At 43.4% G+C, this 141,888-nt stretch overlaps 9 protein-coding genes across 25 annotated transcripts in view; 7 read left to right on the top strand and 2 right to left on the bottom strand.

Moving 5' to 3' along the window:
* Positions 1–30,396: 30,396 nt before the first annotated feature.
* Positions 30,397–58,017, bottom strand: map2k6 (mitogen-activated protein kinase kinase 6). 3 transcript variants are annotated; one of them, XR_014596529.1, is made up of 13 exons: positions 57,602–58,017; positions 44,798–44,861; positions 44,111–44,159; positions 43,556–43,669; positions 41,847–41,966; positions 40,474–40,590; positions 40,337–40,388; positions 39,464–39,591; positions 38,414–38,491; positions 37,338–37,477; positions 36,662–36,707; positions 35,806–36,467; positions 30,397–35,763 (listed from the first exon to the last, which is right to left on the bottom strand). XR_014596529.1 is itself a non-coding variant. In XM_084002250.1 (12 exons), exons 1-12 carry the CDS (start codon positions 57,690–57,692, stop codon positions 36,390–36,392), a joined length of 1,077 nt encoding a protein of 358 aa, XP_083858376.1. In that variant the 5' UTR covers positions 57,693–58,017; the 3' UTR covers positions 30,397–36,389. The 3 variants fall into 3 exon arrangements, 2 of the variants coding, with proteins under 2 accessions (XP_083858376.1, XP_083858377.1); XM_084002250.1 differs by having other exon boundaries at positions 30,397–36,467; XM_084002251.1 differs by lacking the exon at positions 57,602–58,017 and adding an exon at positions 57,191–57,243 and having other exon boundaries at positions 30,397–36,467.
* A 1,006-nt stretch (positions 58,018–59,023) lies between these two features.
* Positions 59,024–62,670, bottom strand: btbd17a (BTB (POZ) domain containing 17a). The gene is made up of 3 exons (XM_084039980.1): positions 62,539–62,670; positions 60,724–61,018; positions 59,024–60,372 (listed from the first exon to the last, which is right to left on the bottom strand). The coding sequence occupies exons 1-3, from the start codon at positions 62,606–62,608 to the stop codon at positions 59,298–59,300; spliced, it is 1,440 nt and encodes a 479-aa protein (XP_083896106.1). The 5' UTR covers positions 62,609–62,670; the 3' UTR covers positions 59,024–59,297.
* Positions 62,671–69,420: 6,750 nt separating this feature from the next.
* Positions 69,421–76,241, top strand: gpr142 (G protein-coupled receptor 142). The gene is made up of 3 exons (XM_084039920.1): positions 69,421–69,551; positions 73,856–74,010; positions 75,068–76,241. The coding sequence occupies exons 2-3, from the start codon at positions 73,872–73,874 to the stop codon at positions 76,024–76,026; spliced, it is 1,098 nt and encodes a 365-aa protein (XP_083896046.1). The 5' UTR covers positions 69,421–69,551; positions 73,856–73,871; the 3' UTR covers positions 76,027–76,241.
* Positions 76,242–80,599: 4,358 nt separating this feature from the next.
* Positions 80,600–88,974, top strand: gprc5c (G protein-coupled receptor, class C, group 5, member C). Of its 2 annotated transcripts, XM_084039826.1 has the most exons (5): positions 80,600–80,813; positions 83,088–84,096; positions 86,092–86,192; positions 86,700–86,831; positions 87,721–88,974. In XM_084039826.1, exons 2-5 carry the CDS (start codon positions 83,118–83,120, stop codon positions 87,751–87,753), a joined length of 1,245 nt encoding a protein of 414 aa, XP_083895952.1. In that variant the 5' UTR covers positions 80,600–80,813; positions 83,088–83,117; the 3' UTR covers positions 87,754–88,974. The 2 variants fall into 2 exon arrangements, with proteins under 2 accessions (XP_083895952.1, XP_083895953.1); XM_084039827.1 differs by lacking the exon at positions 86,700–86,831.
* A 7,283-nt stretch (positions 88,975–96,257) lies between these two features.
* Positions 96,258–98,397, top strand: oxld1 (oxidoreductase-like domain containing 1). Its single transcript, XM_084039501.1, has 2 exons — positions 96,258–96,424; positions 97,236–98,397. Exons 1-2 carry the CDS (start codon positions 96,332–96,334, stop codon positions 97,629–97,631), a joined length of 489 nt encoding a protein of 162 aa, XP_083895627.1. The 5' UTR covers positions 96,258–96,331; the 3' UTR covers positions 97,632–98,397.
* A 1,677-nt stretch (positions 98,398–100,074) lies between these two features.
* Positions 100,075–103,007, top strand: pde6gb (phosphodiesterase 6G, cGMP-specific, rod, gamma, paralog b). 2 transcript variants are annotated; one of them, XM_084040114.1, is made up of 4 exons: positions 100,075–100,231; positions 101,372–101,592; positions 101,672–101,712; positions 101,795–103,007. In XM_084040114.1, exons 2-4 carry the CDS (start codon positions 101,447–101,449, stop codon positions 101,869–101,871), a joined length of 264 nt encoding a protein of 87 aa, XP_083896240.1. In that variant the 5' UTR covers positions 100,075–100,231; positions 101,372–101,446; the 3' UTR covers positions 101,872–103,007. The 2 variants fall into 2 exon arrangements, with proteins under 2 accessions (XP_083896240.1, XP_083896241.1); XM_084040115.1 differs by having other exon boundaries at positions 100,084–100,231; positions 101,375–101,592.
* Positions 103,008–103,779: 772 nt separating this feature from the next.
* On the top strand, positions 103,780–113,184 carry nploc4 (NPL4 homolog, ubiquitin recognition factor). The gene is made up of 17 exons (XM_084039897.1): positions 103,780–103,939; positions 104,634–104,714; positions 107,009–107,118; positions 107,315–107,554; positions 107,633–107,681; positions 108,007–108,101; positions 108,187–108,310; positions 108,404–108,583; positions 108,730–108,816; positions 109,363–109,434; positions 109,514–109,640; positions 110,243–110,403; positions 110,540–110,611; positions 110,704–110,796; positions 111,134–111,250; positions 111,510–111,612; positions 113,017–113,184. Exons 1-17 carry the CDS (start codon positions 103,925–103,927, stop codon positions 113,175–113,177), a joined length of 1,887 nt encoding a protein of 628 aa, XP_083896023.1. The 5' UTR covers positions 103,780–103,924; the 3' UTR covers positions 113,178–113,184.
* A 3,022-nt stretch (positions 113,185–116,206) lies between these two features.
* Positions 116,207–118,928, top strand: LOC311033032 (uncharacterized protein). 2 transcript variants are annotated; one of them, XM_084040190.1, is made up of 5 exons: positions 116,207–116,850; positions 116,941–117,029; positions 117,945–118,074; positions 118,220–118,529; positions 118,861–118,928. In XM_084040190.1, exons 1-4 carry the CDS (start codon positions 116,771–116,773, stop codon positions 118,488–118,490), a joined length of 570 nt encoding a protein of 189 aa, XP_083896316.1. In that variant the 5' UTR covers positions 116,207–116,770; the 3' UTR covers positions 118,491–118,529; positions 118,861–118,928. The 2 variants fall into 2 exon arrangements, with proteins under 2 accessions (XP_083896316.1, XP_083896315.1); XM_084040189.1 differs by lacking the exon at positions 118,861–118,928 and having other exon boundaries at positions 118,220–118,605.
* Positions 118,929–127,976: 9,048 nt separating this feature from the next.
* Positions 127,977–141,888, top strand: part of rnf213b (ring finger protein 213b) — a 39,884-nt gene continuing 25,972 nt past the window's right edge. For 2 of the 12 annotated variants that reach the window (XM_084039456.1, XM_084039452.1), the window contains exons 1-18: positions 127,977–128,048; positions 128,796–128,933; positions 133,517–133,768; positions 133,892–134,763; positions 134,850–135,005; positions 135,855–136,024; positions 136,117–136,403; positions 136,482–136,732; positions 138,066–138,272; positions 138,548–138,761; positions 138,845–138,891; positions 138,966–139,131; positions 139,214–139,369; positions 139,973–140,071; positions 140,181–140,309; positions 140,438–140,603; positions 140,700–140,867; positions 140,977–141,126. In XM_084039456.1, coding sequence (XP_083895582.1) covers positions 128,844–128,933; positions 133,517–133,768; positions 133,892–134,763; positions 134,850–135,005; positions 135,855–136,024; positions 136,117–136,403; positions 136,482–136,732; positions 138,066–138,272; positions 138,548–138,761; positions 138,845–138,891; positions 138,966–139,131; positions 139,214–139,369; positions 139,973–140,071; positions 140,181–140,309; positions 140,438–140,603; positions 140,700–140,867; positions 140,977–141,126 — 3,580 coding nt within the window. In that variant the 5' untranslated portion in view covers positions 127,977–128,048; positions 128,796–128,843. Of the gene's footprint in view, positions 128,049–128,795; positions 128,934–133,516; positions 133,796–133,849; positions 134,764–134,849; positions 135,006–135,854; positions 136,025–136,116; positions 136,404–136,481; positions 136,733–138,065; positions 138,273–138,547; positions 138,762–138,844; positions 138,892–138,965; positions 139,132–139,213; positions 139,370–139,972; positions 140,072–140,180; positions 140,310–140,437; positions 140,604–140,699; positions 140,868–140,976; positions 141,127–141,888 lie in introns of those variants that run through there. The other 10 variants (XM_084039458.1, XM_084039463.1, XM_084039461.1 and 7 more) reach the window with 10 other exon arrangements.

The following is a 141,888-nucleotide window of genomic DNA, read 5'->3' as shown; positions in this document are numbered from 1 at the left end:
TACACCACAGGAAGGGAGTCACATGTCGCCTTCATTGATAAAAATGAAAATAAACCGGAGGAAAAATTCAACAGCAACCACAATGATGGCGGACAACTTGGCAACAGAGAAAGAGACAACGTGTCCTAACAGTAAGTGGTGCTTTACGTCATGTGAACAAACCACAAGCTAGTCAGCTGAGTGTCCAGATCAGAAGGTTTATAATAACTGGATCTGGTTTTGTGGACTACAGTTTTGAAGCTTCCAGGTCAGCATTTTGGCAGTCGCCACCTTGGATTTTTTCTACCAGCGAAGGAAGTGACCATATTTGGACTGTGGATGAGTGTTAAAGTCATCTTAGTAGCTAACTGCATTGGTAGCGTGGTAGCAACCTGTCAATCAGCAGGTAGCCCCGCCCCTAAAGCATCCCCTGCTTTCTGGTCTGTTTTATTCTAAATGGACCATAATGTACTCAACGAACATCATGCTGGATTGAATTATGACGGACCTTCACATGCAACCGGAATGATTTGTCTATCTGAGCGTCCTAGCCTCAGGTGTTTGGGGCTGAGACAACTTGAATAATTTTTTCTCACTGTGTGACAACTTCCTGTTGGAGGACAGGATGAATTTCAGAAACGCTGCTGCCCGTTGGAGCACACATGATGATGGGGAAAAACCTGCTGTTCAATGTCCATGTACACCTCTGCTAAAGAGTTCACAATAACAGGCCATGGGTGATTAATGCTGACAAGGCCTGGCTTTTTATGGATGCTAATGGTGCTGTGTGTGTGTGTGCAAGTGTGTGTAAGTGTGTATATGTGTGCGTTAGCTCCCGCAGCCTGTCCTGATGCCCCTGCTGTTGATGCCGACTGAGTCCTTAGTCACAGGCTCGCCATTTCGCAGCTCTTGCCTCTCCATAGCAACCAGTCAGGTAAACACATCTTAGACATTCTTGAGTGTGAGCCTGAGATCATTTACTGATGGTTAGTTTTTAACCACATTATCTCTACGTAGCTATAGCGCTTCTTTTTAAAAGAGTGACTGCTACACTGTTACATATGGCTTGATTAAAACATCAGAATGTAATGTGCATTGGTGTATAAGTGATGTAACTGCAGCCGTTAATGGCTCATTGTGAGGTTTTCATGAAGTCCTCTTGATTAAAAGTCAACTCCCAGGATGTATGAGGTCGTCCCTGAAGTCATGCAGGTCTTCTCCAGAAGGGACTAGGGAAACTAGGGAATCTGCCCCAAGGCCTTCAGAGTGGGAGGACCATCAGGGTCCCGGAGGTGTAAGCTATAGTAAACACCCTGGTCCCACATGTAAGTGGAGGCTCATCAGGTTGAAACATAGTCACTGCATTTACAGATGCTATGACGCCACAATAATCCCATTGAATGTGGAAAATAAAATATACCTTACATTTCACGACAATGGTCTCATTAGTGCTGTCAATGTCCCTCTATAATACTATTCAAATTCCATTCCATATTTTCATCAATATTTGAGTATTTAATGCTCAAATTCAGCCTATTATTTATATTGACTACACTAAACAGCCTTATACGTTGCCAATGCCATTATCGGCAATGTGGTTATTTTACTTCCTGTCCACTAGAGGGCGTTCCAAAAACATTACAAATAAATATGCTGAATTAGCAACAGGTGACAGATTTCTAGATAAGTAATAATTAAGAAAGTAAAACAACCACATATCTGTTCTCCTGGGGATGCTGTGTCCCTGGTTGCCATGGCTACGCCCTCCTCATTTCACCATCAGCTCTACTTTCACTTTCTCACGTACATCCTGCTATGGGTCTTGTTCCAGATGAATCAGCCGATGGAGACGCGGGTCGATCTAGCTAGCAGTAAGCAGCATGAATGCATCTTTGCCATGATGCATCGCTTCTAGAGGTCCGTCAATATCTGTGTTTCATTTCACCGAGTGCTGCCGCGCGATGTCCGATAGCGAGAATGTGATTCAGAAAACTTTATTGTTCATCAGACTTCACGTGTCAAAAGCATCTGTTTATGCGGGTAGGCCAAGGCGAGGAGGGTGAGAATTGCTAACGTTAGACTACATGTTTAAAAACATTTTTTTTTTAAAATGTAATACTAATTTCAGCATTCAAATTGTGATGATTGTTTTACTATTTGAATTATATTCAATTCCTGAAGTTCATTCCAACAGCCCTAGTTCTCATGTGCTCTCCCCATGCACTCGGAGACCCGCTGCGCTGAGCTCGCTCAGTGCAATAGGGCTAGTCAGGACATTATCAGCTTACCAGAAACATAAGATACACCACTTTGTGTTCCCTGTGAATAATGAGGGTGATGGCGAGGGCTAACGGTTTGTCGCATCTGCTACGCGAGAGATGGTTTCATCCATGGGACTCCATGAGACAATCATGTCAACTAATTTACATCATCGTCCCGGCATGTGGAACTGGACGAAAACACATATACGCTTCTAACAAAACACTCCCAGAAGATAAGTTACTCAGGTATAGCTCCATCATTGTTCAAAGTAAGAAAGATCATACTTAATGATGTTAGTTTTAATTCATTTTCTGTGTCAAAAAATGACTGAAGCTTGTATTACGTAAAACCATTACACACGTTTGTATCGCGGGCTGAGCAAAGACGGTAAGGGTCCCAGCCATGTGGTCCCAGGACTGTGGTTCCTGAAACTGGTTTCTTTCTTTATTGCAGGAACAAACTCCTCATTAGAGGAGGAAGGAAGGCACAGAGCTCCTTTTTTTCTCCCACATCTCAATCAGGATGGCAGGTATTAGGAGGCCTGAGATGCATCCTGAGATAAAGAGGAGAGGAAAGAGAAGCCCCTCTTACTCTCATCAATAGAGCTGTTTGTTTCTTCAGTCTTTCACGCTACTCAAGGAGAGCTGCTGCTTTGTATAGCTGCACATAACGTCATCTGTAACATGACCAGCTGCTTTTGTTGGTGAAATGTTTGACAAAAATGATGATGATGATGCTGCTGCTACAGGAAACATTACCAAAGTTACGATTCTTCGATATCAGGGTTTTACAGAAAAGGCCTCATCACTGAGTTGTGAGCAAATTCATCAATATTGGGATATATGGCAATAGATTAAATATACTATAAATATATAAGGTCATATGGTTATGCATCATGTATAGAGCAAGCAGACAATATACAACCACCGGCCACTTAATTCGGTGGTAGCATCTCAATGCATTTAGTGATGCAGAGATTGTCCAGATGATGTGTTGAAGAAAGGTGATCACATTCACTCTGAATGTGGCAAACTGAGTATTTAAGAAACTGCTGATATACTGGGACTTTAATGTTAAAATTAATTTGATTACACTTTTGTGTAAATAGAATTCATTATTAATGTAGATGTTTTGATAATATGCCATCATCAATGCCTGATAATCTATGGGCTTTGTTTAAAAGAGAAAAATAGGTGGTGATATTTGTAAGTCGCTGTTGAAATCTTGCAACATTTTAACAAAATCAGAGAAAAAAAACCCTTCCAAAAAAATATTTTCTTGACCAGCTAAAGAAAACCTAATCTTAATCAATAAAATCACTGCTTGGGTTTGAAAGCCTGATATCTATTTATTATGAGAGCAGCGTTGGGCCTCCTGGGCTCAGCGGTGCAGCTCCCATGTGCTCTGTGGTCTGACACAAATCTGTTAGGAACTGAATGAGGAAATACCCCGTCAGGAGTTATCTCTGTGGTGCTTCGGACTGCCGCCAAAAACAACCACTCGGTTTGGCAGGAGCTCCTGTAGCTGTTGCTCGTTCTGAATGTTGCTGAGTCACTCAAAAGCAGGTTGATGCGAGTCAACGGTGTGCAAATCTTCATGGACTTGGGGAATGTAGTGCACTGTAAACCTGAATGTTCAAAGTAATTAAATAGATTAAGTAGTGTATTCTCAAAGTTTTACAAAAAGTTCTAACTTAATTATGTCAAGTTGGTGTAACGTGTTCTTCCTATTGAGTAATATCAACTAATACCTTTTGATGAAATGGAACTATTTTGTGTATAAGTAGGCATAACTTAATAATTAAACTTAATAATATAATGAAGTAATTACACACTAAAAAAATCATGCCTAAACTCCTGTTATGTCTATGGTTTCAAATAGAGATGATTTAAAAGTAAACTGAATTTAGATAGCACATGCTAAAATAGGTATATGTATACATAAGTAAAATCGATCATAACAAATGCGCAAATGGTCTGAAATTAGACATTAATGGAAGACCAAATGTATTTATTTTATGTATGCATGGGAAGACAGCAGATGCTCTGGATGAAATTTTAAAACACGATGAACAGGTGAATACATTATTACACAATTTATAGGTTGAACCAGTAGAACAGTGAACAGGTTCAACGATTCAAATGAACTTTGTGAATTTTGCATTTAGTCCATTTTTTGTTTGCCATTTGTCTGCATTAAATATGTTAACAGGTCATTTGTGGATAGATGTTCTGATTGGAATCAGCTTTGTTCAGTACATTTTTCAGTATTTCCAATTCTGTTTTTATCTGAATAGGAAATCCATGACATCCACACCAAGCGCAGTACTGTTCTCCATGCCCTTGCTGTGTATCTGCGCTAGGATGTTTCTGGATTATTAAGAACCTGCACAGTGAGTCTCCTTAAGTCAATAACAGATTCTACTGTGTATTATGTAAACAGTTCATCAAAATACTAACATGTTTTAGGACTTACCTTTGTTTAGTCTACCCATACAGTTTTCGTGTGGTCTGTTTTCTTTCTCCTCACTACAAATGAACTGTATTGGCGTTTTGTTCAAAGTAATAAGATGTTCAGTAAAACATTTTCATGTAAATGTCCTTTAGCTTGGTTTCAGTCTATCTGATACCACTTAGATTCTCTGGTAATTTGGCTGATTCATGTGTGCAGAACATGGATCTTATGTTTTTCACCTCTTACAATGAGACCCAGGTCTCCCTTGTAGAAGAGGTATTGGATTTCAATGGGACTTGGTCAAAGAAAGATCAATTATATAGCATCTGTTCTGTTCCATGTGTTAGTTTGTGATTAGTATATATTTTCCATTCATTCAGGAAGAGTCTGATAAGCCAGAGCTTAATGGTGTTGCAGTGGGCCTTCTTACGGTCATCAGTGATCATGACACAAGTCCAGTTCACTACCACCCTGTGTCGTCATTGAAAGTGATGCCGTCGTCAACCTCCCCAGACTTGGCGATGCCTTCCTAGTAATATTTGGACTGATGCACTACACCTCAGCTATCCCAAAGCACTGTCCAATTCTTTTGAATTCACTCAAAAGATTTTGCTTGGTCTAGAAAGTGGTAAACTGTAACCCAGGTTGCAGACCCTCAAGAATGACTTGATGATGTAGAAACTCATCTTAAAGAAGGCAGGGTCAAGCATTATAAAAGACTAGTTCAAAGTTATCTCCTTTTGTCTAAATAATGCCTCAAAGAGTTACTGCACTCTGCAGGTGTTCAGACAATAGGCCTAAATTACACAATATGCCTTTGCATTTTGCATGAATATAATGCAAAGTAACGCTAATGCTTTGTATGTTTTTCTCAACCATTGTGGGCTGCAAAAGATGACCCCAATTTTACTGTGCATTTGATATTGGTGAATGTAAAACATACATTTTAGAGTTTTAAGTGAAAATTTTCTTTAACGGTCTATAGATTTTTTGTAATCATATCCAAATGCTGCCCTGTTGCCTTACTCGGGAATTAGCCAGGAAGCCAAAAGCACACAGTGTTTTTATAGCTGTATTATTTATTATTATTTATAATTGTTTTGATTATTTTACCTGACGATCTGATTAGTTGTCTGGTCAATATCAGAAATGCGTGATACATATCCATTTCCTAGGGCCTTAAGTGGCCAGGAACACATTTGGAAGGCTAGAATCAGAGAATTTTGAGTTTTTCTTCTTATTCCTATATATATTTGACAAATGTGTAATTAAAACAATGACAACACAAACTAATAAACATTGAGTTTGGTTAACATAAAATGGTGTGGTTGTGTACTTATTTTTTAGAGTTCTGCAAACTTATTCCAGTGGTTTGAAAACTAAAAACTTTATGTCATAATAACTGAAAATAATTGAGTTGCCTTAACAGAAAACTCAGTCATATTTGTCATAAGCTGTAAATATTTGAGTTGAGCTAAATGAGCACTTTAATTTAACTGTTATCTAAAAGTACAAGTAGAAAGTCATACAACCTTTTAAGTTCTGGAATATTTTGACTTTTAAGTTAATCAGTTCTGGTAACTTATTCAGGTTTACAGTGTGGAGGAGATGAAAAGGGTGACATCTCGTAAATATATAACAGAAATGTATTCATCAACGTCTACATACAGTATTTTCCTAGTGACGTTCCATTAACTGGAACCTTGTGGATGTTTGTAATATAAATGGTAGAACAAGTGTCCTCTTCTCAACATGAGTACATGATGAACTGATGCCTGCAGCCTCCGTGGTTTGATTTTTAGCTGCATCACACAAACCCCTGAAGCATTTCTACATGATCAGCAGACGGGTCAAACTTTCAAAGTCGATGTTTCCTTTTATTTCTCCCTTTTTGATGGAAATTCCTATCCGTCAACTTCTTTTACGGTTTCTACTTACAGAAATGCACAGACTTAAAAAGAATTAACAGACTTAAATAAAGTAAAGTAAAACCAAGCATTTCATTTCATAGCTTATCTCTCTTCATGGTTCGTATCTCGGCTTCCATAAAAGCAGGATAACAAACAATATGGGCCTCTGATACCATGAATGCTATGTTCACGAGTTACTCAGCAGGCGTCCCGAGTTATCTTTCTGCTGAAGACATGTGCATCCGCTATTCTGTTACACTTATTGGGTTGTACGTAAAACCAGCTCGCTGTCTGATGCTTCAGTGGTTTTCCTACGATCAGGTGAGTTGGACACCAGTCAAAGCTGCTGTGTAAGCGGATACACAATGATGATTAGAGCAGGCGGTGCCAAACAAAAGACCTGAAGCAAGTTTTGAACTCCCGCAGGATGGTCGACCTTTGACCTTGTGATGCTTCACCTGCACCGACCTCCCAGGTTTGATTTTGGAATGTTTTCTGTGATCGTTGGAGCCCCGAACTAAAATCACAGACAAGCTGTTGTCTTCAATTGCGTTTTGATATTGAGGACAAACACAAACTGTAACTTCTTCACAAAAGAGGCCAGTCCATTCAGCCGATGGGGAACCAGATAAATGGTGAGGATCTTTTAACTGCTTATGAAACGGCAACAATTTAACACTGAAGCCTCTCCATTATACTTAAAGCTCGTCATCGGTGCTACCAGGTAGGATTATGACGGGAAATCAGACAAAATCAAATCAGAAGAAAGACCCAGATACGGCTTCTCCGCCGTACTATAAACACAATTTTATTTAATTTTAGTCGGGATGTAGAATAGTTGTAGCGCGACGTGTTAAAACTTTTATCTTTTCATGGAGTTTCAGGTTGCAGTGCAGTTGTCCTTCCCTTCTTGCAGCAGTGGCCTGAAACACTCCCAGCTACTCTGGAATCTCTGGACAACACTGGAAATGGTCAGCGGAGTCTAAAAACGGCTGGCACTCCAACAGTTATCGTCTCCCGTCCGTCACACCCTTTTTCCTCCCGTCTCACACACACACACACAGCTGTTTCACACGAGGAACGTGACAGCTGGTTGCTGGGAACGTGCACGTTGCCGAGGTCAGGGTAGTGTGGAGGCGCTCGGACTTGTGGGAAATCCCAGGGCAGGGGGCTCTGGAAGTGATGAGGAGCAGTTAATGCTTGAGAGTATCTGTCAGCTATTAAAAGAGAAAAGATGAACTATCCTTCTCTTTAAGTTTCTCTTTCTATTTCTTATTTCTCATAAGGAATTAAACTGTGGGACAGTCCATTTTAATCTATCGTTTTGAGGTTTCATTTTTCATTGGTGAACCACTTTAACATCATAAATAATACTATGCTTAACTGTTGTTCATCATTACTAATAATTGATCTGGTGTAAATTAGCATAACACTCCAACACACACAACACTTTCAATGCAAATCCAGAAAATATTTTTTTAATCAAGCAAATATTAACTAAAATTAACAATTTATGAATCATTCCTGACTTTGGAAACATCAGCTTATCAAAATATTTTCCAATATATCCAATATTTTTCTTCCAGGAAAAGAATATATGACGCGTGTTTACATCAGCTTGAACCAACCAATTTCAACCAATAACAAAACAACATCCATTAATCAATCAATCTGCAACTTGAATCACACAGAGAATTACAACAACCCCGCTGCCGACCTCAACATACGATGCACAAGAAAAGCATCAAATCCCATTTGAGAAGCTGGACCAGGGTCACTGTCGCACTAAAACCACCATCTGTCCAGCCCTGTTTGGCTCTGCGTGAGTTTTAGTTTTAGTTTGGTTGCCCTCACATTCGATGAGCAATTCAGGGACTTGAATATTTCCATGGTGGACAGCTGTGATCTAAATATAAAGAAGGACTTCCTAACTTTAGGAAAAAAAAAAAAGATAGAAGGAAGGGCCAGATTCAGATCCTCCCGCAGATTTCCTGTAATAGAGTCCCTCAGCGACGAAAGAAAAACACACAGTACAAACAGTGGCAACATGCAGACTGCTGAGGTCAAACCGGGCACAGGCACTTTAGGTTTGGGTTTTTTTTAATTCTGGTGACCTCCTGTGTTGCCTCGCAGTAGTCTTTCGGCTCGTCTAACATGCCGTTGATGAGGCTCTACACACCTGTCCGACTCACATTCCTGCACCAAACAGTTAAACCTTCTCCGCATTGCTGCAGGCTCACAGAATTATTTTGGCTAGGCGTGTCACGATAATTCCGGCCATAATAATTCATAATAATATCCCGATAATATATTAAAATATATAATATATTATATTATTACCCCGATAATCTTAAATACTTAAAATTCTTATGCTTAAAAATGCCTTAAAATATGCATTAAATCCTGATGTCACTAATTATTTCTATTGCGTCAAAGATAAACAACTTTTTGGGGGAAAAACAATCAAATAATCTTAAATAAAATGATCACGAATCAAAAGGTCTCCCTGCATAAATAAAGGAGAAAATACATTTAAAAAACATTTTTGCAACCCCATTCACTTATTGCGAGTGCTTTTTTCTGCGATAAAATCGTCCCATCTCTAGTTGTGGCAATGTAAATGTTGAGTATCACATGTTATATTAGAGGGTAAAGGCCTGCTAATCAAGAAAATATGCCTCTAAAAGTGTGGTCGACAGTGCATGTGCACTTTGTAAACTCATGAAGAAATCTGTTGGAGTGTCTCAGCTTTGTGGAACCTGTCTCCATTACGCACTCAGGGTCCTTTTTAGTGACAGATTGAGATGAATTGTGTGAAAGAGGTGCACTGGGTCGCTCTGGGGACACCCTTGAGAGGTGTCGCTGTGCTGCCAGTGACGCTCTCTCCGGGAGCTGGGAACAATAGGTGGAACCAGCTGCTGTGGGATTGTCGCTGTGACTCAGTGGAGGAGCTGTTTACAGGCAGCCGGCCGCACGGCTCAGGCCGGACGCTGGCCTACGTCAGCTCCCCCTGCAGTTTATCGCAGCGCGGCCCTGCAGAGCCGCGGACCCCTGTTTGTGTTCACGAGTCACAAGGAAAGGTCAGTCTTCGTCACAAGGTCTCCATATGACACCCTGAACACAATGAAGCTTATCTACAGCATATCTTTGATGGATAGGAGAGAAATGTGCAAGCTGCAGATTTTGCATCTACAACATTTTAGACGTGAGACTCAACGCGCCCTGAGTCAGTCTGATGTCAGGTCTGATCTCAGGTTTCAGTACTTCTGATCTCAGGTCTGAGTTAGTCAGATCTCAGGTAAAAGTCAGCCCTGATCTCAGGTCTGAGACTGTTAAAATTCCCCCAATCTTCATTTATATTAAAAGGTAGAATGTGCATAGGATATTTCACTTTTCCTCCTTTCACACGAAGTCAGACACCTCAGAGTATCAGAGTCCAGATCTGATACCGGAGCCGTCTTTCTCCCGAAACCTATTTGAATTTTTTTTGGAAGGTAACATGAGAGCAGTGGTTGCTGTGGTGCTAAACACTGTAACTAAATAGAGACAGAGTACATTTAAGTCCCGCCCACAGTGGAGGGGATAACAATTCATGGCTCTCCATTGACTTTGTTTTATGTGAAGGTGCCTCCTAGTTAATTCCATCTGCTAGCAACAGATCAAATGCCTGAAAACTGCTGTGTGGTGAGACCCCAGAACTAAGATTTAAGCTGCCGAACCAAAACACATTGAGCCTTTAGGAAGACAAAAGTTAGGCAGCAAGAATGTGAACACTGTGGGTCAATGTCTAATGTTTCATGTGCAGCAAACATTTCGTCCAAATGTCAGTGTTATGCTGAATTTATTTCTGCAACTAAAGCTAAACCTGGAAAAATCTGAAATATATGCAGTATAATGTTTTTAAGTGCCTCAGCTAACTACATTAACTTGCTTAAACACCACGTATATCTAAGGGAGACCCTACTATACAATCTTACTGCAATATTAAACATTTTGCGATATGCATGAGTATGGCAACATATATTTTTCCAACTGCATATGATACAGTTTGTCTCTTTGTATCTAATAACATAAAGTCACTGAGTTCATCCCAGAGACAGACTGAACAACATCTTTGATTTGACTTCCTCACTGACTTTATGACCCGTGACCACACCAGAAAAAAACTCAGCACCATCTAGTGGACTGAAGAAGCAAGTGTTACCAAAAGGTTTAACTTGTATTTGAATATATTAACAGTTTACAGAATAAGACATCGATTTGGTTGTATTATCATTCACAACAAGTTAATCATGGTTCATTTTCACAATACCAAAATTTTAGTTCGCCATTATGGTAGCAAAATGAAAAATACAGGCTGATTTACTTTTTTTTTTATTATTCAAAATTTATTTATGCAGGGAGACCTTATGATTTATGATAACCTTACTTAAGGTTGTACTCTATAAGATTTGAGATATGTTGCTTCTAGCTGGAGTTCCTTTGGAACAGTGTCGACTAGGGTTGTCCCGATCACGTTTTTTTGCTCCCGATCCGATCCCGATCGTTTGAGTTTGAGTATCTGCCGATCCCGATATTTCCCGATCCGATCACTTTTTTTTTCTCCTGATACAATTCCGATCATTCCCGATAATTTTTCCCGATCATATACATTTTGGCAATGCACTAAGAAAAAAAAATGAATAAAACTAGGGATGCTCCGATCAGCATTTTTGGGGGCCGATCCAATCACCAATCACAGAAATCATAAATCGGCCGATACCGATCACCAATCACCAATCACAGAATGGATGGGAGAATACTAATAATAATAATAGAGCTGTTTTATGACTGAACATACTGTCGATGACTGTGTAGGACACAGCAGGATTCTGGGTCGGGCTTGGGCTTCAGACTCGCGGTGTGAGCGGACCGGAGCGGAACCGGACCGGTACTTCGCTCCGCTCTCTGCAAAATCCGCTGCCCGCTCGTGGCCACTTGCTCGTTCAGCTACGCTCGTTTTGACTACAAACATGTGCGCACACCAGAGCGGAACGGGACGGGAACCGGAGCGTAGAGGTAAGATCGGGCCTAAAAAATCCAGCCCGACCCGACCCAGGCCCGCGGGATTAAAGCCCGACCCGGCCCGAACCCGAGCAATTAACTTGATTTGCAGGCCCGAGCCCGAACCAAACCCGAAATTTCATATTTTATTTGTGAGGACTCAGAGTACGTCCTTAAGAATCTAGCGCGGCACTTTAAGAGAGAGAGATAGAGAGAGAGAGAGAGAGAGAGAGAGAGAGAGAGAGCGCAGAGAGAGAGACGGGGAGAGGGAGAGAGAGAGAGCGCGCAGAGAGAGAGAGCGCGCAGAGAGACAAAGAAGAGCAATAGGTGCGTTTCCATCAGCTGTTTAGATGCGCATCTAGATGTATCGCTTCGGAAAATGATGATGGAAACGCCGTGATTCGCATTAAAATCCCCTGATTCGCACAAAATGAAATACGCTCGCTATGGCCGGGTTTTGGTTGATTCGAATGGGATGGAAACAGCTGTATGCGAATCAAGTGTGACGTAGCGCACTTTCACCCCGACTGCTTCCGGTGTTTGACATTTAAATAGAGACCTCAACCACGCCGAACTGTCGGGACTCTCACCGTCAGAGCTTGCTGAAAAGCCCTCGGACATCGGTCAAACACCGGCCCGCCCAGCCCCACGCGAGTCCACACAGGCGGACTCTCCGTCGAACGCGAAACGCCAAGACGCGCAGCACGCAAACCAGCCGGGAGACAGACAGCTGAACACGGCCGAACTCGGGCCACTTGTGCCCACAAGGCTGTGTGAAAAGCCCATGCACCTCACCCAAGCACCGGCCGGTCCAGCCGGTGTCACCGGCAGGAAGACGACGGAATGTTTACAGGCTGGTTGCCATGCCAACCCGCGGAAAATCTCCCGTGACTTAGAAAACTCGCGCGAATTTGTAGTTTTCACCAAAGTCCGTTCTTTTGATGGAAACACACATGATTCGAATTTCTTTTAATGCGCATTTCCCAGTAATTCGAATCACTTTGGATGGAAACATGGCTAGTGACGGGGTGGATGTCTGTGCTGCGGCTCCTGTCCCGTTTAGTTAAATAGCAATTACAGCGCCCTCTCTGTTTTTTTTCCCCTAATTATTTATTTTATAACAAGTATTCCTCAGTTTAGTATCTTATTCTCCACACATCGTTTATACATTTCTATAAACATATATTAAAAATAAATAAATAAATAAATAAAAAAATAAAAAAAAGTCAGCGAGAGAGAAGCCCAGCCCGACCCGACCCGAACGTAATGATTGACATTTTATACCCGACCCGACCCGAAATTCGGGTCGGGTCGGGCTCGGGCTCGGGCTTAAGATCTTACCTCTACCGGAGCGTACTTTAATAATAAAAATGCCGCTGTGTGCTTTCACTGCCCGCTCGCTCAGCTCCACTCGGGTGGCTGTAATTAAGCTGACGAACGGCTGACGTTCTTGCATGTGATGTTGATACTTCACCTGCGCGGCTCGCGAAGTTGCGCAGGTTGTATTTTGGAACAATCCCAGCGGAGCAGCGCTCTGATCAACAGACACGGGACGAGCCGACTGTGCGCACGAGGGTGGCTGATAAAAGCCCACCACATATCACTAGCGTTGTTTACACTGCACTTTGACAGGCCACCGGCCACGAAATTCCCACTCTGCGTCAGGCGCAGAAAAACAGTCTCGGGTAATACAAATATATAAATATACGATCGGCTTTTCTGATCGGCACTTTGACCGATCGCCGATCAACCTGTTTAGGGTCCATATCGGCCGATAACGATCGGCGGCAGATCGATCGGAGCATCCCTAGTGTCGACCTTTGTTCCTTTGGAACAGTGTCGACTGTATGACATCAATTGTGATCCTCGTTTTCCCTCATTCGCAGTCACTTTGCTTCTTGATGACTTGCCCTTCTTCACTTGATCCTCCATTATGAGACGGCAGTAATGAAATGTACCTGGTCAAACACTTTGGACAAGAGGTAGCCTGACTCAGAAGTGGGAAATTACTGATTTCCGATTACAATGAAACGCAACACATGCTTCCGTGAGTAGCTCCACCTGGGCAGACCAACTGCTGCTGACTGATGTAAAAAGCATCACTAATAGAGCATGGCCATTGAATTTTGCGCGGGAATGTCGCCACAGACATGGAGATCCTGTTTCTGGGCAAAGCAGCAAGTACAAGCCCTTTCATTAGTGGGTCACATGATCAATCACCATTGTTTTAACTCACTCTTTGATAGATAGTATCTTAAAAGACAATGAAATAGATTAAAATGTTACGGAGTCCAACTTTAAGCCTTTTTAAAATGACTTTTTTTTTATTATTAATTTTCACTTTTCAAAATTACAAATATTTCTTATGTTAATTGTATGTTTAAGCGGCATTTTCTTACTGTTATAAAGTATAGTTTATAAAGACATGCTTACTTTAATTTTAAAATATCTATCTTATCTATTTCTGTTATGCATGATTTAAAAAAAAGAATCTTACAATGTTAGATTAAAGAAAGCCTGTGCTAGCAGCTCACATGAGTGGACTTCCTCTAATGTACATTTTTTATTTACAGTAAACTCTTTGGAAATTCTTTTTTTACTCGATGTCGGTTTAGCCAAATTAACTTTGATTGCGACAGCAAAAGTGCAAATTCGTCGCAGCTTCCAAGAAACCCACCGCATCTTTTTCTGGAACCGTGCGACGACACGCCCTTTAACTCCCACTGTTCAGAGGAGGTCACGAGGTCATGCTGTCCTCATGACCTCGGCTCATATGCGTTTTGTTTGTGGACGGGCAGCTGTCCCCGTTTTTTGACAGGTAAACATTGTGTGTCACCTTCCACTCAAAGGGTGGATTCAAAAATAGTTTATTTAAAAACGGGTCCCGTCTTGAGCTATGATACAAGTAAACAACAGCGCGTGCTGCAGACGCCCCCGGCTTGGATTACTTTGTCTGTGTCTCCCACCTAATAAAAGGTCTGATGGGAATAAGGAAATATTTTCCGTTTCTGTAATAACATACGCACTCACGGTGAATCAGCAGGGATCATATTAGTTCTCGCTCGGTGGTGATTATTATGGGGGGGGTCAGTAACTGGGAGAATGTCTGCCATCACACAGATGTGATTATGACCACCAGCTTAAGCCATGCCGTTTCCAGGCATAACACAAAGGATGCTGAACCACTGCTGTGTGAGTGTAACCAGGAGGATCACAGGAGCAGAACTAACTACAGGTGTAACAAGCTGATCCGGATCTGTATCAGGGCCCATCACGGCTCATTCGAAGGGATCCACGTCGTTTGAAATTAATATTGCATCCATTATTTTTTCAATTAAAGGCTGTCTGTAAAATGCAGGTGGCAACCTCCAGTTCTGAAAGAAGAGGGCAACTCCTCCGGTGGCAAACAGAACTCAGATTGCAAGGAAGTCTGTGAGAAAATGACCCTACTTCTCCCTTGATTTTTTATATCAGTACATTGTAAACATTTTGGTCTCAATCTCTAGTCTTCTTCAATACTTCAATTATAGTTTTTAGTATTTGGTGTTTTTGTCTTAATACTTGGTTGCAAGAAAACAAGATAGTGACTGCCAAAAATCCAAGATGGTGACAGCAAAATTGTAAAACTTGATGGCTAATGGTGGCCAATACAGTTAAATTGATCAAAAGTAGAAACTCTACACATCTTCTTCACAGACTGAAAACTAATCTGCACCTTGAACCATGATAAAATATTTAAAAAGAGGGGGAAAAAATATATCTTTCAGTCCAGGATAGTTTCTGAAGTTGATATACTTTACATGATTTTCATGAATTTTGGTTTGGTTGCATTTTTTTGTATACTGTAAATAGTAAATAAATGTAATGTAATGCAGTTAAAAGTTAACCCAGAATCCGAATTCCCCAGAGCCCACAATGAGATCATCAGATGGTTCTTAGGTTCGATTTACAATGATTTAAAACTGCTAAAGCTGCAGAAAATATTCTACACTATGTTTCATCGATTATTCGCTTAATAATTTCAATACCAAATGAGAAAAAAATAGGGCCAAGTGGAGTCGCTAGCAAGCATGCAAGGCAAAGTCACTGAGCTCAGCATAATGTACCAGTAAGGGTTTTGTTTTTTAACTGGGACACTTTGACTTCTAATGTAAACTTGCAGAGTAACAGAAAGATGCTTCTTAACTTTAGAAAGTAAGATCAACTTTTGCACATTTCCATTCATCTAATAACAACAACCTCTTAAATCCTTTACTAATATCTATCTGGAAGCATTCAACTCAACACTGTAGGATGATATCTGCTGGTCTTAATGGTGGATTGAATCCATCAATCATTGCTATCTGCAGAGACAGAAATAAAGACAGCGAGACAGATGCACCGACCCTGGCAGATGCAGAAGAGTACGGTTTCCAAGCAGATATTCACCAAATCTAAATTTAACCCCCACGTGTCTATTTTCTCTTTAACAAGGGGAAACAAACTGCAATCAAGGAACATGATCGGCTGGGGCTTTTCAGATGGAAAAAAAACGTGACGACTCAAAGTAGCAGAAGGGGGGGAAAAAACAAAAATACATGATCTCTCTTGGTCTCCTTTTAGCCTTTCAGCAACTCCCCCCTTTGATGTTTCAATTTTACCAAGAGCCACGGCCAATTGTGTTGTGAGGTCTTGAATTACACAGAGGAAGAGCGAGTGGAAAGAAAGACGAGCAGGAGACATACGATACAATGGAGCAGCGAGGGGAGAAACCATGTGAGGCTGCCAACATCTCCGCTCTCTCCCCCCCCTTATTAGCTCAAACAATCCTGCTCTCAAACACTCATCCTGGTTCGTCCGCTCGGATCCACTCACAATAAAGTTTGGATTAAAAGGAGCGACATGCAACATTCAGAGCAGGGCTCCAGACAACTTTTTACAATGGTCACACTGGTGCACCTAACTTTTTCATTTAGGTGCACCAGCACATAATTTCGGTGCACCATTTACATTAACATTTACATGCACCCAAAATGTTTCAATGTGATGCACCTTTTCTTTACAGTTCTCATATACACTGGTAATTCCTTAACACATGATGTAAATTACTATGAAAAGGAATAACATTTTTGTCAGTTTCGATGAATCATATTTTGTCGTCATACCCAAACAAAGATGCCAACGAAACAGAGTAAAGACACTGAAGACCAACGGCAGTAAAATACAATCCAAAGCTCACATTAGTGTAATAACAATAGTTATAGTGTAATATACCTCAAGCTTAACCTGAATAAAACCGAACTCCTCTTCATTCCAGGGAAAGACTGCCCTCGCATGGACCTGTCGGTCACTGTCGAGGGCATCACAGTATTACCTTCCTCAACTGCGAGGAACCTGGGTGTAATCCTTGATGACCAACTATCCTGCACCCCCAACATCACTGCTGTGGCCCGATCCTGCAGATTTGCCCTCTACAATATCCGTAGGATTCGGAACTTCCTCACAAAGGATGCAACGCAACTCCTGGTCCAAGCACTGGTCATCTCCCGTCTTGACTACTGCAACTCTCTCCTGGCCGTACACTCCCGGCCTCTGCGATTAAACCATTGCAGCGTATCCAGAACGCTGCAGCACGCCTTATCTTCAATCTACCCAAATTCTCCCATGTGACCCCCCTCCTCTCTGACCTCCACTGGCTCCCTGTTGCAGCACGCATCCAATTCAAGACGATGGCACTGGCCTTCAGGGCCATCAATGGAACGGCACCCATCTACCTTCAAACACTGGTCAAACCTCATGCCCCGAAGCGAGCACTTCGCTCCTCTACTTCAGCTGGCCGGCTGGTACCACCATCGCTGAAATCAAACAAATGTCGCTCAGCAAAGTCCAGACTCTTCTCTGTTCTGGCTCCTCAGTGGTGGAACGAACTCCTGACCAATGTCAGGACAGCGGAGTCATTTGCCATCTTCTGAAAAAAACCTTACCTATAGCAGTCTGATCATAGCACTGTTGCTCTTAAGGTACTACTTTACTCAGATGAGGACCTAACACTTGTTCTATTTTAAGCTCTTACTTTATTGGCAATGATACGTTGTGGTTTCTTTGTTTCCTTCTTTTGACAAATGTACTTATTGTAAGTCGCTTTGGACAAAAGCGTCTGCTAAATGACGTAAATGTAAATGTAAATTCCCTCAGATTACCCCTCAAAAATGATCAAATCACCAGATTTTTCCTGTCTGGAAAATACTAATAAAATTCCCTCATATTCCAGAAAGTACCTGACCCATGGGAACCCTGAGCACGAAAAAGCCTGATTGCTAGCATAGAGCTAGCATACACTGCATGAAAAGTCGGATTTTCGTCCCTGTAAACGCCCGAAAATCTCCCTAATTTTCGGGAGTAAACGACAATTTACAGGCTGCGAACGCCGCGTTCGTCTGTGCCGAAAATTGTCGGAAACGAACCACAGCGAAGGCTCTAATTAGCATATGAATAGCAGCGAAACCGCGCCTGGCCAGAGATGGCTTGAATATCCTCACTCAGGATTGGATGAAACCACTAGTTTTAAACAAGTATAATCGCTCGTGATTGGTTGGCAGATCTGGTCATTATAAATGTAAAGCCAACCCACGTTGGCAGATCTGTCACTATTGGTCAACCTGATGAGTCATTATAAATGTAAACCCCACCCCCGTTGGCAGATGTGTTACTATTGGTCACACTGGGTCTTTTAAACTACACATATATATATATATATATATATATATATATATATATATATATATATATATATATATATATATATATATATATATATATATATATATATATATATATATACACACATATATATATATATATATATATATATATACATATATGTTTATATATATATATATATATATATATATATATGTATATTTATACATATATATACACACATATATTTATTTTTATTTATTTATATATTTATAAATATAAATATGAATGAATTTATTGAGGAAAGGAAAAATTGCCAGGAGGAAGTATTCAAAGAAAGAGCTTTATTGACAACACAACACACAACTGTACAAATTTGCCCACACAACAAACAAATGAACTGGCGACATTCTGTCCGAATTTGGTCAATTTTACAGCCGCCTGCGGTGCGTGGCCCTGTACTTGGGAGTCTTCTCTAATCGCGACTGTAGAGTCGCACAGAGCTCGGTGAGCTCCTGGCTACGAGAGGATGGAGGTCGCACAATCCATCCAGACACCCCGCCAACGACGCCGTCCTCCTCATCAGACATCATGTCTGTGGTGGCGCACTTCCAACGGTCCACCTCATCGCCAGCAAGCACACTCCGTCTCGCTTCCAGCAGCTGTAAAACAATCAATAAAGACAATCAGTACTGCGCGATGCACTGCGCATGGACACAACACATCTATTAATGCACCTGAAAATAGGTTTAGGTAGGTTTGGTCACATTGACCAAAAACGGATCTAATAAGTCTTACCCTCTTTCTCCTGGAACGACTCCGAGCTGACGTCTTCACAGCTTCCGCCTGCGATGCGAGATCAGGCTGTGTGTGTCTGAAGCTCCTGCGTACCGTTTCATAGTACGTCTTACAGGCAGCTGGAAAACAATTAAATGAGTGGTATGAATAAGAAAACTTAAGTCACAGTAAAATTAAAACAAGGAAGAAGAAAACAGTAAAAGTTACTTACACACAATGGCGTCACTATCAGCGTCATAGAAATCCGGACTTGCGGACAAAGCTCTGAGCAAGTAAGAGGTCACAGCTTCGTTATGAGGCGAGGTTCGTCTGTGAAAACAAAATGAACAGTTAAGATCGGTATCTACTGTTAACGCATCTATTTCCTTATACAGCAGAATGAAAGCATATTCTTTAAATCGTACCCTTGCTCCGGTTCGTAGCGCCTACAATTCGTCTCCGAGTTGTGAAGACGGCGTACTGCTTCCTGTAAAAGACCAACAACATACACTTAACAAAGCAACTTAACGTTACACTGGTTCCTCTCTCTTGTTCTTTTACAAGGCTACTATGCTACTTTTAGCTTGGACTATTAGCTTTTAAGCTACTTTTAGCTTGGGCTTGCTTTGCTAATTTTAGCTTAGCTAGCAGTCACCGAACATATTCTTACCGCAATCATCCTGAGAGTCTCCAGCAGTCCTGGATATAAGAATTATAACATTTAAACCACATTTTCTTAAGTGAAGCCTCTCAGAGCAGCATCCCTCCTGCCACCGAACGTCTCCTCATCGTTCCCCCCACTGAATGAGGCGCCCGGTGTCTGCATCCGTCCCTTTAACGGACAACGGTGCACGGCGTTATTAATCACCGTTAGTAAATATATAACCACGGTTTAACATAAGCACTATATTATTAGTTAACGTCGGTAAAAACAGCACATTTTCCGCTTCGCTTGCGCTCGCTAACCGCTAAATGGTAAATTACCGTCAGTAGGCTAGCTGGCTGGCAGGACCTTCGATTCGTATCGTTAACGTACAATGCCAACAACAATAAAGTAACGTTCATTATCAATACGATTTAAAAGTCAGCTGGAAACATAAAAGTCATGTTACAGTATACTTACATGTGTACGCGGTTTGTGTCGGGCTCCTCGCCAGAATCACCGCAGTCGTCCGCCATTATCCAAAACTTGTGAAGTCAGACGAGCCGCAATGCATTTTGGGAAGTTGAGTAGATTTAGCAAGGTCCGCTTCTTCTTCTTCTTCTTTTTGTTTATTGGCGGGTTGCAACCGTTTTCTTGGTACATACCGCCACCAACTGTATCGGAGTATGTAACATGACAGTATTCATGTAGCAAGGTCCGCTGTACTCAGAAATTCTTGCCAATGCAGTATACATCCGGGCATTTCTCGCGTGCACAAATTCACATACTATTGTATGTGAATGCACTACGTACTCAAATTTACGTCACAATTAAGTACGAGTAGGACGTTAGTATGGCATTTCGAACACAGCCGAGATCTATGATCTATGAACCCATCCTTGACCCTCTAGCAGAACTACGACCAGCCATTATAAAGCAGTTTATAGTTGTTAATGTTGTGTCAAAAGGTACTGCATTTAAACATGTTACTGCGCAAGTTTCCTGGCTTCATCCCCATCCGGACAGACATTTTTATGGAAAGCCAATAGAAGTTTGGAGCTTGCAGGGAACAGACACGTCATACCCAGCATCATTTCTGCCTGTTGAGCGCATTGCTGGGAGATGTGTGGTTAACACATCCACTGTGCATTTAAGCAAGACCAAAGAAAGGGTCACTGTAGTCATGCCACTATGCACAGGGGTTGAGCTCTAGGAGACTGTGATGTTGTTTGCATGAATGTACATTTTACCTTTGTGGCAAAGCCTGATTAAAAGTAATTGTTGAAGCAAATTGTTTTGTGTATCTTTGAATGAAGATGAAATGAAGTTATATCTTTGAATGAAGATGAAATGAAGTTAACACCTTTCAGAAAAATGTCACCTGGGGGAAAACTCCCCCTGCTACCCTGATTTGCATTTGTATAGGTCACAGCATTTTCAAACATGTTAAAGCCTCCCCTAGGATTACGGGGAGGGGGGTCATGGGGGGACAACTGCCAAGCAAGGCCCACGTCAATTCCCGGAAATTTACGTCAGTTTTCGGTGTTTCCTGCAAATTGCCGTTTGCAGTCGTAAACCTGAACTTCCACGGCAATTTACAGGGCCGCTAACTGACGAAAATCCCACTTTTCATGCAGTGATAGAGCTAGCAATGAGTAACTCAGAACGCTGTTACTTGCTAGCTAAAGGTAAAGTTAGCTAGTTCACTTATTATTTGTAGTTTAGTTGACCCATATGTAAAAATAATAAATAAATAAATAAATGTTTCTGCCCATTAGACACAGGCAAGATGCCAGGAAGAAGACATCAACACAGACATGTCAGCGTAAAGCAGCGGATCCTTACTTTGTTGAAGTGATGAGAAGAGTTGGAGTTAGCAGTACAGCACCATCAGGTAAACGTCCCTGTGCTAGCCCGACAGGTGTCGCTACTGGCGGCCGGACGAAGAGCAGCGTCCCCGGGGGCGTAGTTGGCCGTGTGCGGCGGCAGCACAGTCTCCAAACGCGATTCATTCCTCCGTTAAACAACAGGTGACATCATGTTTGTGAAACGCTAAACGTCAACTGGTGACAGCAGCAGTGACGTTGACGGGTCAAACGGGTGGGCGGGGCCTGCGCAGGTTAAAAATCCCACCTGATTCCAAAGGGTGCGTTTGATTTACACGTGCAGGACAGCGAGTTGTCACCTGTGAGTTTAACGACCGATTTAACCCGTTTGTGTCCAAAGACTGTATTTGGTCGGCAAATGATAGAGAAAAAGTTTGGAAATCAAATAAAGGTTTTTAGATCACATGTAAATTACACTTTACATGCCACAGTAAAAATTAAAGTCAGGTTTTCTTTTTAAAATGAGGGAAAACTTTTATATTGTGTTTGTCAAATGTGGTTTTCACACTCCATGTGTGTGCATATAGGCTATAACTTGCCATGATTTCATATAAACCAAATACCTTATTGTGCTCCTTGTATTTTCTAACATTAAAAATGATATTCTAACTATATTTAGTATTTGGGCTCATTAGGACTACTGTTTTTTCCACAAAAATATAATGAAATATATAGAAAAAAAACATTAGTCCCATTGTGTGCCCAAAGATTGGATATATTAAGATTACAAAAACAGCCAATAGGGTTAAAGACATTTTTTTTTCTACTTTTTTAAAGTAGGGTGAGTGCATGTGAACCCATAGTGATCTCAGACAGCTGCAGCATCCAGTGAGCCTGGCATGTGTTGTGTGTGTGCCCTCCTCTCTCACTCTCACTCGCTCTCTCTCTCTCTACGGGGCATGCAAGGTGTGTTTTACCAGAGGTGAGATCGCCAATAATAACAGCTGAACGTGTCAGCGCCAATTGCCCAAACAAAAGGCAGATATAGGCTTTGAGGGATGGGATGGGGGAGATGCTTGGCACCGGGGAAACATCACGTAGGCACAAAAGGGGCACCGATGTCCACTCTGGACAGGGAACACTCAGGAATAGACCAGCTTAAAAGGACAATAAATTCAATAGCAAAATATGCACTACCCCTACTGTAGACGTCATAGTGATGTCATCAGGGTCATTTTATCTTTGGTGTGGCGACAAAGCAGGCAGCAACCTCTGGTTGTGAAAAGTGAAGCCAATTCTGAAGTGCCTTAAACTTGCATTCTCTCCGCTGGCTATCAGGGGGCACTACCACGCTATAGCAATTAGCTTCTGTGATTATTCAATGCCGTGAAGCATTAAGGTTGCTGCTCGGGGTGCCATTCTGCCACTTGTGTTCATCAGATCCACCCGTCGCTCCTCCACAGTCCAAATATGGTTGCAAAATCCGGAGTCCACAAACCAATGAATGAAGTCACCATGACAATGTCCACTTCTCATATGAAGTCTATGAAACATACACATTTTCAATAGAAAGTCTGCATATCAAACTGCACGTGGAGGTTGAAATATGTGGGTATTTACTACAAATTGCATCATGGGAAATGTAGACTCCAATGTATATGGAAGTTGGAGTCAGCATATCTGTGTCAGGGTATCATTTTTTAGATCCTTCTTATGCAAGCATCCCGACTTTTCGGAAGTTCAGTGCTGGTGTATCTGTTCAAGATTTGCATTATTTAAATTTTTTATTCCTATATATTTATATTTCTATAATACACAACATACCACAGCCACAGCCACAGCTGATAATAGATTGGCAGCCAGGGACAGGAAGGATACAGAGACAGGAGGGATATTAATACATTTTGATAATTTAATCTCAGAGTACTGTCGGTCTGTTCCTGCTCACTGAGGTGCTCAACACAATCAACCACTTGTTCTTCAGGTCATCTCTTACCTTGTTACCCTGAAACAGCTTGTGTTTTGCAGCTACCGTGTTGCATTGTTTTCAAACAACAAGAATAGAACCTGCATTGATTTTGTCTGAATGCATCTTTTCTGTCTGCACTTGTCAACATGGTTCTACTCATTATCTGTATCTCTGAGTTTTGATTACACACAGCATCATTTTTAGATTAGTTTAGCTTTTGTTTCCATTTCAGACAATTTCTCATCTAATCTCTATGTATGTGGTCAGTAAAATTTCTCAATTTATTCTACTTTAAATTCTAACTTAGCCACTCTTACACTTTACTGTAAGAAGCCAACAAGGTGCCAAAAAAAAACATGTTACTGTAAAACATTGGGAAACGTTGAATGGCAACTCTCCTGAATCAAGTTTTATGAAAATGTTTCATATCGGCCTCCAATTACTTAGTTGAAACACAAAACGCCACGTTGTTAACAAAGTGAAATGCCAGGCTTAGGCAACAAAACTACTTGGTTATGGTTAGAAAAACAAATGTAACAACAATGGCATGCAACAACAGCACAATGTAAGAATACTGTAACAACGTAACAACTTAATGTATGTCACAACGTAACTAATGTAAGATCGTAACAACATAATGTAACATCGAAACTACATAATGTAAGATCGTAACAACATAATGTAACATCGAAACTACATAATGTAAGATCGTAACAACATAATGTAACATCATAACTAAAAATGTAACAATGTAACAACATAATGTCACAACATAACAACTTAATAACAACATAATGGCACAACGTAACTACATAATGTAAGATCATAACAACATAATGGCACAACGTAACTACATAATGTAAGATCGTAACAACATAATGTAACATCATAACTAAAAATGTAACAATGTAACAACATAATGTCACAACATAACAACTTAATAACAACATAATGTCACAACGTAACTACATAATGTAAGATCGTAACAACATAATGTAACATCGTAACTACATAATGTAACATCGTAACTACATAATGTAACAACGTAACAACAATGTAACAACACAACGTAACAATGTAACAATACAACAGAACAATGTAACAATGTAACAATACAATGTAACGTGACAACACAACATAGCATGACAACAAAATGTAACTATGTAACAACACAACGTAACAATGTAACAAAACAACGTAACAAAGGAACACAACAACATAACTCTCAATTCTCTATTGTTTACATTTCTGCCTGATGTTTAATTGTCACACATCTGTTTACATTTTGCACTCTTGTATTTATAAAAAGTGTTATTCTTTACAATTTGTGCTCTTAATTAGTTATTTTATGTCCAATTTTTTTCAGAAATTTATTTCATTTTATTTTATTCTATTTTACAATGCAACGAACATTTACATTGAGGGCATTTAGCAGACATTTTTATCCCAAGACACTTTCAATAAGTAATAACTAGCATAAATAAAAAACAATACCAACTAACCAGACTTTCTTATGTAACTAGTGTAAAGTCATTGTTACTTTTGGTCTCCTGGGTGAAAGTCCTGTGTTTGCTTGACCCATCCATGACCCGTCCCAGCTGTCCTAAGAGGACTTGTTATATAATACCAGGTCACTTCCTAAAACGGTCGCTACATATGCAACGTCACTTTGACCAAATGCAAAAACGTAGACGCTCAGCATCGCATTGCGCAGTTTCATTTAGGATCTTTTTGGTCGTTCAGGACAAACCGCTTCAGAGTTCGGCCACAAAGCGGAGCACGGAGGTGTGTGGAGGTGGATCTGTGGAGCTAGGGTGTGGAGGCTCAGGTAGCCAGGAGCAGCGCTGCCACGACTTTTATTCAACATCTTCATAATGTGCAGCAATCTGATGTTCTGTGAAGTTTAGGGAGCTATCCACGCCGCACGTCAGGAGGGGCCCCATTGTGTGTGTGTGTGTGTGTGTGTGTGCAGGAATGCGCCCTGCTAAAATGAAAAACATGAATTTTCCATTGAGGAGTCGGAGGACCTCTATAGGAGCTCGCTGTATAGACGGAGAGGCAGCCTTCGGGGACGGCACCGTATAGTTTCCACCTGTGTTTGGCGGTGGGCAGGTTCACATGTCGGGAGGGTCCTCGGTTTCCCTCCGTGCCGCTCCACGCTCACAGGCCCTCCCTCTGTGCTTGTTTTGTGGCACTGGGGGGGGGGGGGGCAGGAAGCATTTGTTGTGCACAGGATGCCCCCTTAAATGCACAGCTCCCACTCGGCTAATAACTTTAACACTTCTTCTTCCCGTCGGCCGTGCACACAAAACGGGACGTGTCCACTTCCTCTTTGGCAGTAACTTCCTGTGCGGTCAGCGGGGCCCGGCGTTCACTATGTGTGTGGTCAACTTGGGGAGTAAAGCGGTGCTATCTTATGCAAGCCGTGTCAGACGAGCAAGGTCTGCCTTTTACAACCGGGTTGTGTTTTTATTTGGCTCTTTCCAATTGGTCCCCCGTTTGGTCTAATTTACAGTTTAACATTCCTTCTATATTTATCTGTGCTGCATCATTTTAAATTGTATGTTGCAACGTTTGTGTATTTGTTAGTTTTGCATCTTTATGTGTCAAAAACATTAATACAAATCATAATACACATTTCTTTGTGCATGTTACATTGTTTTTGAATGAGCTGCGATACTCCTGTGAGAAAAATTTCCACTTACTCGTGCACTTTAATCTGCAGGAAGCATGAGAGCTACTGTACGTGATTCCACACCACTGTATTCTGGGAATTCCCTCTCAAACTTCCCAAAAGGCAGCCAGGGGGTAACACCAGAAATCTTAGTCACGGTCATTGTTATATTTCAAGATTAATATGTTAATAAGAGGTGTTACTAATGTCAGAGCGGCAAGTTGGATAAAAGAAAAAAGTTGAATGAATGGGAAATCTGCGCGTCAGCGGGAGATGACTTGACTGTTGATGAGTAGAGGCCACTCAGAAGGAAGTCCCCCCCCGCCCAGAGTCTGATTGATTCATCTCTTTCCCACTTTCTATCTACACAGACAAGCAGGAAAACCACTTCTGGGATGGGGGAGGGGGGGTGAGGAGGGGGGCTTACAGGATGTTGTTTGAGTTTTAGATCCTGTTTTCATCTCTTTTCCCAAGCAGCAACTATAACGCAGGTGCACCCCCCCCCCCCCCCCCACCCCCCTTTCATCTCCCACACCTCCACACCAAGCCCCGCCCCATTCCAGCCAAACCCCGCCCCCCATCTGCCCAAATATGTGCAGCTCTTCCCTCTTTTCCTCACAAAGCCTTTTATTGTTGTAGATTTATTTGGCTCAGCTGATGTATTTACAGCCTGAGGACCTGAAGGAGGACAGACGAGGGACGGAGACGTTCACAACCACTTGTTGTCTTATGTAACATTTTTTCTTCTCTTAAGAGAAGACGCTTTCATGCACGGCTCGATTCAAAGATTCTTCTATGATACGTCTTATTTCAGACTAGAGGAAAGAAAACACCCAAAATGCACATTTAGCTGTACTTTGTCTGTTGGCGTCTGCAGATATACTTCATTTGTAATAAGCCTCATTTGCATATTTATACATTTCAGAAAACTTGAAGCACAAAGAATAATTTTCTTAATGACAGTAATCAATTTTGCAAAATGTTTTAAAATATTATTCACCTGTAGCATCTTCACCATTTAATGTTTAAAGGCCGTTTTCTCTAAATGAGCTTAGAGACCGAAATCTCTACTTCAGCAGCTTTTACATCCACCAAACTTTCAACTTTCATTCCTTTTTGCCATATATCATTCATATCCTCATTTATACAGCATTCTATATTATATTCACAAATAAATAAGAGTGATACAAAGAGAAATCCGCTCTGTAGAAACCTGTATGAACCTGGTTTTAACTCATGTTCACATTTCGGTCCTGGGAGAAAAAACAGAAAAACAACGCATTAATGTAAGTAATCAACTTGGGGGGGGGGGGTTAGACTTTGATTAGACTTTGATTTTTAGAAGCTGTGGAGGTAAAACATGCGTTAAAGCATCTTAACACATCTTTTTTTTCCTCCTCCGAATATAACATCATAAAAGAAATGCTGTTGCTTGACATGACAGGATATAACGGCTGCTTTTGGTTACATGTCAAAGGTTTAATGAACATAAAAACTCCCCGCGTCCAGCGCTGAACCCAAACCTCAGCCCCCTGAAAAACCCCTCTGGGGCTGCGTCTCATTATAAATCATTCTCCAGCGTTTGAGCGTTCAGAAGTTTCCATGAGATCATCAGCTGTCAGTACGAGAAGCCGCTCACTTAGTCTGAAATCCAAACCAGGACGACGCAGCAGCATGGCGGCCGTGCGGCGAGGAATCTCCCGCCGGGAAAGACGAAGACGTGATGGCACAAAACCTGCAACACAGACTCATATGTGAATGTGAACAGCCAACGAGGTCTATGGAAAAAACATATGAACATTCAAGATGTTCGTTTTTACTTTGAAAGGAAAAAACATTTAAAAAAGGAAATCACAGGAGCAGGAAAGTAACAAAATGAATGTTTATTGAATTAGCGGGTGTTCCAACAAGTTCATTTTCATTTTCAACAACAAAAATATCTCATTTCATCATTATCATCTTTTTATTCAGGACACATAAGTGGTCCAAGGCATAGTAGAAGACTAATACAAATACAAAAAATAAATAAAAACCAACAACAGTCATTTTTTTCCCTATTGTTTTTTTTTTTTGTCTTATTTGTGATACAATACAATCATTTGATTCTCATCAAAATGGGATTCCAGTATGTTTTAGTGTCATTTTATGAGTTTAAGCATAAATGAATGATTATTGGGATAATAATTATATTTTTATCGTCCCATGCCTAAGTGCATTTAAACCTGACTCTCAAGTGTTTCGCTAATTGATTTAATACATGAAGCTCAATAATCCTTTACATGAAAGTTGTTTTTCTGATGTCATTTGTTTTTATTAAATAAAAAATTTGAAATCAGTTCAAACATGGATGATGTGCATGAGGTCACATCTGTAAATAGTCCTCTAATGTAAATGTTGGGCCTGTATTGTGCTGTGTAGCAGTGAGACAGTGAACAAAGCCGACCCCTGCTCCCAGTAACGTACAACTTTACCCACAATGCTCTGCAGCGAAAGAGGAAGCTCAAATGACGTTGAAGGATCGAGGAGAAAACAAATTGTCGGAGCATAAATAAATAAGCAAAAGAAGCGTCCCGGTGACATCGGACAGCGTTGATCTCCTGGAGCCTGACGTGAGCCCCGAGAGAAGGCCCCATCCGGGTCCGGTTCAGGGGGTGTGAAGGAGCCGGTGGACCCTCCAGTCCTCATAAACAATACACAGAAACGTGCCATTATTTTACTTTCCAAGAACGCGCAATGTTTTTTTTTTCTTCCAAACTGTATGACGACCTTTGCTCCCTGAAGCCTGCGAGATGGTCGTGACAGGAAGGAAGACGTCGTGTTGCAGCAAAGAGCTAAAAATATTGACCTCCAGACTTAAAAGTCCGAGGCTGAGGTCTGACTTCAGGGGAGGAGGGATGTGCGTCAAAACACAACAGAGTGTCGGAGCAGGTGGCGCGTGAGAAGTGAGAAGCAGCAGGTAGTTTTGCTTTGTCGACGCGTCCAATCGTCTCTTGCCACAGTGTTTAGGTTTTCTCGGGTTTGTTTTGCTTTTCCGAGTCCCCCTTCGCTCTCATCTTGCATTTGTTTGTCAGGCTGTGCGTGGAGATTCTGTGTTTTTATTTTTATATTTTTCAGCACGCCACATCCTCGCACTGTACGCGTGCGGAAGTTCAACAGGTCCAGTTCCCAGCCCTGAAGCACGCCGCTTTGGATTCAGTCGCACTACGTGACAACCGCCCTGCCTCCAGAGAGTTTACTACACAGACACGTCCGCCCGGGTCACGAGGACGAAGAAAAGACGGACACGAATAAGAAACAAGCCAGCAGCTGATGTGATGGCCATTTAAACGACGGCCAATCATCGGTTGATGCAGTTTGCAGATTGTTTAAAGTCAAATTTGTGCTGTTTTTTAATTTATTGTTTGCCGTTTTGTTTTTAAGTCTCTTTTGTTGTATTTTTTATCTTAAATGTATTTATTTTTCCTTTAATTACCCGACCTGTCAATCAGCATTGTCTGTCAATTCATTCTTACTACTATGTTGTTTATATGCATTTTATTTCTGTAATTTTAGGTTGCCTTTTGAATATCTGGCAGGGGACAACAGACGAAAACTAGCCTCTCAGGCTAACTCTGGCTCACTTACATTTTGAATGTTGATTAGTGTGCAATGTCCCTGAACTAAACCAATAAAATAAATAAAAGCAGGTAGCCCCGCCCCTAAAGCATCCCCTGATTTCTCGTCTGTTTGACTCTAAATGGACCATCATGTACTAAATGAAGATCAATCAAAAATATATTTATTTTTATTTACATCACAGAAGTTCTCAAAGACTTCTATACAACAGAGAGGAGTCTCCCCCTGGTGACCAACAGGGAGAACGACAGTTTAAGGCACTTTTTAGATGTGGATGTACAACACTAGTGCAGAATCTGGTCTTCACATGCCGAGAGGCTCAGAAGCTGGTGCAGGTTCATCGGATGATTGAGTTGTTTCACTGAGGTGACTGCAGTCGGCCTCAGATCCCAATATATCTTTTGCAAAAGTAAAATTCAAGCGCACCCAAATAGCACCCGAGTGGACACCATCATTTTATGCTGCTTTCCAGCCTCAGCTCCGGTTACATTCCCGGGTCTCGGCCTTCATTTAAAAGCCCTTTAAAGCATCCACACAACAGAGCAGACGCAGACCTTATTGTGTAAAAATACCTCTTGTTTTTATTGAATTTCCATCATTACAATTGCACATAATCAGTTTGAGCAATCTAAAATATTTATAGAAATTCATTGAGCTCTAAATGAACAGTCATCAGTCTTTAGCAGAGGCTTTAGAGATGTGTAGATATACTGAGAACTTCACTTTCCATTGGGCAAAGGAGCTGTAGCCATGGTAACCCTTCCCGAAACCTTCTTCCACGTACAGTAGCATCTCTGGATACATCTCATTGTGGTACCCCCCCCCCCCCCCCAACCCCGTTTAAAGAACACAACACCGCAACATCAGAAGTCACATACAGCCTTGTGCACCAGCAGTTCACCACCCGCAACAGAGAAACACCAAGCTCACAAGTCACGTCGTAGGATTATCGTAAGTGTTTGTGTGCAACAGTTGGGTTAAAATGACGAGAAACGACAGGTTTACACTCCATATCATCTGACGGAACTAAGTCGGGCTTTTTGAGATTTCGTCTGTGACAAATTTTTGAGGATGAGGAGGAAGGTGAGCCGAATATCCTCCAATTCTCTCCATCTGACCTCCGAAGAAAAGAAAAAATAGGAGTCTTGTTCCAGTAAAAGCCTGCTGGATCATCCAGAAATACGTGGCTGTTGTCGGGCACTCAGATGAACTCAGAGGTCAGGAGGGGAATCGTGATGGGATGCGAGGATAGTTTCCACTCGGACGTCCTGCCCCCCCCCCCCTGACAGAGCTTTTACTCAGCAGGTGAAAAAAAGAGCCACAAATAGAGCTGGTGGACGGGACTTTCCACATGCAGCCTTATGAAACAACGAAACACAGGAGTGGTCCTCGACGAGGAGGGTGACGGCGGTTTTATCTGTGAGAGAAGGAGCGGGGTGAGAAGGAGCGGGGTGAGACGGGCGACCAGGACGGACCACGGGATTGGACGCCATGCTCTGCTCATTACATCACGATAAAAACACGAGCCGGATGTGAGCAGAGCTGTCGTTTGAAAAAGAAAAAAAAAAAAAAAAAAAGTGGATACTGCAAATTCTCAAATAATAGCCGGTGCTGAAGAAAAAACTAAACTCTGAACTGTGTAAACGTTCAATACTTCATACTAGTATAAAAGACGCTCTACGTGCAGGATTTTAAAGTACAATACTGCAGTCCTCATACAACATATTAAAGTATAATTTTGTCCTGCAAGCTTCCAATCAAAGCGAAGCAAAATGTCTCTTTGTTTAGTGTTGTGAAATCATGCTGGAGCAGCAAATATTAAAGAGATTCTCCATCTGCACGCTGGTATCTCCTGATTTTCTGAAGTAAGTGAACTCAACATAATCGTGTGCTGTAGGATGAAACTGGGCCACACTGCTGAGCAACATGGAAGAAAATCAGATATCATGATATTTTTGATGCCTCGATATCAATATTGTAACGATTGAAAAAAAAATATTTACACAATGACATTTTTTGATAAATAATCATCAGTAATGTGGATAAAATGACAAGAAAACGATAGAATAGTCCATTAACTTGCAGCCTTTAAAACAAGGAAAACACTAATGTCATATCACAATAACCAAAATCTAAGATGATGTCACGAATATCTATATATCGATCGATCGATGTGCTGCTCAGTCGGACACAGCGAGTGTTTTTGTTCAGCAATGTTTTTTTTTGTTGTGTTTTCCTTCGTATCGTCACATGCACGAGAAGCCTTTTAATGTGTCAGATTTATTTAAATATACTTCACAATAAACTCAGAAGCGTCCTTTCCATCGGGAAAAAAAACAATTTTTTACAATGTTATCCTATCAAAATGTGCTTAGAAGTCTTTAAATGGCGGTAGAATGTACGGTTCACTAATCCTGTTTGACAGTGCGTTTGTATGGAAGCCCATTAATGCCAATGTCAGAAAAAAAAGAAAATAATGAGCAACTTTCTCAAGATATTGACTTAGTCTCTCAAAATAATGACAGACTCCACCAACTCATTAGGTTTGCTTATTTTTTCTGACAGTGGCGTTAATGGGCTTCCATACATTTGTGATGTTGAACACCTGAAAAAAAGAAAGAAGTCGTACTTTTCTGCAATAGGAAATAAGTCTATCACCTACTTTTAAAAAAACATCTTAAATATTCTCATAATTTTGGTTGAAAAAAAGCATCTGCAGGTGATGAAAAAAGCTACTATTTGAGAATTTACATCTTTGCAGAACCTTTCAGAATAAAAGCCAAACAACATCCATGTAAAATGGTGAAATCTAGGTTTTCTGACAGTAAACACAGTTACGACGTGACAACGCGGCTCCTCGGTACAAAACAGTGCAAAACATCACAGCAGCATGCATCGGTGTGTCCCACGAAACAGTGTTCAAGCATCGCTCACAAAGACGGAGACGCGTTTAAAGGTTCAACACGGGGAAAAAGCATCGCCAGACACTTACAGACTAAACACACCTGGACTCGCTGCTGGGAGACCAGGGCCGCTGATGAGAGACCAGGTCCGCTGATGACGAGGGTTATATTCTACAGGTGGGACGTCAGAGTGATGAAGGCTCCCCGTCACCCTCGCTCTTCTACTCTCGGTCTCTTTGCGCAAACTTGCTAAATAAGCAAATCTGTGAAAACGACGCAGATTGAACTTTTTCCACAGAGAAGAGAAACATGGGCGAAGAGGACGAAGCTAAATCACTCACTCACTCTCATGCAATAAAAACATTAAAAGGCCATTTGAGTTCCTCAGCAGTATATTTCCATGTTTGGCACAGAAACATACTGGTGAGGGAGCCCTTAATGTGCTCATCATGGTGGCCGATAGTGAGCTGCGGCTGACGGGACGCCATTTTCTCCAGACTCTCTTTCAGCAGAGCCAGCTGTGGCGAAACGTCGCGGTCACGGCGACGGGAGGAACCGGAGGAGGAACCCGGTGAGGAATCTGGTGAGGAGGCTGACAGACGTTTGTTAGCGAGGAACGCTGAGGGGTTATCTGGTGGCCAGCGAGCCCAGCGGGGGGCAGGTTAAAAGGAAAGTTGGTGTGCGACAAAACAGGAAACTCCCCAGTGAACGCGTTTGCACGACGGAGCCGACTGAACTAGTGAAAGAGTCCCAGAGAGGAAAACCTGCACAAAGGTTAAAGGTCCAATCTGTCGTCCTTTTGTGTGTTTGAGGTCTTTGTCTGCAGTAAACATCTGAAAGTTGTTGCTTTTATGAGGTTTTCTGACTGTATGCAAATTTAGAAAAGTAAACCAACGCTTTAAAACCATCAAAAAACAATTACTTAGAGCGGCAATCATTCAGAATTTTACAGCTGACAATGTCCAACATGGATGCAGAGATCTTCCGACTCGTTGAAGCATCTTTCAGCTCTTTGTTTTGGTTCAGTCTCACGGCTCTCATCAACTATAGTACACTTCCTGTTTGGAACCAAACAGCAAAGTTAGCGACTGGCTGCTGAACACAGTGGAGTGAACATCTCAGGAGTTGGTGGATTTTTTTTATGGATGTAATATGTTGCATGGTCAAATTTTCCCGCTGCCCCATAGTGGCCAAAAAACAAACAAACAAAAGACTAAATAAATGCAGGTTTAAACGTGGCCGTTGTGTTTCTACTGGAACTACTGGAGCTTCCGTTAATGTTAAAGGGACAGTGTGTAGGTTTTGAATACCTCTCCACTGGCTCCTCCCCTTTCTAAGACTACAGCAACATGAGCCGCTGGGTGAAACACTGTGGCGACGGCATTTGTATTTTTCACATATTGGTAACGTTAAAAGTCCTGTAAATGAACGAGTCAGATTGAGCCTGTAAGCAACAAACAACATCGCGCGGCTGAACGAAGCTCAGCGAAAACATCAAGTCATACCCAGTAACAACATATGTAACGGCAAGGAGATGATGTAAATTACCCTAAATAAACCTAATAAACTGTGTCACAACCTCGCCATCGGGACACATACAGCATTTCAAGTTTGGTCAACAGAGTCGTACTTTAGCGTAACAGCTAAAAGAAAAGAGTCAGCTGATCGCCGAGCAGGCAACGCCGCAGCTTCCTGTCGTCAGAAACAGAGATGATGCTATAAATCTACGCCGCCAAAGCAGGAAGTGGAATTATGATGTCATGAATTTAAGGGGGGGGGGGGGGGGGGGGGGGGGGTTACAGTCTCAAAGCATAAAAGAACACGGACCGCTCAAGTGTTCAGAGGGAAAACAGCAGCTGAAATAAATAAAGAGAAACTGCAGTAAATATGTCGGGGGGGGGGGGGGGGGGGGGGTGTAAATAATAACATTAATAATAACATTAATAATATAATATTAATAATAATAATAACATCCAGTTCTTTTCATGTTGAACACGGAGTGGAGAGGGTTGTGATTGGCTCAGACAACAAGGAGAATAACGGCACACAACTGATCACAACACACACACACACACACACACACACACACACACACACACACACACACACACACACACACACACACACACACACACACACACACACACACACACACACACACACACACACACACACACACACACACACACACACACACACACACGTCACGCAGGGCTGAACGATTACAACCGCACCGGTGCCGTCTCACTCCACCCGTGTGTATTTGCGTTAGCAGGGCGGTTCTCTGCATCAAACTAAGCGCTTCTAGTTTCCCCTTTAGTTGCATCTGCAACTGGTGGACGAATGCAACGTCCCCACGGCCAAGACATCGTGACTGGTAGACACTCGTCATCATACTCCTCTCTCTGTGACTTTATAAATTCCAACCACAAGGTGGCGACACAGAGAGCTGCAGGAACGAGCCCGAAAAAACTATTTTTACACTTCCTCGTCTCTTGAACGGAGTTTGTTTTTGGTTCGACGCCTGAAATCAGGTCTGTGTTTAACAGTTTAAGAGATTTCAACAGTACTTTCCTACAATATCAAATACGTCAGTAAACAACAGTCTGGTGAATTAAGAAGCTTTTAAGTGTCTTGAGAAACGCGGTTATTAACAAATGGTTGAATGTCATCACCTCAGTCACATGACTATGTTTAGCTTTTTTTTGCCGATTGCATTCACGGTTCAAAAGTAAACGTTTGTTTGATGCAGAGATTATTTTCTGCAAAAATCCCAAATTGAATTTTTTTTTTTTTTAATTTTTTCTTTTATTTTGAAGGAAGCAGGCGGTTCCAACTTCCTGTCGTGTCATCCCTGCAGCTCTCTTTGTTTTTAAACTATCAAAAAATCCCCCCCCCATAAATAACAGACCTGACTGACGCCGGCGTGCTGAGACTGCAGAGGAAACATTTCATTTTGAAAATCTTGCCCTCAGAGCGGTAACAGACAAACGTCAAAGAATGCTAAGAATCGTAATTTCATCCTAAATGCTGCAGCCACACACGCGCACACACACACACACACACACACACACACACATACACACTCACACACACACGCACACACACACAGCCCAAAACGTGTAATCGACCTCCGTCACGATCGAGTGAAAGCAGTCGAAGTGCAGCGACTCTACTGATCCTCATCTGAGCCCAGACGTATATTCTGTACATGCAGTCAATTAATAAACCGATGCAACAACTTTGCTTTGAGTATACAAACATTTAGATTACACAATAGATTATATCTTCTTTTTTTTTCTTCTTTTTTTTTTTTTTTTAAATATAATCTGCACCGTGAGTTCTAAACTCTGCTGCGGACGAATCTAACCGAAGAGGGACTTTTTGCATACAGACGTTTAAATTGATTCCAGATTACTGCGAGCCCCCCTCTCTCTCCCATGTCAGGTGATGCACAGAGGACGTGGAGGCCAGGTGGGGGCGGGGCCTAACTCCTCGTTGCGTCTCCTCTGGGCTCCGTCTGTCTGAATCTGGAGGGAGGGGCGAGAGCATGTGAGGGGGAGGGGGGGGTCAGCGATTGGCTGCTTTTTCGTTTGTTTCTCGTATTTTCTTTGCGTTCTGGCGGATCCTCCTCCCTCCCGTGCAGGTGTGGCCCCTCAGTCCCCCAGGATGACTTTGACAAAGCTAGCCACGTCGGTCTCTTTGGCCTCGTGGGAGGTGAAGAAGGGATGTTGCTGAGGAGGAGAACGACATTCATTAAGTCTGAGTGCAATTAGGACATCGGATCTGTGTGATGTGATCAAATGTGCCGCAGCATCAAGGAGGACTTTCAGCCACGTGGACTCGCTGGTCTTTGTGCGCCCTCCGGTGTCTGATTAACGGAATTACAGGAAGCATGCGGATCAAAAAGGCAGAGAAAAAAACTCACTATGAGTTCTGTGTAAGTCGGCCGCTCTTTGGAAACCTTCTTCAAGCTGCAGACGCAAAAAAAAAAGATGAAAAGAAAAAGAAAAGAAAAAGACATTAATTGACAACGAATGCACGTGAATGAACGTCACTCACTGATCTCAGGCCAGTTTGGATCAGCTTCTAAAAACCTAAGTTTACTTTCACTTTTCCCTCCATAGGGAAAATAAAATGGTAAAACATTATAGAAACTTCCCCAATAGATCACTTGTTTTTTGTGTTTAAGTTTTCTGAAATTGTACGTTTGAATATGCAAATGAGGCATCAACTTATTAAATATGTGCTAATTATCATACATTTCCAGAACAGAAATCGGAACATCAGATGAAGCCAGGTTCATAATTCTTGGTTCATTTTCTTGACACATTAGAGTCAGATGGTTTTACAGAGGGAATCTGGGATTTATCATCGTATCCATGAATATAATAAAATCCATTTTCCTTGTTTTTAGTCATGTAATGCTTGAGGCTATGAATGATATATGAACAAACCCTGTTGTGAAAACCTTCAGAATAATGAGTGGAGATTTCTGGCTCAGAGAAAAAATTCATTTAGAGAAATTAAGATATTGATTGTAAACTAACAGACATTTTGAAGGTTTTCCATCAGAAACAAAGTGAGAGAAGAAAGAGACGAACCACAGGGAGGAGAAGTCCACGAAGTCGGGGGAGAACTGGTCGGCAGGGAGCTGAGGCGAAGGTTCCTCCACCACCTGCTTCAGCTGCTGGAACGGCGTTCCCCACGAGTCGTACGGGAAACGCAGGATGGCGAGCTCGATCTGAAAGAGAGGCCAATCACAACACAGCGTGAACCGCACGCCACCTCTTCTGGGCGGAAAATCCATCAAGAGCGATCTGGTTACTCAAATATTTGTATTGTGTTACAGATAAGACGTTGTTTTATCTCATATAAGATGATGATAAACAATAAGGTCTTCCTGCATAAATAAATCATATATTACAAATGTTGGCTATTTATTACATGATACTTCCGTTACATTATTTATTTATTTATTTTTTTAATCAGGCTGTATTTTTCACTTCCCTCCCATGACAGTACCTACAACAGCTTAAAGGGTAAATTTGTTGTTTTTGTCCAATAATAATAATAATAATAATAATAATAATGTATTAATAATTATTATATAATTATTGTTATTTATCTGCATCATTTTTCACAGCCTATACACCACTGTTTGTATTGAGCTCTCTCAACCACCATACTATTCAGGTTACTGAAATTCTGATTTTTATTTATACAAAAAATAAAATAAAAAAACAACTGGAAAAGATCAAAATCCGTCTCAAAGAAACGTGTCGCTGCTTCACTTTCACTTCTTTCTGTTTGTTACTGTCCAGGCGGCTCGTAGCTTCTCCAGGAGGAGCAGACGTGTGTTTTATTCCACACTCGCCTCGGCCGGCACATTTGCTGCTCGTCTGTAATGAACGGACTTAAAGCAGCAGACGAGGACGAGCTGCCTTCAAATGATGGGACATTTCCATAAATTGCTGAATCCGTGATGCCAAAACACACTCTCTGGTCTCATTTGAGATGTGCAAATGAGAAAGCTATGAATATTTAACAACTCATAACAAAACATCTAGATGGTGCAGCACAGGTTTTTAAATCATTATGATGAGTCACTCATCACATTCTTTGCACTAAATGAGACGAGGTCACACAGAAACCATAAATAATAAAAGAGGCGGTTTACCATCGTGATCCCTAAACTCCAGATGTCAGACTTGACGTTGTAGCCTTTCTGGTTCGTCTCGGGGTTGATCCTCTCCGGCTGCGGGACGAGAAGGAAGCATGATGTCACTTATGGCGGCGGTTGTCGGGGACGACCTGCACGCTTCCCTGTCATCCTCAACTCACAGAGCGCTATGTTCCCCGAGCACTCGCCTGGCCCTAAAACCCATCAGCCAATCAGCAGCAGAGCAGACGCGGTTTAACCGGACTCATTAGCATAACGAGGTGAACCTGTTCACTGGTTGCTGTCTGAGAAACGTCGCTCACCGGATGTCCAGCGGAAACGTTCTTAAATGTCTTTAGGAGTAGCTGGTCCACGTCGTGGTCGGGAATAACGCTACTACTTAAAGATACATTGTGAAAACTGACAAGGGGATTTCCAAAAGGGGTCCGTTGACCTCCCACATCAGGTAAGTTCTATAAAAGAAAAGATTTGAGGGTTCCCAAGATCTATGAATGAAAATGTTTTTTATGGGTAAACATAAGTCTTGAAGTGGCCATGTCTATGGAAGACACGCAAAAAGCTTCAACGAATTTGATGTATTTTTTATATCAGAACAAAAACGTAAAAAAATGCCGACTCATTTCTGGGTTTTAGCTCTCTATAAGCACACGTTGACAGTGTTGATGTAATTACCCTCACTGCCAGAGGGGGGAGACAAAGGTTCATATGGTGAACTTGTGGGCAATCAGTTGATTGTTGAAACGTCTGATGATGATTTCATGCTGAGTCTCATTCTTTGAGCTCTGTTTTGGGTCTCCACCACCTCTGGAGGAAAACATCTGTCCTTTTAGCTACTAAATGCTTCTCTATGTCCACCAGCTAACCGCTAACCGCGTCCGACAGCTGTTTGTGGCTTCTTCCAGCTTCTCCTCTGAAAACGACCCGATGAGAGCCGTGAGAGTGAACCAGAACAGTAAAGCTGCAGACAAACTCTTGTTCACATAATCATTCGTTTTAAAATGATGTTCGTCGGTTAAACAGTTAAATGATCGACTCTTTCCCACTTACCGCCATGTAGGGTTTGCAGCCGGCGTCCATGGTTTTAGCCACGGAGTCGACCAGGTAGCCGCTGATGCCGAAGTCGCACATCTTCACCTGGCCCTGAGTGTTGATGAGCACGTTGGAGGGCTTCACGTCTGCAAGACAACAGGAAGCAGTTTTGACTGTGTGACTGTCACTGGAATCTTTCTGTCACTGGAATCTTTCTGAATGATGACGTGAAGGCGTGATGCAAACGAGCAACGAGCTATGTAGCGTTCGTCACCAGGCCACGGAGGTCGCACACAGGAAGTATTAACCCATAAAAAGCACCGTATTAATAACACGGGACTCTTGCACAGCTGAAAGAGTATTTGAAGAGCATCTATCTCCCGTATGGCGACATATTCCTGAGTGAAACCGGATCGACGGGTGGGTGTTGTTTTTTTTTTAGCTTTGACTGCAGGCCAGAAAACCAAAGTGGCGAGCTGAGCGATAATTCGGAGTTCATCACTGAGCGAACCTCCGTCACATGACCCTCGGCCGTTTAATCCACTGTTCATACAATTACACCGACGAGTGCAGCTTTCAGTGGAGACTCATTTCAGGTTGACGGTGCTTGAGATCGTAACGCTAGCGTCACTTAGACGGGAACGACTGCGGACTCGATGTAACGGATCAAATGACTCACGCTGGTTTTGAGAGTCCGCTAATAGATTTAAATATCATATGGAAAAGAAGCCATGGTCATTATGAAACATACGTGGCTTCAGTGTGGCCCTTTAATGAGAGCTGAAGGAGTGAAGGAGGAGAACAGCTGAGTGCTGCCGAGCGGTGATGCATCACAGAAGTGGACACGGACTCCGACTGAGAGCTTTAATGGGTTTCCACTCAGACTCTTACCTCGGTGTATGACTTGCAGATTGCTGTGCAGATGCTCCAAAGCTTTTACTATCTGTAATAACAAAGCCCGTTAATAAGCAGAGTTGCACAACACTCGTGTGTCATCGAGCGGATCGTTTCTTTCTAAGGGAACTCACCGAGACGGCGATCTTTCCCAGGATGTCCTCGGGGATGTTCATGCCCTTCTCTATCACCTGCTTGTAGAACTTGTCCAGGGAGGTGTCCATCAGCTCCATGCAGATCCAGACGTCGCCCTGGCAACGGACAATAAAAAATAGTTAAAAAAAAAAAAGGTGCCAGGATGCGTTCCAGACGGAGGGACAGGAAGCGACAGATTGTCCCGTGTTTGTAGTCGCGGCGAGGAAATCCTGGACATCCAACTCGGCGCTGCAGGAAGCCGTCTGCATCCGAAAGTCTTTGCAGGTGTTTTGTTATGATTGGCCTGTTTGTCGTTAATACACGATGGCGGTTTGGCTGCAGGTCAACAACGCAGATCTGGACCACAGATATTAATATCAATAAATACGGGCAAGTGTGAGAAAGAAATTGTAAAACTTTGCCCATATCTGTAATTCATTACAAACATACTTATGCTCTATAACCTGCTTATAACACTGTTTAATTATAGTAATAAGCACTCATAAATATTCATAATGCTTTAAAACTTAATAATTGCAGGTTATTTGCAAACAGACCATGTGTATTATAATTCTCAGAGCTGTAATACATGTTATTGTATTGTATTATTATTGTATAATCACTATTAGAATTAATTACAATGTGATAATAAAGTAAAAAAGTAATTTCAAATAGAGTACAGCTCAACATTTTGACCGTTTTTATTGCATATATTTAATTATAAATATTTTTTATTTTATTTAAAAGATACAATGACCTTTCATAGTAAATCTAATCACATAATACCACATTATACAAATATTTGTAATGTATTACAACAATAGTAATTATGAAACACTATGATCCCTGGGAACATTTTTTAGTTAGGGTTATTGTTATAAATAATGATGGAACTATAATAACAGTGTTATGAGCAGATTAGAACATATGTATTTTTATAATGTATTATAGACGTGGGAATCACAGAATGTGTTACCTAAAAGTACGTTTAACATAAAGTGAGAAAATGTAATTAAAAATACATGTTTGGTTTCATTTTGACGTATATTTGACACTGAATCTTCTTAATTTTTATGGAGTTTTATTTAGAATCATAACTTATAATATTGTATCGCTAATATTTGCATGACCTCAGACACACCTGCATCACTATTTTTTTTATTTTTTTTTATTTTACACTAATTCAGATACATAATGGAGCTTCACTACGTCACCAAAATGAAAACAAATATTGTACCGAGAGAAATATGAAACAAAACCTTTCATCTAAATACACATTCTGAAGTTCTTAAAGCAGCGATTTGAATCGGAAGCAGTCCGAGTGAAGAAGTAGACAAGACAACGAGAACGATGAGACTAGAGAGCATGTCACCTCTCTGAAGAGCGCTCCGTAGAAGGTGACCGTGTAGAAACAGTCCACGGTCCTCATGGAGATGTCCAGGTCCATCAGCAGCCTCTTCTGCTCCTGAGTGTTGACTGTGGCCCGAATCCGCTGAGGGAGGACGACATCGAGTACGGCTCAGATTCACTTCAACAGGCGGCGAGTTAAAGAACCCAAACTCTCCAGTTGGAAAGCAAAGTTTCTGGGAATCCAGTGGTGCTGCTGAAGGACTCTGAATCTTGACATTTTACTGCAACATTCTACACATTGTGGTATAAACATGCATAGCTACTGCCCTCTACTGGTTCAAACCTGGCTATTGCAATTTCATTTTTCTGTCAGCAAATCTGGAGATCTGGAGAATAGACATTCTATAAGAAGGTGTTGGTCATCGTGACGTCACCCGATGGTTTTGAAGCCTTGAGTTCAGTCATTTGTCCGTCGCCATCTTGGAATTTTTACAATCTGGTTCTGAAAAGTAAAGCCAAACCTGAAGTGCCTTAAACTGAAATTCTCTCTTCTGGCCACCAGGGGCCATCTCCTCTCTGATTGTATAGAAGTCTATGAGAAAATAAGCCGACTTCTCTCTTGATTTATTATCTCAGTAAACATTGTAAACATGAGTTTATGGTCTCTGCCTGTTAATCGCCCTCGCATTTCTCTGGGCGGTGATTTACTTTTAGGCTCAGCACCAAGAGACTTCCAGAGATAACTTGTAGATTTATTACCTTGCACACGGCCCTCCTGTTTCTCTGTAGTGCTAACTAGCAGTGTATTAGCATTATCTTGTCCACTGTTTTGAGTCCATGGTAAAGTGGTGTCGTTTCCACATTGTCCATTCACTTCTATAATCTGTGCATTTTAGTTTCCAGTACTGCAATCTTCTGTAGAAGTTTGTGGTCGTCGTCTGCAGAGAAGGGAGGCATCTTGCTACTAATTAGCTTCAGCTCCATGTCACGTCTCCCCACGTCTCAGTGCAGGCTTGTGCTATCGGTAGGCCAAGCTTGTGCAATGCTAAGAAGGTCGTAAAAATGTTATATTATAGCAATAACCTACTATCTACAAAAAAAGTATAGTCCCAGTGATGTATAAGTGTCCAGGAGCCGCTGCTCATAATTTATCACAAAAGAAAAGCAAAAATATCAGCAGAAACTCACAAGCAGAGGTGAGAGCAAAGAGGAAAAGCGTCTGCACTGGAAGAAAGCCTCACATGGGTAAGACGACTTCAACACTTAGCTGTAAAGTTGACCTGGAATCATAAAGCTAACTTTGTTAGCAGCTTCACACCAGAATCCACATGGATCCAGATCCAGTAAGGTTGCTGCTCGGGGTGCCGCTCTGCTGCTTGTGCTCATCAGATCCACCCGTCGCTCCTCCACAGTCCAAATATGGTCACTTCCTTCACTTGTTGGCAAAAAATCCAAGATGGCGTACAAAATGCCAAACTCAAGGCTTCAGAACCATAGTCCATAAACGGACAGACGACGTCACCATGACAACGCCTATGAGGAAAACATCGCTATGGCCAAATAATCATTAACGCTGACTCGCCAACTTAGCAACCGAGTCATCCTCCCAGTCCTGACCATGTTGATGATTGAATGCATTTAAAAAAAGAAAACTCCTGGGTTTATTTACTCTTAAATCTGAACCCTCAGACACCTTAGTGTGAAAGCAGGAGGGTTACGGCTTTCACTCACCTTCACCGCCATGATCAGGCCGCTGGGCATGTGCCTCATCTTGTCCACGACGCCGTACGCTCCGCGGCCGAGCTCGCCGATCTGCTCCAGGTCGTCGGCCTTCACCTCGAAGTTCTGCTCGAGAAAGACAAGAAGGAGGCAGCCGGATGAGAGGTGGATACAAAACACTGGTTTCTGTATTTAAAACCTGCACAATGTAAAGAAGCAGAGTCTCGTCCTCCGTACAAAACCTTTTACATTATTCAAGCAGTCAGTCACTCTGAATCCTGGCCAAGTCAAGCACAGAAAAAAGCCTCCACCTCTGCCAACGGAAAATTCCACTTATTTGATGAGTTTAAAATAAATATTTCTTCTGCCTGATGGGCAGTAAAAGGCATTCCAGTCTCCCCACAATCAGAAGAGTTCAAATTCGGCTGTAATGTTCAGCGGGGCGTCTTTTACAGCGGACAGAGGCTTCAGTGAGCCGACCTTTGTGGGCCAGAAAAACACAGCGAACAGTGAGGACTTATGTAAGAGAGAAGAATATAAAAAGGTGCAACAATGACAGAAAATCACCTTCTCTCCGATGGTTACACAAGCTTTCGAATCCAAATCTCTGGGGGGTCTGAAACACATAAACGGACAGCTTATTACTCATAAACATGTTCAATTTGAGTGAAACAGGAAGTAAACAAGCAAAAACAAAATCTCAGGACGGAAATTATGTGGAGCTTAAAGAAAAAACGTGAGCATACATTTTTAAAAGTGAAAGTTACAAACAGATTTAAATAATTAAAAACATTTAAATCTAAACATTTGAAAAAATATATAAAATTATGCAAACGCAAATGTCAAGAATCAATAAAATCACAAAACTAAAATAATTTCAGAAATCAATTAAATTGTATTTTTAAATGAAAAAATATATCAAATTAATTCGAAAATAAATAAAATGACCCAATTTCTTTATTAAATTTACTAAATTAAATTTGATAGACAAATGGTAAAATCTGACTTTCCACATGAACTTCTGTTGCTGCAGGTTTCTCAATGAAGTTGAGTTTCAGACATATTGAACCTTTTGGATTTCTGCTGATCTACGAGCATTCTGACAGTCTAAAAATCAATCCTCTTACATTACGTACAAGTTAAACTAGACCCGGGACAAGCTGGCGGATTTGTTATCATTTAACATATTTCAGCAACACAGTCAGGAGGTGAGCACGAACTTAAAAACAAACATGAGGTAGTAAAGAGGCTTACACTGGAGCGGGAGGAGGCTGCTCAAACACCTCCTTAGGGAGCTTGAGCACCGGCTTCCTCTTACCTGGAACACACAAAACACAGAACAGCGTCAGAAAAACGGAGGTGAGATGAAAACTATGACAACACAGAAGTTTTACTGTCAAATGTGTCAAGATAAAAGTCCTTTTAATATCTCGCAGGAAATATTTAAAATATCGAGTATCACAATATTTTGTTTTGTGACACTGTATCGATTCTAGGCAGAAATGGAGAACCAGAACCAGGACTGAGTGGAGGCAGACTGTCTGACCCTGCTGTGGTAAAATGAGAGATTTTCTCAAGGGACCCTGGTGCTTGGAAACACTACTGCTTTTGTCCACAGGGGGCGCCAAAATCAACACAACATGAAAGTTCCTGGTAGAAGCTTGTAGGTCACAGAAGCCGAGTGTTAAACCTTGAGACCAGCATTGAAAGAACTGGGGCTGCGACTCACCATCATTTTCACCATTGCTTGATTTATTGTTTTATGAGTAAAATAGTGAAAAATGCTCATGAGAACCTCTCAGAACCCCGAGGTGATGTCGTCTTCAAACCACTTGACCAAAAATTCCAAAAGGCAAAGATGTGAAATTTGAGAAGCTGAAACCACAAAAAAAAAAAGACTCACTAATCTGTGTTTAACGCAGCGAAACGTCTGCAAAGAGCTCTGACGCTTCGGGCCAAGTGAAGTGAGCGCAGAAGAAAGGCGACTGATGAGCCTCCAGAGAGGACGCTCCCGCCGGCAGCCGAGCATACCGCAAGATGAAAGCATACTTGACTTCTTAACATAGCTCAGCGCGAGAGATCAGTTGATCAGAGTTCATCCTGGTCAACCTTTTACACTCTCCGTCTCCCAGCAGCAGCAGCAGCAGCAGAGCAGCACGGTGGGCAAAACGGCATCATGGGAACTTTCTATCAACCTCCAGACGAGCTGCCGAGTTTGTAATATCTATCAAAGCTTAAAGGCGTTAACCGTCTGTATGCATCTGCAAAACGTTCCGAAGTCAAAACGTAACGATGACTCGTCCACCGATGACTCGTCCGCCACTTTAAAACTCCCACTGATGTAAAACATCCGGCAGCAGCCGTCACAGAAAATCATCTCATGTCTCTGATGCAGGCTACGATTTCTACATTTCCTGTTGACATAGCAACAACAGCGGCATCATGGACTTACGGTTGGATGCAGTGAGTGACTCCAGATCCTAACTGAATGTAACGGATGCTGAGAGTAAGAAGATAAAGAGGAGGAGGAGGAGGTCTGGCAGCTCAGGTGTGCTCGCTCCATCTGAAGGCGCTGCACTGACGGTTTCACGGCCGGGCGCCTCATTTACGGGGCGTCACAGGTTGCTAAGGGAGTGACTCTGTGTGTGTGTGTGTGTGTGTGTGTGTGGCCATCTCGTGTCCAGGCAGCATCCCGTTCAAACCTCCTCAGACTGGGTCGACCTGCTGCGAGCCGGTCGCATGTTTGTTCAGATCCGTCCTGACCCCCGGGAGGAGGAGGAGCAGCCATGTTGGATCTGCTGTGTCTGAAATTGCTATCCTCTCTATATCGAGTTATCCATGTTATAGTGCTGTCTGAGTATTATTATGCCCCGTAAAGTGGACTCAAAGGATCCCAAAATTAATCTTGAAAAGTAGTGCACAACTCATGATCACTAACCGAGTATTATAGACCATCATGCATTGCTCTGGAGGAAAAATTGGCAGCAATGAGAGCAGACAGATCTATGCAAATAATGTAATTAGTGTGAGTAGAGCATCATAACTGCTCCATTAGTTCTTACCTTTCACAATAAAAGCCCTAGACATAGACACTGCTTACCAGGGGAATTTAAACCTACTTGCAGCGATTCAATCAGAGGCAACTCAACAAAACAGCTTAAAATGTTCATTACATTAAATGATGTGAATATTTATTATGGATTAATCCGATATGTTTAATTGTGCAACAGCAGCGATGTCTACGTAGTCCTCTATATAGTCCTCTATGTAGTCCTCTACATAGTCCTCTACATAGTCTTCGATATAGTCCTCTACATAGTCTTCGAGATAGTCCTCTACATAGTCTTCGATATAGTCCTCTACATAGTCTTCGATATAGTCCTCTATATAGTCCTCTACATAGTCTTCGAGATAGTCCTCTACATAGTCTTCGATATAGTCCTCTACATAGTCTTCGATATAGTCCTCTATATAGTCCTCTACATAGTCTTCTATCTAGTCCTCTACATAGTCCTCTATATAGTCCTCTACATAGTCTTCGATATAGTCCTCAATATAGTCCTTTACATAGTCTTCTATCTAGTCCTCTACGTAGTCCTCTACATAGTCCTCTACATAGTCTTCTATATAGTCCTCTACGTAGTCCTATACATAGTCCTATACATAGCCTTCTATATTAAGTCCTCTATCTAGTCCTCTACATAGTCTTCTATATAGTCCTCTACGCAGTCCTCTACGTAGTCTTCTACATAGTCCTCTACATGGTCCTCTACGTAGTCCTCTACGTAGTCCTCTACATGGTCCTCTACATGGTCCTCTACATAGTCTTCTACATAGTCCTCTACATAGTCTTCTACATGGTCCTCTACGTAGTCCTCTACGTAGTCCTCTACATAGTCATCTACATAGCCCTCTACGTAGTCATCTACATAGTCCTCAACATAGTCCTGTATATAGTCCTCTACGTAGTCCTCTACATGGTCCTCTACATAGTCCTGTATATAGTCCTCTACATGGTCCTCTACATAGTCCTTTATATAGTCCTCTACGTAGTCCTCTACATGGTCCTCTACATAGTCCTGTATATAGTCCTCTACATGGTCCTCTACATAGTCCTGTATATAGTCCTCTACGTAGTATTCTACATAGTCCTCTATCTAGTCCTTTATATAGTCGTCTATCTAGTCCTCTACATAGTCTTCTACATGGTCCTCTACATGGTCCTCTACGTAGTCCTCTACGTAGTCCTCTACATGGTCCTCTACATAGTCCTCTACGTAGTATTCTACATAGTCCTCTATCTAGTCCTATATATAGTCGTATATCTAGTCCTCTACATAGTCCTGTATATAGTCCTCTACGTAGTCTTCTACATAGTCCTCTACATAGTCTTGTATATAGTCTTCTACATAGCCCTCTACATAGTCTTCTACATAGTCCTGTATATAGTCCTCTACGTAGTCCTGTATATAGTCCTCTACATAGTCTTCTACATAGTCCTCTACATAGTCCTCTTCATAGATAGTGAGTATTGAATCAGTGAGTCATTTCAGACTCCAACCCCCTGTTTGTTTTTATGACGCTCTGAACAGGTGACGCATAAAGATTTAAGGTAACGTTTAGGATCGCAACACCGTGCGCCGCCGCCCTCTGATGTCTCAACTCGCTATTAAAACTCAACACTGAAGGTGTGTCTCCTCCTTTAACGGTGGACGTGGAGCGGCTCCAGAAGAATAACTGGAATTTCTCACATTGCAGCGCTGTCTTGTGGGAAAAAAACAAACGAATGGGCCGAGGACGGATGTGTCAGTCAGAAACCTGTCTCTCTCTCTCTCTCTCTCTCTCTCTCACACACACACACACAGACACACACACACACACACACACACACACACACACACACACAGTCCTGGTCTGTGCAAACAGTGGTGGGTGTGACGCTGCCGTGCTATGCGGCCCTCCGCCGGTGGCCTCCTGGTCTCCACTTTCCAAAGCAGCTTTGTTGCACTAAAATGTCAGTTTGAGCTCCTCCTACACGCATTTACACAGACAACAATAGTAACTGGAAACCACAGAACACACTCGGAGGGAGAGAGAGCACCTGCTCAGCCCTCTCAGTGTGTTACTTTAACACCAGAATTATTTCCAATTTCCTATAATTATTATTCCCTCTGCATCCGGATGCAGGAATCATGCTGATGTGGCAGTGAGGTCACACATCACACCGCTGACATCAGCTGCAAGGATGATGCATGTTTGTGGCCAACAGGAAGTGAGCGTCGCACTTGACATCAGTCAAGTCTTCTTGTTTCATTTAGCTGCTTGTTAGCAAGACACATAAAACAATTCTAAGTTATATTTAGTGACGAATTTCATAGTGTCGGACAAAACGTTAGCTTTAAGGGCGTACAGGTAGTTAGCATCGCTCGCCTTACAGCCGTCAGATCACGATGCAAGAATCGGGATGGAGCGATAGAAAAACAGACAATAAGTCGATCGTGGTGAGTTTCCATTATCGGGATAATCGTAAACATCGTTGCTAGCTGTCGACCTCTGCTATCTGCTATCATGGCAGAGAAGTGAAAATTAGAGCCTGATTTAAAACATATAGCATACAAATATAGCATCCTTTATTTATGATTCATGTTTATGTTATTTAAAATTATTTGATTGTTTGTCAGTATAAAAAAAGAAAGGTTTGTGTGTCTTATCTGTTAAGTAATACAAATATTTGTTTCGGAAACAAAATGCAATTCCAGTCATTCCAGTATGTTTGAGTGCGACATCTGCACATACATTACCACGGCTTTACTAAACTGTAAACGTGCAGAGACGTTGAGCTGCAGGCGCAGATTCCTGCGTGGAGTCGTTAATGGCTGCGTGTCGTCACGGCGATGCAGCCGAAGCAGCATGCAAATCAACCTGCAGCTCAACGAACAGGAACGCTGGATTCAGAGCTGAAAACCTGCTGCTGCTGGCGGAGAAGACAACGATGAGCGAACAGAGGTGTAAGAAAGAGAGAGGAGGAGGTGTTGGGGGGGGGGGGGGGGGGGGGGTTATGTAATCTACGTGGCCGGCAGCAATGCAAGCTCTGCTTTCTATCACAACGCTACGAAGTGATGGGAAAAAGCATTCAGAGCTTTGCCTTTCAGTCACAGAGCTGAAACAGCGTAATCGATTAATGTGGCGTCATAAAATCTTTTTACAATCAGTTTTTTTATATAATGCAAAATAAAAAAGCTTCACAAATGCAAATACTTGCCGTGGAGCTCTGTGTGTGAAAGAAAAAAAAAGCTTGGTGCGCGGATCGTGAACTCTTAGGAGAGCTGGTGTTCAAGGAACGAAGTTTTATATGACAGATCCAGATTCTCATCAGAGCGAATGACTTTTCTGTGTCAGCAGTACAGCCTACTTACCACTTTGAATAATGTTTTCATATTTATTTTATTTGCTCCCAAGTCCGTTTTACGCCGCCGGGATTGCAGCTGAAAGAATGAGGCTGATATTGTCAAACACCACGTCATAAGAATACATCTCAGCAACACAGACATTATTTTAAAGTTATATTTTTGGCCTTTTATTGCGGGAGGACAGCATGAGAGTTAAAGGGGCAAGAGAGAGGGATGACATGCTTTAAAAGAGGAACGCAGGGCGGATTTGAACCCAGGGCAGTCATATTATACGACTATTAACTTGTCCTGCGGGGGGGGGGGGGGGGGGGGGGGGGGGTCATATTAATCCTGCAGTGTTGATTGCAAGGTCATGTCAAAATAAATGATATCGCCATGGGGGGTTATGCATAAAGTGATCAGAGGTCTGAAAATCCCACTGGTGGGTCTAAAAATAAATAACTTACAGACCCTAAAAAGAGGAAAATAAGTATCAACATGTGGAGAGACGGAGGTGTTTTCTCTAAATCAAATGAATCTGTGTCATTGACTCATTATCTGCTGGTAGCGATGTGTTTTCCTGCGCTGTGACCAGAACGTGTGGCTGAAGCATAAAGTTGTACTCATTTAGGCGCTGGCTAGCTGGTTAGCTAGCTAGCTTGCTAATTCCTTGCTACAGTTGCAGAACGTAAAAAAGGACATGAACTGCCGGACGTGGTCACGGTTTTAGCTTACTATTCATGATGTCTCTTTAGCTATTAGCTTATAGCAATTGCCAGCGCTAATGCTAATCGTTAGCATGCTGGCTATTGTTATTATTACGGTTTAGGTAAAAATGTGTTGTAAAGTCTGTTTTAACGACAAAATACAGTCTTATAAACATTTGCAAATTTGAGTTTACATTCAATGCATTAGCAATTAGCATTAGCGAGACATCGCTGTCGACCCCTGACCCCCGAGGACAGTCTGCCCCGGGAGCGCCATGGGTCCCGGGACGTGGCGAGGACCAGGCGAGGGGTGGCCTTGTCAATAATACTTCAAGTTCATGCAAAGATATAAACCATTAAAAATGAAAAAATAAACTTTTCCCTGTTGACCAACCAGCTGTGCAGCTTTCCCTTCATTGTGACTCAGAAGGTGCAAAACAAGAGGAGGGCGGGTGTTCCTGTGCAGGTTATGGAATAGAGTTAGGGCGCAGTACGAGCACTTGGGGTGGGTCACCCCGGTTCTTTCCTAGCCGAACGGGACGAAAGCAACGTCAAAGGAAAAGGTGCGCTGGATTTATAACACAGGACACAACCGGAGCGTCATTGGGAAGCAAGTCAAAGCAGTTTCCGTCGAAGTCAAAATGGTATCTAAAATGGAACGTGAGTCCTCTCCCCACCAGTCTGCACTCAACTTTAGAAAAAGCACTTAATTACTTTCCACTGAGCTGACTAGGAAACACAGTGTGCGATCTAAAAATATCCCATCTCAGGCGCTCTCTAGATCTCGTTGCGTAACTCAAAACACACAATTCCTTCCTTTATTCTTGCTGAGCTCAGCATCGAACGTGCACGCTGCGGTTTCGGGCACTGCGGGTTAATTAAATGCAGCAGTACGTCTCCGTCCCGGTGATTTGCAGCGCGTGAGCTCAAGTATGTGCGGCGAAATGCCAGAGCGAGGCCACAGGAGATGGGTGTCTCCGCCACACCCGACACGTGCACACCATCGGCCTCGCCGTGCACGAGCGTCCCGCCGGTGAGCAGTGGAGGAAATACAGGAACGCTGACAGGGAGGTTTGGACGGGTCGGAGTGTGCAGGGGGGGGATGCGTGCAGAAAGGGCCTGCCTGATAATGAGCTCTGCATGTCACGGGGGGAGAGGCGGCGGCCGCGCTCGTGCACACGGCCTGGAATTCCAAGAATGCGGAGAGTTCCTCAATGGAATTCCTCGGAGCTGGAGGAAGACGGATCAATCACGGAGGGAGGGAGGCCGGGACAGGAAATGGCAACGCAGAGAGTAACGCAGGACAGAAGGGGAGGGGGGGTTAGAAAATAACTTCTCTGCCGCTTGGCCCCCCGAACCGCTCTGGCAGTGTGCGAGTTACTCTACACTTCCAAAGATGGCAGCTCCTTTAGCTTACAGCTGTCGGAGGCTCCTTTGGGAGTCACCGAGTCCCAAAGCCACTTCCTGCCACACTCGCAGAAATGTACGAGTGTCGGGGTGTCGGATCACGGCCTCCACTGACCCGGGTCAAGTACGAGTACCCGAGACCACGACGGCACGGGACGATGTGAAGATGTAATGTGACGACTACGCCAGACAAAATAATTCACGATATTATCCCGATAATCATCAAAATGTTTAAAATGCTTAAAATGTCACTAAAACACACTGGAGCCACTTTACTTTTTTTTTTTAAAAGAAACTAATATTTTTATTGCATCAAAGATAAACAACTTTTTCACCTTTTCATCATAAATCATAAAGTTCTCCCTGCATGAATAGAGGATAAAGGCATCCTGTATTATGTGAATCATCACTTCTCTAGATAGTAACTAGACGGCTGTTTCAAGTCTCTCGTGATGATATTTATGATGCAGCGTTTTCAACAAATACATCAACAAAACTGATAGAAGTGATGCAGCCGGAGGAAACGGGCGACAGCGCCCCACGTTTGTTTCGTAAATGCCGTCGTCTGCTCGCCTTCACAGGAACTTCCTTTTAATCGCAACACTGATTAAAAATAAACTTCCCACCATCTGTTCTCTTAGATGCTGCTGGAACTATTTGTCCCCTCAAAGGTTTCCACCTAAACACTTCACGCCCGTTTCATGTTTCATGGCGATAAACACAAACACATTTCAGTCACGTTAAAGTGGCAGTCCGTAACATTATCGTCTATTTAATTGTCTATTAAGTTCCTATCTACCAAAGAGAGTTAAAACAATCATGTGACCACTAATAAAAGTGGGTGTACCTGCTGCTTTGCACAGAAACAGGATCTCCGTGTCTGTGGCGACATTCCCGCAAAATTCAAAATTCGCTTTTTCCGTCAGTCAGCAGCGGTTGGTCTGCAGGTGAAGCTACTCACGGAAACGTATGCTACGTTTACTTGTAATGGGAAATCGGTAACTTCCAGCTGCTGAGTCAGGCTCCCTCTAGTCTAAAGTGACCAGGTACATTTCATTACTGCTGACTCACAATAGAGGATCAACAGGCAGAGAAAGAAGACCATTCAACTTCCAGTCCAAGAAAAAGAAACAACAAACTAATGGAAGTGAAGAAGGAAAGTCATCAAGAAGCAAAGTGAGTCCTTTCAGTGTGGAGCATTTGAAGGCATCACGCAGATGAGAGACAGTCGACACTGTTGGATGAGGGAGATGAGTCCCAGAGGCTCGCCTGCAGTTCCATCTACCGCCAGAGAGGCCGCTAGAAGCAACGCATCTCTATTCTAGTTCAACTAAGAGAAAGTAATGTGAAACGTCTCATAATACGGATATTTAAACCATATTAAACCGGACTAAAGAGGAATTTCAACATAAAATATTTCATATTTGGTTAGTTAACATAAACACAATATACAGCACAGTTCTATAATGTATCGCTAATTATCGATGTTCCCGTATAAATGATGCCAGCGATGTTAATTGATTAGCCGATCGTTTGTCGATTAACTGTCCTTCATCAAAAATGCAAAACAAATCATCAGTTTGGCAAATTTTGTTTTTTTCCCACTGAAACAAACCGTTCAAAAACGTATCAAGAGATTCTTCTGTCATGTAAATTATCTTTAGTGTTTTTCCACACACACACACACACACACACACACACACACACACACACACACACACACACACACACACACACACACACACACACACACACACACACACACACACACACACACACACACACACACGAGGTGCTAATAGGAGCCGGTGAGGACGTGTTTTAACACAAGCAGAAAACACAACAAGCTCCGGTGTGAAAAACTGCTGAAGGTTGGAATCAAACACTGGTGAGAAAAGAAATGCATCATCACGGTTTTATGTATCTCTGCTGACAGGAAGTGTGGAAAAAGCCCTAAATGTTGGACAGAACGAGCCGCAGGCTGAACTCACGCTTCACCCTCTGAAAATAGACGTGGAGTTAGCGGATCACGACGCTCTGAACGATTCTACTGTTAAAAACACACCACGGCCGACAACTGGATCAACAATCGGCCCTCCGCAGCAGCAACTTTGGTATCCGTGCAGCTGAAATCAGCCCCCATTTGCATGACAAATGGGACGTTTGTGCAGCGGGGGCGAGGGCCGGGCCCCGAGGGCCCGTGGGGGGGTCCCCGAGCCGGGAGGGCCTCGCTGTCACGCTGCCGCCGGCCAGCAGAGTGCACAACGGCAAGGAGCAGGGAGCGTCGCCGACGGAGACGGAGGACTCAACGTGCATCAGAGCCGAATGATGTGAGAGGAGGAAGTCTTCTCTCGGTCGGCCGTGATGTCGATGAAACACTCGGACCTGATGCTTATTTTAGATCCGCAGATCTGTTCTCGTTTCCTTCAGCGAGTTATACAACACTTTCAGGCCCAGCAGAACAGTTTGGTTCTTAACAACCAGATTACTGTCTATCAGCTTCATAATCAGCTTCTTCTTGTTTTCTTGTCAACTGTATGTTCTTGTATTTGTGGAACGTTCTTGTGGAGCTGCTTTACTTAACATTTAGAGTCAGTATTTATCTTCCGTGTTTCTGAGAGAACAGGAGGCGGGACGTTGGGAGGAATCTGAATACTTCAGCTCTGTGCAGAGCTGAGGCTGGTTTGAAGGATGGATGATGTTATTGGTTGAGATCGGTTGGTACCCGCTGATGTAAACAAGCATCAGATTTTGTTTTTCAAGGATTTTGAGTTAAAAATACAAGCCTGTAGGTCTTAAAGGGTTCAAATCAATCATTTCAGTTTTTTGTTCCATGAAAAAAAAAGGTTTTCTTAAACGTTCATTAACTGTTGTTTACTAACTGGAGGAATCCCAGCAAGCTGTAAACACAAACTACTGTTTAAGAAACGATTCAGAGTTCCTGCTCTCCTCACGCTGACCTGTTGACCCGACAGTGAAACTTCTCTTCACTGAGACTGGGAGCGTTCAGCACCAGAGAGACGTGAGAAACGTCAGCTGGATTCATTCACATTATAATACATGTTAGTTCTCACATGGCCAACGTTGACTTCTAAACCAACTGGTTGCAGATTCGCACTTATTTCCTTCAGCAGCAACCTTCAGATTTACAATATTCAAATATTACAGACAACAGTCAAAAACACAAAGATATTCAATCTACAATCATATAACAGACTGTTATTGTAGCTTAATAAACTATATTGGAAAAAAAGAAACACTTGCCACACTTTCCTTAAAGCCCAAGGTGATGTGTTTTGTTATAAAATATAAAAATATAATAATAATCATAATAAATAGAAACATCAAATCTATAATCACACAAGCAGCAGAACAGCAGCAAACTAGCACCGGGGAATACACAACGCATCGTTTATGAAAGTAGCTGCTGAATTTTTCCTCTAATTGACTAATTGATGCAGCTCTAATGAATTATTAAAGTCATCAGTGAGGGTTCCTGCAGCAGAACCGCTAACAGGACCGAGAGGCGGCTGACAGAAGCTGTTCTACGGCCGCGTAAAGAGTCCAGGCTGAAACGTAACGCAGCAGATTATCCGTCAGTCAGGGAACTGGCTTCCAGTTGCATGTTCTACTTCGTGTTCTGGATCGTTCTACACCGTGTTCTGGACCATGTTCTACACCATGCTCTGCACCGTGTTCTGGACCATGTTCTGCACCGTGTTCTGCATCGTGTTCTGGACCATGTTCTACACCATGTTCTGCACCGCTCTGCACCAGGTTCGGCATCGTTCTACACCGTGTTCTGCATCGTTCTGCACTGTGTTCTACACCATGTTCTGCACTGCGTTCTACACCATGTTCTGCACCGTGTTCTGCATCATTCTGCACCGTTCTGCACCGTGTTCTGCACCGTGTTCTGCACCGTGTTCTACACCATGTTCTGCACCGTGTTCTGCACCGTGTTCTGCATCGTTCTACACCGTGTTCTGCACCGTGTTCTACACCATGTTCTGCACCGTGTTCTGCACCGTGTTCTGCACCGTGTTCTACACCATGTTCTGCACCGTGTTCTGCACCGTGTTCTGCATCGTTCTACACCGTGTTCTGCACCGTGTTCTACACCGTGTTCTGCAACATTCTACACCGTGTTCTGCACCGTGTTCTGCATCGTTCTACACCGTGTTCTGCACCGTGTTCTGCACCGTGTTCTGCATCTTTCTATCCCGTTTCTGCATTGTGTTCTGCATCGTTCTACACCATATTCTGCACCGTTCTACACCATATTCTGCACCGTTCTACACCATATTCTGCACTGTTCTACACCATGTTCTGCACTGTTCTACACCGTTCTGCACCATGTTCTGCACTAGGTTCTCCACTGTGTTCTGCACCGTTGCATCATCAGTGAACGATAGCAAAAACGGTCTTCTGGTCTCAGGAACGTCCCAGACCACCAGAGAAGAACCCGTCATTATTCATCACCGTGAACCGGCTGCAACGATCCAGTTCCTGTGTGGGACGGAGAACCATCGACGGAGCAGATAAACGCTGCGAGGATCTGACCATCGGGGGCTCTCTCTCTCTCTCCTACCTGCTCATTACTCTCTGTGTGTGTGTGTGTGTGTGTGTGTGTGTGTGTGTGTGTGTGTGCGCATGTTGTGCAATGTACCAGCCTCACTTCTTGGAAAACACAGCTAGAGGAGGAAAAAAACGCCAGAGCTGCTTTTACTGCAGCTGGTTGTTTTCTTCTTCCTCACTGATGATGTTTGCGGCTGCAGAGCTTCGCCGCTCGGCGCTAAAGTTCGGGGTCAAAGTGTTACCCGGTGCTTTCGTGCACGCTGAGGTAAAAGCTGCACATCAGCGGACCCACGCACCCAAAGTGGGGGGGCTGACACATATCCAGTTGCCTGGACAGCAGCCCCCCCCCCCCCCCCCTCTGGTTCTTGAACTCACCACCACTTCACAACAAATTCTATTATTAGATTGTTCATTTTCTGTCCCATATGCAGAAGCAAAATCAACACCCAATAAACACTCAAAGTTGCACCACTGACAGCTGCAGGCTGTCACGTCACGTTGCCCTGCTGCACCAAAGAAAAAGAAGAAAAAAATCAAAAGCACGCCTCTTTTATTTCATTATTTACCTTGAGCAACGTGCACGCGCCCGGGCCATCAACTCAGAGCAGAGTTCATTAGAAAGAGTTGCAGTGTCCTTGTCTATCTCGTGACTATTAAAGGCGCCCTGTGCTCGACATCCCCGCCTGTGCGCTGCAAACAACGTCAACCCGGGGAGAGAGAGAGAGAGAGAGAGAGAGAGAGAGAGAGAGAGAGAGAGAGAGAGAGAGAGAGAGAGAGAGAGAGAGCACGCAGCATCGTCTTACCAGGAACTGTGCAAAGGGGAAGATCTTAAACAGGAAATGCACACTGACCCTCCTAAAACCATGTAACTTTAAAATGCACCGGCCGTGCTCGCGCTGCAGCCGTGCATGTTGCAGAGCCGTGCAGCCGTGATTGCATGTCGCGTCGTCGTGCACGGATCGGTGTAATGTTCTTACCTCCCTTCGGCTGAGACATTTCCCCTTTGCTTTGATGAGGGGGAGGGGAAGCACAAAAGACTTTGCCTTCTCTCTCACTCCCTCCCTCCATCGCCGTCGCGCTGGAGCTTCGGCGGCTTCGCTCTGCAACAAAGATGCAAAACGCGAGCCTCGGTCTTCATGCACTTGGAGCCTCTTTGCGTCCGGAGCGCGCGACTCGCTGCAAGGAAGCGACGCGTCGGTTGCACGAGCCCCGCGGGCGTCGGCGAAACGGGCGGTTTTGCAATTGCACTGCAAAGAATTCTCCGCAGCACTTACATGATGGGCCGAGGCTGGCAGCTGAAAGCTCCTAACTTGGATCAGTGTGAGCCCCTGCGAGAGAACGCTCTTCCTGCTTGGAGCGCAAAGGACGGTGGGAAATGGAGTCCCACGGCGTTTATGCAGCTTATTTACGTCTCAGCGGTGCTTTGTGAAAAGTAGCATTTACTTAAGAAATATAAGTTATGCTAAATTATTTTTTTTAAACAATCACAGTAAAAGTAATTCATAAAAATAAATATACTGGAATATTATGATTAATGTGCAAGCAGCATTTTATGATATAATGTAATATTAAGTTGATTTTAATTATTTTATCTGGTGGATGAATCCTAACAACACATTTATAAACTGATCATATTGTGATGTTAGTACTATTGTTTATTTGATATTAATTGTTTTTGTGATGGAAACATGAAATCACAGACAGTCTTCAGTTAAACTTCAGTAAAAATCTTTATTATCAGGTAACATTGATTAATGCAACAGTAGATCTATGTAACAACTTTAATCACTGATCGGTGAACTAAGGGACTCTAAAGTGTGGTTTTATAAATACAGTAAGACTGGAAATGTGCCTGTTGGAGAACCTGAAGTTCAACAGGATGAACATTTGTTGCCCAGCAAGCACTGATTTAGTCTGCAGTTAAAATAAAAATAATGTCTATCTGGTTGGAAAGCTTTTATTTTTTCCTATTTAAGTTCAATATAACATTTGTTTCAATGACATTTAATAAACACAAGTGCTAACAATGCTATTGAAACAACTGTTATATGTGCAGTTTAACAGTTTGAACCAAATCGGTGCTCACTGGGTGATGAATGTGACCCTTAACTGTAAACAGGGTGTAATAGCACCAATATTTTAAAACAACACAAACAAAACGTAGCAGGAACTTAAGCATAAAGGATACGACTGGTGATGTTCTACATACACAATATATAGTTTTATTTCAAAAAGGTTCACCAACATTACTTGATCGGGAGGATTTGTTGGGGGACTACTTTCACCGGTGGATGAATCCACATTTGTGGCTGCGGGTCGGCGTTTGTGTGATTGAGTGGAGATAGAGTAGTGATGAGGTAACGTTGTCTGCAAAGACAAAGAAGCTTTGCTGCTTCACTTTGTGTGTTTGCCGAGTCAGACGAATATAGAAGAGCACCAGACTTATCCTTTAGCACATTTACACTCATGCTTTACAAAACGCTCCCAGTCGAGTCACGAGTTGAGCGTTTGAGTTTAAGTTACCCAATAAAAACCGAGACGAGACAAAACGATCCAAACATCACACGCGAGGGCGGATCCAGATCCGCGTCCCCGTGGCGTGATATGAGTGAGATGTCGTGTCATGAGGTCGGATCGTGTTCTGCGAGGCGGCTCGGAGACGAGGGCGGGGGCTCAGTTCTTGCTCGTGATGAGGGTTTGGTACAGCGGCTTCACCAGGATGTGCAGGTAGAGGGAGCTGTCGATGAGGTACTCAGACGTCCGGCGGTACATGTCGGCCTCCGCCAGGAAGTCGCCGCTCTCTTCCGTGCTCTGGTGGAAGTTGTAGACATGCCTCACCACCAGCTTGCCCTGCTGCTGGGCCATCACGAGCACCGTCTTCTGGAAGTTCACCCCGGCGAAGTCGGCACTCGACGTGGCCGGCGTGATGATGATGCGCGGGCGCCCTCCCTCCACGCGCGTCGGCTGCATGGCGCCCGCCTCCGTGTACATGGGCCTCATGCTGAGGGGCAGCCAGCGCGGCGAGAACAGGGCGTTCCAGGTCACCCGCTTGCTGGCGTCGTGCCCGCTGGGCCCCAGCTGGGTCTGGAAGCTGGTGCTGCGGTCGTCCCGTGACGGGTTGCTGATGATCCAGGGCGACCCCCACACCGGCGACAGGTAGTTCCTGGGCATGAAGAGGCTGCAGTTCACGTCGAAGTACTTGGCCATGTGCAGCGGCGACGCCGAGTGGAACTGGTAGGACATGTACAGCAGGTCTCGCACCGACTCCTGGTAGCGCGCCAGCACCGCCGAGCGGGTCTGGAGGCGGAAGAGCTCGCGTGGCGGCATCATGGCGTAACGTACGGCCCTCAGCGCGTTCTCCGCCGTCAGGCCGTCCGGCTCGTTCTGGATAATCCAGGCCTCCAGCGCCGCAAAGAGCTCCATCTCGCTCTGCAGAATGAGGTCGGAGCGCTGCAGCAGCGACATCAGCAGACCGCTGCTGACCGCCGCCCACTCACTGCTCTGCAGCACCGACGACAGGTTCCAGGCCATGAACTGGAGACAGCTGTCCCTCAGGGTGGCGTCCTCGGCCTGCAGCGCGTACTCGTACCAGCCCGCCACGTGGCCGGACGGAGAGTCCCGCGCCAGGTTCTGGGTCATGTACTGGGTGAGGCCCTGCCGGAGGCCTGTCACTTGGTACTTGGTGGCCAGCTTGTGTAGAGGCGTGGCTTGGTCCAGACGCAGAGAGATCTCACCACAGTACAGATATCTGCTCAGAGAGGAAGTAGAGGTTTACTGTACAGCTCTTCTATCTACATATCCAGCAGAATGAGAATCATTAGCATCCATGAAGCATGCTAGGTATCGGTCTGTCAGGGAGCTACAGCCAATGAGAGTCGAGGGGAAACATGGCCCGCAACAGGATCAGCTTTTGATCAACCTCATTAGTTTGGAGATAAAAATAGTTATTGATCGCTTGTAGCTCGGTGTTTTACTGCGGCACCACGGGAGCTGCAATCGAGCCGATTTTGTGGCCCGTTTGTTTTGTGTCGGACTCATTGATTGTCGGTGGAGGGCGTGATGGCTCAGTGGAACCGAGGGCCTCAAACCGTGTCCTCACCTGATGAACTTGTCGAAGACGGCGGCGCAGTCGGCGCTCTCTTTCAGGACCAGCGTGCTGCCGTTGCGGCTCAGCAGGATCCCCTCAAACACGGGGCTCTGCAGGGAGAGCACCAGCGCGTGGGCCTGGATCACCTTCACCTCGTCGGCGCTGGGCGTCTCCACCCTGAGCGCCACGTCGCTGCCATTGCCCTGAACCAGCAGGGCCTCCAGACGCTGCACTAGCATCAGGGAGTGGCTGATGGTGTCGCCGCCGCCGCCGCTGCTCCCGTCCTGAGCCGTGTCAACTTTCATACCTGGTAGAGGAAGGTGAACATTTTATTATAATGTGGAGTTAACGAAATGTAAATGTTCTCGCATGTCAGCTGTCTATCGGGGGCAGATAGTAGGGCAGCATCATCCAATCCCACGCCATTGATCGGTCCAGCTGCGGCTGCTGTCTGGGCAATGAGGGATTGTGGGTCACGTTTAATTAAAGCTTTGTCTCAGCTGAGGGGGTATTAGCACACTGCCCCTCCTCCCCCCGCAGACGACGTCACTGAGCCTGGATTCATGTTCCTCTTTCTGATAATATTCATCACTTCCTTTCCTCGTTGATAAAAACAGAACAGGACTCGATTGTGCATCGTGATGTTCCCTTTAAATCCCGGACTCAAACACACGGCTGTTCAGCAGGTTTGAAAAAGAAACGTTTTCGATAAGTTCTGATGCCTCGTGGAAGGAAGATATTTAAAGGTCATGTTTAAATATGTTGAAAATTAAGTGGTAATAGTTCAAGATTTTTGTCACCTTTTGTGAAATAACGTAAAGTTAAAGGTCTCAGCACGAAGCAGCTTATTAGGACCGAAAAATGTTCCTTGAATCTAATTGATGATACAGTTTTGTTGTAACGTCATTTTTAGGAGACCAGCCGTTCTTGAAGTGGAACAAACCAGTGTCAGTGTTCCCATTATAGCATTTATGTAATCCCAGTGTCTCCCAGCCGGTATCAGTAATCATTATTACATTCTGAATTTCTCCATGGAATAAAAAACACAAGGAGATATTGATTCTGGTCCTCCAGCAAGAAACGATTAAGGTTTATGACTTAAGACTAAGCAATTACACATCATTAGACCATAATTATGATTAAAAAGCTAAGAGGCATAACTTGCTGTAGTTAAATGCTGATGTTTTCATTCTTCTGATATTTGCCCAGTTAAATCATAATCTGTAAATCAAATGAAACGTTTAAATTATTTTTCATTCAAATAAAATCAAAAACTATGACATTTAGTTGACCAATTATTAAAAAGGACATGAAAATGAATTAAAGCACCCGCGTTCTCACCTTCGTGTGTCGGCTCATCCAGATGTCCTCAACATTATTAGATTATTACATTATTTTTTATGTTCACGCAAAAAACCCCGGATTAATTCAAATTCATTCTTGATGAATATGACAGAAAAGAGGATCAGAAGAAAAAGTCACAGTTCGGCAAAGACTGAAATGTAGACGTGCCAGTTAGTACCGGGGGTTCTGGTCCACTTGGACCACCGGAGACCACCATCCTCCTTTTCTTCATCATTTCACCCCTGAATGAATTCCTTTAGTAGAAAGAACTTCTACTCCCAACAACATCTGTGCTTCAATAGACCCAAACACTGAAACCAACACATGAAGAGGAATCCATCCTTAATGACTATTATTAGTGTGAACATCAAACGCTCGTTGACATCGTCACCTCTGGCCTACAAACCCAGAAACCCAGGAACCAGACTCTTTTTGTTAACTCGACTTAAATAACCATGTTTGAGCAACTGAACACCGACTCACCTGCGGCGGCCGCCCCCAGGTGCAGGCAGAGCGCCCAAACCAGCATCCCAGCATGCATTTGGTGCACCATCTTTTCTTCGGTCTTTGGTCCGTCCGTCCTCACCGGCGTGCGTCTGGATCTCTGTGCTCTCTGGGTCTGTATCTGAATGTGGGACAGGGGTTCTCCTCCTCACCACATCCGGCCCACACACACACACACACACACACACACACACACACACACACACACACACACACACACACACACACAGAACCTCATCGATCGGTGGGTGGGAACAGGCCTGGGTTGTTTCCATGACTACCACTTTGATTCTGACTTTCATGTCCTTGGGAATTAACGCTTGCTGCATGACATTGATCTGATGAGGAGGCCCCCAGACAGCGGTGGACCAGGACTCGGGCTGGGAGGGGGGGTATTTGAAGCAGGTCTGCAGGTGGGAACGGATCCCTCTTCACCGCAGTTTGATTTGAGTTCTTGCAACCGCTCTGATCACCGAGGCTCGATGACGAACCGGCAGGATGAAGAATTATGTGTGTCAGTGTGTTCAGTATGTGTGCGTGATGAACCCAGTAACACAAGCGATTTATTCACAGCTTCAGGCAACAGCATGCTTCATGGGGGGGTAAGTTACACAATCAATACTCATCTCTTGATGATTGAAAAATCCCCACAACTTTGTTAAAGTAGTAATAATCACTGACCAAAACAGACAGAAACAGAGTATCTGGTTTTTGATGGTGATCTGGTTTTTGATGGTGATCTGGTTTATGATGGTGATCTGGTTTTTGATGGTGATCCGTGTGATCCGTGTGATCCCTGCTGACCTGCGTGAGCGGACCCTATGTGTGTCAGAGTCGATGCTGATGAGTTCTTCTGTCCCGGCGTGACTCTGGTTGTCTGGATGGAAGCCAACAGGTCAGTCACATGAATGTTTGGACCCGCTTTGTCTTTTCTGCAGAGTTAAAACTATTTACTTTAAGTTTAGTTTGGAAACAAAGCGTTTTTTGCTGAAGTTGAACTCAAAGGAAGTGTTACATTTAAGAGATCACGTCTGCACTCGGGTTAGGGCAGTTTATAAAGATTGTCCTTTCATTGAAAACAACTAGTTTGAGATTGATATCCTTTTGTCCTTTTGCTTCACACAACTCAAACTAAAAAAAGTAACTAAGTCACTTTTACAGGAGCCGCTGGGGGAAACGTCAACGTCCAAAAGAAGCGTTTCCTGTTTCTTCACAGAGATACACATGAGCTTGATGCAGCTATAAGCCTTTAATGCTCAAGAAATACAGCATGAATATTCATAGAGCGTTCAGTGAGAACCTCATCTATTTCCAGAAGGTGTTAAAGATAAGAAGTCTTTTGGTGTTCGGGTGAATTTTCCTTTTAATATTTCCCTATTAATATTATACTGTATATTAATAGGAAAATGCAGAGTTTCATAATATGCATGTGCGTGTTTTACTAATCAAGTGTTTGCATCAACGACAGGGGAGAGAGAGAGAGAGAGAGAGAGAGAGAGAGAGAGAGAGAGAGAGAGTGAGAGAGAGAGAGAGAGAGAGAGAGAGAGAGAGAGAGAGAGAGAGAGGCTGCAGTCAAAACCAGCCTGTGAGATACTGGTAGGTGTATTCACACAACATGTCCACTAGAGGGCAGACTGGCTGCATCTCACTAGCAGTCAGTCATATACGAGAAGCTTGAAAAACACCAAGAAAAGATGTGGAGAGTAACAGCATCAGTGGTACCGCTGGTAATCGGAGTACTCAGGGGTGTAACCCCCAAACTGGGACAGGGTCTCCAGCAGAGTCCAGGATCAACATCCCAGATCTCTGTCCTATAGGAACAGCTACTGAAGAACCCCCATGCAGTGATTGCATCAGAATTAGAAAATAAAACTTTCAACTCAAAATCCAATATTTCTTTTTCCTCCTGGAAAACAAAACAGGATGTATGCTGACATCAGCTAGTACCAACCAATAATGAGTTTACAGTTAATTACCAATACCTCCTCCGTTTTGGCGGGAACACTCGTTGGCTGTGTGAGTTTAAACAAAGCGGGGGAGGAGAACGTGATGGCGATTTAACAGAATCTGATTTGAGATTGAGTTCTACTGTAGCTTTTTGTACAGTTCAGAGGTACTCACAGAACAGACCGTGGTCGTGTCTGGACCGTAACCATAGCAACGTAAACAAACGTGATAGACGATGGTGTGAGCGGACTCGCCGTACGAATCAATCGTGCCGAGATTTGAGAGCCAGAGAGAGTCACTGCTTTGGTATGATTTGAACAAATAACACGGAAATCTGATATCAGTCGACAACCAGAAGATATATGTCATGGCGGGATGTTGGAACCCGCGAGAGAGTGAGTTTATCATCAGACCAAGCAGCTCATTCGGTGCAATGAAAAGCTTGAAAAGTCAACATACAACAAAAACACAACTTAGAGGAAGAAAATCTATGCTTCAACATTTATTCACACGCTGAAGATCAAAATCCCTCAATTCTTTCACTCAACTGGACTTTTCGTGTTTTAAAATCAATCAGGATTGAAGCATGGCAAGTCATTGCACACACAAAGCACTTTTCTTTTAAATCTTCTTCTAGAATAAAATATGTAGCTTAATGTTTATTATAGAAGCAGGATTAAAAATAGAGATCCGTGAAGGTTGATTCGTCTGGGATAAAATGGCAGCGTCCGTCTGGGGAGCTGCTCGTGTTACGGGAGTCCGGTTCCTGCACTCAGGGCCGGTTTGGAGAGCCGAGGTTGTGGCCGGCGTCCAGGCGGAGGTGACCTGCCTCAGCATCACTTTATCTCCCTGCAGCGGCTCCATTAGCTCTTCCTTTACTCTGTCACTCCTGTTCCTCTTCCTCCTGGCAGGACTCCAGCTGCACAGGAACGAATGTATGCAGATAGAAATTGACTGTAAAGCCGAGTAAGCGATAGACTCCTCAGGTGTGAAATTGGCTCCATGAGTTATACGTTGTCTGAAGAGATGATCATTATATATTTGAATACGACCTCCTGTGTCAATATTATATATATAATCAGGAAGTAGGAAGCAGCTACGTGCTTTTACTCGAGTATTCTAAATATTTGAGGTGATTTATGTTTTAGTTGCAAGAAAGGTGCAGGTGAAGGTCTGCAAGTCAGTTAAGTACAGGATCCATCCATCCATCCATCCATTGTCTACCGCTTTATCCTGTATTCAGGGTCATGGGGGGACTGAAGCCGATCCCAGCTGTCATTGGGCGAAGGCAGGGTACACCCTGGACAGGTCAGTACAGGATATGAAAATAAATAAATGTTTATTTTTATCTAATTTGAGATTATTTGATGTTTTTCCACTAAAAATGTGTTTCTTTACAAGACATGAAGTGATTCCAGGATGTTTTAGTGCCATGGTTGGTTGTAATGCTGTGATTGTAATGCTGTGGTTGTAATGCTGTGATTGTAATGCTGTGATTGTAACGTTGTGATTGTAACACTGTGATTGTAATGCTGTGGTTGTAATGCTGTGATTGTAACGCTGTGGTTGTAATGCTGTGATTGTAATGCTGTAATTGTAATGCTGTGGTTGTAACGCTGTGATTGTAATGCTGTGATTGTAATGCTGTGATTGTAACGCTGTGATTGTAACGCTGTGATTGTAACGCTGTGATTGTAATGCTGTAATTGTAAAGCTGTAATTGTAACGCTGTGGTTGTAATGCTGTGATTGTAATGCTGTAATTGTAACGCTGTGATTGTAACGCTGTGATTGTAATGCTGTGATTGTCATGCTGTGATTGTAACGCTGTGATTGTAATGCTGTGATTGTAACACTGTGGTTGTAATGCTGTGATTGTAATGCTGTGATTGTAACACTGTGGTTGTAACGCTGTGAATGTAATGCTGTGATTGTAACACTGTGATTGTAACGCTGTGATTGTAATGCTGAGATTGTAACGCTGTGATTGTAACGCTGTGATTGTAACGCTGTGGTTGTAATGCTGTAATTGTAACGCTGTGGTTGTAATGCTGTAATTGTAACGCTGTGATTGTAACGCTGTGATTGTAACGCTGTGATTGTAATGCTGTGATTGTAATGCTGTGGTTGTAATGCTGTGATTGTAATGCTGTGATTGTAACGTTGTGATTGTAACACTGTGATTGTAATGCTGTGGTTGTAATGCTGTGATTGTAACGCTGTGGTTGTAATGCTGTGATTGTAATGCTGTAATTGTAATGCTGTGGTTGTAACGCTGTGATTGTAATGCTGTGATTGTAATGCTGTGATTGTAACGCTGTGATTGTAACGCTGTGATTGTAACGCTGTGATTGTAATGCTGTAATTGTAAAGCTGTAATTGTAACGCTGTGGTTGTAATGCTGTGATTGTAATGCTGTAATTGTAACGCTGTGATTGTAACGCTGTGATTGTAATGCTGTGATTGTCATGCTGTGATTGTAACGCTGTGATTGTAATGCTGTGATTGTAACACTGTGGTTGTAATGCTGTGATTGTAATGCTGTGATTGTAACACTGTGGTTGTAACGCTGTGAATGTAATGCTGTGATTGTAACACTGTGATTGTAACGCTGTGATTGTAATGCTGAGATTGTAACGCTGTGATTGTAACGCTGTGATTGTAACGCTGTGGTTGTAATGCTGTAATTGTAACGCTGTGGTTGTAATGCTGTAATTGTAACGCTGTGATTGTAACGCTGTGATTGTAACGCTGTGATTGTAATGCTGTGATTGTAACGCTGTGATTATAATGCTGTGATTGTAACGCTGTGATTATAACGCTGTGATTGTAACGCTGTGATTATAATGCTGTGATTGTAACGCTACGAGGCAGAGCGGTGAGACGGCTGAGTCTGAATAAAGGACGTTGACGTTCTTTCCTTTCACAACGTGGCTTCGTCCCACAGTCGACTCTGATCTCAGAATCAGCCTCGCAACATTGGGGCCACCTTAAAACAACAGTTAGCTTTTTGTTAAAACTATTTTCAACCATTAAATCACTATTTCTATTAATATCAATATTAGCTTTGGCGTTGATGCATTTCATCACCGAGCAGTCACATGATGTACTTTAAAACCTTAACCTAAAAACAGGTTTGAGTGAGCAGTTGTTCTTTTAAGGAACGGCTGATGTTACTCTGAAGGAATAAATGATAAAGTTACAACTGACTGAACGCTGGTGGACCTGCTGCTTGGTGACACACTTTGGGTTCTCTGAGGTGACTCACTTCCACGAAAGGAAGGTTTGATTTATGCTGACCGTGCTGATGAATATGCAGTGTGATCCCCCCCGCTGCATCGTCTGCCTCTAATCTAACGAGTCTGATCGATAGCGAGCCACGTCTCGATGGTTTGTCTGCTGAGGTTTGTTGTTTGAACCCTGGTGCGGCGGAAATCTAGAGGCTGAAACGCCGCACGTCTAATAAACACATCAGATGATATGGAGCTGTGGGTTGCAGGGAGCCAAACGAGCTCACGGGGGCCTCGAACCGTTTCAGGGCTCGTGTATGAATCACTTCTTCGAATCTGCTCCCATAATGGGCTGTTTGCTTTGGAGCTTTGCTATCGTCAAAAAATCTGCATTCGTGCAGCTCGATCTCTCGGAGGGATTTTGCTAAATTAAGGACACATTCGTCTTGAACGCAGCAACTCGGCTCCCACCGGCTCTCGCTTATAACACGTAATTGTGTTTGTTTCAACTGCTGTTAAGAATACATTCATGAGATTAGGGAGTTGGTGCTGCTGGGTGCCCTTATTATTATTATTATGATTATTATTATTTGGTCGCTGCCTGTTCTTAGTGTGTGTGTGTGTGTGTGTGTGTGTTTGTACTAATTACGTTGTGGGGACAGTTTATACACTCACATTTGGGGACTCTCCTGTTTGGAGGCAAAAATGTGGTCTTTTGTTAAGGTTAGGCTAAGTCTTAATGTTATCAATGAAGGTCAGTGGCTCCTAAGACACAGAAACGAGATGTTGTGTGTGTTTCTACAATTTTTTGGTAGAAATTGAATGCCTCAACAATTGTTATCATCAGTAACTTTGTGGATCCTTTAACTTCCGGCTACTTTTAGGTAACACATTGTTTCATTACGTGACCTGATCTCTTAGGAAGGCGTATAAATAGCACAACGTTTCAAGGACATTTAGGTTTTAGGCACGAAAACCATTTGGCTAGGTTTTGGGGAAACTTTATGGTTGGGCTTAAAATAAGTACTTAAAGAAACTAAAAGATATGTAAAAAATAATCAATGTAGTATGCATATATAAAACATAATTGGCGTAAGTTCAAAGCAACTCATTAACACTGGAGGACAGGAACACTGGTGTCCTGATTGAAAGTCATGTGTTTGTTTGACCCATCCATAAGTCGTCATTTTCCCCTTTTTACACGACACCCTTCGCTGTGAGTGTAAAATATTAACGCATACACGTTTGCAGAGTCAGTACAGACTAGATGGCACAAAACAAAAAGCAAGAATGCTAAATTGTCGTTTCATTCATGCTTGATTTAGTTGGATTATCTCTTATTATTAGTGAAGTACATGTATTTCTTGCATTTTGACTGCTTCGTTTCTATTTCTTTGATCTATTTTCCACTTTTTATTCGATCCAAGCAGCGTTCCATCACCGTTTCCTGTCTTCCTCTCCTCGTTCTCTCTCCCTCGTCTCTCTCTATTTCTTTTGACCTCCTTCCTCCCTCATTCGCCTCCTTTCCATCCACAGATCAATCCCTCCCCCTCTCCCTCCTCTCCTCCCCCCACATTGTCACTCCCCTCTGCCTCATCTCTCCCCTTGTCCTCTGTTCACTCGTCGCAGTGATGAACCGGCTGCCTGGACTCCACTTCCACTTCTCCTCCTCCTCCTCCTCCTCCTCCTCTTCCTCTTCCTCCCCGTCGCCGTCCTCCTTCGCGGGTGTCCAGCAGCGATGTCCGGGTCTCTGTAGGAGCACCTGGGAGAACGGCAGTAGACCAGGTGGAGAGTCCTGTGAGAACTGGATGTGAAGGTAAGCAGACGGACCATACAAGGGCAAGCCAGAGAAAACAAGCGTGTGTTTGTGAGCGTCCGAGCCGCTGTGTGTCTCTGAAAGGATGAAATGTTTCTGGTTCTCGTGCAATCAGGGCTGTCACACATCACTGACTTCAGATGAGGCAGTTTTATTATAAAAAGGTTATTCAGGGAAGCAGGCAGCGAGTCTGGACTGTCTCACTTCCAGTTGTTTTGTAATCCACGTCGTCTTGCTCCCATCTTTTATACTAACAACGTTTAGTTGAAGTGCTTTCTTGTTTCATTTCACCCCCTCGATCCTCAGAGAAAGACACATTTATCACCATATTAGCCTGTGACATCTGGATTCTGTCTTCCTAACCACCGCTGGGATGAATGAACTTTGTAGAGCATCACAATCTGCATGACAAGGACATTTCCTTGAGATTACAGAGCTCACCGTGGAAGATGAGCCTCATTTTCGACCTTCCAAGATGGGCAACCTGATTTGAACCTCATTTGTTGTCGTACAGTTGTGCCGGAGAGATCCTTCATCCCCCGGCACTGTTGTTTCAGGTGCTCGGTCTCCTGATGAATTATTAAGAGGACTCGGTGGAGCGTGAGTTCAGTTGAGCTTCCTGGGTGCTGAACCCCCCGCAGAGCCGCGTCCTACAGCCTCCAGCTGCATCCCGAGCCTGGGAAGAGTCTTAATCACAAACAGGCCTCTGATCCTCGCGGACTAGTCCGCTGGGCCACCCCGGGTACAAGCCGAAGACGATACTGGCTGCCGACACGTGACCGGAGCTGGAAGATCAACGTATTCCCTCGTGCACGGAGACGACTCCAGGCCTGAGAGCGGATCTAATCAAACACCTCTGAAGTGACTTCCCAGAGAGGAACGTGTGATGAAGAGTAAGGAGAGGAGACAAGAGAACTCTCCGAGCTTCAGGATTGGAAAGGATGTCTGTGTGTCTGCAGTGAAGTCGGGTCAGTGCTGTTACTTCTTCTCCTTCAGAACGACCGTCTCTGCTGCTGAGGAGACGAGGGAACGGATCAGGTGACTGGCACTTCTTCGTCATCTTACCGTTTTCAGAGGAAATGCGTGGTTTCGCTCCGGATTCCTGATTTCCTGTTTTATTCTTGTGGCGTTGCATATTTATTTTGCAGTGGTGCTTGTAGCAGCTAACAGGTTCTTGAAAATTAAACAAACAGGGAATAATTCAGATATTCATTAATTGTGGAAGCCATTTTCAAGAAAACAAATTCACTAAAACCAGCTCCTTAAATGTGAAACAAAATGACAAAACAAGCAATTTAAAAAATAAAGCCTTCGAGCACTTTAGGAAACTGTTATATTTTCTTTATTTACTATTTCTGATACTTTATTGACCAAACAACTGATTAATTAATGGATAATACTTGTTTACTTTTTCAAGGTGTCTATTAAGACATTTTACATTTTTAACAGCACAGCACTTTAGTTTATTTATACAACTCCAGTACACAATAATGATCCACTACTTTGAAATAGTGACAAATAGTCTGCTGGAACTTACTGATGATTATTATTTTGTACAGTTCTTATTATATAAACTGAATTATTGGCCATGTATATTGTTTATACCCTGAAACAAAAAAATATACACACTAGTGTTCATACCTCAGTTTTATATTCACCTTATTTTAATTATTTAAAACATATTTTTTTATGTCTTTTACACATCTTTTATTTCCTTATCAAAAATATTCCACAATATCTTTGATTTAACATCTTCTGGATACAGCCTGCAAGCATCTTGTTTATACTTTTTACATTAATGGTGCCATCTTCAAGTCCACTAAATCTTTAAATTAGGTAGCATGTGAGTTTATAAATTATATGTTGCTTGGTTATTTCTTGCAGCTTTCTTCTGCAGCAGAAAAGTGGATAAGTGATTGTCTTTGTATGTTTTTCTTCTGCACACAGTGGACCTATTAGAATAAAGGATGAGGATGAACTTGTGCATGAAGACGGAGGTGAAACACCGTCGGGATGCATGTACACTTCCTATTAATACTGAATAGGACATCCTATCTCAGCACGTGGGCTCTCGTTACATAACAAAGAGTGAAATGTGAGAAGCTTTCATGGATAAACAAAGCAAATGTTCACATGTCTTTCAAAGTCTGAAAGAAAAATGACATTTTTATGTCCCTGAGTGCTAAAAGGCCGGGAGAATGCAGTTTAGTGTAATAAAGACTTCTTCACACACTCAGACTGGAGAAGTGAAAAACACATCAGCTCAACGGATTCATTCACAAACGTACCAAAGTATTTGTGAGACTTCAACACCTCATACAGATGCTAACCTCACAGGTTTTGTTTGCAAATATAGTTTTTCTAGTTGAACTTTGCTCTAGGTTTTGAAAACAGTCGACAAAGTGATTCCTTGTTGTTTTTATCTGTTTGTTTAAAGGTCAAGAATAAACTCACCTCTAATCCAACACACATCAATGAAGTGTTCAGAAAAACTATGATTGATGGATAAACTCCCTCTGATGAAGATCAGCAGGAGTTACATTATTATTTTGTCAACCACTATTTCTACTATTTCTAAATATTATTATTATTCTATTTAATATTTTTTATTTTAGACATCATGTCAGATAAAACTTAATAAATCTAACATTCAGATTGGTTGAAGCTTCATTAAAGCTACAACGAGAAACTTTCACTTTGTGTTGCTTCTGGCGGTCCCTGTGGACAAAAGCCGTAGTGTTTCCGATGACCAGGTTCCCTTGAAAAAAACTCTAATTTTACTGCAGCAGGGTCTGACATTCTGGCCCCGCTCAGTCCTGGTTCTGGTTCTCCCGTGCCTCCCTTCCCTCCAGCATTACGGTCTGGGCTTCGGTGTTAAAAGAGTTAAAAGTTGCTTTTTCGTGGTTCAAGACTGATGAGGCCAAAGACCAGACATTCAGATGACGTCAATCGAGCCAATTTTAGACGGATCAGATGCGGCCGTCTCCTGTGACACGTCGCCTGTCTGCCAACTCTTAACGACCCACAATGCATCATCCTCGTTTTCTCAGACACCGTTTTCAGGCAGCTGTGATTTCAGCTTTGCTCAAATAAAGGCATGAGGCAGTGTCTGTCACATTGACCTCTTCTACCTCACATACTGAATTACACCATTGACCTGGATGATTGCTTTTCGATTGTTGCAGTTCTGCTGCTTTATTGCGCGAAGATGAATTAAAGCGGCCAAGCACTAAGATATTCAATTTTATGATCACATTCTCGCTACAAGCCATAAAATTCTCCGGTCATATAATGCACATGCAGGGGTTTTGGCACATAAACAGCCTCTACAATGGCAGTGATTAAATATGAGCAACTGTTAGAAAAAGTGATTAACCCGCTTACCCACACCATTCGGCCAGTTTGACCAATTGGGTGATCGTGGCTCCGTCATAATGTTGACGTTGGTTAAGCATCCACGAATGGTTGTTCACTGAAAGCTCCAGAGATAACACAGTCCAAATACGGCTTCATGGATGAGTAAAGTAAATTAAGAAAAGAGGAGATACAGACAGAACAACAGGATGGATGGCTCCCAGGTGAAAAGGTTAGACCGGTAGACGGGACGATAATGACTCAGGGGAGAGTGGAGGGTGACAGGGTCATCGCTCTCAGCCCATCTGTTGTTGTGGACCTGCAGTTTAATTGACTGATGCTAAGCTGGCTGTTGGTTTCCGCAGTTTACTTCTGGAAAAACAGCAAACGGCTCGGCTCTGTAAAACAAACACAACTTACCTCACTCCCTAACCGAAAACGTAAGCTGTAGCAACATAAAGCGGCTCATCGTCTGCAAAGGTTTTGATTCTTGATATAGTCGCATTAGACGGGATAATGAAGTATCTTTACATATTCAGTCATTCAAGGTCAAATAAAAGGGGAGATTTGTGCAAACTAAAGACATGAATCTTTAAAAACAGATCAGAAATATATAGTTTTAAAAAGGCTCAGTAATTCCTTAAAACAGATGGTGCTTGTAGTTTTTAAAAGCGGGGGATCACATTCGGAGCTCTAGTGAGTATTTGTGGTGTGTGTGTGGTTGAGTCAGTGTGTGTTCATGGTGATGAAGGAACATGATGTGAGGCTCATTGATGTGTTTTAATGGAGCTCTAAGAGGGAGAAGGGATATCACACACAATACTTGTTTGTTTTTAGTCTTTTCGTGGGATTAAATGACAACGAATCTATAACATCAGTTTGTCCAGTTGCTTTCTATCTAACTCTGGAGGTTTAAAAGCATTTCTCTCTCTCTCTACTTTCTATCCCAGGGGAAGCACCAAGGTCATGATCAGCTGGTCCAATGTGACAGCGTCCGGCCACCAGGAGCTGGGCCTGAAACCTGAGGAGCTGCAGAGGTCCAAATGTGTCCTGGGCTTCATCCCCGTCATCTACTACAGTATCCTGCTCTGTGTGGGAGTACCGGGTACGCTGGCTCGACGCCTCCTAGTGAAAACTGTGTGCAGGGTCGGTTCACCCGGATCTCTCGTAATCAGGGTTTTACCCTATAACAGATAGTTTTGGTTTAAAACACCAAGGTTTAGAGATTCCCAAGACGAGGACTTGTCTTGTACAACAATTTTGTGAAAAACAAGAGAACATTTCCTAAAAATACATTATTTTGTAATTGAGGTAAAATTACATTTTAAGGTCAGAATATTAACTGATGCACGGCGTGATTAAATGAAGTTGCTTTTGTTCTGAATCACAGTCACAGTTTGCATTGAGATTCATTTATAACAGAAGAGGGAGCTGCAGAGGACAGAGGGAATCAATAGCCGAGTGATTTAAAGGTGCAATTACACTGAGCTGATGGCTCCTTTCACAGGTTACAATCATCTGATCGTCAGCTTGTTTGAGTCTGTGACTATTAATCCATCCGTCGAGCCCTCCAGCCAACTGTCTTTGTAATCGGAATCAAAATGTATCAATAATTCAAGAAAGTTGAAGTAAGTGTCTCTTTGATGGATAATCTCCGTATTCTTTTCATTACCACCAGTCGATGGCGGTGATTTGGGTATCGATCCAGCGGGGATTTAGAGTGTCACCAGAGGACGTGTCATGTAGTCGTACCCAAAGGAAGGACAAATAAGAAAGGCCAGCGGGCCGGAGTTAACAGCTGTATGCAGGAAGGGCTCTAAAAAGACAGATGTGACACGGAAAATATGAAAAAAAAAAAAAAAAGGATTGCAGAAACTGTGAAGAAGAGACAAACTGCAAGGAGACGAATCAAATCAATGCTTTGTGAATGACACTCCTCTTAGTGCATTTTCTCCACAAATGCAAACGCTATAAAATGAGTTTGTGACCCCGGCCGCCATGTTAAAAACAGTCAATTAGCCAAAACCAAGCTCCGCCCACCAGCCAGAGCAAACCTTTAACAGTCACTAAAATATGTTTCTGAGAATGTGTGAGGTGAGAAGTAACAGTAACAGAAGAGAATAGATTATATGATCTAACTTCTCCTCTCGTGTGTCTATCAGTGAACATCCTCACGGCCGTGGCGTTGGCCAGACTGGCGTCCCGCACCAAGAAGGCGCTCTACTACTACCTCTTGGCGGTGACGGGCTCAGACATTCTCTCCCAGCTCTTCATCGTCTTCGTCGGTTTCCTGCTGGAGACGGCGGTCTTTCACCGGGATGTCCCGGCCCTCCTGCTGCACTCCGTCAGCGCCGCCGAGTTCGCCGCCAACCACGCCTCCATCTGGGCCACCGTGCCCCTCACCGTGGACCGCTACGTGGCGCTGTGCCACCCCCTCCTCCACCGCCAGATCAGCTACCCGGCCCGCGCCAGGCGGATCATCGCGGCGGTCCTGGCCTTGTCGCTGGTGTCGGGCGTGCCCTTCTTCTGGTGGTCGGACATGTGGAGGAACAGCCACCCTCCCACGGCGCTGGACGCCGTCCTCATATGGACGCACGTCACCATCATCTACTTCCTGCCCTGCAGCATCTTCTTCGTGCTGAACTCGTTGATCATCCACACCCTGAGGGTGAGGCAGAGGCAGCAGCGGTGCGAGGAGGAGCGCGGGCCCAAGTCCGCGCCCCCCCGGCGCCTCGGGAAAACCACCGCCATGCTGCTGGCCATCACCTCCGTGTTCTCCGTGCTGTGGGCCCCCAGGACCGTGGTGGTCATCTACCACCTGTACGTGTCCTCGGTGCACCGGGACTGGCGGGTCCACCTGGCGTACGACCTGTCCAACATGCTAGCCATGCTCAACACGGCCGTCAACTTCTTCCTGTACTGCTTCGTCAGTAAGCCCTTCCGCAGCGCCGTGCGGGACGTCGTGCTGCTGCGCGGCGGCCCGCTGTACCCGCGGCGGGCCCTGCCTCACCCTCATGCTCCCACCAACGCCTCCATCTCGTCTCTGTACAGTGGGAACAACAAGCGCTTGGTGCGGGACTCCGCCCCCTTGTCACCTCACAGGGCCAGGAAGCCCTCGTGACCCTGCGCCCCCTTCCTCTTAATCCAAAAACACCCATCATCCCACGGTCCCTGAGCACTTCTGACCCCAGAGACCGACGCCACATTCCAGCCGGGACCGTGGACAGCTGCCAGTCAACCCCGCCGCTCCCTCAACGGGCCTCCAGTGAACTCACAAGAAGAAAGTATGTGTTTTTTCGTATGATAATAAGTCACCGGCCGCTGTTTGTCCACGTAAATCAGATAACAATGACTTTTCAATGAATTTAACAAATTGAAAGTAGGTATTTGTTCCTTTTCCATACAAGGCAGCAACGTGACAAAAACATGGTTCACAGAAAGGAAAGAAAAGAATAACAGTTTGTTTTCCTTGTGCTTAATCGAAGTTAGATGCATGATTAGAGAAAAATGGAAGGAAGGAACCTGCTAATTTGCATGTGTAATCCATCCATCAGCCCAGGCCCACTTTTATCATGTCCAGTGGCTTTAATTCTATTCTAATGACGCTGATATCCACTCTGGAGGCAGCACTCACGGAGAAATAAGAGTTTGCTATTTTCTGCTGTTGTGCAAGGACGGTCGAATGCCCCCCAAAAAAGACGATCCGCCCTGCTGAGCATTCACTCGCCGATTGAGCAAAGAAATTGCGCTCCGTCTCGGCGGGCACGAAGACAAGCCCAGCTGCTCAGGCGTCTTGTTTATTTTTCATGAAATGCAACTGGATGGAGCCCTAAATGAACGCTTGCTGTTGAAGCGGCAGGAGTGAAGACCCCGCTCTTCAAACAGCCGACGGGGCCTCGGCTCTGGCTAAACAAACCCCAGATTAGCCTGGTGGTCGACACACACACACACACACACACACACACACACACACACACACACACACACACACACACACAGATGTCGGCCAGTACATTTCCATTTGCTACAACAGGAGTTTTTTTCATGTGATATCATTGCAACACGTTTAGCTCCACCACTTGTTGTATCGGTGTTACAGATCTGCACTTAAACAGCTCATTTGCATGACTTCATGTTTCGGATGGGCCATCTGTTGTTGATGAGGTTTATGCTTAATTAATGCCCTCGGGGGGGAAAGTGAGCTGTCACTTTGACTTTTCTGTGTTAGCTAACTGGGTTAGCGCTGCGTGGCGTCACGTTATTTTTCTGTCGGCTGATAAAAAGCTGCGACGTTAACTCTTTTAAAGTGACTCGGTGCAGACGTTACTGTCTGACAAGCTTTCCTGTGATATCAAATCCAAATACTGTGGAGTCCAGTTATCGTCAATGATTGGATTTGTCCGTTTTTATCTGTATCTGGTGTTGTGGTGACGTCATCCAAGTCGGGCGAAAACATCATTTCTAGAGTCTAGATCTTCCGCAGAGTGGGCAGGACAGACAGACGGGATGTTGAATTCTAAAAGGAGAGTGAACATTTAGAAGCTTTAGATTCATCAGGTGGACGTGAACTCAGTGTCAAATGTTTGCTAACAAGCTACAAGTGAATGAAGCTTACGTATTTGCAATTGTTCATTTCAAAGAATTTCATGTATGATCACAAACATGTTTTAATGCTTCTCCCAACAACGCAGTCTCAAGTACATATGTATAAATATAAATATATATGCACACATCTCCGCTCACCACCCATCCAGGTTTAGTTTCCTGCCCTCGTCCCTCGTGTCCTCGTGGTGTTTACTGTAACACTGTTGCTTCCCCGTCGTGTGTCCTCATGTCAAGCTCATTTTGCCCCGTCGTCGTCCCACGCTGACTTCTGAGAGTTCCTACGCAGATGTAGATGCTGGCCGTTTCTTTGAAGACGTCTCCCGCTGCTGGACAACAGCGGAGGGGGGCGAGAGAGAGCGTGGAACGGCGGCGACCTTACACGGGGGTTGAGACGCCGGGGGGGTCAAGAGACGACTGAATAAACAGTTAAGATGGAAGATTTGATTGAGGTCTAATGGAGCCGAGCTGCATCTGCAGAGCCGTGAGGGAGGAGAGAGCGCTGAGCTGGAACCAGGTGGGACCAGGTGGGACCAGGTTTAAAGCATACATCCTCTGTCTGCCTGCCACCTGCCCTTTGTTCCTGTTCAAACAGCTGGTTGTGTCACCCGGCTCTCATTCAGCACCGCCCGCTCACTCGGCAGGTGCTGAACGAAAAGACAAAAGCAGCGCGGAGGAGAGACAAGTGTATCCAATCCGATCTGAACAGAAACATCCTGGACAAAGCATCAGCCGATGCCTCAAATGTGAATAATGACAACATGAAGCAACTGCTTATTATCATTGTTTTTAGTCGAGTTTAAAATGTAACATAAGCAGCTGTAGGACGTAACAAACGTGTCACTCCACTGCTTCGCTGAATCTGAACACGATGAACGTTGAACATTTTGTTGGTCTGTTGCGACCCCGTCTCCTAGAAATGACGTTCCCATCCCACAAAACTGTTTTGTGAATTATGTATTTTGTGGTGTGTTACATTTTCTTTTTCATGCACAAGTTTCCAACGAGTCTGTGGAAATCCCCTACAGGAGGTAAGGGTGTAGGGGTCAACAAATACAGGACTTTCACTCAGGAGACTGGTGTTCGTGTCCCATGTGGTCCAAGTGTTTTTGTGTTGTTTGAATTTCACAAGCATTTAAAGACAAACTCAAACTACGTTGTTTTCTGTTTCCAACTGTGACTGTAATCGGGGAGGAAATGCGTTTGCCTGAAACCAGAATTGAGAATAACGCAGCGTAGTTGTATGGGAACGTTGGTCTGAAGGAGACGGGGTTGTCTGTCGTTGTTGTTGTTGATGATGTTGATGAAGTGGCTTCATGCACATTGTTTACATTATTTCTGTGATTGTAACGCAGAACCCTTCTGTCTGTAAGCACTGAGAAGAGTTTTATATGGAGAGGAAATAAATGTCTAACACACGATGATTACTTTCTGTTTAACTCTCTGTTCACAGAAGAGTTTAGATGCATCCACAAGCAGGTGAAAGAGAGGAGACGTGAATACAGATGATCCCTAAACATTAAAACACATAATATAGATGTAATACTACGTTCTAGTGTTCATAAGGTCAGACAGCACCGACAGGACTACTCTGATGTCTCTCTGGGGGTTTGGTTCAAGGAGACAGTGAAAGAGTCAATACGAAGACGTCCACAGGTGACATCATGTGGAATGAGGTCAAGGATGTTACGGGTGGGGGGGTTCAGCCTCGGACGTAACCACCAATCAGGAGGAGAATAAAGAGCTGCGAGGTGCAGGAGTTCATCACAATGAAGGAAGACGGCCCTTCAGGGCCACATGGAGGAGAATGAAGGTCTGCAGAGACGAGGACAGGAAGAGGCGTCGCCGAGGGAAACGGAGCGGGAATAATGGTGTCACAAGTGTGAGTGAGAGTAAACTGGAGGATTTTAAAGAGCCTCTCTGTGGTGAACTGGTCCTTTAATCATTGACCAAAACCTCACGAAACACTATCTTCACTTCAGTCAGAACTTTAAACATCAGGACTTTGTACAAGCAGGAACAGTTATATGACTTCATTTTGCAGTAATGACCATCTGGCTGTAAATGATTCCTCTAATTAACTCACTATTTACTCGAAAGATCAATAATTTGACACAAAATATTGATTTAAAAAGAATGTATTGCTTCTGCAAAGTTAAATATGTGTACAGAGGTCAGAACTGTTTCAAGCTATAAATAAATTAATTAATTGACCAATCAGAATTAAGTATTCAACACAGCCATGTAATAAGGACATTTAACTCATTAAAAGCCAGTTTCCCCCCTTTTTTACCCTCTTAGGTGAAGGCTTTAAATATCATTTACAGTATCGCATATATACACATATATTCTTTATTAGGTTTTTCCATTGAAGAACGGTTGTTTCTGCATTTTAAAATTAAGAGTTTATGTTTACACGTAAACACAATGTATTCTGATTTAAGAAAAAATACACATATTTTAATTAATAAATACTACAGGAAAACATTTTGGGTTTATTAATTATATTTGTATTCTATTCATCTGTAGAGTCTCTTGAAATTATTATAATCTTTAGTTTTTAACCAAACAGTCATGACAGTGTGTTAAATTTTGTTAAATGAGGAACTTCTTGAAGCAAAACGGACATTTAGTTTCCTTATATAAACGGCATTAAACTGTACCATTACATTATTTTATTGTTTAACTAACATTATTGTCCTTTGTACTCGTGAGGATAAACCTCCCAAAACTGCAGCTGGACTGAACACGTATCACCACCAGATGTCCCTAAACGCCTCTTAACGTGTTAGTGACGCTGCGATCAAATCTGTTTACGTGACGTGACGTACAACAAATAAATACAAACAACAACAACAACAACAACAACAAAGAAACTATAAAGGAGCACGTGGATTCATTAGATAAGTAGTTATATGAGATAAAACGAGAACGAGCATATGTGTGTGTGTGTGTGTGTGTGTGTGTGTGTGTGTGTGTGTGTGTGTGTGAGAGAGTGAGAGAGAGAGAGAGAGCGACGAGGGGGGGGGGGGGGCCGTAGGAGAGAGCGAGAGAGCGAGAGAGCGAGAGAGAGAGAGAGAGAGAGAGAGAGAGAGAGAGAGAGAGCATCGCAGCAGTCAGATCGCTGTGAAACGCTCCTAAAGGATAACACAACTTTTCTTTATTACCTTCCATGTAATTAGCAGTGAACTGTCCTGAGATCAGTCTGAGGAGGTTTTCTGTGAGATTTGACGAAGACTAGAAACTTTGATTTTCTTCCTCTGGATGATTTAACGTCGTTACACCGCCGGAAGATCAACAACACAGGTAGATAAACTGCACCACACTCATGTCACATTCTTTACGATAATTCAAGTTTGAAGAGTTTAGTACGTTTACGTGAGGTATGTTCACAGAAACATTTATTATTTATTACAACATACAGGCTACTTTAATGCTCAATAACTCACGAGTTTAAAGCAGCAGAGGATCGATATCATTGGCTTTTATACTCGATATTTGAGCACTTTCGTGTGCAGGTGAAGTGCTTACAACGGTCACGTTTGTCCCTGAACACACCCTGAAGTGTGTTTCATGGTTGGGTTGAACGTGAGAACAGAGCTGCTGTTTAAACCAGCCTGCAGGCTGAAGTGGACGTGGTGATGGGAAGTGAAGGAAAAGGGTCTTTTCTAGTAAAATAAACTATTTTTCATGTGTGCTTTTTATAAAATTAACTAAATCTGAGATATGTCACATGGATGACAATTCTATTTATGAGAAACTCTGGAAACTCAGGACCAGACAAATCCTCTCGGATCAATAATGAGCCATGACCCCTCATTTCTTCTAATCTCGGTGCATCATGTTGCGTTCAAGTACTGATAAGAACAGGAAACAGTTAGATTATGTCATTGTTGACAGTACATTGTGTTTTGAGCGGTTCACATGACTTAATGGTGAAGATGAGACTTACAGGACCCCTGGGAGTCCCGACTCCTCATTGTATTGATTTCTGTGTGATTGGATTAATCTACCACATTTAAGGTGTTGTGATGAAAGCAATCTCACCACAAGGCCCATTTACATCACATGATCTTTATCTGCGTGTGGATTTTGCTGATGAAGACCATGTGACATCATGATTAAAAGCTCCAGAAGAGCTAATAAATGGATCAAGAGGCTTACAATAAGCATAAGCTACGGATGTAACGTTATGTGTAAAAATCAGTAAAAAATTAATAAATAAATCACACAACTTTTGGGTTTGCACAGGTCACGAACGCCGGCCGCCTTAGTTAAAGACCTGTGTTTGTTTGTCCTTAGAGGACTTCTCTCTGTTGAATACCACCTCGCTTACTCTTAGCTCACAGACAGGGTTTACATTTGAACCCACAATATGTTATACAGACGCTAAAGGGGGGTCTAGTTCAGGGGCCGAGTCCTGCAAAGTGAAGACGAGCTGAGTTTTTGTTATTTTACTGATGTTCTTTGATCTTGATAAAGTACTCTATGAATCAGAGGTTTCACTTCTCTGTACAATTTTTGTATAAAAAAAAAGAAAAATTAATCTGGCAAACTGTGTTCTTTCATGTTTTTTTGTCTCATACTGGAATGACAACCTGCCTTGTGTTCCCACGTTGAGTATTCAGAAATTGCAAACATGCTTTAAAAGAATGAGTCCTTGATCTTTCCATGGCAACAGAGGTGGACTTGACTTTGATATGTAGAGAAGAGAGGGACCGCTGTGTCACCACAGGCCTCTGTTTCTCTGCTCGACCGGCCTGAAACGTAGAGAAAAATAAAGCTGCGCCTTCAATACCAAGTGTGTGATTAGAGGTCTCGCCCTGAATGAAAACAAACACATTTGCAGTTTATTAAAGTCGACTCGGGGGGGGGGGGGGGGGGGGCGACGGTACTCACAACGTGGCAAAACTCAGGGACCAACCAGATCACAGAGATTCAGGAAAAGTTTGATTTTCTGACTTTGTCAGACAGATCCTTGTTGTCCTTATTGAGTTACAGAAGTAAGAAAAGACCGAATGTCCTCCACCGCGCGGCCATCGATCCGGCTCCGAGACGCGTCCTCGGTTCAGAGTAATTCAATCTGACGAGGACAAAAAGAACCAGACGGAGACGTGTGCAGTCGTTTATTCACGAAGCAGACTGATATTATGTGTTTGAATCGAAATAATCGTAAAAGTAAAAGTGCTTTGATATGTGCTGCACCCACGGCCTTAATGCACTTTCACCACATTGATTGGCGATGTACAGAAACAATATTTGACGACGGATCCCGTTAATGATTAACATCTGCGTTGGGAACAAGTCCACCGTTGGACATTCCTCTGATACGTTCGGTGGCTGTGGAGGCTTTCTGACTCTCTCCGGCTCCAAACAGTGAAGTTCATTCTCATTACGTGTAAACATGATGACAAAGGGTTGAATGCCGTGTGTTTCTGAGTGTGTTCTGACTCATGAGTGTAATATTTGCTTAATCGGGTGTAGACAACAGGATCCTTATCAAATATTGGTGAGGTTTCTGAGTCTTTGTTGAGGTCTGTCCAGCTGGCGCTTCTCAGACTTGTTTGTCCGTCTGAACAGGTGCCGCCAGGACCCAGAACTGATCCCAGTATGGCTGCCAACGTCACCCCTGCAGGTTGCGGCCCCAATGTGGACTCCCTCTACTACAACCTGTGTGACCTCAATGCGGTGTGGGGTATCGTGCTGGAGGCCTTCGCCGCAGCGGGCATCGTCTTCTCCATCGTGCTGTTCATCGCGCTGCTGGCCAGCGTGCCCTTCACGCACAACAAGAACCGCAAGAGCTCGGTGGCCGTCCACGCCTGGTTTCTGGTCTGCACTGCCGGCCTCTTCTGCCTGACCTTCGCCTTCATCGTGAAGAAGGACTTCGCCACCTGCTCCTCGCGGAGGTTCCTCTTCGGTGTGCTGTTCGGCAGCTGCTTCGCCTGCCTCCTGATGCAGTGCGTGAGGCTGAACATCCTCGCCAGGCGTAACAGCGGGCCCCGGGCCTGGGTCCTATTTCTGGGGGCGCTGGGCCTGTGGCTGGTGGAGGTCGTCATCAACACCGAGTGGCTGATCATCACAGTGGTTCGCCACCCACAGAGGCCACTCAACGCCACCAGCGCGGCCACGGCCACGCCTTGCAACATCGCCAACGAGGACTTCGCCATGGCGCTGATCTACGTGATGGCGCTGATCCTGGCTGTGGTGGTGGCCAGTCTGGCCGTCATGGGGGGCAAAAACAACCAGTGGAAGAAGGAGGGCGCCTTCATCCTTCTCACCGGCCTGGTGTCTGTGGGTATCTGGGTGGCGTGGATCACCATGTACGTCTACGGGAACGAAAGGCGAGGGGGACCCACGTGGGATGACCCCACGTTGGCCATCGCCTTGGTGTCGAACGCATGGGCGTTCCTCATCCTCTACACCATTCCTGACATCTGCAGCCTGACCGTTGACGACGAAAGCCAGCAGATCTTCGGGGAAGATCTGTACCCGACCAGAGGAGTCGGCTACGAGACGATCCTGAAGGAGCAGAGTGCCCAGAACATGTTCGTGGAGAATAAGGCTTTCTCTATGGACGAGCCTAACCAAGGTAGGCGGCTATTTTCAAAGTTCCTCTCAGAACCATCAAAAGCGTAGAGAAGGCTAGTCTAGTTAGCTAGGTTAAATTCTTTATTCATTTAGTACATTGTGGTCCATTTAGAGTCAAATAGACTGGGGCGGGGCTATCTGATGATTGACAGATTACTACTGCAGCCTCGCTTCCATGCTACCACACTACCAAAGAAATTAGCTACTAAGTTTAATTAGCACTTAACTAAGGAGCTGATAACAAAGTTAGCTTCCATAATTCAAGGTAAACCAGCCTTCATTCTCTCAGGTATGACATCACTCCTGCAGGAAGTTTTCACTCCCACTGTTCCCAGTAAAACACACAGTTTGTGAGGTATTGACGAGAAGGAAAAAGCAGTCACTTTGCGTGTGACCCGTTAGTCACACAGTCACCTCCCTGAGTCCATATCACTCATAGTCTCACTGGAAGTGTATTAAAAATGTCTCCCCGGTGTGGCATCATGTTTTATGACTCATGGTCATGACAGTGACTTGTACAGTCTGTCTTTAGTTCCTGCGTTTACCATCACAGAACACACAGAATGAACTCGAACAAAGAAGTGCTGAGTAAACCCACAAAAACATCAGAAAAAAAGCATTACACTGCAAAAAATATCCTCCAAAGCTTGTTTTGCATCTTTGTGATGAGCCCACAGAACTTGATACACCGCTGTTGAAGTTGAACCGGATCTGATGCAGTAAAAACGCCTCCGAGGTCAGAACATGAAGTCTGTCGCCTCTCAGGATAATCTTAGACGATGAGGTGGACAATTCATTTGATAAATACATTTTATTTATCGTGTCATATCATAGCAAAAGTTATCTCAGGACACTTTTCACAGCAGGACTATAGAGGTGGAAACTAAGTAGGTGGAAAGTAGTTTTTATTAGATTCTTTACAGAATCTTCATCACACTTTAAACCCCACCACAGTTGGAGTTAACTTAATTAATTTGACGTTCACCATGAGATAAATATGCCTGGAGTGCAGTAAAACGATCTTTAGCAAACAGGTTCCCTTGACAAAAAGCCAGTGGGATTTTTCCATTGGACGTTTAGGATTATTGCCAAAAATAAGCTCTGGGGTGAACAAACATCTATGATATTTACACCTTTTGTACTGATGGCGATATACTGATGCTCTTTCTTCCAACAAATGTACTTATTGTAAGTCGCTTTGGATAAATGTAAAGGTAATCTTCACAAATAAACACCACTTTTGAATCATAAATCATGTGCGGTCACAGGAGTGCGAGTATAAACACAACGAGGCAGTAAAGGCGGACTAGCCGACGTTTAGCCTCTTTTAAGAGGAAAAGCTTCAACATTCCCAAGTGGGAATCTACGGACCTGTTTTACATCGTAGAACAAAACATTAAATTCTCTTGAGCTTCATAAAAAAAGAAGACATTGACTTTGTCTTCTGCAGGCCTCTGCTTACTAACACGTTTTAGATTAAGTTTAAAACTAGATTTTCATGCTGTCTCTCTCTTTCTTTCCATCCCATGTTTTTTTATTTCCTCCCTTCTTTCTCACAACCAACCTGATGGGTTTTATTCTATTTTTGATTCTTACTGAACTCACAGCTGTGGTGCGATATGACCGGCATCGTTAACTCCCCGGTGAACGCCTTAGAAAGTGAACCTGTGACTAAAAGGTCAATAACAGTCATCGGTACACGTCGCTTTCCCAGAGTCTCCGTCAGGCTTTCAGAGGTGGATGTGAATCATTCCTGTTAATGAGTGTCTGCATTTCTAACCGGAGCATCACAGGAAAACACTCCGATTCCCACCAGGAACCTCCCGCCTCCCGTGTTTGCACCGTCTCCATGGCGACCAAGGCGTGGCAGCTGTTTCATCCCTGTCACGTCCACCTCTGCTGGGTGTGACTGTGATATGATATAAAGATTGAAGAGGTGGTTGCTGGGAAACGCTGGTGATCAAATAGTGACTCCGTGTTGTCTTGTCCCTTACAGCGTCCAAGCCCGTGTCTCCGTACAGCGGCTACACCGGCCAGCTGCGTGGCTCGGTCTACCAGCCCACCGAGCTGGCCCTCATCAGCAAGGCAGTGGGGAATGTGAGTATAAACGTCCACGTGGTTTCTTCTCAGGGACACACAGTGTGATGGCTGGACCAATCAGAGAGTGGCACGCAGGAATCAGGCAAAATTCAAAGGTCAAATCAACGATTTGGGGTTTAATGCAGGCAGCGGTCACACACAGGAAGTCAGGCAGGTAACAGGAAGAGCAGAACAATGAAAGACATGAGGGAGAGAGACAATTACAAATATGAATGTTTAAATAAAATAAAAATAATAAATAAAATGAATTAAAAGCAGACAAAAAGAAAAAAAAACAATATGTAAAAGTATCGGAATCAAAAATTAAAAGCAGCTTTATACAAATTTGTTTTGAGAAGTTAACATAACATCAAAACGGGACCAAGATATGAAAAATATTTATATATTTAGAATCCTGAGGGTTCTTTGCTTCTGGTGAATGTTTGGTGGATGTGTTTCCGAGGAGCAGACAGTCACACAAACGTCTCTTGGATTGTTTTTTGTTCACGTGGTCGTGTAACGCAGCGCCCTCCGGAGGTGCCCTACGACGTGGTCATTCCCAGAGCCTCCACCATCTCTACAACAGCGACCAGCATGCTGTCCACACACGCCGAGGCCGGCGGCAACGCGCCGCACACGCAGACCAACGGAAACAGCGTATGTCGCACCTTCATCACCCCTCTTAACCCCTCTTCATTCCTCATGACTCTTCTTCACTCCTCATGACTCCTCTTCACTCCTCCAGATGCTTCTCTGTTCTCCGGCCTCTGTGCATGTCGACCTCTCGGCTCCTGCCGTATCCATAGCAACTCCTTATACAGGGCGACGATGAATCGCCTCTTTGTCTGGGTTCTCTTTTTTCTTACCTGGTGGAGCTCCCTCCCTCTCTCTCGTGCTTCTTCCGTCTGTTTTCTTGCTACAAAGTGTCGGTGAAAAGGGTCGACTTCGGTCTGACAGGATTTCTCTGTTTCACTAACCATTTATTATCTAAAAGTAAGATTGTTCAAAATGAATACTTGAAATGTACATATTTTCAGTATGAAACATGTAGCATTGATGCTTTTGATGTGGCTCTGGAGAGGTTGTCCAAGTCAAGTCCAAGACCAGTTCCAGTTGAGACCAAGTCAAGTCCAAGACCAAAGGCAGTGATGTCTTTCCGATGTTAGTGTAGCGATGAAGGAGCTCGACCGTTACGTTAATTAATAAACCTTGAATTCCGTTGTTTCTTCCTACTGGGATGCAGACTGCATTTATAATGTATATATATATATATGTTTATTATCGCAGGCATTAGGCCATTTTCCTTGTGACGCAGACGCTGCATCCACTTCTCCTCCTGCATCCATGTTGCCTCCTCATCACTGTGTGCTTGGTCTTCCTGACACTTTAAAAATGTAGAGAACTTTGTAGCGACTGAGGGAAACTCAGCAGCTGGGGAGCAATTTCAGATTGAAATCGAGTGTGACTGTTGGGATTTCAAGCCGCCTGTCCAGCTTCCATTTAAACTGTGGTTGTTTGACCGTTTGCACCGTCTCTCCTCCTGCAGGGGAACGGTCTGCACCGGACGTCCCAGTGGTGAACACGCCGACGCTCCCAACATCCTCGCCACATTAACGTCCACCTTTTTTTCGCTTTGCACTTTCCCAACTCCGAGTTTGCTGCCCCCCCGCTCCCGAGGTTCCCTAAGCTGGTTCTAAGAGGAACCCTCGGTTCCAGACATGTGGAGGTGAACGCCGGGTCATCCTCGCCGGTGAACGGCGGCTAAACCCCTCCATTGACCGGCGCTGAGCTCAGCTTGGACGCCAAAGTGAGCGGCTTTGCTGCAGAACAAAGACTGTTTTGCCTTGTGGGAGAATGGACCGCGAGCTCTCTGCTGGAGGCGATCAGGCAGATGAAGAGTGACGGTGCGAATACCATGTTCACTGTGCAACCCCCTCTCCCCCCCGACACACACCTTAAGAGGCCAGTTGCCACCGATGCAACATCATTTACTCAGAAAATAAGAGACACTGTCAGGATTCACTCATATCACACTTCCACCATCTTCTATGTGTTTGTGCCTGGATTGTGAATATTGTTAATAACCACAACGTTCACGCATGAAATGGCGCTACCCGTGTTGGGATTATTGTAAATATGTTCTTATTACTGTGTCTGATACAAATTTGCATATTTAATATTTATAGCATCGCTGTGTGCTATCTAATCACTTGATTTCATTTCTACCAATCAATCAATCACGAGAGCAGAGCGCCGAGGTCACATAAAGATCAATGTAAGTTCTCATAGAAGGTTTCTTTCATTTGTCTTTCTGTAAAAAAAACAGGAGGTTTTGTGTCCATGTTTCATAATTAATAATGTATCTACTGCTTTACACTGCTTTGTATTAAAACCTTGTCGTTGCCGCTACAGAAGCCTGATGGGAGTTGAAGTTGTTGAATGTTGGTATTCGGTGAGAGGTTGTGATGTAGTACATTTGAGTTATTGAAAGTTATGTGGTACAACAACAAGGTTTTTGTTTTACACTTTTTCTCTCAGGTCAACAGTCCAAATCAAAAATATGCAAATTTTAATGAAAGAAAACAGGAAACAGGAGATGCAAATTTTTGTTAAGTTCCAGAAATACCTACTATCATGTTTGAACTTTTAGAAAGAAACTGAAAGAAACCCTTGAAGAGAAAGATCTCACAATGATGATGAGACTCAGCGGTTTCTCATGACTTTATGTTAATGTATTGACATTGTTTTTGACCACAGCCAATGTGTGATATGTCTATAATACACATAATAAATAGTCATTCGTCACATCAGAAATAGTGTGTTTTCTAATTTTATGTTCATGAAAAGAAGAATCTGCATTTATGAAACGGACAAAAGATGGATGGGATTAACTATCTAACATCAATATACGCAATATTTGATCTATTTGTCCGGTTGTTACCGTATTATTGAGTCTGCACACACCACGACCGTAGTTCGGATACGAGTCGGAGGTCCGGTGTTTGCTGAGTAACAGCAGGCGCATAAATCCAATCAGCTTCATCAGCTCGTGCAAACACATTCATTGATCGAAGCACCGCCGGCATCAGATGGTCCGATTCATCAAGGTCATCAGGGGAGACGGAAATAAGTGATCACGGTTTCGGTTATCTGTGTCAATGCCCATGCCAAACTATCTTCAGCATGTCTGAGGGAGGAAAACACTGCAGCAAGGTTTATCTAAATCGCTGGACTTCCTCCAACCCTGAAGGGGATTTACACACACATATCTCTACTAAAAAATATATGGTTTTGATGAAGTGCATCCAGGTTCTCACCATCAAACTGCCTCTAAAGGTGTCTGTTTGCTCACTGGAGTCCGTGGTCTCTGTGACATCTGAGCTATTAAAACGTCATGATCCAGCTCCCCCAGTCCAGGTCCATAACTCAGAGACTCTCTCAGAGGGAGACCAGCTGCACTGCACATACAGGAGCTCACTGATAAAAATGTTAAAAGGTCAAACACTGATGCATGAAGCACAGCTGTTATTTGTTCTCGTGTCTCTGAGAGCTGGAACCAGGAAGCGGTTAGCTTAGCTTAGCATAAAAAGGAAACTCGGGGGGGTGCAGCTAGCAACGACGAGAGGTCCTTGATCATGCAGCCGTAACTGGACGCACAAAATATGATGCAGCAGGATGAGAGATATGTCATGGACAGACACAGAGATGCACATTCACTCACTCACGCAAACACAATCACATGATCCTCCTGGCCAAGCTACACTGTGAGGTAGTTAAGTATAAAATAAAGTACACTTAATAAGGTTTCAGGCAAAGTGTAAATGTGTTTTAAATGTGGATCAGAGCACGTCGAGGACCCTTCAGGAGCCACTAAGACCTGTTAGGACCGCAACCACAAAACCTCCTTTGTGCCTCGAAGACCTGGACTGAGCCGAGACTGCACTTACATATATCATACAATTATTTAGATTTTATTTTTCTCAGCAGTTAGGACATTATTGGTTTTGCTGCGTGACCTCATGTAACGTTTTGCTCCCTCCGACCAAACGAACACACTCATCTAGAATCTGCTCGTATTTCAGTGTCTTTGTGGTCGAGAGGCTGTGATTTATGAGCAACCCCGACTGCTGTGGCCTGATAACCTCCGCGTGTCGTGAGGAGGCGACACAAGGCCACGTCTCCGCTCTGTTTCTGGTCTGTCTCACGGAGCACTAAAACTTCTGCAGAACTCCTGCTGCAGGGCCAGATAAGACTTTGACAAGATAAATGCAACAATATGTTTTGTCTTTTCGCCTTTCACGTCCAGCTGTGATAACGCTGCTCTGATCTTGAGTCATCCTACAGAGAGAGGACTCGTGTATAATAACAGCTTTGCAGGGTGAAACGAGGACATGCAGCTCTGCAGGTTTAGATAGTGACATTAGAGCAGATTTAAGGTCCTTTTATCATTAACTGACAGGACTTTTAGCATATTTAATGACTTATTCCATCATTTCCAGTGTTAATCTTCTTTTAAAACAAGTGATATCAATGTACATTATCCTATTTTATATGACTGTTTTAATGTCTTTGCTTATACTCTGGGACTTGGGATGTCCTGTGGGAGGATGAGGTGTGTGTCGGGGGGATGGCAGACGTCCTCACCGTGAGAGCTAACTGGCGCTGGAGGCCGGCGGCTGCATCCTGCTGATAGCGCTCGTATCCGAGACACCGAGCGGTTTGTCCAATTAGTGAGTGTGTTGGTGACACCGCAGGAACGTGGCGTGTGATTGGGAATTATCTTTAAATGCTGCTCTCCAACACAAGAGGACACGATGTTCAGTCAGGGAGGCGGCGTTCACCAAAGTGTGATAGTCGGTGCAACGGAAAGGAAGATTATTATTATTATTCAAACACCAACCTCTGTGTTTGTTTCAGCACCAACGGCGGAGGAAGTATTCATATTTTGCTTCTGTAAATATTGTTTTCAATTTCACTGTCCTGTGCTGACATCTTAGTCAAATGTTGATGTTGAAGCCGGAGTCAAATTCATTTTAAAAAGTTGATTCTGATATTGCAGTACTGTAAAAACAAATATCATCAGACCTACAGTACTTTCCAAATTTGCAAATTGCTGATTTTATTTCAGTGCATCAAAGTTTCTAAGAACATGCAAATTAACTAGCAAATATGTTTAATAGATGTTATGGTAGGTTTGGTGGTGGGCCGTAGTGGGCCTGGTTGTTTGATGATCCACATGGGTGAAAAACAGTAAAGTCACAATAAATGTTGGTGTCCTGTGTTTCTGCTGAGCGGGGAACATTTAGCACATTGTGAATGCGTGACACGATGCTGATGGAAAAAAGTCTACGAAACATATGTTTGGCTCAGAAACCTACAGTGGTTGAAAGTCGTGGGCCATAAAACCAAATAAAGAGGTGGAAGACCTTACACACTCCAAGTACGTTAAAATGTAAATACTACCTCAAAAGTGTATTAAAAAAAAGAGTTCTTGAGTACAAGTACTTTGTTATTTTCCATCGACTCCAGTCAGGCACCGACTGATAGAGTCCAGCATCGTTGGCAGCCAGACCTGAGACCAGAGACCAGAGTTCTGGCACTTTACCGGCCGAGTCAAAGCACCTCTGTCCCTCCAAAATAACACCCCCTCCCTCTTCCTCCCTCCCTCTTCCTCCCTCCCCCTTCCTCCCTCCAAAACCATTGATGAGCTCACACCAGGACCCAAAGCCCTGCAGGGTTCTGCTTCTCTCGGCCCACGCTATGATGCACATTTACAGTCAGACTGTTTGCAGAGAACCGAGCCAGTTGTTCATTCACAGCGTTAATGCTGCTGCCTATTGGTCAACGCACCTCAACTTACATGACACACGTTACGCATTCAAGCCCCTTCCTTTCGAACACGCAGACCTTCATGTGACCCACAGAATGATTTACCAGCAGCCTGACCCGGACTGTGACAGAGTAAACACAGAGTGGACTCACTGGTTGGAAGAGCAGAAGGTCGGCTGGGACGTTCAGGTTTCAGTCTGAAAAACTCTTCTGCTTGTGGTTCTACCTGCTGCTCGTTAGCGCTTCATTAGAATCTCCCTCGTGGCCTCGTTACTGAACGTCCTCGGAGGAGAAGCTTTCTCAGAGAATAAAACACAGCGTGTTCAACTTTTTAAACACTGCTGTGCTTTTATGTGGTGGGAAAAATCACAGCTGATCATAACTGAGGCTACATATCTAAATGTAGAGATATTTAATAATTTATTATTTATACAAAGTACTACATGGCACTATAGGCCACACTACACATTATTATTGGCCCGGTTGAATAAGCAACACAGTTTTATAGGATATGTAATAGGGGGTCCCTCCATTGTGTCACTATCAGCCAGGACCTCTGCTGTAAGGGGACCTGCAAAACCCCTCCACCCTGAAACCGACACTGATCCTTTATTTGCTTTCATTTAATTGAACTGAAACTTGTCCAAAAATGCAAGTTTTTTGTTAACAAACATGATTTCCTTGTTTTCTAAGTAAACTTTCTCCCATCTCCTGTTTCAACACAAGCGTGTTCCTGCCGATTCTGACGCGTCACCGTTTGAGGCGAGTCGTTTTGGGCGGCGGCGGCGTGGCTGTCGTCCCCTCGGGGTCGTTGGGGAACAGGGCGGTCTTTGTGCGCTTCAGACAAAGCTGGTGCTGTGAGGCGGCCAGGATGACCTTGAGGAAGGTCACCCGAGCACCGGCACACCTCCCCGCTACCTTCCTGACGCGGGCCGTCACGTTGGGAGCTCATCCTTCTCGCAGACCCACAGATGGAGGAGACGCCCGGTCAGCGGAGGTGTTGCATGAATCCCAGACCACAAGGTGGAAAACCTTGTTTCCGCTTTTGCCTGTTTGCCCAGAGTGTTGACACAGCTGCAGCCAGAAATCCCTCTTCATGCTGTATCAGAAGTACATGACAGGAGCCCAGATAACTCTCCTGGATTCAAAGACTCATACCTTTGATTCTGATCGGAGGTCAGATTCAACACAGACCACTGTTGTTTAACATCGATGCATTTCTGAAATTCCCTTTTTATCTTTGCTCGAGTTACATTCCTGGAAGTCTTTCCCTTGTTTGGTGTTGTAGAATGTGCAGCACACAGGGGCCGATTACGAGACAACGGGCCCCTGGCATGAACATATAGAGGGCCCCGCCACCTACATAACCAAGACATATAGAGGGCCCCACCACCTACATAACCAAGACATATAGAGGGCCCCGCCACCTACATAACCAAGACATATAGAGGGCCCCGCCCCCTCTACATAACCAAGACATTTTGCCCCTTTTTGTTGTTGTTTTGTGTCTCCTGGTAGTAATTTCATGTGTCTTTGTTGCCATGTTGTGTCTTTTTTGTAGTTGTTTTGCGTCTCTTTGGGGTCATTTTTTGTCTCTTTATAAATATTTGAGTATTTTCATCGTTTTTTGTTTGGGGTTGCTTTGCCCTTTTTATTGTCAGTCTGCGTGTCATTGGTCGCTCAGTCGCATCGTCCTGTTTGTGTCTCTTCAAGTGACATTTTGGAGGCGAAGGCTGGGGGGCGTTGTTACTTTGGGCCCCTGGTTCTGTGCCTGGTAGACCTGTTCAGTAATCCATCCATGGCAACAAGTTGCTAGAATTACTGCCAGGCCTTTTGTGCAGAGGATTATCAGTGATGAAGATAATCCCTCTCATGCAGAATGCAGCTGGAGCAGAGCAGAATCCCTCAAAACATTTCTCAATCAGAATTCATCAGTGAAGATCACCAAAGTTATTACAAGCTACACGGAAGGGGAACATGTCATGTTGAATGTCTGAACAATAATATATCTGCTCCAGATTTCATGACAATCCAGGAAGAAGTTGTTTCCATGTTTCAGTTTGGACAAAAGTGGTGGACTGATCACGTCTTCGTGCTTCATGACATAACATTGGCATCTTTCTCCATACAACCTGATCTCTGTGCCAGCGGAGTTAAATAACGTCGGCCTCCAGGAATCCCCTTCAAGTCCGTGGGAGTCCTCAGGGTGCACGCTGGGAGCCACTGGGTCATGTGAAAAGTTTCAAAAGCATCAAACTCCATCAAAAAATAGTCTCCCTCTCTTGAGTATTTATCCTGTGCCTGACTTTAAACTATCGGCCCCTCGATCCGCACAAGGGCCCCTCGGGAAACGGCTGCCGAAGGTAAAGCCGGGCTCCAGGATTTCCAAGGGGAAAGGTGTTGAGAGAAACCTAATCCAGCAGAGCGGCTATGGGGGGTTTGAGAGGGAAGTCTAGTGGCGGTCTCTCAGCGCTCACATACCTGACATACTTACGAGTCTCTCCATGCTGACCTACATGAGCTGTTACCGCAATGCTGGATCCTCTTAATTACGCCGAGTCATGCCGAACATGAATGCAACGAGAAAAATATTCTATCATGTTACTTGGTTGAGATCGTGTTAATATCAGAACCTCAACATCCTCGTGCACAGACAGTCAGCAGTAGAGGAAGAGGAAGTACCTTTACTGAAGTAAAACTCATAATACTACCTTTGCAAGGAAAAGTCACAAGTTTATATGTCCATATTACTTTCTGTTCCTGCTGATGTGACTGTAAACTAACAACGTTAACAGCTTCAGAGTGAAATCCATTCTGTCCTTCTTGCATTTAGGATTGACTCGAACCACCAGAAACGCCTCGTAATTACAGCAACCTCCATGGACCAAGTCTATTATGATTATGATAAAAACCATCATCGCATTATCTTTGTTGATTCTGCAGAGATTGTTTTCTCTCAGAATAATATCAGCAGCCTTTTCATCGCTTCTTGTGTTTGAATTAAAGAGTGAAGAGTTTCCATGACTGTGACTGAGGGAGAACCTCTCATTGGGATGAAGTCTCTCTGGTGGGATAACATGCCCCATCACCCACCTGGTATCTCATGCCAGGCCGAGCAGCTGCCATGTTTCCACCGCGTTGCCATGGACGCAGCTTGCAAACATGGAGGTCCCGCGGGGGACCTCGCTCCTTCGCTTTCACGCACCAAGCACACTCGCATCTCCTCACGCATCAGCGAACGGTTTAAATAGTGGAGAGAAACTGGAGTTTGGTACAGAATCACTGCAAAAGAGGGGTTTCACTCGTGAGCATAATGGAGCCGTTTCACGGAGCAAATCTGCTTCACAGCGGTTGTAATGCTCTTTCAAAATAATTCATCTAAATCCAGAGTGATGGAAATACCTCGTGGCAAAAACCTTTACTGAGCATCTGATGATGGTTTCTGCTTACATTATATAACCTGGAATAGGATCTCAACGACAATACAGGTGTCACGTTGGTTTCCTCTGCCATATTATGAAGTCCACACTAACAAGTCCATGTCCTGAACGTTGTGTTTTGTGTCCTTAACAAGCCATTATTCATTCAGTGTCAGTTAGGGACATTTACAGAAACAATACATTTCTTTATATTGCTTTCAAGTAAACAATTAGGCTATAAAGAGGATGTGAAGTCATGAGTCGTCGGTCTGAACTCGTCAGACTCCTAACTTGAGTCAACACTCCTCTATCCTCCTCTACATTGCTTCTGAGTTTGGCCTAAGCCATGACATCACCAACAGGCAAGGCCTAAACATAGTAAACGACGAGTCACATTTTTTTGTTTTAACAGAATGGTAATTCAGAAAAAGAGTGCAATCAAGTGTTACATGGCAACAATACAAAATAAACTTCATATAAATGTTTTTTTTCTGATTTATGATTCTGATTATTATTAAAAAGAAAAATAATATGTATTATAATATTCTTGGAGATATACATACATAAAGTGTTCTTATTCTTTGATTTGTATGGCGTTTCTCTCTTTTTTGAAACTACTGACTACATTGGCCATACAGATGAAACACCGACACCTGCTGGACACAGATTGAAAATGCAGCTTGACTTTTTCTTCGGGTGGGACCGCCCATAAAATATTCCACACTTTCAATTGGTATAAATTTAGAGGAGTGCCATTTGATTGGTCACATTATTTATTCGGGGCCAATCAACGTTTTTGTTTACAACGATACCCAGAGGTCGTAATTCCGGTGAATATGAGGTGACGCAACTAGCTTGTAACGTCCAGGAGGGAGCGACTTTATGAAACATACCAGGAAAGGACAATGAATGACGCAGACGTGTAACAAAGCTTCGTATTTTTCTGCGACGATGCTGTGTTTGGGTGCAAATGTGGCGAGGACGTCGGCGTCATTACAAAAGGTTGGTGGCTAAGCTAACGGTTGAGAAGCTACTAAACTCACGTTAGCATCCGGTGCTCACAATCCGAACAGACTTGACAGGCCGGGTGTGATCTGCCGTTAACCCTTCCTTTGTAATATTTATAAACCTGTCGCTTCTATTATTGTAACAGCGTCTGTTGTGTTTCTATTACATTAACGGTAACTTCCGTGTAGCTGTTAGCTAGCTAGCTCTGCCGGCTCATGACGTATAGGTGGATAGGTTAGCCAAACTTCGGACCAAAGACTGTTATATCTTGACATTCATACACCTACGTTTTGTTACAAGCAAAGAGTAGGACAGTGTTATTAGTATATATGTCAACAGAAAGATTTACGGGCACTGAGCTGTACATAACAGCCACCATTCAGTGTAAACCTCATCCAGAATCTACATTACATTATTACATGTGTTTCTAGTGCTAATTATAACAATAAGAATAATAGCTATTCCGTTTAGATGACCCACTGCCTGGGCCAGAGCCAGAGGTGTCGAGTAGAAGTACAGATACTTGTGTTCAAAAAGCCTCTGGTAAAAGTAGAAGAACTAATTCAACTTCTTTACTCAAGTAAAAGTGAAAAAGTACATGTTCTGAAATATACTCAAGGTAGAAAGTATAGATATACTATAGACTTATACTTAGATATACATTGACTTAAAATTCAACATTCAAGCTTTATTGGCACACAGGTTGGAACAGCAGAATACAAACAGAGGGAGGAAATAGTCACATGGAACCGAGATGATTTCAAAGTTTTACTATGATGAATCATATTTTATTCTCCTCTTTCAGCTGTGCATCCTCTCCCTGCTACACCTGAGACATCACTCCGGTCGTTGTCCTCTGCGATTGTGTAGCGGAGCTCAACGCCACGCTGCCGTCCGCTGCCTCTCTGCTGGATCGGGTTCGCCTGCTCCCCCCACGCTAACTCACTGCTCTGAGTTCACCGAACCAGAACCCGGCCCCAGTACCTCAGCCTGGTCTCCGGACCAGGGTCCGCCGCCCGCTCCCACCCACTGCTGCATGAGCGGCTGTCATAACTGCGTGTGGATCGAGCATGCGGAGCAGCTGCTGGCGTACTACCACGATGGAGGCGACCGGGCGCTCTCCGCCATCGAGGAGAACGTCTACGACGAGAACCTTAAAACCTACCTAAAGATGGAGATCAGACTCTTAAAAAAGACATGAAGTATTAACTGCCAGTAAAGCCAATCTTTCACCTAGAGTGGAGTGTAAGCACTTTATAACACACTGCAGGAGGGCTGGGCAATATATCGATATTGTGAGAATCAATACCATCTTTGCATGGATTCTGGATATCATAATATGACATAGTGTTGTCTTTTCCTGGTTGTAAAGGCTGCATTAGAGTGAATCTCTTCACTTCGCCCAGCCCTACGCTCCAGTCACCGACAGCCTGACAATTCATCATTTCTATTTGTTATGATAACCATCGACTCTCCAAAGTATTGGCTGAGAGCCAGCAAACACCTGACATCACTACGACAAAGTCACATGATCAGGCAGGTTGTAAACAAACCAACAGTTTATCCAGATTCTCTTCTCACAACATGAGTATTGCTCATAGGAATACTGCCCCACCTCCTCAGGTTAGATTATTGTCACATTGCTATGAGTTTTTCATAAGGTGCTTGAAGTGGTGGGATGGTAAAATTGTGTCTTTGTGTCAGTAATGTTTTTTAGCCTCGGTAGAAAATCCATTTGGTTTATTTAAACTTTTATTTTCTACATTTTACGTCTTCATTCTGTAAAATGTACAGTTCATCGGTCATGAAGCACATTTGCACATCCGTTTAACTTAGTTTGAAGTTTTGAAAGTGGATTTTGTTTAGTTTGCTGATCATTCGCTTCATTATGTTGAAGTGTTTACTTTGATTCTGTATTTAAAATGTATTTATAACAGTTGTTTGTGTAATAAATATTCTTTCTGAGATGACGTGATGAGAACTCTTCTCCTTGGCATCACCAGACAGACATGAAACTGTCTGAGGATCTGGCAGATCCTCTTAGACCGTTGACTTCATCATCGTGTGGATTTCTATGAGGTTCTGATGAGTGATGGCGGCGTCCTGCAGACCTGAAGAGAAACTGGTGGATGACGTTCAGATCTGCCACGTTAGAATGACGTCTCTCGGCCCTGAGGTGACGGTGACCCTGATCCCCCAGCCTGAGCCGGTTGGCAGCTCCAGCCACTCAGCATGCACCGTTATTGTTTGATCTGGGGATTAGACATGAGGCGTTTCACTGGTCCCGTTCAGATCACTGAACCCAGCGACTCTGACGTGTGGAAAACACTCGAACCAGATTACTGCCGATGCAAACGCTGCAACCGGTTCGTTCGCATCACGCCAGCATTTGATTTTCTCCCAGAGTGAAATGTGCAGCAGATCACATCAAAGTCAGTTCTTTAGGTCATATCAAGTTTTGTCACGTTTGCAACACAACATGATGCCGACTGATGTTTTATTTTTGTTGGCAGTTTAACTTAATTATTTTGTAAACTTTTACATCCTTTATATTTAACCTTCTTCCTGTCAAATGAGAGTGATCATTTCCTCGTTAGGAGCCTCCTGCTGAGGAATCAGACGTCAAACTTTATTTGTGAAAAGTGGAGCTTTATTTATTGGCTGTAAAGTTTTTATGCACTGGGATGAATTTTTGTTGATTCAAAAGACTGCCTGGATCGAGATGGAGAAAATGTATTTAATTATGACTGTCGACGGTATTTTCTGAAGTGAAGTGATTAAAAAATGTATCACCAAACATGGTTTTATCCAGTGTTCAGTTTTCTCATCTGGAAATGTAAGCACATATTTCATAAAGTAACGCCTCATTTTCATAGTTAAACTTGTAGAAAACTTATAGTAAAACAAAATAAATACGTTTCCTGGTGATCTTTATGGAAGTGCAGCGGTAAATCAGTGGCGTCTCTCTTTGGGAACATCCACCTGAACTAACGGACAGGAAGGCTGATTAGTGATAAAGTGATTGCTTTGTGTTCGGTGGGACGGAGCCACGTGTTCAGTGTCCACCTCGTGTACTTGCAGGTGTGGAGGCTGAGTATTACACTGATAGACGGAGGACTCTGCAGGGAATTACACTGAAACGTACAACAAGACCACATAAGAGACTCTTGCCGGATGGAGGTTTGAAGCAGATGGTGAGACTGTTGCACAACAAGAGGGGAACTTTCTAATCTGCATCAACATATTCCAGGCTGGTAGACGGGGTCTTACCGGGGTCAGAACTAACCCTTTGCTTCTGTCCCGTCCTTTACTCTCTCTGATTGTATAATTTAGACCTAACAAATCATATTCCATGCTGTGTTATCTCATGTATCCAACTGTCACACCAGTAACTTCATTCAGGTTGTTTTTCTGGAGATTAACATCTCAAACGGCCAACATGGCAGTTTTTAATGCATTAACTAAAGTACTTTGTGCATTAAATGTGCCTCGCAAGTAGTAGATCTTCACACAGAATCTCAGTGACATCTTTATACGCTGTCCCGTCACCATGACGATACAAAGTTTGGACATCTTTAGTGCATCCTCCTCCTTGTTTGAGTCCTACGTGTGGACTGTTGACATGAGAGCGGGGAGGCGGTGCCTCCATAATCTTCTCTGCAGGACTCGGCGTATATAAGAGGGGCCCCGAGCCCCCGACTGGCCCTCAGCGAACCTAGCGTAGACGTCCACACATCTGCTAGACAGACCGACACTGAGGTCATCACCCACTCGTCTGGCTGTCCTGCTGCCGAGCAGCCGGTGAGTAGAACCAAAAAACTGAGAGTCAATGTAAACGCAGTGAAAGATTCATGTTATTCTAGTGGAGGTCAGTGGATGTTTATGGGTATTACAATCCTTTTTCTTCTGCAAAAAGATTCAAGCTGGTTGATGTCTGAAATATTTGAATATTAGTTTATAAATGTCTTAATGTCAGTAACCAACTGGGGAAGTTTAATTCTTCTCTATAGTCTGAATTTTTCTATAGGAGATTGTTCATATATCATTCATAGCCTCATTTATACAACATTTTATCACTAAAAACTTGGAGAAAATAGATTTTTAAGGCTGTTGACAGAGTGATAGAAATAGATATAAACCTCCCTCAGTGAAAACCTTTGACTCAAGGAAATAAAAGAAGAATTTTGAACCTGGTTTTCACTAACATTCAGATTTTCGTTTTTTATTATTATTTTTATTTGCACATTTGTATGTTTAACCCTAAAATTTCAGAAAACTTGTAATATAAAGAATATTTGTTTTAATGTCAGAAATAAACTGGGGAAGTTGAATTTGTTGATAGTTTCATTCTTTTTTACCCTTTCCACCTGTAGAGTTTCCTCTAATAAGAACTTCATCATCATCATCCCAAACAGATTAAACTGTAAATCGTTGGACATTGAAAGGCTGAATTTTCTACCTGACTGGACAAAACAGCCATTTAAAGAAAAATATGTGATTACTTTTATTTTGATGAGAAACCACAGCTCTGTGGTTAAGTCGCCCTCAGGACGCTCGCCGTCGTCGTGGTGACCGGATTGATCACTCAGACCCTCAGAGCGAGCTCAGCAAATCTGCTCTGTTGTCCTTGTTCTAACGAGATTACATTTGGCTTGAAAAGGAGAGGGGGCGAGCTCTTATTAACTTGAGCCGGGGATTATGGGAAATTGGGTCATCCTCAACAGAACACGCTGCGAAGGTATAGTCCATCTCAGACGTTCAATCAGTGTGAAATATGAGAGTAAATCCCGCCGGGCGCTTGTCAGTTCGGTAAGAGGATTGAGGCCTGTAATGTCAGACAGAGGTGACGCCGGCTTCACGGTAACATGAAATGAACGGTTCTGATTGGTTGAAACCGTCTGACCTTTTTTTTAATATATTTCCTAATTTTCCCCAAATTAGCAGCCGTCGTCGTGACGTCAGAGAGGCGAGGGTAAAGACCAGCGACCCACACACGAGAACCAGAATCACACCAGAATGAACCTCGAGCCTCCCAAAGCCGAGATCAAGTCGGCCACCCGGGTCACCGGAGGCCCCGCCACCCCGCGCAAGGGCCCGCCCAAATTCAAGCAGAGGCAGACCCGCCAGTTCAAGAGCAAGCCTCCGAAGAAGGGCATCCAGGGGTACGTCTCCGTCCTTCTGTTCTTCAGAGGTTTCAGGAATAAAGGCGAGGCGTGACGTGTGATTGTGTTTTCTCTGCAGCTTTGGTGACGACATCCCTGGAATGGAGGGTTTAGGCACAGGTGAGTCCGCTTTGAGGTTTAAACCAGTTTGTATGATCCGCAGGCGCCTGGACATCCTCACATATGTCTCCTTTTATTGCAGACATCACCGTCATCTGCCCCTGGGAGGCCTTCAATCACCTGGAGCTGAACGAGCTGGCCAAGTACGGCATCATCTGAGGCCTCCTGCGGTCCTCCGAGGATCCCGGGGCCACGTTCCGGTCTCTTCTAAAACCATCTGCCTCAGGCTCCGTCTCCTGCAAACTGAACTATTTTCCAAACAAACCACAACAACGAACCGTAACAGAAAAAAAATGGAAAAAGAGAAAAAGAAATCTACAAAAATAAACAACCTTTCTGTCCTCTTTCACCGGATCCTTCTTCTTTGTTTCTGCAGATCAAACTCACGTCTGCTCACGTTTCGCGTCCGTAAGCTAGATCTGCTCCGCAACTCTAGACGGCCCTTTTCTCTCTTCTCTCGCTGCTCCTCTTTCTTTTCTCTCACGTTCCTTTTCTATTCTTCTCACGGAAAAAAACATGAAACGTACACAAGCAAGGCCGCCTCAAAATTGAGTTTAAGTGACAAACCCGTGGAGCGGGTGGGTTTCCCGCTTCACGCGCTTTCGGCGCCTCTTTCGCCGTCTCAGAGTCTCGTCATCAACGCCGAAGACATGCTAAATGCTAAAACCTGAATTCTGTAGAGACGGGACACCAGCTTGCCATCACTGAGCGTAACCTTTCAGTGGGATAACGTTAATAAATCATTATCCATACCTGCTGTTACTGAGTTTTCTGCCATCATAAAATGTGGAAGTCCGATGCATGTGGGGAAGTTTTCTCAGGACCCCAAAAAAAAACAACCGAAAAGAGAATAAATGTCACTGTGTTGGCTTGTGTTTCACATCCTTTCTTACTTGTAACGTCGTCGTGTTTCATGTTTTTTTCTCATACGTTCACACTTGTTATTGTTGTGTTCATATCTGTGTTTTAAAGATCAACATCTTTCATCTTTCATCCATCAGTAGGTGGTACATTGATCTGTTCACCATCATTTCATCACCACCACTTCCCTCTGTTCACGTTTAGACAGCGAACGTATCCTTGAGTTACATTTTAGCTTTAAAATTGAAATTCTGTCATCCCGAGTCTGTATTTCTAAAGACTGATGTTACAAAGCTGGTGATGGAAGAGTTTTGGTGTGTTTTTCTTTCTAAATTATGTTTACGATTATTAAGCTGTGCGTGATGTATGATGGAGCTTTGTCCTCTCTACAGGATGTGGAAAAAAATAAAGCATAAAAACAGGAAAATCAAAAAGGGAGATTTTTTTATTATCATAAAGAAATAGTTCCTCCATTATCAGTCTGTTGTTCTCAGTTTCTGTAAAAGTTAACAAGAAATTGGCATTTAGCCTTGTTCTACAGCCATTTATGAGAAAAATTAATTAAGTTAAGAATTAAGTTTGGGGCCCTCAGTGGTCTGGGGCAGTTGCCTGCTTTGCTCTTAGTAATCAAGCCTATAATATTTTACATAATTTACTGTTTGTGACAGTTTTTTTGTGCCACTACATTGCAGTTATAACGTAAAGTTAACTACAATATATAGCTGCAAGCGGGCATGTCAAAAGTACAGATATTCTATACTCAAGTAGAAGTAGCCTGCTGATACTTGTGTTCAAAAATATGCAAAGTATAAAGTAAAAAGTATCCATATGAAGGACATTTCTACTGGCTGGTTTTGTTTGCAAAGCTAACGGAATCATGCATCATATTAATAGGAAAAACAATTCCCCTCAAATGCATTTAAAAGAAAGTAACAAGCCTGTTATGAAAATGTGAGGTGTAGAAAGTACAGATATTGGTTTTAAAATGTAAGGTGGAAAAGTAAAAAGTTGTCAGAAATATAAATACTCAAGTAAAGTACAGATACCTGAAAATTCTACTTAAGTACAGTAATAAAGTATTTTAACTTCGTTACTTCCCACCTCTGGCTGAGAGAAGTGGAACTTGCCTTTGCGAGAGAAAAAACAACAGCCCTTGTTTCCGCCCGGTGTCGCTTCGGTGTCGGACCGGTGGGGAGACGGTCGGACCATAATGTCTGCAACACCCGGTGTTTGAGTTGTGGGATGGAGTTTCGTTGACAGACAGTAACGCTACGTGAAATTTGTAGTTCATTGTCACTTGACCATATTGCGCAGCGATATCTAACGGGAGCGCTGCCCCCAACGAGCAAACATGGCGGACACCATTGTGAGTATAACGGCGCGTTGAATTTAACGGCGGCGACAAGTCGACTCGGCTAACGGTAGCTAGCCCCGTTAGCCGAAGTCCGGAGTGATGAGGCAGCAGAATTAGCTTGGTTGCTAACGTTTCGCTGGCTATCATTAGCAAAAGAGTGACTGGGGCCTGTTTAGCTAACCGGCTAATGTTAGCTATTTGGCTAGCTGACGACATCCGAATAAAAAGATTACCGGCGACATCCAAGAACAGAAATGTCTAGGATATAGTTCAGTTAGCTAACATTCGCCAGAGTGTGCTCGGCGGTTGTTTAGTTAAAGCCAAGATGTTGTTGATTCATTAAAAGTGGTACTTTGTTGACTGTGAATTACCCCCCCCCCCCCCCCCCCCCCTCATACAGACAGTGACAGCGACAGCTTTAGTTAACGCTTTCTGACATCTTTATGTTACATTAGCTCTTTGTTGAAATCAAGTAGAGGCTCCAAGCCTAACGTTGACATTAGTTGTGTTTTTTTTTTGCACTGTCATCGTTGTCATAATATCCTGACAGTGACACCTCTGTGAAGAGGAGAGGGGGGAGTAGCGCCCTTGTTTTGTCTGATCAGTGATGTCAATGTCATATTTAAACTGTATCAGGTTCACGTTATTTTGTTTTGTAAGTAGCTAACAATGGAGCTAATATGTTTTGTTTTTTGTTTTTTTGTAGATTGTCCGGGTACAGTCCCCAGATGGGATGAAGAAAATTGCTTCTACCAAGAGGGAGACAGCTGCTGCTTTTATAAAGAAGGTACTGTATGTAAAACGTAATGGTTCATACTGTCAAATTCATGGAAAGTAGACACCTCAATATGCTGCAATCGCACCGTTTTTACTGAACTTTGGTTTCCACGGTGTCTCCTTTTACACAAACATCCCCGGCTTTGTGGAACCAGAGAGCGTTGCAATGGCGGTAGAGTGACATAAATAAATAAGCATCGTAAATATGATTACTCATAGCACACCAAAACAACAATGGAAGGTGAACCGAGAGTTGAATTTCTTTAGCTAGTCGTGCACATTTACACCACTCTTCAACTTCAAGTTGCCGTGTTTAATAACGCAAAACTTCTACTTCTGAGCTTTTTATATCACCCAGTGACGGGTCACGCAAATAACATCATCAAAACGCCACCTTCTGTTCCGGCTTCCTGTCTGTCCCTGTTAATGAGGTCGTTTCGCCTCTTTTATTCCTCTGAGATTCACCTTCATTGCTGCTCAGAGGTGGAACGACTCCGACAGCCTATTCCGTCTCTGTACCTTTTACACTTAAGACATTGTGGAAAAAACGACTGGTAATTCTGCACGAAAAGACAGTGTAAAAGGGCTACTGGTAATCACATTGTTAGAACACACACTGGCCTTCTCAAACACTGGATTTGTTTTGCAATTTCTGCATAAAACCGTGTTTGCAAGAGCACAACTTGTACACCAGTATCTGTGTGTCCCTGGCTTTTGTGTCTGCTTATTGTTCATTTATGTAGGAAGCCGTGCAGAAAGTACCAGAGCAGGTCGGTCCAGCACTGTTCGCGTGTGCTAGGCTGGCTTCCGCTGTTAACATGTGACTTGCCGGTGAGATTTTGCATTTGGGGAGGGAGTGTAGTGGATGAATTGGTTTGCTGTTGTCATCACAGCTGCTTGACAGGTTGTGCTTTACAACCCAGACACGACACAGAATAATAAACACAGAAGAAAGATAATTTGGTCCTGAATTTTGGAACGTTTGTAAGAACAATCCTTTCGTTTGACATCTTTTCATACATAAGCCCACAACAATAATTACAAATTGCATTTTGAATCATTGGATGTGAAAAACCTAACACACAAAAGGGTATTCCAGCAGACCAGTCGCAGTCGAGCATTGCAGCAGAACCTCATAAAAAATGTATGCATCCGTGTGCAGGCAGGATGGTGTCGCCTGCAGATCAACGTAGGGAGTCGTTTTCATTCCATGTGCAGCCGGAGATGGACGGGATGGAAAACGATAGCTGTGAGGCAGACAGTCTGAGCCCTGCAGGTTTAATTTCTGCAGCTGAGAATGAATAAAAGGAACTCGGAGAGTCTCATGGAGTCTTTACTGCAGTCAGTAATAATATCTCCCACTGTGTCCTTTTGTGTGGCTTGGGAGGAATAAGGGCTTTCAAAGATGCTTTCTCTGTGTGTTCTGCTTGTTTGGTTTTTTTAACCAACGCTGACCGTTTAAAGATAAATAAGAACCACTGGTCCACGTTCTGTAGTTGGCTGTTCATTTAGATGTCGGGCTCAACGGAGCTCCATTAAGTGTCATCGTGAGTTTGTTTTGAAAGCCAAGATAATCATGAACAGTACAAATGTTCCCTTACGAGGTCTGTCCACCAGATGAGTTCTCTCGTTTTAAGAGCCTCTTAGCTAATCTGCTCCTACAGGGTGTCATTATTTGAAGATTGAACACCCTTTTCACATGCACATTTTTCATTAGCACACGTTGGTCTGTATTTCTCCCTGGGGTGGGTTTCAAGGAAGGAGAACATTATCCTGCCAAAATAATTACAACTTACGATACTTTCCAGATTATCAACCAAATATGCTTAAAAATTGCACTAAAACATAATGAAATCACTTTAAATTTAGTTAAGGAAACAATCAAATAATAACGGATAAAGGAATCATAATCATATGATCATCAAATCATAAAGGATAATTAAAGATGTCTTTTTTTTTTTTTTTTTTTTTTTTTTTTTAAATAAAAAAATATCAGGCTCATTTTTCACTCACCATGACAGTGAGCTAGAAAGCTTTTTCCGAGTCAATCGTGACGATATTTACGATTATCCCGATAATGGAATTTTACCATGATCAACTTATTGTGATTTTTTTTATCATAATGAAAATCCTTCATCATATACCATCCTTAATCAGCTGAAACTAATTTAATATATTGTGTGTTTTGTTCCTCTCAACATTAAATGTGGTGAAAGTGAAAGTTAGTGGTCTTTAGCTTTCAGGCCACATGACAACGTTGTTTAATGTAGATTAACCACGATCATTGCGTTATTTCTCTCTCAGGTGGCCAAAGAGTTTGGGTTCAATTCCAACGGGTTTTCTATTTACCTGAACCGCAACAAGACCGGAGAGATCCTCTCCCAGAACAAAACTCTGAGCCTGCTTAAGATTAAGTAAGTGAAACTCTAGATTTTACAACTCGTTCTTTTGAGTCACTAAAAAGACACACCAGTAGTAACTTTTTCAAAATGTAATTGATGATGATGATGATGATGTGTCTGCTTCAAGGAATAAAAACCCATCTTACATTCAGACAAAAAGTAATACTGGTATAAAAACTCTGTATTATTCGTTCTGTCTTCTTTGTAGGCACGGCGACATGCTGTATCTCTTCCCTTCAGGAGCCTCTTCGTCCTCCGGGGAGGTGATGGACACCGCCACCCCGCACTCGTCTTCATCCCTGCCATCCGTCTCATCTTCCTCGTCCTCTTCTTCGTCCATCTCCATGATCCCCCGGTCCACGTCAGCACCCCAGGTCCAAGAGGACGAGATCGATCAGTATCTGACCAAGCAAGACGGCAAAATCTACCGGAACAAAGATCCACAGCTGTAAGGACGGAGACCGGCCGTAAATCATCCACATTAAACACAAATGTCAGACGGCCAACAATTCTTTTCTTGTTACAGATGTCACCACGGTTCCCTCGGAAAATGTGTGCACTGTGTACCGCTGGAGGTAAGAGAATTCATTCTTGTCTTGAGGGTCTGTAATGCTTCCACCACAACTATAAAGGCATCTTACGTTCACATAGAAGGTGAATATTACATGTCACAAAACGGTCTCTGAGCTTACACTCTGCGAATAGAGGCATCCAATCACATTGTTCATGCTAAAGTACTTTAAAACAACAACTGTGAGGTTCTGTAGTCCAAGGCAGTACAGACCAGATCCTTTCTTTTACATTTTCCTGTAGTTAATTCTCCACAACCCCCAGTGTGTAAAGGCCTTCAGTTTATTCAGATTTTACTCATTGAAACTGGCTCCCTTCTTTCTTTGCCAGCCTTTTGACGAAGACTACCTGAATCACCTCGACCCGCCAGTGAAGCACATGTCATTCCACGCGTACCTTCGGAAGCTGACCGGCGGAGCTGATAAGTGAGAAATTATGATTTCTTCAGTGGAAATACACATATATTAAATTTGTAGTCCAGTTTCAAACCCTGGTTTCCGTCTCCCGCAGGGGGAAGTTTGCAGCTTTGGAGAACATCAGCTGTAAGATCAAGTCGGGCTGCGAGGGCCACCCTCCCTGGCCGGAGGGCATCTGCACCAAGTGCCAGCCCAGCGCCCTCACACTGAACAGACAGGTATGTGACCTGTACGTCTTTGCTAATGATGCTTCCAGTGAGTCCAGCAGGTGACTGCTTCATGAATTTATCTTTCTCCGTTGGTCCTCCCAGAAATACAGACATGTGGACAACATCATGTTTGAGAACCACACCATCGCCGACCGCTTCCTGGACTTCTGGAGGAAGACGGGCAGCCAGAGGATGGGCTACTTGTACGGCAGGTTCACCGAGCACACGGACATCCCTCTGGGCATCAGAGCCGAGGTGGCCGCCATCTACGAGCCGCCACAGGTGAGAACTCAGCTCTGTGAGCGTTTCCTTGGTTCTGTTTGTTCAGCGTCCTCTAGTTTGTCCTTCCATCAGTGGGTGGAAGTCCTCATTACCCATGAGGCAACTCTTCGTGTTTGATGCTAACAGTATTCTCTGCTGTGTGTCAGAACGCCACTCAGAACAGCCTGGAGCTGGTGGACGATCCCAAAGCTGCAGCGGTGGACGAAATCGCTGCCAAACTGGGCCTGTGCAAGGTCGGTCTTCCTCTCCTGCAGCCGCTCACTTCACTTCAGACAAAGTGCTTTCTTCATCTGGGTTTCACACCAAATACTGACAGAGTGCAGTTGAAATTCAAGGCACAGGGCGGATTTATTTAGATTCTGCTACCCGTTGAATTGTTGAAGTCAAAGTCAAATCAAAGAAATTAGTCTTTATTTTACTTTCTGTTAAACATGAACATGTCTGAATGGCACTGAGCCACACTAAGGTGGTGAGCTCATCTTTTCAAAATATTTCAATGATGAAATAGTTTCTTCTCGACTTGTTGGATGCGTTCTTCTGGATGTGACGTATGAATTAAAATGTTTATTCTAAAATATACGATCAGAAAGAACTCCCAATGTCAGGATGATATTCCATTGTCTTGTTTTTTCAGACCAACAGACTTCTATGATAGCATGTTTAGTTTACTAAGAAAACCAGCAAATAATCACACATTTTGTTTTTTTTGCTTTCATTCAGAACTTAAAGGATTAACTGCCAATGAATGAATTAATGATCTTCTTTCCTCTGGTTATCAGGTGGGCTGGATCTTCACCGACCTGCTCTCTGAGGACACGAGGATAGGAACCGTCCGCTTCACGAGGAACCATGTGAGGATGACCACCTGTTTATCAGACTAACATGCTGCTTTACGACCACCTTTTAACCTGTCACGCCTTCCACTGTTAGGACACTCACTACCTGAGCGCAGAGGAGTGCATCACAGCGGGATATTTCCAGAATCTACATTCAAACCCTTGCAGACTCTCTCGAGACGGCCATTTTGGCTCCAAGTTTGTGACCGTGGTGGCAACAGGTAGGTTTTTTTGTTCACTCGAGGATCAATTATTGTTATTTGACAACGAAATGCACTTGTAGAAAAGCTACATCTAGCTTTTTATGTTTCTGCTGCTGCTATTTGCTGCCGTCTGGAGGGCAAACTGTTTTCGCCCGCTGTGAAAATGTTGTACTGAAAAGTGAAACACCAACATATATGGATGGAAGCAGAACATTATTTTAGATACAACTTGTTTTCAATGTTGTAAATGATTATAAAAATTGTGATTTTTAGACTTATTGGAAATGTTTTTGTATCAAACCAAGTGGAAACAATCATTCACAGCCACCACTGGAATCTAATTCTGCATATACAATAATAATATAATTAGTGTAGCTGATGTTTACCTGCAAAACAGCCTGCAAAACAGCCTGCAGAAACGCAGCTTTGCATGCAAGTGTTCGATTTAGAGTTTGAATGCCAACGTGGTGAATGAAGCTTCTGTACAGTTCTACTAATGAATCATTGCTGTTGTTTATCAAGTAACCATACCTTCCCATCTCCAATACTATATATAATATTAATACATTTGAAGCTCTGGTCAGCAGATATTTGACCCGGTCCCTGTTCCCTGTGTGCAGGCGGTCCAGATAACCAGGTGCACTTTGAAGGATACCAGGTGTCCAATCAGTGCATGGCGTTGGTGAGAGACGAGTGCCTACTACCCTGCAAAGACGCTCCCGAGCTGGGCTTCGCTAAAGAGTCCTGCCCTGAGCAGTACGTCCCAGACGTCTTCTACAAGGTGAGGCTCCACACGCAGCAGCAGTAACACCCACCAGAGATGTGTGCTAGAATAACCACATCCAGACACTGACTTTGCTGTTAGGAGTCAATTCATCCAGATGTTTGGTTGTTGATTTGTTTCTGATCCTTTTTAGGACAAAGACAAGTTTGGGAACGACGTCACGTTTCTAGCTCGGCCTCTTCCCGTCGAGTACCTTATAATAGATGTGAGTATGTTTCATGCAGCATCTATTCTATTAATAGACTGTAAGAGCACTACCTTTGTTAGATGGATCAATACTTCTTTTCTCTTGGACAGATAACTACCACGTTTCCAAAGGACCCCCAGTACACCTTCTGCTCCACACAACGCTTCCCCATTGAGAACCGCAGCATCCTGGGAGAAACACAAGTAAGTGTTTGAACCCGCTCGCCTCCCGATTGATCCAAATTATGACCAAATAGAGAGGTGGATACATTTTCTTGTTAAATATACATTTATTCTTAAAGTCTTACATTTGGCAAATATCACATATGTTCAGTATCTTTAATATCCCATGTTTTTGTGTCCAGCATGAATGAATGAGTGAAACCTCTATTCATTTGCTTTGCACAACGAGCATAAAAGAATAAGGCATATAGAAGTATGCTTGTATTTCAACTTGACGTGAGCGGTCCAATCTTAGAGCCTGAGAGAACCTGCAGAGGTCAGAGGAAGTTACATGTGTGGTGCTCTCTGCTCTCTGCAGGACTTCCACAGTTTAGCGACGTACCTGTCCCAGTGCACCTCCACCGCATTCCTGGACATCGTGTCAGACTTCCATCTGCTCCTCTTCCTCGTCACCAATGAAGTCATGCCTCTGAGAGTAAGTAGACACTTTCACATTCGTTTTCAGTTAGTGCTGCAGACGCCGGGTCAGAAGGCCACATTCTTTGCCAGTCTGTTAACGGTTACAGGTGTGACGATGTTTTCAGGCCGGCGCAGCACCACGATCAAAAGATGATTAAAAAAGCAATGTTTTTCTGTGTAAATCAGATTTGTATGTTTTCTATGAAAGCCAGATTTGGCTTGGTTCTTTTGTCTGTTGGTTCCCTGAATAGATCAGTGTCTGTTTGTTTCTGCAGGACAGCATCGGCTTGCTACTAGATGCAGTGAGGACCTCGAATGAAGATCTGGCTCAGACCTGGAAGAAGTCGGAGCAGTGGGCCACCATCGAGCAGCTGTGCAGTAAGTCACTTTTACTTGGCCTCAGTTCATTTTGTGCACTCGTGTTGAAATAATTAGTTGAGTAACACAAAATGTTGATGAGCTATCAATGACAAACATTCACAGGGTTGAAATCTCAAGTTTTGCTGTATTCTCCGTAAAACATCAGAAATGAATGTCTTTGTGTTTTTGAGTTTCTCGAAGATTCTGCAGGGTCATCGTTTATTTTCTTGCTTGACAGGAGAACAGAACTACAATCTCAATCTAAAGCTTAAAAAATAATAATTCTGGGGCGGTGAAGCATGTCATCATCTCCACTCTGATGGTCATGCTGCCCTACTAGCTTCTCAAGATTATGGTTTCAGATTAAGCTAGATGTAGAGTTGGGTTTAATTTAATTAACGTTTTTTAAATCGAGTCTGGTGTAGCGCTCCCGCCACATGAAAGGGGATATATTACGTAATTTCCTGCAAACTTCACAGTGAACAATGATTAGGGCTGTAGCGACACACTAATCTCACGATACGATACGATATACGATATTCAGCTCACGATACGATATAAATCACGATATTCAGTCAACGATACGATTCGATATAATTCGATACACGGCCGCTGAAGCACCGCGAACGAAGCACGCTTCCTTTCGGCGCCTTTGTTAACCGATAGTGCGCGGGCGTCTCTCGGCGCCGCGATCCTGCGCGGCCGTCTCTCGATTTGAATGGGACTTAATGTATCGATACTCGTGGCTAAAAAAATCGATACTTTCTGTGGAAACAAAATATCGATTTATATCGCAGAATCGATAAAATCACTCAGTCCTAACAATGATTGTATGAGGGCCACTGTAGAAAAAAAAAAAAAAAAAACGGAACCGAGAAAGGTGCGCAATATTCAGAGAAAAAAGTCCGGTCTGATTGACATTCGGTCACGCAGTGTGTTTACTTCCTCTATGACCGCTATAATAAAGTAGCTAACGAGGCGTTGTCACACCTCCTGATGGATTAATTAGCAATATAAACGATACATTCATGGGAAGTTAGCTGGCATAAATGTTGGTTGTTTTTTGCATTGTAATAAAGTAGCAAGTAGCTTTTTTTCTCTGAATATTTATATATATATATATATATATATTTTATATATACTTTTCTTTTTCACCCTAGGACCTGGTTTCAAAAAAGTACGTTTTCAGGCAGCAAAAACGCCGGAAACAAAACTTGCAAAACTGTTCTCTGGTTGCTCAGATAAAAACACGAATCTGTCAACACATCACAGAATCTCCACCACCATTGAAACACAAAACCGGGGGATATTAATGATCGTTTAATACCTTTTATACCAGTTAATTGAAAAATGAAGCACCAGATTGGAGATTTAGATTTGTGGGGAATCTGATTGGTTGTCATCTCTCTCCCCTCCTTCCAGGTACAGTGGGCGGGCAGCCCTCCAGCTCTCAGGGCTACGGGGCCATGGGCGGCCCCTCGGTCCCTGCCTCCTCCTCGGCCATGTGGTCCTGCCTCCACTGCACCTTCATGAACCAGCCTGGCACGGAGCACTGTGAGATGTGCAGCCTGCCACGCAGTTAAACCCCCCCTAACCCCCGCCCAGCCCCTGATCTTAACTCGCCAATGACATCGCTGCACCAGGACCAGCTGCGAGATTTGGACGCCCCTCCCCCTTTTGTTTTCTTCCCCCCTTCGAAGCCTCTGTCCTTCCCACCTCACGGGCTGCTGTTGCGTGTGAGGGATGCACTTGTTTACATCGAATCCACTGAGTAAATCAAATAAAACCAGACTGTGTTTGTTTTGTATCCCTCCACCCGTGAGCAGCTGGGTTCCTTAAGGTAAAGTACATTTGGCTGAGGAACCTCCCACCCCCACCCCCCTAAATAATCAGCCCCGTCAACTAAATCCTGCGGTGACTCAAGACAACAGCAAAGACTTGAGTGTTTGGATGTCCTCTCACATCAGTGCCCGTCTCACTCTCACAACGTCTTCTGGAGAATTCTTGCTGTGTATAAATACGTTTGAGGAATGATACTGTTATTTAATTAAGCTTCTTCTGCTTGTTTCCCCTTCCTTTTTCTTTTTTAAATCTGATTGTAGCGTACCTTTTAAATTTGGACTCTTCGGCTCCACTCATTCAGGTTTTTATAGGTCCTGGTCTCTTTGACGGCCCCCTTAAAGTACAATCATCGGTCAAAGCTCGGACCTGAAAACTCTTTTCGGAGCTGCAGACGTTAATTCCACTTAGTAGAGAGTCGTGTTTATATTTTCAGTATTAAATTACTTAAAATGGAAGTCCCAGAGATGCACAAAGCTGCCCCCCTCCACTGGTTGCAGGTTATTACCTGATTTAGATCGATGTCCCGCCAACCTTAAACTGGTTCCTGAAGATCTTTCGCTGGTTTGTTGGAATCGTAGCTTTTGGATTTGTTGGTTTGAACTCGAGCAGCACGATATGTAGCTTAAACTGCGTGTTCGGCATCGTCCTTATCGCCGACTCACGCTGCGTTCGCTGCGAGGTGCTTCTAGAAAACAGCTGGTGCTCGCCCCATCTCCTCTGCGTTGTTCCACTTCCTGTGGTTCTTCTTTTTCGTTTTCTCGCCGGCCCAAAGGAGTCGGACCGTAACCTCATTCCTCCGCTGATGGGGGCCCCTCCTCTGGGTCTGACCATCGCTCAGCCTTTAAAGACTTTGCTGCTCAGAGGTCAAGGAGGTCACCATGGGGAGAAAAAAACCTGCAAAACATTTTACTCGTCCGATGTCTGTTGTTATGACGACGTTTTACAAACTTCCCACGTGAGCATCATCGGTTTGGCACCGCAGCTGATAATAAAGCCTGAGCTTCTTCCAGCTGGAGGCCGGTTTGATGATCGCATCGCTCCGGTCGTCAGCGGTGTCGACGTCTGAAAACAATGTGAAAGCACTTAATGCTCCGACGGCACTAAAGAGGCAAACAGGCCACTGAAAGGGTCAATTCACCCCAAATTACACAGACAAAAAGCCTTTTCTCACCTGCCCCTTGTTTTATTTCTACTTCTGAATAGTTTTTCTCTGATTGATGGAGGTGAATGGAATGTGGTTTGTAAGAGGAGGCAGACATATCTGGACAAATTAAACCTCCATGTTTAAACACTAGGAGTAAGCTGGGAAATGTTTCTATTGTATATCATTTCAGTGAACATACAACAGTCAGCAGCGGGCGTATCGGGGTAGTTGGTTCTTTTTGTTATTTTATTCTTGTTCCCTTTTGGATTTTCTTTCGTGAGATGAATATTGGGACCAAAAACTCTGTGAGATCATTTTATGTCATGAAACTTCACATTACATGTTTAAACATCTGGCAACCAAATGTTGCTTTGAGCCGCTCCACCCAAAAATGCATGCAACATTTCTTAATGTGCACTCATTTAAAAAAAAAAAGTCCTGGCTCATGATGTCTTGGATCTCAGTGAGCCAGCGTGGTCCCGGATCACCTGTAGTCCACCTGTTGGTAAAACAGCTTCTCGAAGAGTTTGAAGATGACATATTTGACCTAAATTACCTCGCATGACTTCAATTGTTATGGAGATTGTAAAATAATTCATTGCACAAGCTAATAACACTGGTGCTAAATATAAAAAAAACTGCACATTTCCCATATTTACACCTTTTTGAGTAACCCTGACTCAGCAGAATCTCCTCCGATCCATATCCTCGATACGTTTTCTGCTGACTCACATGGACCGACGACATTCTCAAACCTTTCATCACCACGTTCAGGATTATTTTGAAATCCATCATAACTCTGACACTGTTACATGAAATGTTTGCTTCTTTTTTTTTTTTGCTAGGATGTTTTTCAACTGGCAGCCCAGCTAATATCTAAATACTGTTTCATCGGGGTTGTCGGGGAACGGGCCTCTTCGGTTTCGGAAGGGCGACTTGCGGCTGCAGATTTTGCTATTTATGAGACGTGTGCTTCTTTGTAAGAGCGTGACAGTAATTCCATTGATGAAGTGAGAATATATATTTTAGCTGTAGGTTAATTTGAAAATGCTTGAAAGAAGAAAAAAAAAGTTTTTTCCCCCGTGGATTTTCATTCTTGCCCCTGTGTGAGTTCTTAAGAGCGTTTTATCTGACGTCATGCTGACGGACGCCGTTGACCTTTTTCCTTTTGTATCGACCCCGGGGCCGTTTGCTGAGCGAGCATGTCTCGGAGTTACAGCCGGAGCTCACTTTCCACTGAGCTAACCGACGACCCTGAACGTTGTATGCTGTTGAACCTGGATTTGAAACAAAATAATAATAAAAAAAACAACAACAAACAATTCTATTGCGGATAATGTGTTTGCTTGAATCTAACTAGACAGCCAGTAAACCAAAGTCCAGATGGACTAGAAATGTTTTCCCTCCAGTTCTGAAAAGTGATGCAGATGCTGGAGGTCCTTGAAGCTGCATTCTGTCTGCTGGCCACCAGGGGGTGACTCCTCTCTGATTGTATAGAAGTGTATGAGGGAATGACCCTCCTCTCTTCAATCCAGCATGATGTTCATTTAGTACATTATGGTCCATTTAGAGTCCAACAGACCAGGAAGCAGGGGATGCTTTAGGGGCGGGGCTTACCTACTGATTGACAGGTCGTTACCACGCTACCAATGCAGTTAGCTACTAAGTAAAGTTGGAGTTGACCTTGAATCATGAAGCTAACTTTGTTAGCAGCTTCACACCAGAAGCCACATGGATCCAGATCCAGTAAGGTTGCTGCTCGTGGTGCCGCTCTGCTGCTCGTGTTCATCAGATCCACCCGTCGCTCCTCCACAGTCCAAATATGGTCACTTCCTTCTCTGGTTGCAAAAATACAAGATGGCGACGGCCAAAATGCTGAGCTTGGGGTGACGTCATGACTATGTTCACTTCTTACATAAAGTCTATGGTGGAGTTCAGTCACAAACACACACACACACACTGGTGGCCTCCTGGGCTGTAGATGGATAACAGATGAAGAACAAGAATGTTGGACGTGATCGTAAATCAAACGCCTCCACTGCAGCATTTTCTCTTCATATACATTTTCTTCTTCTTGTTCTGCCTCGTGAAAACGTGTCGACAGCTTTTGTGTTACTTTGTTAGTCGAGATGAACGAGTTAAAGCCTGGAAAGCAGACAGACAGCTTTGAAGTGAGGTAATATACGAGACATGAAGACCCTCCTCCTCGGATCATCTGCTGCTCAGAAACATCGTCACTGGGATTATTGGACTCAGGACCAACACTGCAGGTAACTTTTCTACTGTCGTCGCCTTTAAAAGCAGCAGTTTGTTCCCTGCAGATGTGGAGTGTAGTTCAGACGTGTGTGTGTGTGTTTTAGGATGAAGACTGCTGGACTTGTTTTCTTCTTGTCGGTGACTCTGAGTTCTGCTCAGAAACGGAGACTGGAGGGCGACAACAGGAACGAAGGTAAAATCACTTTCTCTATTTCATCTCAATGGGAAATCTTTCATGTGTCAGTAAGTATTTATGGTAATTTACAGTGAAAGTCTACATCTTAATATCTTTATCTTAATGTTTTATTTTACTACTGTTTTTTAATTTGAGTCCTGATTCGACTTTCAGATACATAGTCGATGAAATTCTGTAAATCTGTTTAGTTTTAAGGACTCTAACTTTGTAAATACCTTTAAAGGAAACCTGAAGACACATTTATAACATTAATCTTGGATATTTCATTTTCAATTGATTTTTATGTAATGGTATTCATTTTTATTATTGGCTTTTATTTTAAGCATTTTATTGTATTTTATGCAGGAATTACAGTGTATACAATAATAATAACAGCAACAATAATAATGAAAATAAAGTAATTAAAAAAAATTACTAAAACCAACTATAATAGTTTGAACCCGGATGTATTTTCACTAGCAAATCACCAAATCTGAAGACTCCTCTTACAGATACAGATTTAGATTTTGCATTCATTCCCTTTTTCCCCATTTCTCATATATTTGTTCTTTATCTATTTATTTTCTCGGTCTTTTCCTCTTTACTGATTTCTGACTTTCTTTTTGGCAAAAGTTACCTTTCGTCTTTGAATATTTTAAATACTTGAAGTTATTTCACTGTCAGTATTTTACCTTGAATTGAAAATGTCCCCGTTGTGCGCCTAATAAAGGTTATTATCTTATCTTACATCAACTGAATGCAGCTGCAGTCACTTTCCATGTGCTGTTGCTGATTTGATGTAATTCTTCCACCACAGAAGATCACCAAGTACCCATTTGAACACTGCCTTTGTTATAATAAACTTACCAAACCCATTAGTAGCTTTTCTTTTGACGATGTGGTTCAGACTAATTCCTGGTTCTCCACCTGCAGCAGAGAAACTGAACACCAGAGGATGTTCCAACCTCACGCTGGTTTTAGACAACTGGAAATACGCCATCATGACGCAGGTCAAAGACCTGCTCCTCCATGACCACAGCACCGTGCTGCCGGACTACGGGAGGTGAGGCCCCCAACCTGATGGACTGTGAGACGACGGGCCCCTCAATCCTTGAATTCTTTGTCTTAATTGAGACTCTTTCTTGTGTCGTGTTTTGCTGTCACATCGTCATGTTGTGAGTAAAGAGAGGTGGTTTTCCGTCCCTCAGGATCCAGCCGCTGTCAGATGCCCTGCGAGACCTCTACAAGGAGTTCAACACCCTGAAGGAGCGTCTCTCCGACCTCACGGCCAAGTTCGACGGGGTGGAGGGCTTCGTGGACAACGTGCGATCAGGAAGGAAACCTGCACTGCGTCGAGGAGAAGCTCGAGCCCCGGGATCGCTGCCTGGGGAGCCGGAGGCTGCAGGAAGCCGACCCCCAGGGAGGAGAACCAGGGTGGTGGTCCGGAGGATCAAAAAACCTGCAGGTCCACAGGACTGAAGCTTTGAGACGCAGCAGCATCATCCTGTTTGGTGAGGAGTAAAACGTATTATAGTCTACAGACAAGACTTTGTCCATCACAACCTGATTATTTGACCACATTATCATGAAAAACAAAGACGACATCGGCCTCTTGTTCTGTAATGATGCTTTCATGTAACTTGATTAAACTGAGACTGTTTCATTACCAGTTAAAAGTTCCTCACAGTACTTTAAGTCCAATGAAGTGCTCGGTGACATAAAAACTACATCTTTTAAAAACAGCCAGGCTGTTTGCTCCATTTCATCTCAGACGATCCACTCACCTGACACACAAAAGTAAAATCCCACCATTTTGACACACCTGCTACTTCCCCATAGGTGTTGGAAGAGAAGAGTTGAAAAACAGGCAAGCATTAACACCCTTTATGTTGGACACAAAAGCACTCAGTGAAACTAATACATCATTTAAATACTCTGGATGGTCTGTGATTAATAACAGAAATATAAGAATAATGGTGGTCCAACTTGTGTTTGTGGTGCTTAATGTCCTCTGTGACAACTCAGTGGAGACGGCACCTCCCTATGATAACAGGTTCAGGGACCAAACCATGAAGAATGAAGCACTGCATCTCCAAACCCAACACTATTGAGCAGAGGTCTTCAACGTTTCCAGGCCAAGGACCCCCAAGGCTGATAGTGACATGGAGGAGGAACCCCTATTACATATATCATAGTCAATAGGAAAAGACGGCCACCGCACACTGATAAGACTCTGCTGATGTACTTTTATTATGAACAACGCGTTTCGCTTTCAGCGTCGTCAGGTTCGCCTCTGGCGTTGCTGGGTGTGTTCATGTACCTTCGGTCACATGACCCAAACCATCAACAGATGGCAACAAAGTTTTAAAACAACACTCGTGATTATCATATGATGTATATGTACAATATAGCAACACTCAAATAAATCAAATAAATCAAAAAGGGAAGCAATACACCCATCACATACAATAGAATACAATAATATAATAGAAAGCCAAGTTATGAGTTGCGCAACGTAATCACAATCACCCAGCGGGTACAATGTATCACACCACAACAATAAATGTAACAATCAAGTTCAAAGAAAACAGCTCAAGTCCTGTGAGTCATTCATACCATACAGCTCGACAGTGGAGAGTTCGTTTATCCAAAAAGCCTCTCTTCTCAGTAGTTGTTTTATAATGTTACCTCCTCTTGGGTTAGGTTTTATTTTTTCAATGCCAATGAACCTGAGGGAGGCAGCAGAGCCGTGATTTTTATCTTGGTAGTGTTTGGCGATGGCGTATCCAGGTTGTTATTTCTGATGGCCGCTTTATGTTCTGCTATGCGCAATTTTAAGTTGCGTTTCGTTTGGCCAACATACATAAGCCCACAGGGGCAGATCAACACATAAACAACATGGGTGGAAAGGCAATTAATAAATTATTTTATTTTGTATTTCTTTCCTGAGTGGGGATGATTAAATGATTAAATGATTTAGTATCACATGTGTTGGCGCAATGCGCACATTTGCCACATCTATAGTTGCCATAAACTTGCTGGGACAGCCAATTGGTTTGTGTGGGTTCCATGTACATAGAACTGACCACCATGTCCCTTATGTTTCTACCTCTCTTATGGCAAAAGCGTGGTCTGGACGAGGATAGATGATTCAAGCTGGGGTCACATTCAAGTAGTTTCCAGTGTTTAGTGATGATCTGTTTGACTTGTCTCGATACTGTGGAATACTCAGAAACATAGGTCGTGGTATTTACATTTACGTTTTCATACTGTGTCGTAGGAGGATTTAATAATTCTTCTCTATCTCTTCTGTTGGCTTTTGCCATAGCACTGTCAATCATAGATTTATCATATCCCCTCTGTAGAAATCGTTCAGCCATTTCTTGTGCCTTAGCGTGATAGTCCCCTTCGTTGTTACAAATTCTTCTCAACCTGATAAATTGTCCATAAGGGATGTTGTTGATGAGGTGATCAGGGTGGAAACTTTCAGCATGTAAAACTGTATTTCTGTCAGTGCTTTTACGATAGATCGATGTATCCAAACTCCTGTTCTCATTCACTGAGATGAGAAGATCCAAGAAATGAATGGTTTCACGACTGTATTCCATAGTAAATTTTAAGTTAGGATAGGTTTCATTCAAAAAAACATTAAATGCCTCAAGCTCATCCTCACTACCTGTGAATACCATAATGATGTCATCAATGAATCTGCGAAAGAACAACATTTTATCAGCAAACGGGTTATTATTGAATATGTGCCTTTCCTCCCACAATCCCATGTACAAATTTGCATAGTTGGGAGCAAAGGGAGACCCCATGCTGGTGCCTTGAGACTGCAAAAAATATTTTTTATCGAACATAAAATAATTTGATTTCAGTGTAAACTTGGTCAACATCATGAGCAATTCAAAAGGGAGAACATCTTTTTTAGGTTCCAAATAGAAGTCCATGGCCTCTAATCCACCTTCATGCGGGATGTTGGTGTATAGGGCTTCAACATCAAAGGGGACCAAGAATGAGTTGTGAGGCATAGAGATGTTAGTCAAAAGGTTTAGGACATCCCTGGTATCTGCCACATATGATGGTAAAGTCTTTACAATGTCTTTAATAAAGAAATCCACAAATTGGCTTAGAGGTTCAGACAGCGAGTTCTTACTTGCTACAATAGGTCTGCTCGGTGGATTCAACAATCGTTGTGTATTTTGGGCAATAGATAGAAGACAGGAGTCATCGGGTGTTGTATTTGCAAAAACTCAAATTGTTTTTTAGTAATCCACTGGTCCTCCAGAGCTCTATTCAAGATAGAGTCTCTCTCCTCTATGAAGGTTTCCACTGGATTATGTGGTAACTGTCTGTAAAACGAAACATCTCCAAGTTGCCTAAAGGCCTCAGTTATATAGTCCTTGGTGTTTTGTACAACCACAGCCCCTCCCTTATCAGCTGGTTTAATCACAATTTTCAAATCATTTTGTAGTTCATTTAAGGCCTTTCTTTCCACAAAACTGATGTAATTCTTGACATTGTTTTTCGATTTTACAACAGTTTCAATATCTCTTTCCACTAATTTACTAAATGTGGCCAGAGTGGGGTTAGGTGCACCCGGAGGGAGGAAAGTGGATTTTTTCTTAATTGATTTTCCTATTGATTTTACGCACTCCTGCTACCTACCTGCACCTGAGGAACTGTGGCTGTGCAGGGAGATTTGCTTTTCTTTAACATATATCAAAGTGTTTATTAAACAGGCCAATATTATGTAGTGCAGCCTATAGGGTCATGTATTATTACTTTGCGATGTATACAAAGCCATTTAAATAAACTCATTTTAATTGGCATTGTCACACAACAGGAAAATGTATAGTTGCGTGCGGTAGGTTTTATTTTGGGTGTGTTTGAGGAAAACGAGTTTGGGATTAAAGTAAAGGTTTAAAGAGCCAGAGATGAAGGTGGCAGCTCCTCAAGTGCTAAATAAAATTCAGTCTAGAGCATTTTAGAGACACATGCAGATGTCTTCTGCATTTAAAGTTATTTTAAGACAGAGACAATAATTTTAGGATTGTATTTATTAACTGTAAACAGTTCCACAAGGCTGAAGCTCCGTCAAGTCTCCTGCAACACAAAGAAAAAAGGTAAATTATTCATGGTGAACAGCAAGACAACAGCCAAGATTGCATTTCCCACAATATACCTTAGACCTTGATGCCTCCTTTGGACCCAGTCCCTGGTGCAGCCTTGCCTGGGGAATTGACAGCCTTGGAGACAGAGACTGGTGGTTCAGGGTATTCTGGGGAGTAGTTGCTGTGGGAAAGGAATTCTCGGAATCGCCGGTAGCGATCTTTTGACTGGATGATGTAGAATGAGGGCGGCAGAGGGGACGTCTTACTCGCGCTCTGCTGTGTCTTGCCATCAGACCCCAAGAAGCTGAAGTTTGGGAACGCAGGACCAGAAAACGAGGAGTACTCTCCCGCTGCAGGCATGCTGGCCCACGGCAGGCCAGCTGGAGAACCAGCACCATAACCGGTATTGGAGGATTCAGGAGCAGCATAAACACCAAATGTTGGGTTGTAGAATGAAGGATCAGCACCTCCTCCAGGGGCTGCTGGGTTCTGACCTGAAACACAAGAGTCAAGGAGAATGTCAGGAAGGTTTGTGTAAAGTATAAAAAGGCATACCAATAAAAGTCTGGAATGAAAAGACATTGCAAGAAGTAGTTTGTTTTTCCAAGTAATCCACTTCAGCTTGTTTTTTTAGACTGTATACAGGAGAGCAGAGACAGAAGTCTGGGAGACTCACCACCTTTTGTTGCAGAGTAAATGTTGGTATTGGGATGAGAGTTGTAACCATAGTTGAAGGTTGTAGCAGTGTTACCTGCAGCAGGATTTGCTGGAGAAGCCCCATAGTATGCTGGAGAGGCCCGATAGGCTGGGGCTGCTGCCATACCACCTGAGCCCATGTTGAAGTTTCCACTGGTGCCACCAACAGAGCTAGGAGCCTTCTTCCCAGTGCCGGTAACTGGATGGACAGATTTAAGTCGAGAATGAACTTGTGCATCCAATACAGTCTGTGACAAAGAAGGGGAAACTCACATCCTTTAGTAGGGAAACAAGCACCACTGCTAAACAGCAGCAGACAGATCCAAGAAACCCTGGAAGACAGAGACATGAAGTCATTTCCAACAAAAAGTTAAATCAAACTCAAACAACCATTTACAATACTGCATGGACCCACTCAACTCACCTCAAAGACATCCCAGACACCATGTTGGACTTGAAACAGCAGCAGCCTGTGGAGGTTGTAGCCAGAAGCTCTGTGCTGTGAGGAGTGGCTCCTCTGGATTTATAGTGATGCTCCACACGAGCTCTGCACTAATTAAAGTCATTGATGACACCTGGAACCCAATCAGGCCTGATTGTGTCACAGGAGAGATGTGCACGTTGCTGCTGGAGGCCAAGTGGAGTCTGAACTTAGGGGGTTGTTGGTGAACCTGCATGATTTTCTTCTGAAATCTTCTCACTGATGGCTTCGTTTAGTGATTGCAGGTCATGTAGAGTCATCAGTGTTAAACTGAGACTGTTTCATTACCAGTTAAAAGTTCCTCACAGTATTTTAAGTCCAATGAAGTGCTCGGTGACATAAAAACTACATCTTTTAAAAACAGCCAGGCTGTTTGCTCCATTTCATCTCAGACGATCCACTCACCTGACACACAAAAGTAAAATCCCACCATTTTGACACATCTGCTACTTCCCCATAGGTGTTGGAAGAGAAGAGGTGAAAAACAGGCAAGCATTAACACCCTTTATTTTGGACACAAAAGCATGCAGTGAAACTAATACATCACTTAAATACTCTGGATGATCTGTGATCAATAACAAATATAATAATGGTGGTCCAACTTGTGTTTGTGGTGCTTAATGTCCTGTGACAACTCAGTGGAGACAGCACCTCCCCATGATAACAGGCTCAGGGACCAAACCATGAAGAATGAAGCACTGCATCCCCAAACCCAACACTATTGAGCAGAGGTCTTCAACGTTTCCAGGCCAAGGACCCCCAAGGCTGATAGTGACATGGAGGAACCCCTATTACATATATCAAAGTGTTTATTAAACAGGCCAATATTATGTAGTGCAGCCTATAGGGTCATGTATAATTACTTTGCGATGTATACAAAGCCATTAAAATAAACTCATTTTAATTGGCATTTTCACACAACAGGAAAATGTATAGTTGAGTGCGGTAGGTTTTATTTTTGGTGTGTTTTTTTGGAGGAAAACGAGTTTGGGATTAAAGTAAAGGTTTAAAGAGCCAGAGATGAAGATGACAGCTCCTCAAGTGCTAAATAAAATTCCAGTCTAGAGCATTTTAGAGACACATGCAGATGTCTTCTGCATTTAAAGTTATTTTAAGACAGAGACAATAATTTTAGGATTGTATTTATTAACTGTAAACAGTTCCACAAGGCTGAAGCTCTGTCAAGTCTCCTGCAACACAAAGAAAAAAGGTAAATTATTCATGGTGAACAGCAAGACAACAGCCAAGATTGCATTTCCCACAATATACCTTAGACCTTGATGCCTCCTTTGGACCCAGTCACTGGTGCAGTCTTGCCTGGGGAATTGACAGCCTTGGAGACAGAGACTGGTGGTTCAGGGTATTCTGGGGAGTAGTTGCTGTGGGAAAGGAATTCTCGGAATCGCCAGTAGTCATCTTTTGACTGGATGATGTAGAATGAGGGCGGCAGAGGGGACGTCTTACTCGCGCTCTGCTGCGTCTTGCCAGGAGACCGCCAGAAGTCATAGGACGCAGGACCAGGAAACGAGGAGTACTCTCCCGCTGCAGGCATGCTGGCCCACGGCAGGCCAGGTGGAGAACCAGCACCATAAACGGTATTGGAGGATTCAGGAGCAGCATAAACACCAAATGTTGGGTTGTAGAATGAAGGATCAGCACCTCCTCCAGGGGCTGCTGGGTTCTGACCTGAACGCAAGAGTCAAGGAGAATGTGTCAGGAAGGTTTGTGTAAAGTATAAAAAGGCATATAAAAGTCTGGAATGAAAAAGACATTGCAAGAAGTAGTTTGTGTTTCAAGTAATCCACTTTAGCTTGTTTTTTTTCCCTCTTTTAAAAAAAAAAAAAAAAAAAAAAAAAGTTGTATACAGGAGAGCCGAGACAAAAGTCTGGGAGACTTACCACCTTTTGTTGCAGAGTAAATGTTGGTATTAGGATGAGAGTTGTAACCATAGTTGAAGGTTGCAGCAGTGTTACCTGCAGCAGGATATGCTGGAGAAGCCCCATAGTATGCTGGAGAGGCCTGATAGGCTGGGGCTGCTGCCATACCACCTGAGCCCATGTTGAAGTTTCCACTGGTGCCACCAACAGAGCTAGGAGCCTTCTTCCCAGTGCCAGTAACTGGATGGACAGATTTAAGTTGAGAATGAACTTGTGCATCCAATACATAGTCTGTGACAAAGAAGGGGAAACTCACATCCTTTAGCAGGGAAACAAGCACCACTGCTAAACAGCAGCAGACAGATCCAAGAAACCCTGGAAGACAGAGACATGAAGTCATTTCCACCAAAAAGTTAAATCAAACTCAAACAACCACTTACAATACTGCATGGACCCACTCAACTCACCTCAAAGACATCCCAGACACCATGTTGGACTTGAAACAGCAGCCTGTGGAGGTTGTAGCCAGAAGCTCTGTGCTGTGAGGAGTGACTCCTCTGGATTTATAGTGATGCTCCACATGAGCTCTGCACTAATTAAAGTCATTGATGACACCTGGAACCCAATCAGGCCTGATTGTGTCACAGGAGAGATGTGCACTCCTAGTCTAGACATGAAGTCAACCACAACATATTAATGCCCTTCTCTCTCCTTCAAAACACTTCTTCAGCTTCTCCAAGGAACTTTATTTTGTGTTTATTTTGGCGCTCCAATGTGAACAAAAGCCATAGTGTTTCCTAGCACCAGCTTACCTTCAGAAAACCTGTAATTTTACTGCAGCAAGGTCTATCAGTCTGTCCCGCTAAGTCCTGGTTGTGGTTCTCCCGTGTCTCCCTTCCCTCTGGCGGGCCCAGCAATACGGCCTGGTCCAGGAGCCTGGTGTGGACACCCAGGAGTCGCAGGTCGAAGGCTGTAGAGAAGCCAAATCTGGGTCTGCCTGCTTTGGGCTGGTTTTTGCTGGAGGCCAAGTGGAGTCTGAACTGAGGGAGTTTTTGGTGAACCTGCATGAATAACTTCTGATAACGCCGGTACCAATGACACACATTTAGAATATCTCTACAGAAATAGACAATCTTCTCACTGATGGTTTGCTTTAATGATCTAGGTCATATAGAGGCATCAGTAGTATATTCTACCATCAGGTAGTTCCGCAGCATGAGAAATGTTTTCATAAATGGACAGGATTCTGACTCTGGGTTTAGTCCATAGACTTGTGCAAATATGAATATTTTCCTTCTTTGGGTCAACTTTGGGGTTGAAAGGGTATTTTGGTTGCTGCAGCTACACGTAAGCAATTTGACTTCAAACTGGGGGAAACCTCCAGTTCTAAGAAGTGAAGTAAAAGCTGATGGTTCATAAACTGTCATTCTCTCTGCTGGCCACAAGGGGGCAACTCTTCTCAGATTGTATAGATGTCTATGAGAAAATTACCCCACTTCTCTTGATGTATTATCTCAGTAAACATTGTAAACGTGAGTTTATGGTGTCAATCTCTAGTTTCAAGTCTTCTTCAATCCAGCATGATGTCCATTTAGTACATTATGGTCCATTTAGAGTCCACCAGACCAGAAAGCAGGGGATGCTTTAGGGGCGGGGCTACCTGCTGATTAACAGGTCGCTACCACACTACCAATGCAGTCTGTTTCTTCAAAATCAAAATATTTTTCAAGACAGATCTGATTCTGATAAACCCATTTAAAAAAATCCTTAATGATCAAGTATTTCCTACTAGCAGCGATGTTTCATTTACTGTGAACAGAGACTCCATGCTGCAATAAACTGTTACTGAGGTACACTTAAGTATTAATAGTAAAAGTACTCATTATGCAAAAAATGGCCCCTTTTTATATTGATGTTGTGGTTGGTTAAAGTGAAACAGTTATATATTATATGCTGAATAGTTTAATCCCTAACAATGCATTTTTACACAGTCCATGTGTGCAGCTATTATGAGTATTATTGTTGATATTATTATTATTATTATTATTATTATTATTATTATATCATTATAATTGATGAAATCGGTAAACAGCTCTCAAATAATAAATAAATATTTTTTCTAAAATATAGAATCAAAATAAAATTCATGTTTATTGTTATTTCCTTGGTGTTTTGGTTCATAACAATAAACATGGTAGGAGAAAGTAAAAAATATAACAACTAAGCAAAAGTCGAGAAACATGAACACAGAATATAAAAAGAAAATAACAATAATATTTACTGTCAAATATGTAGAATATATCTGTTAGTGCATATAAAATAGTTTTAAATATGTTAATAAAGTTGTGCCAAGTTCATTATCACCACTATTTTATTCCGGTTAAATTTGGTTATATTTATCTGTTATATTTAGGTTTTATTTACTGTTATAAACAACAATAATCCAACGCGCCAAATCACAAAAAAACTATTCAAATCCCCGTTTTTCAAAGGTTTCACTGGCGGTTGGACAACACCTGATAAGTTTCTTGTTCGCTGACTTTCTGAAAGAAACGAAACTGAAACGAGGATTCTTCCGCTTTAGGGACCGTCAACAAATGAGTCAGTTAATCGAGAGCGAAACACCTTCAAATCAGTTGATGAGCTGGTGATATTTTAAACAGAATCCTTTTAAACACGGTAAACACGTCGAGTCGTTTGTTTTACTAACTAACGGGGACAGTTTAGATGCAAAATAACCGCTGGCCGTAGAGCTGCGGAGGAATTTATCCGCACTCCCTTGGACGGACCGTCGGAGGCTGCACTGATGAAATGAACATTTCCTCAACAGTTCAGCGGTTGTTACCTGACAGGCTGTCTGACCGAGCAGGTAAGTCAACACACCACGCAGTCTTAAATGATCTGCTGATTTCAAATAAGGCTTCGACTAACGATTAAAATGTAAAGATTATATTTTGTTTTCGCTGTAACTCGATGATCGTGGTGATGTCGGGACTTTGAAGATGCTGATCCTGTTCTCGTCCTACTCGATGTTTTAAGTGTCCTGAGATCACTATTGTTGTGATATGACACTATACATAAACTGAATTGAATTGAAGTAATACGTCGATTATTTTCTCAGTCTTATTTGATTCATTGTTTTGGTCATTAAAGGTACAACAATGGTTAAAAAACTTCGATCAGTATTTGCCAAAGATGACAATGGCAATTTTTTTGGGGTCCCCAACTCGAATATATTCCTTCGATTCGGAAAAATAAACTGATGTGCCTTAAACTGTCATTATATCTGCTGGCCACCAGGGGGCATTGTGTAGAACTCTATGAAAACAGAACATAAAGCAGAGGGATGCTTTAGGGGCGGGGCTAGCGGGTGATTGACAGGTTCCTATCACGTATTTGTATTGCAGACTGTGGCATCATTTGTTTATTATAGCGGCATCACATGTTAAAGTAATTTATGGTTGTGCAAAGTACAAAGATGATGCACTTGGAAACTAAAGTTTCTTTGAGCCTCTCCCTTATTCACTGTCATCTAATTTATGCAATCGAATAGAATTCACTCAAAGAAATCTGCAGACATGGAGGATGTAACTGCATGTGATTTATTTATATTCAGAGACCGATAACAGGAAGTGGGACGCCCCAGAGAGAAGTCTCCCTAAAGATGGAGGAGGGAGCAGGAAACCTCCACAGCGCTGCTGAATCCGGGAAGACGGAGGATGTAGCAAGCAAAAGCCGCCGGAAAAGAAATAAGGTAGAAATGCAGCAGACTACAGACAGAATTTGAACCATCACACATCGAAACCAGATGTGTGATCCTCAATTAAAAGGTTGCATTAAAGGTTGTGTAGGTGATTCTTCTTAAGAAATACTGTTATATTACTTGAAATCCTCGTAACATACCGAAAGCAATGAATACATTAAATGCTCTCACAAAAAAAAAAAAACTTGTCATCTGTGTCAAAAAAAGTTGGGCCGTAGAAAATAAATGGACGGCCTGCCTGTCTGTCAATGCTGCTTACTTCCTGATTGCAGCACTCTGCCGACCTCGAGCACTCGTTCTGGGGGTTTGAACAGACGTCTGAATGAAGGGGCGGGACTTGTTCGGTTTGGGGATTTGTTCAAAGTCAAAATCTCTGTGGTTTTTCCAAATGACCTTCTCAACTCCTTTTTTTTTTTTTTTTTTTTTTTTTAAGCACTTTATTTATAGACTTTTTTCAAAACACAAAACAACACATCAACCCCGCCCACCTACTCCCATAAGGCCAAAAAAAGAAAAATGTGTATATATATATATATATATATATATATAGAAATGAATAAATAAACATAAAAAAAAAAAATAATAAAAAAAAAATAAAATGCAATATCTTCTTATTAATGTAATCTCACATAGTATATGTACTAAAGAAAAGCATTCATGTGTTCCTACGTGTGCACACAGATACATGAACACGCTCATATTCACGCAAATACACACGCACACACAAATATTCATACTCATACATGTACAAACACATATATCACTTACAATCCCGTATAAATGACATGATGGGGACATTCTAATCCACTACACGGATCCAGCTGGTCATTCTAAATGTACAAAGGCTGGCACGCCAGAGTGATGTTAAGTGAAAGATATGCTTTCAATAAACTCTATAAAGGGAGTCCAGGTTTTAATAAATCTGTCTTTGCTGCCGTTGTGGCTATATCTCAACTTCTCCAGTGGAATCATAGAGAGGACCTCCTTAACCCAGTGTTTGAATGACGGAGGTCTTACCGACTTCCACTGCATAAGAATCAATCTCCGTGCCATCAGCGTTAGAAACGCTATGGCATTCATCTGTAAGGTAGTAAAGTGTTCCTCTGAGGGTGTTGTCCCAAAGATGGCTATTACTGTCCCCAGGTGTTGAAGACTTAAATTACTGGGCAGGGAGCTGCTTAGGATGGAGACTGGCGAAAGTGGCAAACTAGATTCGAGTTCCATTGGGACCCACACTGGTCCCGTCTTGTTTTCGTGCATCGAGATCCAGTAATTCAATTTGGAGATATTTGCTGCCCAGTAATAAAATAGGAAATTAGGCAGGCCCAGTCCCCCCGCGCTCTTGGGCATCTCTGATGAAGTTCTTTTAATTCGTGGGGAGGAGGTGCCCCAGATAAAACTAGTGATATGACTATTCAATTGTTTAAACCATGATTTAGTTAATAGAATCGGGATCATCTGAAACAAATATAAAAACCTTGGTAGCACTGTCATGTTGATTGTGTTAACTCGGCCCGCTAGTGTAATAGGGAGAGCTGACCATTTAAGAAAATCCTGTTTGGTGCGTTCTAACAAAACTTTAAAGTTGTGGTCATACAGGTTTTTATATGACCGTGTAACGTTTATGCCCAAATACGTGAAAGCCTGTTGTTCTAATTTGAATGGGAAGCCGCTATAGTCGCTATGTTTAGCTAGTTGATTTATGGGGAAGAGCAAACTTTTTGTTAGGTTAAGACTGTAGCCTGATAGTGTTCCAAATTGTTGTAGTGTGTGTATAAGTTTGGGGATTGATTCCACTGGGTTTGATATATATAATAAAAGGTCATCTGCATACAATGAAACTTTATGCACGGTGTCATTTCTGGTGATACCCGTAATGCACTGTTGCATTCTCAAGGATGTAGCCAGTGGTTCGATGGCTAGATCGAATAAAAATGGTGAGCATCCCTGCCGTGTACCTCTATGTAGCCTAAAGTAATCAGATCTGATGGAATTTGTGCGCACTGAGGCCGTTGGCGATGCATATAATATCCTAACCAACGAGGTAAAAGCAGGACCAAATCCAAATTTATCAAGTACCGTAAATAGTTACTCCCACTCAACCCGGTCAAAGGCCTTCTCTGCATCGAGTGAGAGTACAACCTCCGCCTGCCGGGCTGAGTGGGTCGAATAGAGCACATTGAACAAACGCCTCATATTATAGAATGATTGTCTCCCTGGTATAAAGCCTGTTTGATCAGAATCAATAATTTTTGGTATCACTGTTTCTAAGCGACGTGATAAAACTTTTGTGAGAATCTTATAATCACAGCACAGTAGGCTGATCGGACGATATAAGCCACAGTCCAATGGGTCCCTACCTTTCTTCAACAAAACTGATATAGTAGCCTGTGTCATGGTGGGAGGAAGTTTCCCGTCTGAAGTGATTTCCTGAAACAATAAACGTAAAAAAGGTGCCAGCTTGGAAACAAATACCTTATAAAATTCTACGGGAAATCCATCCGGACCCGGTGTTTTTCTATTTTGCATGGATTTTATTGCCTGTATTATCTCCTCGGTTGTTATATGGGCATCAAGCATGTCTCTGTCCTCCGCGGAAACTTGTGGTAGAGTTAGGCTGTCTAAAAAATTCTCAGTGTCCGTAGCGTTCGCAGATGTCTGTGATCTGTAAAGTTCAGTATAATATGCTTTAAAACGATCATTAATGGTTTGTGGGTGTGAAGAAGTCGAGTCTGGTGAAACACGGATTTCAGGAATTGCGCTTTGTGCCATTGTTTGTTTAAGTTGATGACAAAGTAACTTCCCTGCTCTCTCACCATGTTCATAATATGTTTGTCTTGTTTTTAACATCATCCGTTCAGTCTGTCTTATAGAAAGGTTGTCAAATTCTGTTTGTAGCAATAACCGTCCCTTAAAAAGTTCAGGTGTAGAGTTGTGGGCCAATTGATTGTCTATATTCAATATTTGTTGGTTCAACTCCCTGAGGCGTTTATTGCGTTCTTTTTTCTTATGAGTTGCATATGAGATAATCTGACCCCTGAGATATGCCTTAAGTGACTCCCATATGGTAGCATATGGCATTCCTGGGGTACTGTTTGTCAGGAGAAAAAAGTCTATTTGGTCAGAGATACATTTTTCAAATGATGGTTGCTTTAATAGTAGCGGGTCAAGTTGCCATGAACGCTGGGGGACAGAACTGTCTGGAAATGACATGTCCAACTGGACAGGGCAGTGATCAGAAATTGTGATACTATGGTACCTGCTATCAGCTACAAAGGACATTGTCCTATAATCAATAAGGAAAAAGTCGATTCTTGTATACGAGAGGTGAACTGGCGAAAAAAAAGAAAACTGTCTAAAACTGGTTGGTGTGTCTCCAAGGATCATATAGTTTATAAGATTGCATGAAAGTAGTGCACCTGATTTGGACACATTCTTATTTTGTTTAGGATTAGATTTATCCAAAGCTGGCTGTAAAGTGCAATTAAAGTCTCCCCCCATTATCAACAAATGTGAATTAGGGTCTGGGAGTTTTCCCATAAGGCTAGAGAAAAACTGAGGGTTATCCCAGTTGGGGCCATAAAGATTGACAAGTGCCACCAAGTTACCATACAGCTTTCCTGTTACTATGATGAATTGACCCTTGTTATCTGGTATAATATTAACTGGCGTGAAAGGCAGACCTCTTCTAATCAGTATCGCAGCCCCTCTAGATCTGTCACCATAATCTGAATGAAATACCTGCCCAATCCAGTTTTTCTTCAATTTATCATATTCATTATTTCGGAGGTGTGTCTCTTGGAGGTACATGATGTCCGAACCTAATGTTTTCAGGCGTGTGAAAACCCTATTGCGCTTGATAGGATGTTGGATCCCTTTGATATTCCAACTAATGAATCTTGTCGAGCCTAAGCCCTGAGAGTTTATTGTTGTTATCTTTATATGGTGCGCAGATGCATAGCTGTGTGACCAGCTGGACTAGCTCAAGAAAAATACATGTCCCCACTACAATAATGGTTGTTGTGAAAAACATACAAGCATGTGAGCGTTTCTCATTTAAACCAAAAATAATTAAAAAAAGGCCTTGAAACCCTAAGCTGACCTGTATGAACACCCAGGTCGCTCTAGCCTCTCCTAACCCTAGGCTTAGTCCCCTCATAAGTATACTGGGTTAACACTAAACACTCCACTAAGAGCCCCAGAACAAAAAGGCAACGATTGTAGCACTCAGTAGTATTTAAATTAAATGAACCATAAATGTAAGCGAATAAGATTGGTAAATAGAAAAGAAGAGTAAAATAATTAAATAAACAGATTGTTTTGAGTGGTCTGCCATATGACAACAAAGCTGGTGGTAGAACTGTAAATTCAAGGTAAAGTTTAGCTTTTCAGCAGACTGAGAACAGTACTTGTAAAGTTATAATAAATGTCTCTATGACTCCAGAATATATTCCTTGTCCTAACAGTCACTCACTGCGAGAAGCCCCCTGTGTGGAGATATTCTTCGAGATGTAAACCTGCGCTTCTTCTGGCGTGGAGAAGATGACCTTCTCAACTTTTAATGTGCATTTCAGGAACAAGGAGCAGGCGACGACGGCGGGAAGGCCTCAGACAAAGAGAAAAGGAAAAAGAGAAATCAGAGGAGGAGACGGAAACGGAGCATCTCGAGCGTCAAAGGAGACGACGATGTGAAAAGTGAAGAAACTGAAAAAGACGAGATGGAGGTCGTGGAGACAACGAGCAGCCAAATGCGGGGGAATTTTACCAAAGAAGCACCACAGCTTTATCCTGAAGTGGAGGAGAGAGTTCAGGCTGTGGAGGAGAGCGTTCAGGCGATGGAGGAGAGAGTTCAGGTACAGGTTGTGGAGGAGAGCGTTCAGGCGGTGGAGGAGAGAGTTCAGGTACAGGTTGTGGAGGAGAGCGTTCAGGCGGTGGAGGAGAGAGTTCAGGTACAGGTTGTGGAGGAGAGCGTTCAGGTGGTGGAGGAGAGAGTTCAGGCTGTGGAGGAGAGAGTTCAGGTTCAGGCTGTGGAGGAGAGAGTTCAGGTTGTGGAGGAGAGCGTTCAGGTGGTGGAGGAGAGTGTTCAGGTACAGGCTGTGGAGAAGAGCATTCAGGTTCAGGCTGTGGAGGAGAGAGTTCAGGTTCAGGCTGTGGAGGAGAGCGTTCATGCGGTGGAGGAGAGCGTTCTGCTACAGTCTGTGGAGAAGAGCGTTCAGGTTCAGGCTGTGGAGGAGAGATTTCAGGCCATGGAGGAGAGAGTTCAGTCCATGGAGGAGAGATTTCAGGCCATGGAGGAGAGAGTTCAGGCCGTGGAGGAGCGACGCCACCAGGACGCCAAGATGGTGGAAGTTCAGACTCAAACAAGGAGACCCCAAGGTGCAAACAAATTCACACAAACGCCGCTTGTTTTCCAGAGTGACGAGGAAACTCAGACGGACATCGCCGACGCAAAGCGAGATGACACACACAACGATAAGACTAGACCTGAGACAAAGGATGATGTCATGACGAGGGAAAAGCGAGACAAACGAACACCCGGACCCAAACGGCGAGGCTCTGTTCAGGCTCCGTTCACACAAAATAAAAATCCAAATGATGACGGGGCGACTTCAGACTCAGCCAAAGATCGGCGCCCTGAGAAGGAGGCCAAGCAGAAAGAGGAGGACCCCCCTGCAGGAGGCTCAGGTGGTCCCGGAGACTCCCAAGGTGCCACACCAAAGTCTTACGCCAAAGCTGTGTCTGGGCAGGACGGGGCTGAGAAACGGTCTGGCGTGGAGGCCTCCAGACCTGATAAACGCACAAAGACCCCCCAAAGCACACGGTGAGGCCGACATTCAGAGCGCCATCAAAATACCGCGGTTCACCCTCTGATCGTAAACGTACGTCTTCTTCTTCTCTTCCCTGCAGTGATCGAAGCCCAGTGAGAGCGCCGCCTTCCGTTCCCACGTTCACCATTCACATCTACGCTGTGCTGGACAAAAAGTTCCGCTTCACCCAAGACCACGACACGCTGGTTCTGTGTTATGAAGGAGGCAGTTTGCCCTTAAACATGACACACTTTGTGTGAGTATCGATCATCGCGTTTAAGGTCGGATTCTCGGTTTTCATTGGAGGGTTTTACATTGTTGTTTTATAAGTGTAATGGAAACATCGGTCACCACATCAATTTGCTGAATTTCTTTCATAGTCTCACGATACGAAAATTTCATGTCAGAAATATTCTGGCAAATCTTAAAACTTTTGTTGTGATAAAATGTAATTGAATTAAATAATATGATCACAAATTAAAAGGTCTCCCTGCATCAATAAAGGAGGGGGAAAGTGTTTAATTTTATTTTTAAAGGATATTTAAGATTATTTGGATAATAGAAATTCACCACAATCGACTTATTGATTGTTTTTTTTTTATCCCGATCGGAGATAAATTCCTGAATGAAAAGATTGAGATCGCCTGTTAATTCCACCTAAATGTGTGAATGTTTCTGTAATCGGAAATTATCAGCCGGAAATGTACCTTGATATTTTAAGAAGTAAACTACATTTTACTGATTATGGTAAGTATTGGTAAGTATTTATTTATTTAAATCAGGACTTGCTAGTCCACCTTAAAAGTCAGTCCACCTTAAGTGTTCCTGAGCAGTTAAAGTTGTTGCTAACTTCAGTGCTAACCCCCTTCTCTTTAATTATCAGCTGGCTTATCAACAACGACTGTTGAACTGTCAAATAAACTGTACCCACAATGCACTTGCCTTACTGGGATCGGGTTTAACAAAGTTTATTTGCAATGTGGTATTGTCATTTTTTGCTGAAATGAAAGATTTTCTTTGTCTTTCAGAATTTTCTGACATAATGTTGTGTATTGATATTTTATCACAAGTCATTAAAACAAATGTTCGCTATTTCTTTGTGTAGTGGACTAAAACATGGAGGATATCTGGTCGAAGCAAGTTTCCCGGTTGAAGAAAGGCACTTGGAGAGGGGAGGATGGTGGACTTACTGGTATGGAGTAAAACAGCGAAAAAAAGAAATAACTGAAATTACCACCAGAGACATTCAAATTCCTTTGGACCAGAACATTAAAGGTAACAATAAACAATTCACCATTTGGCTCCAGCATGGGGACCCACTTCCGTCGTCCCGAGCCTTAAACACAATCCACCTGTGTTTCCTTTAGAGCTGCACCTTTACGAAGGCTTCATCCCTCGTCTGAACATGCAGAGAGGTATTTGGCAAAGTGGCCTTCGAGTGCTCGGCTTGCAGCAGTCGAGTGGTGTCGAGGTCTCGGACGCCTGGCAGGCCTCGGCGACCCACCTGCTGACCCGGATCTTCCAGAAGTGGACCCCGGCGGACAAACAGAGCACCGAGAGCTTCTGCTACAGCTTGGACCATTTCAGGAGGAGTCTCGGTTCTGCACACGAGAGGATGGCATTCCCGGACCAATCACGACCCCCCATGGTCAAGGTCGGTGCAACAGGAAGCAATCGTCTGATAAGACGTCCGGTGTTCCACCAGTAACCAAATGTTTCTTTCTATTCGAAGACGTCAGACCTGATTGAAGAGGCTTTGGTTCAGATGTTGAAAGGAGAGCCGAACGAGAAGCTCCCAGCAGGCAGCTGGAGGGGCACCAGTCCTCTGGTCCGGGGCCTGAGTGTGTTCCTGGTCAGCAGACGTTGTAACATCAACCTTGGGGGGAAAGGCTGGGCTGATCTGTGTCTCCTGGTGTCCTCGGGGGCCACGATGGACAAGGAAAACCTGGACTCTTTGCTCAGTTCTTTCCAACAGCCACAATAGTAAGTTACCTGGTGTATGACCTGGTGTATGACCTGGAGTGTGACCTGGTGTATGACCTGGAGTGTGACCTGGTGTATGACCTGGAGTGTGACCTTGTGTATGACCTGGAGTGTGACCTGGTGTATGACCTGGTGTATGACCTGGTGTATGACCTGGTGTATGACCTGGAGTGTGACCTGGTTTCTAACCTGGTGTGTGACCTGGTGTATGACCTGGTGTATGACCTGGTGTGTGACCTGGTGTGTGACCTGGTGTATGACCTGGTGTATGACCTGGTGTGTGACCTGGTGTGTGACCTGGTGTGTGACCTGGTGTATGACCTGGTGTGTGACCTGGTGTGTGACCTGGTGTGTGACCTGGTGAATGACCTGGTGTATGACCTGGTGTATGAACCGGTGTATGACCTGGTGTGTGACCTGTTGTGTGACCTGGTGTGTGACCTGGTGTATGACCTGGTGTGTGACCTGTTGTGTGACCTGGTGTGTGACCTGGTGTGTGACCATGTGTGTGACCTGGTGTGTGACCTGGTGAATGGCCATGTGTATGACCTGGTGTATGACCTGGTGTGTGACCTGATGTATGACCTGGTGTGTGACCTGATGTATGACCTGGTGTATGACCTGGTGTGTGGCCTGGTGTATGACCATGTGTGTGACCTGGTGTATGACCCGGTGTATGACCCGGTGTATGACCTGGTGTGTGACCTGGTGTATGACCTGGTGTATGACCTGGTGTATGACCAAGTGTGTGACCTGGTGTATGACCTGGTGTATGACCAAGTGTGTGACCTGGTGAATGACCTGGTGTATGACTTGGTGTATGACCAAGTGTGTGACCTGGTGTATGACTTGGTGTATGACCAAGTGTGTGACCTGGTGTATGACTTGGTGTATGACCAAGTGTGTGACCTGGTGTATGACCTGGTGTATGACCTGGTGTATGACCTGGTGTATGACCTGGTGTATGACCTGGTGTATGACCAAGTGTGTGACCTGGTGTATGACCTGGTGTATGACCAAGTGTGTGACCTGGTGAATGACCTGGTGTATGACTTGGTGTATGACCAAGTGTGTGACCTGGTGTATGACCAAGTGTGTGACCTGGTGTATGACCTGGTGTATGACCAAGTGTGTGACCTGGTGAATGACCGAGTGTATGACTTGGTGTATGACCTGGTGTGTGACCTGGTGTATGACCTGGTTTGTGACCTGGTGTGTGACCCGGTGTATGACCTGGTGTATGACCCGGTGTATGACCTGGTGTATGACCCGGTGTATGACCTGGTGTATGACCATGTGTGTGACATGTTCTCTGCCCGTGTCGCCCCGTCAGCGTCCTGGTGGGTCTGATGAACCACTGTTTGCAGTACACGGTGTCGGAGATGGTGCTGCTGGTTCCTCTGCTCCTCAGACTCCGGCAGCCGGGAGCCGAGGCTCAGAAAGTGGGTCCAGCTGTGGAGGAGGAGAACTGGTCCGGACTAGAAGCGGTCTATTTCTGCAGGTTCAGGGAGAAAATGCAGAACCAGCCTGACAAAAGGAAGTGAGTTCGACTCTTTCTTTACCTTAAAAAAAAGTGCATCATTAAGAAACCCCAAACCATTTTGTTTCAGCTGAAATCAACAATTCTGGGTATTTAGTAGTTTGCTTGATGGATTAAGGTTAAAATATGGATATTTTAATGCAAAATATTACATGTTTTTTTTTTAGGAATGTGCATAGCATAGCCCTGCTGTTGCAAGTTAATTTTACTATTGGCTGATCTGGAGCCAGGTGACGGTGACGTTCCCCTTTAAATAACACGTTGCTGCTCCACAGGAGAATGCTGAGTCTGATCCAGACGCACTTACCTGAGGCAAAAGAGTCACCGTTGCTCCTGATCAGCTGGTCGGCTCTGGTTCCGTTCGAGGATCTCCCTGAATTTTCTGAACTGACGGGAATCCCTGCCGAACACCTGATCCAGAGTCTGTTGTACCGGCTGAAAAAATGTGGCGAGTCGAGCGATCTCAACAGACCACAGGAGATTGTGAAGGTAGAAAAAAACGAACGTAAACAAATAAGATATTTAGCATTTAAAATAACTTGTTTCATCGTTAAAATGTTCTATATATGCAGAAAACGCTGAGCCGAATCCTGCTGCAGGTGGACCAAGAGAAGGACCGGTAAGGACGTCTGAAAACACTGATGCACGGCGGTCCTCCTTCTCTTGTGTAACCTCTTTGCTTCGTGTCTGTAGAATGATCGAATGTGGAAACGTCAAGCCGGCCTTCCTGAGCAGCGTCGGTCTGGTGAGCAGCACGTGCCAACTCGTGCGACTCGTCCCGTGGTACGAGTCGGCGGTCCTGTCCTACCGGCTGCTGGTGAAGATGGCCGAGATGTTGGAGGCCAAACTGAGAAGCGAGGTAGTCGTCTCTTCGTCGTGTCCTCCGACCGCTTCGCTACTGAACAACTTTAATTCACTTTGTTACTTTTTGTGCCTTTCAGTCCTCAGACGAAGAGTTTGAACCCCTGAAGCAGAAATTGTTGGACGACCTCCAAACTACAGAGCAGCGAATAACTGAGTGGAGAGACGAACTGCTGCAAAAACCCCTCGTAACGACGACGGCGGTAAACTTTCTCAACTATCCGAAGGAAATCGAGGTACGCGGTTCAACGGAGAATCAGTCCTTCTCATTTATTATTATTTAACTAAGACAATCTCAACAAGATTAAGAATCTCTTCGACAAGGTGCATCCTGATGTCATCTCGACACATAAAACAGATGTAAAAAAACAGCAAAAAGTTAAAAAAAGCATAAAAACGTAAAAAAAAAGAAAAGAGATGCCATAACAAACAAATTACGTCAACCAAAGAATTCAGTGTCATGATAAATACTTTCAGTAGTCAAATGATCATTAATCCTGCTAATCCGTGCTCATCAAATATTCTAAAATGTCTCTATAGCCTTACAAATATTGACGATATGCTTCTCAATATTTGTCGGTGCATCAACAATTTATCTATTTGATCTGAAATAACGGTGGTCCTGGAGTGAATACGAGTTTCACGTCGTCCTCCTACTTGTCACACGAAGTTTCAGTTGGTTGCATTCTGTAAACTCACAGCTAGATGTCGCCAAATCTGACACACTGAAAGTAAAACACTGTTTTTGTATTTCAGGATTGTTTTACTAATTAAATGTATCGTGGCCCCCGAGGACACCAAATGTATAGATTTGTTGATGCACTTAAATTTCTCCTCAGATGTGGGATGCGCTGCTGAAGGTGGAATGCTCTCTTGAGGAGGTTTCGTCCCGTTGGAGGCGGAGCCTGCAGAAAGACCTGAAGAAGAGGATCTACCAGGTCAGCGAGCGTCTATTGATCAAATGTAGAAAAGACACTTTTTGAATTGTTTCAGTGACATCTGAGGCTCAAACCTGGATGATCTAATGTAATGATGTTTTCCCGGCAGGCGAGTGAGGAGGACCAAGTGCTGCTCTGCTGCCTCGACTCGTCCGTGGCGGCCATCAGGAGGAGCGGCGACGTCGTACAGACCTGTTTCCACGAGCTGAGTCAGTCTGCCATCAAGACAATCTGCCAGGTACAGCTGGACTTTATCCTGTGGCCTGAGCTCTTGGTTCTTTTAGACTCATAAATTGTAGCTACATTTCACATCATTATTATGTTAAAAGAACAAATGAATAAATTATCCTACGTTTATGTTTTCAGAGAGAGCAGGAGGGAGACCTGATGCAGAGTCTCATCTCTAGGGTGAAGAACCCCCCTGATGTCGTCCTGTCTGCTGTTTTGATTGAATCAGCTGCACGGTTCAGAGACCGGCCGGTTGTCCAGCTGCTGGACCCACAGTCCGCCATGAACCCCCTGCTCTCTCACAGTACCTTATCTCTTTATTCACCTCATACATCTCTGTATTTTCTTTTTCTTATTTTCTCTGTTTTTCTAACTTTCTAATGCCATTGTTGTGGTCCAGCTGAGTGGAAGTCGATCCAGGTGGATGACACTGCAGGGCAGGTGGTCCACAGCTGTGTGACTGTGCTGCAGTCTCTGGTGGAGTCTCTGGTCCAGGGACACGTCCCCCTGGGACACCTACAGACCTGCCTGAAGTATACCAAGCAGTTTAAGAGTCTTCATCAGCAGTGTAAGAACCGTAACAAGCGTTAAGCCTACAATGATTCCTGCTTTAAATAGCCCCTTATTGGGGGGAAAAACTGTGCTAATTAATAAAAGCTGTATCGTGTCTTCCACAGACAAGAAAAACACCAAATGTGAGACGGTTCCTGTCAGTGCAGATGCTGTTTTCGCTCAGCGAGAGAAGGAATTAAACTCTTTCATGCAGCGGAAACGGCAGATGGAAACACTAATAAAGATGGTAGCCAAGGTTACAGACAGCATCACAGGTAAACGAGTACAACTTCAATTTAGTTAAACGGCCAGTGTGTAGGGTTTGGCGGCATCTAGCAATGTGGCTGCAGATTTAAACCAACTGAATACCCGTCTGCTCCAGAACCATGGTGTCACCATACCATAATAACACTGCTTCAGTAGCAACGTTGGACAGGTGGCGTTACCCCGGTTTTGCATTCTGCGACTCATGTTTCCACAGTTTCACAGAATGACAGTGGCCTTCAGGTAACGTAGAAATATGAGAAGTTCTCTTGAGAGCCCTTGTTTGGCTTTGTCCCTTCTGGGCTACTGTAGAAATATGGCAGGCTCCCTGAAGCGGACCTGCTCTATATGGAGATATGAATGGTAGGGATACCATTGTTGGGTATCAGGTCCAATACCGTGCTTAGGTTCTCGATAAACTACCACGCCCGATACCAATAACGCAAGTGCATTTTGGGTACAGTTTATTTGACAGAACCTGTCTTGTTGTAAAGTGAAGGGGGTTAGGCCCCAAAGTTAGCAACAAATCTGGCTGCTCCGGCTCACTTAAGGTAGACTGACTTTTAAGGTGGACCAGCACTATTCTCGAATTGATAAGCTGCTCCTCTGAGCTTTTTTATCTTTAATATTTATTTTAATTAATTTAATTGTTAAACTGATAGCAGGTTAAACAGTTCATTATTAACATTCCTACTGCAAACTCTGCTCTGTTGTATCAGGAAAACACAAAGTTGAATGTTAAATGTTATTTTTTATTTGTTAGCGACTGTCCT

The sequence above is a fragment of the Eutrigla gurnardus genome (assembly GCF_963514095.1).
Source record: "Eutrigla gurnardus genome assembly, chromosome: 22".
NCBI lineage: Eukaryota > Metazoa > Chordata > Actinopteri > Perciformes > Triglidae > Eutrigla > Eutrigla gurnardus.
This window is presented reverse-complemented; position numbering and strand designations above follow the sequence as displayed.

Coding starts and splice junctions, on each gene's coding strand:
- LOC311033032 (XM_084040190.1), top strand. CDS start 116,771: ATGAAGACCCTCCTCCTCGGATCATCTGCTGCTCAGAAACATCGTCAC. Junction 117,030..117,944: donor GGGCGACAACAGGAACGAAG/GTAAAATCACTT, acceptor CTCCACCTGCAG/CAGAGAAACTGAACACCAGA. Junction 118,075..118,219: donor GTGCTGCCGGACTACGGGAG/GTGAGGCCCCCA, acceptor TCCGTCCCTCAG/GATCCAGCCGCTGTCAGATG.
- gpr142 (XM_084039920.1), top strand. CDS start 73,872: ATGATCAGCTGGTCCAATGTGACAGCGTCCGGCCACCAGGAGCTGGGC. Junction 74,011..75,067: donor GCTCTGTGTGGGAGTACCGG/GTACGCTGGCTC, acceptor TGTGTCTATCAG/TGAACATCCTCACGGCCGTG.
- btbd17a (XM_084039980.1), bottom strand. CDS start 62,608: ATGGTGCACCAAATGCATGCTGGGATGCTGGTTTGGGCGCTCTGCCTG. Junction 61,019..62,538: donor CCTGGGGGCGGCCGCCGCAG/GTGAGTCGGTGT, acceptor TTCCTCTACCAG/GTATGAAAGTTGACACGGCT. Junction 60,373..60,723: donor GTCTTCGACAAGTTCATCAG/GTGAGGACACGG, acceptor CTCTCTGAGCAG/ATATCTGTACTGTGGTGAGA.
- nploc4 (XM_084039897.1), top strand. Junction 109,435..109,513: donor TCCGCTTCACGAGGAACCAT/GTGAGGATGACC, acceptor TTCCACTGTTAG/GACACTCACTACCTGAGCGC. Junction 110,404..110,539: donor TCCCAGACGTCTTCTACAAG/GTGAGGCTCCAC, acceptor GATCCTTTTTAG/GACAAAGACAAGTTTGGGAA.
- map2k6 (XM_084002250.1), bottom strand. CDS start 57,692: ATGGAGGGAGGGAGTGAGAGAGAAGGCAAAGTCTTTTGTGCTTCCCCT. Junction 43,670..44,110: donor GTGTAACCATCGGAGAGAAG/GTGATTTTCTGT, acceptor TTTCTCGAGCAG/AACTTCGAGGTGAAGGCCGA. Junction 36,708..37,337: donor GTGGACTTCTCCTCCCTGTG/GTTCGTCTCTTT, acceptor TTGCGTCTGCAG/CTTGAAGAAGGTTTCCAAAG.
- pde6gb (XM_084040114.1), top strand. CDS start 101,447: ATGAACCTCGAGCCTCCCAAAGCCGAGATCAAGTCGGCCACCCGGGTC. Junction 101,593..101,671: donor CCGAAGAAGGGCATCCAGGG/GTACGTCTCCGT, acceptor TTTTCTCTGCAG/CTTTGGTGACGACATCCCTG. Junction 101,713..101,794: donor AATGGAGGGTTTAGGCACAG/GTGAGTCCGCTT, acceptor CTTTTATTGCAG/ACATCACCGTCATCTGCCCC.
- oxld1 (XM_084039501.1), top strand. CDS start 96,332: ATGACGCAGACGTGTAACAAAGCTTCGTATTTTTCTGCGACGATGCTG. Junction 96,425..97,235: donor CGTCGGCGTCATTACAAAAG/GTTGGTGGCTAA, acceptor CTCCTCTTTCAG/CTGTGCATCCTCTCCCTGCT.
- gprc5c (XM_084039826.1), top strand. CDS start 83,118: ATGGCTGCCAACGTCACCCCTGCAGGTTGCGGCCCCAATGTGGACTCC. Junction 84,097..86,091: donor TATGGACGAGCCTAACCAAG/GTAGGCGGCTAT, acceptor TGTCCCTTACAG/CGTCCAAGCCCGTGTCTCCG. Junction 86,193..86,699: donor TCAGCAAGGCAGTGGGGAAT/GTGAGTATAAAC, acceptor CGTGTAACGCAG/CGCCCTCCGGAGGTGCCCTA.